Here is a 144,179-nt window from a genome sequence, read left to right as displayed (position 1 = left end):
TAAGAAGGTGGGTATGCGGTGGGTATAAATCTCTATATACTAGAGGCTACGATAGGGACCGAGAGGAGGAATTGGTTTTGGTCTCCCGATGAAATTAAGCATCCCGTGTTCGCCCCGAACACACAACTTAATTTCATCAATAATAATTCATTCCACTAAAGAACTATTATTGAACTACCGCACCAATCCCAAATTACATTTTGGGCTCCTTCTTATTATGAGTGTGTTAGTCTCCCTGTGTTTAAGATAACAAATGTCCACTAATTAAGTAAGTTTCTAACAACTCACTTAATTAATATCTAGCTCCAAGAGTAGTACCACTCAACTTCATCGTCATGTCGGACTAAGTCCACCTACAGGGTTTAACATGACAATCCTTATGAGCTCCTCTTGGGGACATTCTCAACCTAGATCAGTAGGACACAGTTTCCTTCTATAATCAACAACACACACTATAAGTGATATCATTTCCCAACTTATCGGGCTTATTGATTCATCGAACTAAATCTCACCCATTGATAAATTAAAGAAATAAATATCAAATATATGTGCTTGTTATTATATTAGGATTAAGAGCACACACTTCCATAATAACTGAGGTCTTTGTTCCTTCATAAAGTCAGTATAAAAGGAACGACCTCAAATGGTCCTACTCAATACACTCTAAGTGTACTAGTGTAATTATATAGTTAAGATAAACTAATACCTAATTACACTACGACCTTCCAATGGTTTGTTCCTTACCATCTTGGTCGTGAGCTACTGTTTATAATTTATAAGGAACCGATAACATGATCTTCTGTGTGTGACACCGCACACCATGTTATCTATAATATAAATTAATTGAACAACTACATTTATCATAAATGTAGACATTTGACCAATGTGATTCTTATTTCTAGATAAATGTTTATACCAAAAGCTAGGCTTTTATTATACATCCTAATAATCTCCCACTTATACTAAAAGACTAAACTGCTATATCTGCTGCCATACATCTGATTCCTAACCCTTCAACATGCCCATCAAAAGCTCTTGCCTTAAGGACCTCAGTAAAAGGATCCATAGGTCATCACCTGATGCAATCTAGGCGGCAACAACTTCTCCTCGTTTATACGATTTCTCGTATTGGGTGGTACTTGCGCTCTATTGTGTTTACTTGTCTTATAGACTTATGGTTTTTTCGAGTTTGCTACTGCACCAACATTATTACAATAAATTGTAATAATCTTTGGACAAACCAGAAATCATATCTAAGTCTATCATGAGGTTATTGAGTCTTTCAGCTTTTATGGCTACCTCAGAGGCTTGCCATGTACTAAGCTTCTATGGTGGAGTCCAGAAAATCACCTATGCTTATCACTCTTCCATAGTTATGACTTTACCTCCTAAAGTAAACACAAAACCCCGAGGTTGACTTATTATTGTCCCTATCCGATTGGAAATCAAAATCCATGCAACCCACAAGGACTAAATTAATTGCCTTGTAAGCTAGCATATAATCTCTAGTGCCTCTAAGGTACTTCAATATATGCTTTACTGCAATCCACTATCCTTGTCCAGGGTTACTTTGATATCTGCTAACTATGCCCTTGGCAAAACAGATTTCTGATCTCGTGCATAGCATACATTAGGCTTCCGACAGCCGAAGCATAAAGAACTGCCTTTATTTCCTTTATCTCCTTTGATGTCTACAGAGACATATCTTTAGATAAAGTTACTCCATCCTGAAAAGGTAAGAAACCTTTCTTGGAGTTTTGCATGCTTAAAACGAGCAAGGATTTTTCTGATATATGAAGCTTGGGATAAGTAAAATATTCTTTTCTTGCGATCACTTATTACTTTGATCTCAAGAATATATACATTCTCCCAAGTCCTTTATATCGAATTATTTGGACAACCATACCCTTACTTCTGACAACATTTTGATATTGTTTCCAACTACCAAAAATGTTATCTACGTATAGTACAAGAAATACCACCACGCTTCCATCACACCTTTTGTATACACAAGACTTATCCGGTTACTAAATCCATAGACTTTGATAAACCGGATGTTCCAAGACCTTGAAGTTTTGCCTCAGTCCATAGACTGATTGAGCTTGCACACAAGATGCTCTTAGCCCTTTGCAATGAACCCTTCTGGTTGCTTTATATGGATGCTTTCTTCAAGACTTCCATTAAGGAATGCTGTCTTGACATCCACTTGCCAAATAGATAAAAGAATCCGGATAGACTTAAGCATGGCTACCAGTGAAAAAGTTTCCTTTTTCATCAAGCCTTGCTTTGAAAGTTACTACCTTCCTGTCTATCCCTCTTTTCCTATTATAGACCTTTTTACACCCAACGGCTTTTACACCATTTGGTGATTCTACAAGCTTCCAGATTTTATTAGAATACATATATTCTAATTTCGTTATTCATTACTCTTTGCCAAGATGTTGCATCTTTATCTTGGAGTGCTTCATCATATGACCAGAGATCAGGTTCATGTCATCCAGGGATCGAGTCCAAAAACTCTCCCAAAACATGAACCTATTTAGGTTGCCTAACAACCCTCCCACTACGACAAGGCACTTTCTGCAATTGTGTATTATTTGTGATACGTGTTGCAGTTTTCTTGTGGTATCTCATCTTGTACAGTTGGTACTAGGTTAGACATGTCCTTTATTATTTCCTTAAGAACAAATTTACTTATGAGCACGTGGTTCATTATATAGTCCTTTTCTAAAAATTGGTCATTGATGCTAACAATGACCTTCTAATTTTTAAGACTATAAACCTACTTTCATTTCTCTAGGATAACCCGCAAACAAGTGAATTCCTGTCCAACTTATCATTGTCTCTCTTCAGCATATGTGCTGGACTACCCAAATCCAAATATGCTTCAAAATAGGCTTACGCCTATTCAGCAATTCTATATGAGTAGAGAGCTCTGACTTTGGAAGGTACTATGTTCACTTCCGTTTCCAGAGTATATCCTTAAAATGAATTTGGTAAAATAACTCATCATCAATCTACTTATTTCCATAAGAGTCCTATACCTTCTTTCTACTACACCATTCTGTAGAGGTGTACCAGGTGCAGTTAGTTTGGATTGAATCCCTACTTCTGATAAGTGACTCCTAAATTCTCCCAAGAGGTACTTGCCACTATGATTTCACCATAGTGTCTTTTTACTTTGTCGTTTCTCCACATCAGCCTAGTACTCTTTGAACTAATCAAAGTACTTAGTCTTGCGGTACATTAAGTAAATTTATTTGTATCTTGAATAGTTGTCTATAAAATAGACGAAATATTCAATACTACCTCTTGTCTGGATAGGATCACACAAATCAGAATGAACCAATTTCAACATACCCCTTAGACTTGAAAGCTTCTTGGTTATTTTTCCTTCCAAGTAAGACTCACAGGTTGGAAAGATTTCCACTACTAATGAACCTAAAAGTTCATCAGCTACCAATGAATCATACTCAAGTTAATATAACCTAGCCTTAGATGCCAAAGATATAATTGGTTCATTTCCGAAGGTTACTTTCTCTTAAAGTTAGAAGATGTGTTACTAATTTCCATTTGTTGCATCGTGAGAGTTATTGGATTTATAAATTGCCAACCAACGTACCAGAACAGATAACTTCCCTCTTTTTCTTAATAACAACTTTGTTATTAAAAGAGGCAGAATATCAAGTTCTTTGAATAGTTTAGAAACTGAAAACTAGTTCTTTCTAAACTTGGTGCGTAAAGACAATTACTCAAAAATCCATGTTTTATTCATATCAAAAGATAAACATCTCCCACTGCAACAGCTACCATTTTTACAGTAGTGCCCATGTGGACGGTGTTTTAATTTTCATTTAGTTGCCGGGTTTCCTGGAACCCTGCAATGAATTGCGGACATGATTGATGGCATCTGTATCTACACTCCAGGTTCTGGTAGATAACACCACTAAACATGTTTCAACTAATGAATTAAATACACCTATATTGTTCTTAGTTCTAAGAAGACAGTCTACCTTAATGTCCAAGTCCTATTTCCAATCATTACAATTGGGACTACTAAGTCTTTTCTATAGTATGACTACTAGGGATTGACAAACATTTTCAATCCTAAGAATCACAAAAATATTTGGTCAAGATCAACTTCTTAAAATCTCCATGAATTTTGTGTATACAAAATCGAAGAGGAGATTTTATTCCTTAATTTTATTATCTCGTCAACTTTACTTTATGACGAATAAAATTAATAGTTGATCTGTCTTTGATCAAATATTTGGTCAAAACTTTTTGAATTTAAAATAACATTGATTCCTCAAACAATATTATTTAAATTCACCAACACCTCAAACACCGTGAATTTTGCATGCCACGTTAGTGTGGACGTATACAAATTCAACATTTGTAAAAGGAGGGTTTTAACCCATTAATTTTATTATCTTGTCAACCTAACTTTTTGACAAATAAAATTAATAGTTGGTATCATTTAGTCACACAAATAATAGCAGTGACTCCGATGGGGAGGATACTATTAGATGTGTCTAAGTGTATACCATTACTTGACACTAAGTCCATTAATAAGATTGTGCCCCTTCCGATGGGGAAGATCACACGCTCTTAATTAACTTCCTATAGTCATCCAAAATGGAAGTTTGTTCTAGTGATCCACAAACAAGCTCATCCGATATGGAGGAAGGCACTCAGAGCCAACGCGCAAGCTTGTTTGCATCACTTACAAACCAGTAATGGAGACCGTGGAATTTATTTAAAATCCCTCTCCCACTTAGTTATTTATAAATGAGGAATTTTAACTATGCTAGCCTACTAAACATGTATACTAACATGCACACACAGCACAATATAAAAGCAATAAATAGAAAAACTAATTTTCAACTATTATGGCTTTTATCTCTAGTTGTCCTCCGTGTGTTGTCATCCCAAGCTGCTGCCATATTTGGCCACCGCCACCGGGTCTAGCTGTCGCATCCATCTTGCTCCAAGTTCCGCTGTGCCTCTGATCCTTAGAAGGTTCCACGCTTTGCAAGATTCGATCCGCGATAAAAATAGAATTTTACATTTTTGATCCTATATTCCATAAAAGAAATGTACATGTATCTAGATCAAAAATAAAATCCTAATAAAACTAAATACAGCTCCTGCTGTATTTTATAATACAATCATGCAAACACATATAAATGCCCTTGACATGTCCAAGGGTCCAATCACACACATAATAACTAAAAGCCATAATAGTTGGATCCTACATCCACAAAGTTAGCACATCCTACTATTAACCTGCCTAAATTATGTATGACATGTGCATAATTAACCTAATACCAAATACACAGAGGCAAAACCCTAGCTCTGATACCAATTGTTGGTTGCTACTCGGAAAACCTAGAGGTTCCACTGTACAAAAATTTTGTACAAAGGTCTGAACCTTTTCCTAGCTACCATGTGTTCTTTTAAATTAAATTTTGGATCGCCTGCGGAACTTAACACGTTTGATCCAAAACTTAATCTATTCGTTCTTTTAGGTTTTGACTTGGGTTTCCTGCGGAACTTAACACGTTCGACCCAAATCACCTTAAGTTATTAATTCCATTAAATATTAATTTCCATAATTGGTTCCCAGTACTGACGTGGCGAGGCACATGGCCTTCTTGGATATGGGAGCAACCACCACCGACTAGACAAAACCTTTTATGGAAAGCTAATATTTAATTTCCTAAAATAACTTTAGGTGAACCGAAAAGAACAATCAAATCACAAGAAAAAAAAACAAAAGAACACAACATCGAAAAACATATTCGAAATACTAGAATCGTATGCCTCTTGTATTTGGTATTATTTCCAAAAATAACTAGTATGATGCGGAAAGAAAAATTACTAGTTATACCTTTTAGAAAGACCTCTTGATCTTCTACCGTATTCCTCTTCTAACCTCGGACGTTGTGTGGGCAACGATCTTCCGAGATGAGAAACCACCAAAGCACCTTCTTTTCCTTTCTTCAAATTTCGGCCAAGCACAAAGCTTCCAAAAGATGAAGATCTTTTCCACCAACCAAGCTCCAAGGGATGTAAGCTTTCTCTCCTTCTTCCTCAAGCTAGATCCGGCCACCAATTAAAACTCCATGAGCATGAAGAGGTTCGGCCACAAAGAGAAGAAGAAGAGAAGAAGAAGAGAAGAAGAAAGGGCCGGCCACACCACCAAGGAAAAGAGGGAGAAAAATAGAATAGAGTCATTAGCCTTGAAGCCTCCTCTACCCCCTCTTTTATAATCCTTGATCTTGACAAATAAGGAAATTTTAATAAAAACTTCCTTAATTCTTTTGCCATTGAAAAGGAAAATTTATTTAATTAAAAATAAAATTCTTTCTCAATTTTATTTGGCCGGCCATATAAAAGCTACAAACAAGGAGAGTTTTAATTAATTAAAACTTCCTAATTTGTCTCCAGAAATTTTTTTTAAAAAAATTTCTCCAATAATTTTTATCCCTTTATGATTGGTTTATAAAAAGGAAATTTAATAAATTAAAATCTTTCTTTTAAACATGTGGATAAAAAAAAGTTATCTCTAAATATTAAAATCTCTTTTAATCTACAAATAAGGAAAGATATCAAATCTTTTCTTAATCTTTTGTAGAAACTTATAAAAGAGAATATTTAATTTTAAACTCTCTTTTAAATCATGAACATGGTTAAAAAGGAAAGTTTTCTTAAAATTTAAAATCCTCCTTTAATCAACAAATAAGGAAAGATTTCAAATTTTAAACTCTCTTTTAAACATGTAGATGATTTACAAATAAGGAAAGTTTTTACCAAAAATTAAAACCATCCTTTTAAACTACAAATAAGGAAAGAGATTAATCTCTTCTCTTAATCTTTTGTAGAAAGCTATAAAAGGAAATTTTTAATTTTTAAACTCTCTTTTAAAATCATGATATCCACATAAGAAATAATTTTAATAAAATTCATTTTTAATATTCTAGTGGCCGGCCACCTAAGCTTGGGACCCATGCTTTGGCCGGCCACCAACTGGCTCATCCACTTGGTCTTGGCCGACCCTAGCTTGGGTTCCAAGCTAGCTTGGCCGGCCCCATTGGATGGGTAAGAAGGTGGGTATGCGGTGGGTATAAATCTCTATATACTAGAGGCTACGATAGGGACCGAGAGGAGGAATTGGTTTTGGTCTCCCGATGAAATTAAGCATCCCGTGTTCGCCCCGAACACACAACTTAATTTCATCAATAATAATTTATTCCACTAAAGAACTATTATTGAACTACCGCACCAATCCCAAATTACATTTTGGGCTCCTTCTTATTATGAGTGTGTTAGTCTCCCTGTGTTTAAGATAACAAATGTCCACTAATTAAGTAAGTTACTAACAACTCACTTAATTAATATCTAGCTCCAAGAGTAGTACCACTCAACTTCATCGTCATGTCGGACTAAGTCCACCTGCAGGGTTTAACATGACAATCCTTATGAGCTCCTCTTGGGGACATTCTCAACCTAGATCAGTAGGACACAGTTTCCTTCTATAATCAACAACACACACTATAAGTGATATCATTTCCCAACTTATCGGGCTTATTGATTCATCGAACTAAATCTCACCCATTGATAAATTAAAGAAATAAATATCAAATATATGTGCTTGTTATTATATTAGGATTAAGAGCACACACTTCCATAATAACTGAGGTCTTTGTTCCTTCATAAAGTCAGTATAAAAGGAACGACCTCAAATGGTCCTACTCAATACACTCTAAGTGTACTAGTGTAATTATATAGTTAAGATAAACTAATACCTAATTACACTACGACCTTCCAATGGTTTGTTCCTTACCATCTTGGTCGTGAGCTACTGTTTATAATTTATAAGGAACCGATAACATGATATTCTGTGTGTGACACCACACACCATGTTATCTACAATATAAATTAATTGAACAACTACATTTATCATAAATGTAGACATTTGACCAATGTGATTCTTATTTCTAGATAAATGTTTATACCAAAAGCTAGGCTTTTATTATACATCCTAACACCATCTGTCCCTCTTTTCCTTTTGTAGATCCATTTACATCCAACGGCTTTTACACCATTTGGTGGTTCTACAAGCTCCCAGACCTTATTAGAATACATAGATTATATTTCAGAATTCATCGCTCTTTGCCAAGATGCTGCATCTATATCTTGGAGTGTTTCGTCATATGTTCGGGGATCAGGTTCATGTTTACCTGGGACCAAGTCCGATGACTCTCCCAAAAACATGAATATCTCAGGTTGCCTTACAACCCTCCCACTACGACGAGGCACTGTCTGTGGTTGTGTATTATTTGTGATACGTGTTGCAGTTTCTTGTGATATTTCATCTTGCACTGTTGGTACTAAAGTAGGTGTGTCCTCTCGCATTTCTTCTAGAACAATTTCACTCATGAGCTTATGGTTCATTACATAATCTTCCTCTAAAATCGAACATTGGTGCTAACAATGATCTTCTGATTTCTAGAATTATAAAACAAATCACCTTTCGTTCCCTTAGGATATCCTACAAACAGACAAACTTCTGTACGTAATTCCAACTTGTCAGTATCTCCCTTAAGCACATGTGTTGGACTACCCCATATTCGAATATGACTCAGACTAGGCTTACACCCATTCCACAATTCCATGGGAGTAAAGGATACTGATTTAGAAGGTACCATATTCAAAATGTACACTACTGTTTCCAGCGCATATCCCCAAAACGAATTTGGTAATTCTGAATAACTCATCATCGATCTAACCATTTCCATAAGAGTTTTATTCCTTCGTCCTGCCACATCATTCTGTTGGGGTGTACCAGGTGCAGACAATTGGGATTGAATCCCTGCTTCTGATAAGTAATTCCTAAACTCTCTAAAGAGGTATTCGCCACCACGATCAGACTATAGTGTCTTGATACTTTTACCATGACGTTTCTCCACATCAGCCTTGTATTCTTTGAACTTATCAAAACATTTAGACTTGCGGCGCATCAGGTAAATGTATCCATATCTCGAATAGTCATCTATAAAAGAGATAAAATATTCGAAACCACCTCTTGCCTGGATCGACATAGGACCACACAAATCAGAATGAACCAGTTCTAACACATCTTTGGCTCTATACCCCTTGGCCTTAAAAGGTCTCTTGGTTATTTTACCTTCCAAGCAAGATTCACAAGTTGGAAAGTTTTCCAACACTAATGAACCCAAGAGTCCATCGGCTATAAGCCTTTGAATCCTACTCAAGTTAATATGACCAAGCCTTAGATGCCAAAGATATGTTTGGTTCATTTTCGAAGGTTGCTTTCTCTTAATAGAGTTAGAAGATGTGTTATTAATTTTCATTTGTTGCATCATGGGAGTTATTGGATTATAAATTGCCAACCAACGTACCAGAACAGATAACTTCCCTATTTATCTTGATAACACCTTTGCTATCATAAATAGACAGAATATCCATCCTTATATTGTTTAGAAACTGAAATCAAGTTCTTTCTAAAACTTGGTACGTAAAGATAATTTCTTAAAACCAATATTTTATTCCTATAAACATCTCCTACTGCAACAGTTGCTACTTCTGTAGTATTGCCCATGTGAACAGTGATTTCTCCTCCGTGTAGTTGTCGGGTTTCCTGGAAACCCTGCAATGACTTACAGACATGATCAGTGGCTATCATATCTACACGCCAGGTACTGGTAGATAACACCACTAAACATATTCCAACTACTAGAGAATAAGATATACCTATATTGTTCTCTTCCTACGAGGACAGTTCACCTACAAATATCCATACTGCTTGCAAATGAAGCACTTGCCTTTCGGCTTCTTTATTCCTGCTTTTAGTCCAGTACCTAGAGATTATACAGTCTTGCCTGTCAGCCCGATTCTAGTGTTCGAAGAGTTCCTTGAGATTGTACATCATGTCTTGGCCAATAGGCATGGTCTGATGCTGATGTTGCAGCACATTTGATATAAAAGCTAAATGTAACTCCGCGCCATCTCATATGCTTTTACCCATTTCTTATAAGACTCAATCTCCTCTTCACTAGAATCACTATTAGACATATTAGGGCAGACCTCTAACAGTACAACCTTATAGCCTTCAGCAGTTAGGACAATGCCCAGGTTTCTTTTCCAATCTAACGTAACGAATCGATGGTAAACGCTCGGGCTGAATTTCATCTTCTAAGCGTAATACCAGATGAAGATATCGACAGAGTCGGAGAATACAAAAGCACAAAAGAACTTTGGGAAAAGTTCTTAAAGATCTACGAAGAACCAGCTGAAGTCGAATCCAACTCTTCGATGGACACCAAGTCACCATCAGAACAGTCCGAGAATGAGGAAACTGCTAAGACAGCCGAACTCCATTCCGAGGACACAGAAAGTTCATCTCAGATGAGCATCGATGAAGGGGGAGAGACTTCGGAAGAAAGTAATTCAACAGGGGGAGAATCAACGGCTGACAAGGTAAGTAAGGTATGATTTCCACCTTCTGACCAGTTGACTTAATCAATCAAAACATTGCCGCAAGATTTCTACAAATTAGAAATATTATCGAAAGAGTTTTTCGGATTAGAAAATCTTTTATTGAAAGAATTTTGCAAATTAGAAGCATTGCCAAAAGATTCTTGTGAGTTACAAAATATTTTGTCGAACGAATTGTCAAAAGATTTTTTACCAATTATTTTGTCAAAACAATTTTCTGCATGTTTAATATTGTTTGCCTTAAATATGAAAAATTATGATTTAAGAAATTATGATAGACTAAAATGGAAATTTAGATATCATGATGATGTTAAAGAAATGACAGTAACATGAGAACGAATTTTGTTTAAATAATAATAAAAAAAATTATCTTTGCCTAAGTCAAAAGTTTTTTTGAAATTAGAAATTTCTGTTTAAAATTTTTTCTTAGAAAAATCTTCAAAAAAATACTTTGCAAGGAAACTGCTAAGACAGCCGAACTCCATTCCGAGGACACAGAAAGCTCATCTCAGATGAGCATCGATGAAGGGGGAGAGACTTCGGAAGAAAGTAATTCAACAAGGGGAGAATCAACGGCCGACAAGGTAAGTAAGGTATGGTTTCCACCTCCTGACCAGTTGACTTATTCAATCAAAACATTGCCGCAAGATTTCTGCAAATTAGAAATATTATCGAAAGAGTTTTTCGGATTAGAAAATCTTTTATTGAAAGAATTTTACAAATTAGAAGCATTGCCAAAAGATTCTTGTGAGTTACAAAATATTTTGTCGAACGAATTGTCAAAAGATTTTTTACCAATTATTTTGTCAAAACAATTTTCTGCATGTTTAATATTGTTTGCCTTAAATATGAAAAATTATGATTTAAGAAATTATGATAGACTAAAATGGAAATTTAGATATCATGATGATGTTAAAGAAATGACAGTAACATGAGAACGAATTTTGTTTAAATAATAATAAAAAAAATTATCTTTGCCTAAGTCAAAAATTTTTTTGAAATTAGAAATTTCTGTTTAAAATTTTTTCTTAGAAAAATCTTCAAAAAAATACTTTTGCAAAGTTGTCTAAGTCAAAGTTTTTTTTTAAAAAAAGTTCAACTTAGAAAATTTTCGTACTTAAAATTTTACTTGGAAATTTTTTTACAAAGAGACTATTTATGTGAAAATTATTGCAAAATTTTTAAAGGTCTCAAAATTTTCTAAGCTTTTTTGTCCCTTAGATTTTTTTTCTTGGAACCTTATTTTTTTATGTGATCAAAGGAGGAGAAGAAAAAGTATAAGTCTAGGAGGAGGTAGACATTGAAAATTGAAATTTTTTGAAATTTAATTTTTCTATCTCGTTACACGTTATTGCAATATAAATTGTTTATTTTTATGTCTATTTTTAACCCTATCTTAACTTGGGTTAATCACATCAAAAAGGGGGAGATTGTTGGAACCCCAAGGTTGTTTTGGTGTGATCAACAAGTTAAGTTAGGTCCTGTGTGTTTCTAATCTTATGTCTAAGTGTGTAGAAACTTAGGAGCACAGGTAGTCGAGCGGAAGACGTAGCTAGTGAAAAGGACGGCACGCGGTGCGTCCGAGGGACGAGGCACTGCGGAAGAGTGCATCGACGGATGAGAAGGAAGCGTGCGGTGGTTCCGTGGAACGAGAAGCCGGAGCGGAAGACTGCTCGAGGAGCAAGAGACGCAGCTAGCAAGAAGGTTGGCACGAGGTGCGACCGAGGGACGAAGACTGCGGATGAGTACGCTGGTGAATGAGAAGGAACCACGCGGCGATTCCGAGGGATGAGAAGCCGGAGCGGAAGCCTGCTCGAGAAGACCGGAAGTTGGGTTTGGGTGAGCCCTATTCCGGATGGCAGAGATCACCCAAGCGAGCGGAAGACTCGGTCTGAGGCGAACGGAGCCAGAGTAGAAGACCCGGGCTAGAAAAAGTCAACGGACTTTTCCAGCCGGGGCGCCCGGAGCAGTCTTGGGCGCCCGGACCCCTCCGGGGTGCCCGGAACCCTTCCGGGTGTTCGGAGTTGACTTTTTGACTGGATCGAGTTTTGACTCGATCTGAATGTTGGGGGATAAAATTTATCCCCCCGGGGCGCCTGGAACCCTTAGGGCGCCCCGACCAAGGCTATAAATATAGTCTTGGTCCAGAAGCTTTTCAACGAACTCAAGAATTGTAATTCCAACGCTTGTGTGCTTTAGATTAAAGTTGAGCTTCTGTTTATGTGCTTAAACACTGTAAGAGGGTTCTCCTCCTGAAGGAGATATTCTAGTGCGCTTCATCTTCCTTGGATTAACAACCTCCCCGGTTGTAACCAAGTAAATCTCTTTTGTCTCTTACTTTTAGTTTATTTGTTTAATTTATTTATGCAAATGTTCTATTGAGAGTTCGAGAAGGGTTGATTTTTGTTTTTGTGTTTGCAGGCTATCCAACCCCTCCTTCTAGCCGGCCGCAACGGTCCTACACTATGTTCCGACCTCTGCGTCGATCCAGCCCTTGTATAGTGTTCCGGCCTACGTGCCGCTGTCATATTTCGGCCTATGTGCTGCCTTCCGGATCCATGCCTCGTCCGGCTTCCCGTCGTCAGATCCAGATCATCATCCGACTCATATTCATCTGCTCTTTTGAGTCACGATGACTTAATCAGCGTCACGACCAGCTCACCGGTCTACTAGAGGGCATCCTCTCGGCCAGGATATATTTTCCATACTTATTCTCCACGTACTTCAATATTCTACTATTTATTCTGCTTCTTATATATTTTTAGGACCTGCCTCAAGCATCGGGGTATCAGAGACTAGGGCAATCCAGTCGCTGTCTGCAGGTAGCATTGACCAGAGATCTTCTGACGACTTAGTCAACATAGAAGACAACTCATCATGTCTTCCTCCGGACCATAACAATTCGATCAATATTCCAATCATATCGTCATCCCGACCATCCATCTGACTCAGCTTCGGGATGGAATCATCCTTCATCCAGATGCACCATGACCCGGACTTCTAGGTCAAAGGCGCGGATAAGTTCAAGACGGAGAGGTTCGCTTAGGGTGTGTCCAAGGCGTCACGAAGAACGCCTTCTTCAAAGGCGGCCACCGGATCTGCAACGGCCAGAATTTTGCACTGGTGGAAGCCCAGTTGGTAGAAGCCAAGTTGGTGCGGTGCGTGATCCTTCAATGCTTCTCGTTTGATCTGTCGCCGTCGTACACTCATGCGCCGCATACAATTCTCACCCTGAAGCCTTAACATGGGGCTCCGATCAGGCTGCACAGGCTGTGAGTCCAATCCATAGTAATGAAGATAAAAATAATAATGGAGGATGATAATAAAAAAAAACATCATTTTTCCCCAAAATCTCCCAGTAAATAAGTTTCTTTTTAGTCAAGTGCACAGACAGAATGTGTTGACAGTCGTTAAGCAAATGACATTTCCAAATCATGGGGAAAATTTGTGTCTTCTTCTTTACAAATTAAATCAACCCTAATGCACGTGCACGGCATGCGCCGTCAAACTGGAGCTTTGCTATATGCCATCCCAATTTTTCTTCCACTAAAGTCGATATTTGATCTCGCTCGTCTTCAATGATGGAACCGAGAAAGTACCATAAGAGTGAATTTATCATTCATTAACCAGCTCCGTGCCACAAACAGCATCCTCCTTCGAGGGCGATTCAGTACTCGACACGTAATTGCAGACACAGGCCCGCATTTTAAATCACTCCTCGGATCGGGAGCGCGTTGCGGCGGAGTTCTCAAATATCTCGCACGTGGTGAGCCGCCTCCTGCTAAGAGGCGAGTCCGGTCCGCAGCGACCCCACGCGTCAAAAATTTAGAGGCCGATCAAAATGATGTGCACCGCATCAAAACCATCCATTTGTGGTCCCTAAGTTGGAGGCGCCGTCATCTTATATATATCGACAGAGACGGCCGACCCCAATTCGTTGCTCCTTCCGGCGTCCGTGCCTCCGCCCTCTCCCCGATTCCGGCGTTCTTTTAGAGAGAGAGCGAGAGAGCAGGCGGCGAGCTAAGGTTTCGGTACGTGTTTTTGCTCCCTTAACTATTTAATCTTTGTTTGTGTTTTCCCTCTCCCAATGGCTGATTGATTGGTTTTGATGGTGTTGGATCGTTAAAATTGGTTTTTACAACGCGTGTTGGTTTTTTCTAGTACCTCAGGCTGAATTCAATTCTGATCTTGCGGTTCGGACAGTCGGACTCCGGCTCGTCTTATTTAGAGACGGTCAGTTTGTTGATTTTTGGAATCTTGTAGCAGAGAAAAATGTTTTATTTTCTCGACGCTAAAGTTGTATCTTTCTGGTATAGGCCTTATTTTATTGCTCTTTTCGCTTTTTATTGGACTACTTCCGGGTGATCGGAGTTAGTGTCTTGGTTGTGCTAGTTGATGGTAACTCGGTCGTTAGGTTTTACCTGACGTTTTGGCCTTTTTTTTTTGTTGTTGAATTTATGTTGCGATTGCTGATACTCAAGATTATCCTAATTCCGACGCTATTTTCTTTTCAACTTACAATGATTATTATTTCAGTTGATCGGTTTAGCGGATCAACTTTATCTCTTTTGAGCGGGATGTCTAGATGATCTCAATATGGCATGGTTTAACTAGTCAATGATTAATTTCTTTAGGAAGTTGTTGAGAAATTTCTTCTGTACTACTGATTTTTACTGTTGTCCAATTTTTATTTATTTTTTTCTAATTGTGTTTAATATCTTTTAGAGAGGGAACAAAATTTCATATTCTAGATTTGTGAATATACATACCTGAGAACAAATTCAACATTGGGAGAAACACCCACATCCCAATTGTGTGATTTTGAGATGTTTTTCTCTCGTGAATAATATAGATTTACAAATTATACTCATTATAGTTTCTACTTGCAAACTATAATGTACTTGGGTGTAGTTTCATCTATATACAAGATCTACTATGTTTCCAAATACATACGTTTCCTTTTTAGCAATGTTTGTTTTTAAAAAATTATTCTGATAGGATCTGGATTAGATAATTGGCAATGAGAAAAGCAGGATAAAGATGTGATGACTAAAAGAAACCGTACAAATATAAAAGTACCTGCTCAGTGATATAAACTACTTAGGTATTATGTGTTCATGTGCTCTCTAGTCATATGACATAAGCTACTTAGGTATGATGTGATAATGTTTTCATGTGATCTCTATTCATACATCTTTTAGTTCTTAGCGACTACATTGCTTCTTTAATCTTTAAAATTGTATTATGATTAGTTTCCTTTCTTGCATCAGTTGTTGTTTGAATGATCTTCAATAAGATTCTACGAGGTTTGTTTTTCAAGTAACTCTTGAGTGACAAGTTCATGATAGTTATTGTGTCACTTTGGCATCACAAGGGCAATTATACTCACCAAGTTGAACTATTTAGTCACCTATCCAAACTTTTTGCCGAATGCTCAGAAACTATTTTTCAGAAATGAACTATTAGTATGTTGTCAAGCTTATTGCTGAATGCGTATATAATTTGAACCATGACCCTCTAATATTTGTATGTCCAACACCTCTTCTAGCTGACAGAAAGGTAAATAAAGGTCATAAATCTGATGGAAATGCTCAGTGATACAGGAAGCACGTCCACATGTTAATGTCAATAGAAAACAACACTTATCTAATTAGAAGAATTACTAATAAATGCTTAGTTGAAATAATGTCTCAATGGTAATAAGTACATCAAGGGCTCTATCCTAGTTTTGATGGTTAATCCTATTTATGTACTAATATACATGCCATTCTGCATTTTACTGTGCTAGCTTCAGTTTTCTGATGTTGCGTTCCTTTCTTCTTGTAGTTCATGTTTATCAAGTTGAAGTCCACTGCATATTGTAGCAGCTCAAATGCCAGCATTGAGGATGAAGAAAAAATTAAGAAGGGGATTTGTAGAATTGCACAATTATCATATTCCTCAAAAATCAATCAGAAGATCAGAAAACTTATCGGCTCAAATTAATACAGAGGTGGATCCCATTGATCAGAGTTACCAAAATGTTGTTGGTGAGCTATAGTACATTTTTGTTGGGATATATTTTCTTCTTCCTTTTGTATCTTTTTCCCTTTTTTTTTTTATTTTGAATCAATCCCTCTCTTCTGAATGAACTAGCAGAGAGTTCTTCTCTCTATTCGTAACTCAAATTGAGAGGCTGAGATACCATATTTCACACACATGTACACAGAAACATGCCTGTTTGTTTTGCAAGGTTGAATACTATTTGATCTCTTCTGAGAACCCTGAGACTTCCAAAGCTATTATAGGTTATCTTGTTGCTATGCCCCTTAATAATGTATTCAAAGCTGTAGGATCACCTACTGATATGCTTGTATTGGAATATTTGCTGTAGAATTCCCATAATTGTATGCTTGTTTTCCTTAACGATATTCTTCTTATGGGGAAAGAAAACATCTAGTCATAGTTTTCACTATTATTCATCAACTTTTAGTGCTTGTTGGTTGATTGATAAGCACACACATGCAATGTGCGTCAAGTTTCTTTCATACATTTCTTCCAATACTTTTCTGCCCATAAAGCTATTAATATTATAAATATTTATTTGATATAAAGTTTATTTTAGTTTAATTTTAATGCTACAGGAAAGCTTTCAAAAGAAACTGCTACCAGCACTGGAAACTCATTATGTGACTCTAGGATAACAGATTCTGATGGAACATCCACTATATTTTTGAATATGTCGTCATTGTCACCTGATCTTTTGCCCGTTGAAACAATGGCATCTATTTGCTGGTCTGAAACTTCAGTATGTATTTAATCCTTATTACAATTATTTTCTCTTTCATTTTCTAATTTCCTTTTTCTTTTTCAAGCATCCGATGCCTCTAATCTGAGTTTCTTTTTTCAACCATAACTTTTTTAGCAACTTATTGTCTGCTGGCTTGTCCTTTTTCTGGAAAATTATATATCATAGACAACCCTTAAAGATGACTACTCTATGGCACTTCCCATATTCCTTAAAAGGCTATGTGTGGTAATTTATGGTACAGGTTACTCTAAAAGTCTGAAAATTTTGGGCCGTAAATGCAATTGCCTAGAAATCTGCTTCAAATAATATAGATAGAACTGTCCTGTTTCATAATTTTGATGGAAAAGTTTGAGGTCTTCATCTAGGAATTACAGATAAGCCCAGATTGTGGTGCACTTTAGGCATTCCTATTCAGAAAGTGTTTGTGGCATTTTTTAAATATATATTTCAGAAGGAGATGTGCTCAAATAAAAGATAACTAACAGCCATATGACTGGAAGCATCAGTGCTGTTATGGAGCACAGCTGAGCTCATCCAATTTCTTAGATTAGGGCGAGGAGAACTCCATAAGAGAACAGTGGTGTTACCATCCCCATCCTTTTACCACCCTGCTTCATCCTAGTGCTTGAAATTTCTGTCAGAGCAGTTGCTTAAACAGTTCACCATCTGGCTTAGCCTCTTGTTGGGATAATGTGATCTGTACTGTATTACTTTGCTCTATGGTTCTCATTGCCTCACTACTCAGTTGCACCTTTTTCCCATTGGCATTGATGTTGTGATGTCAATTTATCTACGGTCCTCTATGGTTCATGGCCACGACATGCTTGGACAAGAATTGTTTGTTATTGATGCTTGGATTAGGGATGCAAGCTTACCGCTTATTCTTAGGGGTGGATTTGATGTGGTCCTAGAGAGTGGTAAATTGTATGGACCCGTCTAGTGCTAACTGCAAGTTCTTTCATCTGATTGAGTCACTATTGTTGGTTGAATTTGCTATATCATAGGCAGGGTTTTGCACATGGTCATATTATTAACAACTAGCCATTTAACTTTCCTTTATCACTATCCACTGAGCCTTTGCGTTTCCTTGTTTGGTTATTGGCCAAGTTACTTTCATTATTTCAGATTAACCTCTTGTTCTTCGTTTTTTTATATGTGGTGATTTTCCTCACGCCTACAGGGTTCACCGTCAACAATGTTACTTCCTGAACAAGAAATGACTTTCTCGCCCAATTTTGAGGATGGCGGTCCTCAGCTAAAGCTATCTAATCATTGTAATGGAGGTGAGAAGCCCTTCTCCCTTTTTTGCCACCCGAAATGGCTCTGGTTTCAAATAATGTGGATGTGGTGTTCCTTGAATCTTTGAACTACATTGTTTGATTTTTCTTATGCAAACCTGCAAATAAAATTTCAGTTCAAATACTCTAGTCTAAAATATCTCTGAGGTGTTCTCCTTGTTTGGTAATTTCTTAATCATTTCAGTTGTTTGAATTGTCTTTAGTTTTCTTTATTTTCTTCTGCAGTTAAATGTGGAAACCATGAATTGCCTAATCTGGTTGCTGACGAAGATGATGGGAACAATGGGCTATCTGATTATCAAGCTTGCAGTTTATTGGAGCTCTATTTAGACACTTTTCCTTCTTTCCCAGTTGATAGTAGCATGGGATTTGCTGATGTCTCTTTCCAAAATTATGAGCTTATTAATTCTGGCAGATTAATCGATGTGGTAGAAAAATATGTGACGCTTCCATTCCTTGATAACGCGATTGAATCCAGTGGTATACCCAATAATGAATCGACCCGAGAAATCATGAGCTCTGATGATGCCTGCTTATTTTTAGCAACTCATCAAGAATTTGACTTGAATTGTTTTTCTGGTGATTTTGGCAAAATAGATTGCTTCAATCCACAGTTAGATTTCAGATCTTTTCATGATATTTGGGCTGTTCCATCAAATTTTCCTACTCTACTTCCAAAGGATGAAACACAGGAAAGGAAGCCGATAACCCTTGTACTTGATTTAGATGGTACGGCACCAACCATTTTGTAGCTTTTCTCAGATATTTCTAACTGTAAACTCATGTTCATTCTTGCTCCTGTATCTTACTGTTTCATTATTCCAAATATTTCTGTGAATTTGATATTCTATACCATTTCTTTTTCTTGATGTTAATAATAACTGATATTTTGTCTGCAGAAACTCTGGTTCATTCTACACTAGAGGAATGCGACGATGCAGATTTCACTTTTTCAGTTTTCTCTAACATGGAGGAGCAAACTGTATATGTAAGACGGAGGCCTTTCCTACAGATCTTCCTTGAGAGAGTAGCACAAATGTTTGAAATTGTTATTTTCACAGCTAGCCTAAGCATCTATGCTACACAGTTACTCGACATACTGGACCCTGATCAGAAAATAATTTCTAGGCGCGTATTCCGAGAATCCTGTTTATTCTCAGATGGTTGTTATACAAAGGACCTTAACATTTTGGGAGTTGACCTAGCCAAAGTAGCTATAATAGACAATACTCCACAGGTACTATTCCTTCGCTTCATATCAACAGCAGCTAATAGTATGTCGGTCAAACGACATTTATCGAAGGTCTTTTGATAAGCTTGCATAGTTTTCTCTCTGACACATTATTTTGTTTCCAAAAAAACTTCAGGTTTTCCAGTTGCAAGTTAATAATGGCATACCTATTAAAAGTTGGTTTGATGATCCATCAGACTGCGCCTTGGTTCAGTTACTCCCTTTTCTGGAGACCCTGGTTGATGCTGAGGATGTTCGTCCAATTATTGCAAACAAGTTTGGTAATGAAGTGTAGGAGATCTTGGCTAGGGATTTCACTAACTCCTTGAATTTATTATATCGACACACTGGCTCCATCGACTACTTTGAATATAGATTTCTGATTTTTCCAAGTTGTTTCTTCGATTTATTCTAATTTTCAGGGTTCATGCAAACAAAAATTGTTTCTAATTTGTCCTCTTCACTACTTTCAGCTGTATAGTCTTCCCTTAGATACATTTGTTTACTTCAGATTTGTCAAGGAAATAAATGCTGGTTTTGTCTCATTATTTTCTAGTGATATATTAAGTGGACGGATTACGGATGACAATTCACTCTATTTGTATAATGAGATTGAATTTTTATAATCTGGCTCTCATGTGAGAGTTAATTATCCCCAATAAAAGATAGTTTAAATTTTTCTTATATTCATTTTGTGTAAATATATAAAATAATAATAGGCAGAATGTTTTAGCTCGTTAGATTTGTTTGTCATTTTTCGTTTACTCGTTTATTCTTTAGAGAATGCTATACGTAGTGATAGAGAAGATTAGATAAAAAAAAACAAAGATAATTAAGAAATAATAATTCTATAAAATTTATATTTTTAATTTTATAACTGGTGTCGCTACTAGAGCAAAAAGTTATTGTTCATGATAAATTATTATAATATTTTATCTTAGCATAATTACTTTTTATATAAAAAAAATCAACATCCCACGTAATATTCTATATCCATTAAAAGTTAAGTTTAAAATTTCTTAGAACAAATATCTATATAGATCCTATCAGCATGCATAATATGTGGAAACTATAACGGTTATTAATAAGATGACATATCCTTTTTCAACATAAGTAGAATTATATATATTGTAATAAAAGATGGAATCTGTCACTCTAACGGTTTCACATACTTGATTCTACGATTATATGTAAGGAGGTAAATCAGAAAATTATAATTAACTAATACGAGAAAAAAAAATTTCTCAGTAAATTTTACTGAGATTCTAACCCTGGCACCTCATACACTTAGAGGATATAAATAGATAATCTGTAGTGTGTCAAACTTAAATTCAATTTCTTCAGTCATATAACTAATACGGTAAGAGGAATATAAATATAAATATATAATGGAATGTATTTTGAATTCCAGCTGTGGAAATAAGTTAGCCATGAATCTTGATTGTGACCCAGAAAAATCTACAGCTTCCAATTCTCCATCGACACGTGTGCTCATCCTGCTCCACGATCATACCCACTTGGATTCGAAACCACGAGCCCAAATATCTCATGACCGTTGTGGATCAGAACCCGCCACGTTTTCGAACAAAATCCATGCGTCTCCAACCTCCAGCCAATGAGACGCCAGATAGAGATTGCGAAGGATAAGCTCGCCACCAGTTCGTACTCGCTCCTGAGCCTTTAATTACCCCCGACGCAGACGAAGTCTTTCATCGAACACCTTTCCTTCATTACTCAGCCTCCACTGCTCTTGCTCAAGTTAATGGCTTCCACCATGGCGCTCTCTTCCCCATCTTTCGTCGGCAAGCCTGTCAAGCTCGCTCCCTCGCTTTCCGACGCCCTTGGCGGTGGCGGCCGGATCACCATGCGCAAGCCGGCCACCAGGCCCAAGCCAGCCGCCGGGGGCAGCCCCTGGTACGGCCCCGACCGCGTCAAGTACCTCGGCCCATTCTCTGGCGAGCCCCCATCCTACCTAACAGGCGAGTTCCCCGGCGACTACGGGTGGGACACCGCCGGCCTCTCCGCCGACCCCGAGACCTTCGCCAAAAACAGGGAATTGGAAGTGATCCACTGCCGGTGGGCCATGCTCGGCGCTCTTGGCTGCGTCTTCCCGGAGCTCCTCTCCCGCAACGGCGTCAAGTTCGGGGAGGCAGTGTGGTTCAAGGCCGGATCGCAGATCTTTTCCGAGGGCGGTCTCGACTACCTCGGCAACCCCAGCCTAGTCCACGCGCAGAGCATCTTGGCCATCTGGGCATCCCAGGTGGTGCTGATGGGTGCTGTCGAGGGCTACCGGATTGCCGGAGGGCCGCTCGGGGAGGTGATTGACCCGCTGTACCCCGGCGGCAGCTTCGACCCTCTGGGGCTCGCCGACGACCCTGAGGCCTTCGCGGAGCTGAAGGTGAAGGAGATCAAGAACGGCCGTCTCGCGATGTTTTCAATGTTTGGATTCTTCGTGCAGGCCATCGTCACCGGAAAGGGGCCTCTGGAGAACCTGGCCGACCACCTAGCCGATCCGGTGAACAACAACGCCTGGGCCTACGCCACCAACTTCGTCCCTGGCAAATGAGCAACGAACTGATTGAGCCGAAACGAGGAACTCATGTGTACTAGTACATTTATTTTAAGAATTAGTGCGGAGGAATGTAAGTTTGTAATTTATTTACTCTTTCTTATGTTCCTTGTTTGTCTCGATGGATTTTAGGGTGAGCATGCATGATTTTAGCAAGCAAAACAGAAACCAAATAACATCTTTCAATCCAAAAAAAAAAATGACGGGGGAAGGGTAAAAGCCTCCACGTATCTTCACAAGGTCAAGATATCTATTTACGTGGATGATAAAAGTCAAGTCAACGATATCTCAGTTAGGTAAGACCGGCTCGAACCATGCCCACTGGGTTCGGTAAAGCTATTTGACTAATACTCCCGACCGACTATGCCTGTGCGGGCGTTACTTGAGCCAAGTGCTAGTGTCAATGCCACTCCTGATCGGCCATGCTTGTACGAGCATCACTTAAATCGGACGACAGGAGCCAATGCTACTTTTGACTGTCCATATTCGCCTGGGTGTTATTGTCATTTGAGTCAGACCAATCAAACGAGACAAGGCCTTGGTCACCCGAGAAGTAAATATCAAAATCATATATCTAATTTTTCGATCGATTGTCTTAGACTAAAGTAACTAAAAACCTTTGAATAATTAATATATCTTGAAACACCTATTATCAATATATTAAATACAGTCAATTGTTATCATAATATTAAAAGTTATCAGAGGATTACTGATGGTTAATAAAAAAAAAAAATCAAATCCATTGGAGAAGGTCAAAAAATCATATAATATTTATCATTAACATAGAAAAAAGTCAAAAGTCATCGAAATCATTATGTTCCGTTATCTTTGCTTGGGTTCACTTTCATGAAAATTAGTAATCGATAAACTTTGCTGACGGGTTGAAGCAGCTGAACCAGAGCCCAAAGCAGAAAGCACCAACCAATTTGCATGTGTAATAGTTTCTGCATGCACTTGCCGTTTCAGGCTTCAGAAATCAAATTAGAATCGGAAAGAGCAAATCAGTCTTGATGGACACATCATAATAATTTAAACTCCTCAGATATAATGTATCATGGATAAAATTAGAATCTACTATATTAGAATATAACAATAACTGGGAAAGTATATATATATCACACAACTAAGTCAGTCGAGAGTGCCTAGAAGTGATCCGGGCCCCAGAGTGACTCGGAGTCAAAGCACCCGAATCTCTTCTAGATACCCTGACTTGTAGGATCGAAAAGAACTAGAAGAGTGTAAATAGCATGTGTCATTTTTTCATATTTTTCGGGAACTCAAGAAAATAAAGCCGAAATAGAAATTAAATTAACACAATACTAACACCTCCGTTTTTACTTGGTTTATTGTCTGTGTCGGTAGTCTCAGACATGCAATCATTAATCGCTTTTATAGGACAATTTACTATCAATTCGTCAAGTACAATGAATATGTAGTTACAATTAACGAAATAAACAATAACAACAACATAAGGAGATCAGGAGTAGGACGCTGTTGTCGGTGCGGGTTTTGATGTCATAACATAATTTTGGGGTAGCATGAATATCGTTTAGGTGTAGAATGATGAGTGATGTGTTCTCAGTTGAAAGTGTCTTTTTATAGCCCATTCCAAGCGCCTAGACTAGATCTAGGCCCCTCCACCGAGGCCTATTCGATCCATCTTTATCGTTGATATCCAACTCTAGGAGGTTAGACCACACTCGGGCGCCTGGATAGCTGACATGGCTGCACTAGGGTGAAGCTCTATCCGAGAGGCATCCGAGTTGCCTCTATCCCTTCCCAAGCGTCTGGATCCCTCTCAGGAACTTGGAAGCTGACATGTGCAAGCCAACTGAACTATGCCAACTCAATTGCATGTGTGGCTAGGTTCAAGTCTATCTAGAAGACTGAACTAGATCCGGGGCTCCTGAACCTTCGGTAGCCTGGGTCCACTCTGAGCACCCGGAGACCTTTTCGCCGGCCAACTTTTTTAAGTTCTTGCATCATAGAGTTAGCACAATAGGAATAAAAAAAGATAATATAATTGATTTAACAATCTCAGGACTATCCGAACCAGACTTTTGGATTTCAAATGAAACTTAGGTCAGACCGATGTCTACTGTTCCCTTCAAGGGAACACGTCCTCACCTACTTCTCTTAGGAAAAGTTACCTGACTTACCAAGCATCCGGTCCTCCAAACTTGTTTGGGCTTTCTGCTCGACATCCAATCCTCTAACCCCAAGGACTTTCTCTTGATATCTGGTCCTCTAGACTCATCGACTTGATAGGCGTCTAATCCTCCAAACCCATATAGACTTCCCACCTAATGTATTCGATTTGCCAAGTCTTCTTGCCCATTTCCACCGAACATGACTTCCTTACCTAGCTTCAACCAAAAGTTCCACTTGCTTAGCCGCAACTAGGGCTTTACCTTTACCTATTTTCAACTAGGACTTTTACCTTTGCATAGTTTCCACTAGAACTTTCTAGTTGAGCTACTTGTACATTTAGTAAACTTCATTAGTTCGTAACATGACTTAACTTTGAACTATGTACCAATATTAAAATTAGGTTCGATTATCTAGTGCTTCCTGCATCAACAGTCTCTCTTATTTTTATTATAGTAATATGGTTCAAAGTTAAGGAAAGATAAACCAATTAATAGATAAAGAAATTCAAAGAATATAATTATTAAAAATTAACTCTCCTTAATTTAAGGTCTCCCCTGAAATTAATGTCTTTGATGTTTCTTTTCTTTTTCTTTTTTTTTTTTAACTTAACTTTTAACTTTCATACCTCCCACTTTTGACACATATCAAAAAATAACCAGTGAGTTCTAAAATTACAAAGTATTTAAAAAATAATTACTTAAGTGTGTGGAAATAATTTTGAAGTGGGTAAAAACATTACTTAAGAGTTGTTAAATACTTCACGGTATTTAAAATTATTTTGACATTTGGAAAATAACTTTCAAAGCAATTTTAAAAATATTTTAAAATTAAAAAATAATTTTTCTAAGTAATTTTTGAAACATTTTAACATTTGATAACAACTTTTCAAATTATTTCAAGTCAAAGAAAAATTCCTAAAATAAATTTTAGCTAATATATTCTAAAATTTTGAAAGATCAATTGCTTGTAAAAACATATTAAAAAGACATGAAAATTTATGCAATGTTAAGCACCTAACTTTTCGAATTGACCAAAAGGTGCATCACACTTTGATAATTATCAAAGAATGCACTAATATATTTTGATCCTGTCTGAATGCTGAATCAACGGACGCTGGGCACGTGGCGCTCTTCGGGTTGCTGATGTAGATCTCTGGCTAGTCTCACGAAACTCCGGCGAACCTGCACAGAAGTCGGGCCGGGAAGGGGTTCTCGGCGGCGACCCTCCGACGCTCAAGTCAGGTAAGCAAGTGGTGGAAAAAGTAGCTCCAAAGCTTGTAGAACGCGTACCTCCGGCGAAGTCTGCGGCTCTTTATATAGAACGGTGAAAGAGCTTCTACACGCCCACTGAGGCGCGTACGTGTCCGCAGCCCATACCTCGGTATGGGTTTGTCAGAAAGCTTACCTGACGCCATACTGCAACAGTCCCATCGCGCCTTCGATGGGACAACAGGACACCCCGTTGTCAGACTAGGAGTATGGCCTAGCCCTACGACTTGACGGCTGTCAGCAGATGTTCCTGTCCCTATTTACCCACCGCCGGCCAGGACGTCCGTCCGGCCGGCTAGACGAAGAGCGCCGTCCGGACGGCCCTAATTCCCTGCGTCGGCCGGGCGACGCACCCATTACGTCCTGCCTTCTCTTAGGCCTTCCGCTCGGTCATTATTTACTGTTTCATTGAGCGTCGGAACCCCGATCCCTGTCAAGGCGCCTTTTACTATCATATGTTTACTGGCAGACCGATCGGCCTGCCCTTTTCTCATGAGTCCGGTCGGCTCACCCTTCTTCGACGGACCACCTGGCCCTTTGACCTCCATGGGACGTTGACCCCTCCTTTGACCTCCACGGGGCGTTGACCCCTCGTTAGGGGGTCCCGGGCTCTTACCACCAGATCATATCTAATATTCTCATTCTACCCCTCTTGACAATTATGTCTGCATGCAACCTCTCTCTTCACTCATGAAAAGCAAGTAAATCTCTTTTTTCTTTTTTCTCACCTATCGAATTTTATTCAATTCAAATTAAATTATTTCAAAACCTCTATACCACCATTAGGAAAGTCAAAAATAACAATAGAGAGTATATTTAGATTCTTTATAATTTTAGAAATCTACAAGACCTGAAATGGTTACAATCTGAGATCTCTAGGTCGATTAGTGGATTTCGGTCAAAATCCACTAATCAACTTAAAGACCTCATATTGCAACCATTTTAGATCATGTAGATTTCTAAAATTGCAAAAAGTCCAAATATAATCTCCATTATTATTTTTTGACTTTCCTAGGGGTGGCTCAAAAGTTTTTGAAAAAAATAAATTCTTTTTTTTCTTTCTGTTGGGTCTGATATCTTCCCATATCAAGTTCAACGTGGACCTAATCTCCCATAACAGGCCTGAGAAAAACATAAAAAAAAAGAATAATTTTTTTTTTCAAAATCTTTGAACCACAACTAAGAATGTCAAAAATAGTAATAAAGAGCATATTTAGATTCCTTACCATTTTAAAAATTGATAGGACCTAAAATGGTTGCAATCTGAGGTATCTAGGTCGATTAGTGAGTTTTGGTCGAAACTCACTGCTCGAATTTGTTTACTACAACAGATAGAAATATTAGAGTAGAGGTAGTTGGGTGAGCTCATAACTCACAAAGTCATCACTATCTACTTGAAAGTAGATCATCATGTGGTTTTATAAGGGAACCTTAAATCCCTCATGGTTACAAATTTGTTCATGATACTATGATAGACTAGTATATGGGTGAGATGCTTGGTTGTTACTCTTGGATGAGAATCCCTTAGTTTGAGTAGTAAATTTAGGAACTAAATTTTTATTAGTGGGAGAGAATGTGAGATACGATAATTAAATAATAAGTGTTATTTGAGAAATGACTTTAATAGATTTTTTCGAAATTTTTTGGGATTTAAACTGAGTATGTATGACACTTTAAGAAGATGAATCTATTGAGCTTAGAAAAAATTTGTTTGGAATATCCCTTAAGTGAAAGTTGATTGCTTGCATTAAACCTAAAGTTGGATTAATTAACCTAGATATAAAACCTAGGTTTCCTATTCATTTTCATTTCCCCGATTTTTCTCCTCTTCTCTCGACCCCTCTTCATCGCTGCCTCGATCACCCGATGTCACTGCCTAGCCGCGCCACCGATCGACCGTCGCCGACCACCACCACCGTCCTCTCTGTGCTGCCCTCCCTTGCATAGGCTTGTCTTCAGCCAAGAGCAAGGAGGCATCGTCACCCTCTTCCACCACTCTGATGCCATCGCCATTGGAGAGACGAAGCTGTCGATTTCCCCATCGCTCTCTTCATATTGTGATCCCAACTATTCGCTGCCAACCCTTCTCCCTATTTCACCGCCAATTGCCAGTGCCCTGCCACAAGGGTTGATCGTCACTAGAGTAGCCCCCATCTAGGATCGTTGGCTGCAGCTCTCTCACTCCCACACCGGCGGCCATGAACAACAACCACTATTCTTGCAGGCATCATTGCCGTCTAGACTATCTATCGCTACCCGATCACAAATTAAGCACCAAGGGTAGTTACTCCTATACTAGCCAAAGAGGGTAAATCCTAATTGAACTCAACTGTTAGGTTGATTAAATCCTGTTTGCTACAATTTATAAAGTTAAATGCATGAATAATAATTATAGTATGTAGGTGCAGCGGAGGCCGGCAAGAGGGGGGTGAATTGCTGAAATCAAAAATAAACTATACCCTCCTCAGATTTTAACTCAAAAAAGCAATAGAAAAAATAATAACAAATAAAGAAATTGAAATTAAGCAGAAGACAGGAATTTAACCTGGTTACAACCAAGAGGGTTGTTAATCGAGGGCAGTGACAAAAGCGCAGTAGAAGATCTCCTTTTGCTGAAGGCGGGGAAGCCTTTTACACTTTGAAGCTTAGAACTATTGCTAGGAAAGACTATACAATTGATTTCTTGAGTTCTTTTGAATTCCTAGCTCCAGGGCCCTTTAAATAGCCTCTGGAAATCTGATCTCGAGGGTCCAAGGCGCCTCCAATAGAGGTCCAAGGCACCTCCAATGGGTGAGCGGATAAAACTTTATCCGCAGCTCGAAACGGTCAGTTTGAACTCTTGAAGGCGCCTTCAACAAGGCTGAAGGCGCCTCCAAGCTGGAGGCGCCTCCAAGCTGGCAGCTTGAATTCCAGCTTGCTTGCTTCAACTTCCGACGCTCCGTTCTTTTGGGTGATATCGGCCAACCGAAATAGGGCTCACCCGAACCCAATTTTAGGCCTTCTCCTCAAGCAGTCTTCCTCCCCGGCTTAACGTCCCTCGAACGCCGTGCACGTTCTTCTCGCCCACCGGTGTACTCTTCAGCAGCTCTCTCGTCCTTCAGATGCACCGAGCCCGTCGGCTCCCTTCCTGTGTCATCCTTCTCACTAGCTACATCTTCCGCTCGACTTGCTGCGCTCCTAAGTGTCTGCACACTTAGACACAAGGATCAAACAAAGCAGGACCTAACCAACTTGGTTGATCACATCAAAACACCCACGAGGGCCAACAATCTCCCCCTTTTTGATGTGCATCAACCCAAGTTCAAGTTAGGGTAAAAATAGACATAAAAGTAATTTTAAAAGAAAATTACTAAACTCACATATTAAGCATTAGTTTGCAATAAATAAAATTACAACTACAAAAAGAATATTTTTAAATATTTAAAATTTTTTAAAATATTTTTAATGTTTTAAAAAAAAATTCTCCCCCTAAGTATGTACTTCTCTAAGCTTGTACCTTTCTCTCCCCCTTTAATCACAACAAAAACGGGGTAATAGAAAAAAATTTTAGCATAGAAAAATTCTAGATATTTCTAAGTAAAATGAAGTTTTTTGAAAAAAAAATTCTAAGTAAAATTGCTAAGTAAAATTTCTAAGTGAAAAAAATTCTAACCATAATAATTTGTTTGGATTTTTCAAAATAATTTCTAAGTAAAAAAAATTGATTTTTAGAAAAGAAATTCTAAGCAAAGTTTTCAAGAGATATTTTTCTTAAAAAAAATGAATTTCTAAGGAAATGTTTAAAAACTTTTCAAAGTATTATTTAATTTCAATTTTAATGCTTTTATCAGAAAGTTAATTAAACATTTTCATTTCGATATTTCGCCTTCTAGGTCGTGGCGAGACACTAGACATTCTTGGTTATTGGAGCAACAACCACTTCCTTAGACAAAGCTTCCATAAAGAAATTCAAAGTTTAATTTTCTTACTGTAAGCTTTAAATGAATTAATTAAGCACAGATTTCGGAACCCAATAGAGGTTCCTTCCTACAGGGTTATTCAAAAATTTCGGGGGTACATAGTTCTTGGGTACTCTTTTAAGTTGGCTCTGATGGTTTCTAATGTACCAATTCAATTTTTCATAAATTTTTAATTTTGAGTTTGGAAATATATTTGTATTTAAACATGCATCAGATTTCAATTTTTCAATTTCTAATTTTAATTTATCATTTTCTAATTTTATGCTATCGTACATCTCAAGTGGACATGCTTTTGCTAATTTCATGTTCAATTCTTTATTTTCTTTTTCTAATTCGAATAAGTCTTTAGAAAGAGATTTAATAAAGCGAAAAGACTGAGTTGGGGTTAGATTTCGTACCTGACTTACCTGACTCGGTGAGGCTCCCCCTTCACTGCAGCTTTCCTCTTCTGATGTTCTTCCCCCTTCATCGATACTCATTTCTGAGCTGGACTCTTCTTCCAGCTGATGGTTAGCTATTAGAGCTATCCCCGAGAATTCTTCGACGTCTGATTCGGAGGATGAGTCTGACCAAGTGGCCTTTAGGTTCTTGTGTTTGGAGGAATTTGGTTTCTTGTACTTGGTCTTTGCCTTCTCCTTTTGCTTGCTCTTCAATTTCGGACAATCATCCTTGGTGTGCCCTTCTTCGTTGCAGTTATAGCAACGAGTCGTTCTTCTTTTTCCCTCATGCCTCTGTGATCTAAATTTGTTAGATTTAAAAAATTTATTGAAGCGTCTTACCAGTAGTGTCGCTTCTGATTCGTCAACCGAGGCTTCGGAGTCAGAACTGTTCATTTTTGCCTTTAAGGCAATGTTCTGACTGGTCTTCTCTACTCCATTGGGCTTTGAAACTCGAGATTCATGAAGTTCAAAAGTGAAAAACAGTTGTTCTAGAGTACTTACCTTGAAGTCCTTAGAGATGTAGTACGCATCTACTAAGGAGGCCCACTCTGGAGTTCTGGGGAAGGCGTTGAGCACGTATCGGATCGAGTCCCGGTTCGTTACTTCTTCTCCAAGATTGGTTAGTTGGGTGATTAGCTCTTTGATCTTTGCTTGGAGTTGCGCTACCTTCTCGCCTTGGTTCATCCGGAGGTTCGTCAACTAGGTCCGGAGGATGTCGCGCCTGACTATCTTCGCTTCGGAGGTACCTTCGTGAAGCTCCAGGAATTTCTCCCAGAGATCTTTCGCGGAGTCATAGCTTCCAATCCGATTTACCTCCTGAGGTGGCAATACACTGAGTAGATGGAACTCAGCCTTTCCGTTGGCGACGAAATCGGCTTGCTCCTTCTTGCTCCATGCGTTTTCTTCTTTATCTTTCGGCGCTGCAAAATCATATTTCATTGTAATATGAATATCAAAATCCATTTTAAAAAATACCTCCATTTTTCATTTCCATGTGGCTTCGTCGAACTTTGGAGGATGAATATTTACTCCGGCCATCGTCTTGATCATTGTGCTTCAGTCGGTGGTTAGTCCTTCTTAGGCGGTCTGGCTCTGATACCAATTGTAGGTGCAGCGGAGGCCGGTAAGAGAGAGGTGAATTGTTGAAATCAAAAATAAACTATACCCTCCTCGGATTTCAACTCAGAAAAGTAATAGAAAAAATAATAACAAATAAAGAAATTGAAATTAAGCAGAAGACAAGAATTTAACCTGGTTACAACCAAGAGGGTTGTTAATCCAGGGCAGTGACAAAAGCGCAGTAGAAGATCTCCTTTTGCTGAAGGCGGAGAAGCCTTTTACACTTTGAAACTTAGAACTATTGCTAGGAAAGACTATACAATGGGTGAGCGGATAAAACTTTATCCGCAGCTCGAAACGGTCAGTTTGACCTCTTGAAGGCACCTTCAACAAGGCTGAAGGCGCCTTCAAGCTAGAGGCGCCTCCAAGCCTGATGGAGGCGCCTCCATGCTGGCAGCTTGAATTCCAGCTTGCTTGCTTCAACTTCCGACGCTCTGTTCTTTTGTGTGATATCGGCCAACCGAAATAGCGCTCACCCGAACCCAATTTTCGGCCTTCTCCTCAAGCAATCTTCCTCCTCGGTTTAACGCCCCTCGAACGCCGCGCACGTTCTTCTTGCCCACTGGTGTACTCTTCCGCAGCTCTCTCGTCCTTCGGATGCACCGAGTCCGTCGGCTCCCTTCCCGTGTCGTCCTTCTCGCTAGCTGCGTCTTCCGCTCGACTTCTTGCGCTCCTAAGTTCCTGCACACTTAAACACAGGGATCAAACAAAGCAGGACCTAACCAACTTGGTTGATCACATCAAAACACCCATGGGGACCAACATAGTATTGTGATGATTAGTTGTGATGGATCATGGATGGGATTAATCGATTCTTTGTTGGCAATTTTGGATTGATTCAATTATGGATTGAATTAAACCTAATTGGATTAATGAATTTGATTAATTATCAGATTTGGTGATTATCAGTTGATCACAGTGTTAATGTGTATGTTGGATCAATTAGTAAATGAATTTCTACATAGATCAATTAAGGAGTTGATAACATTGGGTTAAACCTAATTCAATCAATGGATTTGATGCATCGAGATTAATCGTTTCGATTAAGGTTTTCCCTAATTAGTTTGGGTTTTAGATTTAGTTAGTTGTTGCATATGTGATTAGCTAAACTATACATCATGTGACTTACAAGACTTTGATTCGAGACGAGCATCTCGACATGAGATTATTTAGCATGATCGATAGATAAAGACGGGTATTTCTTACCTTACTTCTTTAGTGCTTTGACTTTAGTGCATGTGTTATATTCGGATAGTTGTTATATTTACCTTGACTCTATTCATATTTTTTCCTGAGTTTGATACTTACCTACTTGATCCTTGTGATAATCGTTTTGATATCTATACAGTCTTTCGTTGCCATCCGATATTTAGTAGATAACTAGATACCTTGTTTAGTCGCATTGATTGCTATATATACATTTACTTTAATAAGCATGCTAGTTTCACTGTAGCATAGTTGATTGTTATTTATATACCTATGGTGATTACTGTTCACATATTTCTCATCATATCATTGCATACATGTCGACGATCATGTGTCCCTTGTGGTTGAGAGTTGTTGGTCAGAGCCGCACACTCAGCTACTCATGGGTAGTAGTAGCTGGAGTACATGCTGCTTGTCCTGTCGTGCCTCCACTCAGCCACTCATGGATAGTGGTAGTTGGAGTTGCGAGCAGCAGGGACTCCGTTGTTAAGTAGCTAGTTAGCTACTATGCAAACTGTCCACTTTGTCACTCTAGAGTAGTGATAGCTGAAGTGTCGTACAGTAGTCATTGTACCTACCTCTCGACCATACATGGGTCGTGCTACTAAGGGGTGGGCAGGAGTGACCATGCCGTGCATATACATATGATATTGAGTTTGCATATACTGTTGTTTTTTATTATATTCATATGATTGTGATATGCTTTTATGTGATTGAGATATTCTTGTAGCATGTGCATCGACATTGGTTTACTTATTTGTAGTATGTATATGCCATACATGTCATTCTTATAGTTATTAGCAGTACTATTGTAGATCCTCACTTACACCTGACTTCTATTACTTATTTAATATATGGGTTTATGTATGAACATTTATTATGATATCACTGTAGTTTATGTTATTATCTTTTCTTATGAGACTATATACCTTTGAATCTCTAAATATATTATGTGAGATATTCTAATTAAATAAAATTAATGTTAATTAAGAAATTACCTCATAGAATTTTCTAGAATTTTTTAAGAATTTCCATGGATGTTATAGAAGTCATTTTATATTTTATAGGGATAAACGGGATAGTAAAAATGGCTGTTTTAAGATACCCTAATTAAATGAGAAAATGTTTATTTTCTAAAATTCATTTATTTTCTCTTTAATTCATTAACCTAAGTTTTGACCTTATTTTTCTCCCGATCCCTCTCCTTTCTTCTCTTGATCCCCTGGGCCTATGGTGCAACGGCAGAGCATTCAGGTTGTCACCCAGGCACCCGTGATTTGATCCCCCATCTATGGCAAATTTGTAAAAAATTTTCCTCCAAATGGGGTGCTTAACCAAAGGATGTTGGGCTTCTTGGCCGCCCGTTGCTAGCACTTCTCAATTTACCCTGGTGGCCGGTGGAAAAAATTCTGTGGGGTTGGGCTGGTCACCCCCAAGGCTAGTTGGGTTTATCATTTTTTTTTTGATCTGCCACCATTCCTCTCCCAGAACCCATCACCATCGCCGGTCTTCATTGCCCCATGACACCCCACCTTGTGTCCGACCATCGCGGATAGATGCGGCTAGGCCATGGCCATCGCAAGTAGCTGGCGACAATCGCCCATCACTGAGAATGAGTCCAACAATGTCCCCTCCATCACCTGCTGCACTGACCCCTACCCTAGTCTGAGTGAGCAGCGACTTCTCAACTCTTGCCCCATCATGAGCATGGGTCGTCATCGTCACCGGTCCCTTTGTGGCCACGAGCAATAAGCACCTGGGCCTCTAGCTCGACGATGCCACCTCTTCTCCGTAGGCAGTGACTCCTCAAGTGCTTGCATCAGCGTTGCCCTCAACTTAGGCCAAAGCTAGCCACTACCTTCCTTTCCCTCTGTTATCATTGTCGAGGGTCACCACCAGCCACCTACTGTCGAGAATCCACCACTGCCAGAGAAGGAATTGACGATTTGGGGTTTTTGGTACTGATTTGAAGCAGACTCTAACGAGAAGACATTTAACCCAATCTACATATAATGTGGGTAGTTTCTGCTTGTCTTCTTTAGATCTTTGATCTTAGTGCATGATTATATTTGTTTATATATTTATTAGGTAGAATTTACTTGCTTACCCTGACTCCACTCTAGTTATTTCTTGAGTTGATACTTAACTGCTTATACTTAATTTGATCTATTTAATATTCATGTAGTCTCTTTGATATCTATGTTATTTATACTTGTGTCTTTATATAGCGATATTGTAGGGTAAGATATCGAGTATCCTACTAGACCTTGTTGATTTTATAGGCTCATACCTATACTTTAGTAAGATTGTACCATAGTGTAGGGTATCGAGTATCCTACTAAAGCTTTATTTATATACTTAGGCTCATGCTTATACATGTTAGATACTATACTATAGTAAGTGGTTGAGTATCCTACTAGAATTATCTGGTTCAGACTACCATCTAGGACCATTTGATTATAACCTCATTATTTTAGTGTATTTATGATGATACCATGGAATTAGTTGAAATATCACGACTAGACGATTAGTATTCTCTTGATGAGATTAGTTGACTATTTTGCTTGTGTTTGCTATACTTGTTATATGATAGTGAGACCATACTATAGGTAGCTAGCAGAGTTCACTCTTGAATATGAATGTCACTGATCACTTACCATTTTTGATTGTACACTTATATATCTTGTTTGCTCACACGATCATTCATGGTAGAGTGTTCTCTTGCAGACAATGATTATTTATATACCCTATCTTCCAAATGGACCATCCGTGGTAAAGCGTTCTCTCGCAGACAGTGATGGTTACATACCTTGACTGCCCGTGGGACCATCTGTGGTAGAGCGTTCTCCTGCATTCAGTGACTGGGAAGCTAGATAGCTACCTCATCCTGTCCCCCCATGGGACCATCCGTGGTAGAGCGTTCTCCCGCAGATAGTTATTATAATATAAATATATCTCACGACCCACGAGACCCATTTGTGTTAGCTTGTCATATAATCAAGACTTGTTATATGCTTATTCTATTCTGGTTACCCATTTGTTTGTGAAGGTTTGGATGTACAGTGTGTACTCCCAATTAAGGGTTATACCTGGTTGAGCAGGTTAGAGGGTTATGATATTATTTATGATTTGACTAGTAGACAATTATAGTGACACTCTTACTTTTATAGTAAGTATTCTTCTTGAGGTTGCATCTTTTTATCTCCTTATGCTTTAGTATCATGCACTATCTTTTTATACTTACCGAGTATTTTATACTCACTGCTCATTATTTTTCTTTAACCTTCCAGGTAAGCAGATAGAGGAGGTGTGTGTCGCTCAGAGGTCCTGGCTGCTAGTCCCACATCGCATTCGAGATCATGTTTCCCCCCTGTGTCTTGTTGTTTGTATTTTTACTTTGTTTCATTCATGGATTTTAGCCTTATAGTGTCTTTTATTTGAACTTGTACTTGTTGTGGAAGTCATACCGGTACACAGTCATTTGTGTTTTATTTATTGTGAGGTGATCGTGTAAATCCCCCCTTTTGAGTGGTGGTTATGTTGTTATCTTCTGATGTATATTTATTCTTGATATGTGGATTTATATCATGTTATATCATACATTGTCACTAGGGGGTATCATCCATTTTGTCGAACAAGTATACCTCCGGGGCATGACATATTATGTTCATGCACTATCTGTTTATTACTCGCTGAGTCACCTGTACCCATCACTCCTTGTACTCCAAAAACTTGATGTCGTGACCGCAAGTGCACGGTTGTCATCAAGTAATAAAATTTATAAAAGTCGATCCCACGAGGATTGAAGATTAAATACTAGTTGATTCTACACTTCGAATTTAACTAGATAAAATCGATAATGGGTTGTTATGAGGTTTTCAACTAAAATGTGAAAATAAAAGTAAGAAATAGTTGAGGAAGTCCTTAATTCAGAAAATGTTCTAGGCCGAAGGTTTCATTGTAATGGTGGATGTTGTGCTATGAATTGGCCCATTCCTAGTTCTTTACTTGTATGTTTGCAGGATAGCCTAAACATTTACTGAACTCCACCTGCGATGGTGTATCAGAGTACTTCCCCTGCCAGTAATCAAGTATGCCATCAAGTGAAGAAGTAACTTAGAGAGTCAGGGTTTTAGTAGAGTATCTCCTGTCATAAGGTCTCCCTCAGGTATACGTCCCTAGATTACATAGGCCACTTGCATAGCATATGATTAGGAGAAGTCAATTACGTCAAGTGATAAACTTATCCATATATAGAATCATCCTCCCTTAAGAGGTTACGTTCTATATAGAAGGATAATTATCTTAGATACTCAATTTCAAACAAGTATCCTAAGGTCATGCCAAGCTATATCGGAACACACACTCAAAAGAGATGACAATTTATACATCTGATCAACAAAAATTTAGGTTCACACACAGTCCTAATTTAGACACACAGCAATGTATCTACCCAAAAATAAGACATATGCATATAGATATGCAATCTGGATAGACAAATTCATGATCATAAGGGAAAGTCTCTATGCAAGCAATTCATCAAATAGAACAAGTGCATACAAGCTTCATCAAACTAGGAAATTGAGAATTCCATAGAGTTTACATCATCCACACATTACAATTACTTCCTACATCCTAGACCAATAAGAATCTACTCTATAATAGGAAGAAATACAACCCAAATACTCACAAACATAGAAATTTCCAAAACCTTAAGGAAAGGGAGTAGAAACTTATTCTTTGACTTCTAGTGAAGGGCTTGGATGTAGATCTTGGAATGCCGACGAGGATGGAGCAGTGGAACGACCTTGGATCATCTAGATGGCATCCCTGAATACGAGAATTCGACCTAGATGGTCCTCTTCTGCCCTTGGATCTTCCTCCTCAAGCTAGGAGATGGAGTGTCCCTTACATAAAAGTGAAGCACGGGGTAGTCGTGCCTCTAGGCACGACTTGAACAAGACTCAGGCATCTGGTCGTGCCATTTGGCACGGCCAGAACCAATTTATCTCGGTCATAATTGATTAGCCATGCCAAATGGAACGACCCGTTCACTGTTGTTGGCTTCTTGGTCGTGCCTTGAGGCACGGACAGAGCCAGTTTGGCTCTGTCCACACGGCCATGCCGTTTGACACGGCCATGCCGTTTGACACGGCCAAAGCATAGCAACTCTACTTTACTTCTTCTGGGTCATGCCAATTGGCATGACCAACTCTTCAAAACTACTGGATCAAGTGTATAGTCATGTCTCAAGGCACGACCAAGCCCAATTTAACTCTAGATGATAGCATGGAAAGCTTCTGGTCGTGCTCTGAGGCACAACCTAGTCTTCAAACTGTTGAGTCCACTTCTTGGCCATGCCATTTGGCACAGCCAGTGTCTCCTAGCCGTGCCATTTGGCACGGCAAATGTCTTTTCTTGTTCCTTGGTCGTGGTTTAAAGCATGACCAACTCCATTTTGGTTCTGAAATGACTTTGGCACTCCAATCCTTGCTTCCATTGATCTTCATTTGCATTTTTAGCTTTCTTTTTCGCTCCAAACTGCTCCTGAAAGTTGAAACAAGTATCGAGCAGATCTCTGGACATAAAGTAGTAATTATACTGAAATATGATAGGAAAGGGTAAAAAATGTTGGATCATAAACTTAATCAAGTAAGCAGCGGAAATAGAAAAATAAGAACAATGCTAACACACCAAGTTTTTACTTGGTTTGGAGCCTTCATCGACTCCTACTCCAAGCCTCGCACTCGTCGAGTGCTTTCATTGGGCAATCCACTAATAGTTCGTAAAAATAGTTACAAGATTAGTACAAGAACTATAAAACTAAATTACTGAAAACAAGGAAATTAAAACTGAGTCGCAGGTTGTTGGAGGTTCTTTGCAGTGTCGCAGGAGCGTCTTTGGAGCAGTGCATAATAGACCAATCGTGGTAGAAAGTTGTGTTTGGCTCTTGGTGGAAGACTATTTATATAAGTAGTTCTGGACGCTCGGATCCCTTCCGGGTGCCTGGATCGTGACGTCGACCAACCAATCAGTGTGCTCCACGCTGGCGGTGAGATAAGCTTCGGGCATTCTGGGCAATCAGACCCCCATTTTCCAGCAACTCTTTTTTCTGCAAGAAAAGGTTAATCGGAGGCAATTAAAATTATACTACCCTGCAAAACAAAGTTAGCACAGTATACCAAATAGAGTAGTAATTAGACTCTGTTTCCTCGAGACCAAAATCTAGTTAAGATCTCAACTTAGATTTCTTAAATGGATCTAAGTTGGATCGACGCTTACTATTCCCTCAAACGGGGAACGCATCCTCATAAAGTCACTCTCCTCTAGTGACTTACCTTAACTTACCATCTTGTTAGACATCCGATCAGCCCGTCGACCTGTCTGGACTTCATGCCAAATATCTGATTGGCCTGTTGACCTAGCTAGACTTCCCTGCAATACTGAGTTAGCACAATAGATAAAACAGTAAAGCAAAGATAGTGTTAACAGATATAACCTAGGGTGACCTCCCCTAGGGCTGCCCAACTTCACTCACTAGGACTTCCATTGCCTGACTTCACTCACCAGGACTTTCACCACCTAGTTTCACTCACTAGGGCCCGACTTCACTCACCAGGACTTTCACCACCTAGCTTCACTCACTAGGGCTCGACTTCACTCACCAGGACTTCCACCACTTAGCTTCACTCACTAGGGTCTGGCTTCACTCACCAGGACTTCCACCACCTAGCTTCACTCACTAGGATCTGACTTCACTCACTAGGACTTCCACCACCTAGCTTCACTCACTAGGGTCCGACTTCACTCACCAAGACTTCCACTTTGCCTAACCTCCAGTTAGGACTAGTCACTCAGTAGACTTCTCACCTGCCTATCCTTTGGGCAGGACTTACCTTTGCTAGTCATCTAGTCCTGACTAGACTCCTCTATTCCAAACATTAAGTCCTGTTTGGATCAACCCTTGGTCAAATTGACCAAACTTAGGTATATTGTCAAACATCGAAACCCTAGAGGTCGATTGCACCAACACAAAACACATAGATCATAAATATGAAATATACAAAATAATGTATATAATCTACGCGCATCAGGTACCATCCATTTTATCAGATAAGTATACCTCTGGGGAGTGACATATTAAGTTCATGCATTATCTGTCTATTACCTGCTGAGTCACCACATCATCACCCCTTGTACTGGTTTTTCTTTCGCCAAGGAGCAGGTAGAGAATTTATGGAGTCGCCTGAAGATCCTGTTCACCAGTCCATGTCATATTGAGCAACTTCTTTCGTTATTGCTTCTACTCACATTTTTAGTTTTAGAGTTATACATGTAATATGTATCTTCTATATTGAGTTTAGCCTTATGGCTTCTTGTATTTATTTTGATGTTGTTGTGTCAAGCCGGTTTGGCTCACAGTTGAATATTTTGGATTTATTTATTTACTTTATGCTTTCCACTGTGTTTTATTTGATCTAGTCGTGTGGGTTGTTATCTATCTTACGTGGTTGTGATTGTTTTTAGCCATGTGGGTTGTAGATATTATCTTATATTGCCTTGTGGTCATGCATCTAGGTTTCATTTGTCACTATTACAGGAGAGGTGATGCTTGATTTTCATTGGACAACCTTACCCTCGGGGCATAACACTTGTGGATTTCTAAAATTACAAGGAGTCCAAATATACTCTCCATTGTTGTTTTTGGCTTTCCTAATGGTGGACTAGAGGTTTTGAAAAAACTAAATCTCTCTTTCTTTTTTTCCTTTTTTTTTTTTTTTTTTTTTCTATTGGACCTAATATCTCCCTATATCAAGCCCAATGTAAGCCTGATATGGGGAGATATCTAGCCCAATGTGGGGCTAATCTCCCATAAGAGGCATGAGAAAAAAATAAAATAAAATTATTTATTCAAAACCTATAGACCACCCCTAAGAAAGCTAAAAATAACAATGAAGAGCATATTTGAACTTCTCACAATTTTAAAAATCTACAGGACCTGAAATGGTTGCAATATGAGGTGTCTAGGTCGATCAGTAGTTTCAGTAAAAATCCACTTATCAACTTTGAGACCTCAGATTATATTCATTTTAGGTTTTGTTGATTTCTAAAATTGTAAGGAGTCCAAATATGCTCTCCATTACTATTTTTGGCATTCCTAGGAGTGGTCTAGAGGTTTTGTAAAAAATAAAATTTCTTTTTTTCTTTATGTTGGGCCTGATATGGGGTGTGGGCATAATATGGGGAGATATCAGGCCCAATGTGGGTCTGATCTCCCATAACAAGCTTGAGGAAAAAATTAAAAAAAAGGAAAAAAAATAGAGAATTTATTTTTTCAAAGCCTTTGAACCATTACTAGGAATGTCGAAAATAGTAATGAAGAGTATATTTAGACTCACAATTTTAGAAATCCTCAGGACCTGAAATGGTCGCAATATGTGGTCTTTAGGTCGATCAGAGGGTTTCAATCGAAATCTACTAATCGACCTAGAGACCTCAGATTGTAATCATTTCAGGTCCTGTAGATTTATAAAATTGTAAGGAGTCTAAATATGTTCTCCATTGTTATTTTCAACTTTTTTAGTGGTGGACCAGAGGTTTTGGAAAAACTAAATCTCTCTCTCTCTTTCTTTTTGTTTTCCTTTTTTTTCTGTTAGGCTTGATATGGGGAGATATTAGGCCTAATGTGGATTTGATCTCCCATAACAAGCTTGAGAAAAAAATAAAAAAGAAGAAGAATTTTTTTTTTTAAAAAAAAACCTCTGGACAACCCCTAGGAAAGTCAAAAATAACAATGGAGAGCATATTTAAACTCTTTGTAATTTTAAAAATCTACAGAACCTTAAATGGTTACAATATAAGATCTCTAGGTCGATTAGAGATCTCAGATTGCAATCATTTTAGGTCCTATAGATTTCTAAAATTACAAGGAGTTCAAATATGCTATCCATTAGTTTTTTAAGATTTCCTAGTGGTGGACCAAAGTTTTGAACAAACTAAATCTCTTTCTTTCTTAATTTTTTTTTTGTTAAACCTGATGTCTCCCCATATCAAACCCACATTGGGCCTGATATGAGGAGATATCAAGCCCAATATGAGATTGATCTTTCATAATAGACATGAGAAAAAAATGAAAAAAGAAGAAGGAAAAAAAGAGAATTTTTTTTTTAAATCTCTGGACCACCACTAAGAAAGCCAAAAATAGTAATAGAGAGTATATTTGCACTCCTTGCAATTTTAGAAATCCATAGGACCTGAAATAATTGTAATATTATATTTTTAGGTAGATTAGTGGGTTTCGACCGAAACCCACTGATCGACCTAGAAATATTATATTGCAACCATTTCAGATCCTGTGGATTTTTAAAATTACAAGGACTCCAAATATGTTCTCCATTATTTTTTTTATCTTCACTAGTGGTGGTTCAAATGTAAGATATGACAAATTAAATAATAAGGGATATTGAAGAAATAACCTTATTATATTTTTTAGAAATTTTTTTAAGATTTAAATGGAGTCCGTATGATATATTTAAGAGAATGAATCTATTGGGCTAAGAGAAAATCCCCTAATTAAGTTAGGAGTTAATTGAGGAATTAACTTAGAGGGGTGTATTTAATTAAAAAATTGAATGACTTTCATTGATTTTTTTTAATGATAGACTTTTGTGGAGTTGATAGATTTTTATGGACTTTTATAAAATCTCATATAATTGTGAAAAGAATTCCATGGAGTTCTATAAATTTTTTTGCAAGACTTTTACAGACATTTATAAATTTTATAGAAACTTATAGATTTAAGGGGGTATATTTAATCTTAGAAAAGCGTAGGTGGTCATGGTCTCACATGATATTTATTTTCTAATAAAACCTAAAATACCTAATTAAATTTATTTTTTTAATAAAATAATAAATATCATATTTTTCCATAAATTTTTTTTCCAACTTTTTATACTTTTATCCTGTTTTTGGCTAAAAACAAAGAGAGGATAACGTCTTAATTTTTTTAAAAAAACTTTAATAATATAATTTTAAATCCAACAATATTATAATAATTTTAAATATTTTTATTTACAAATTTGATCCAAATTATCATGAAATGTTGGTCAACCCTTTAATTTGGTCAAATTTTTAATAAAGCGTTGAATTAGTAAATTTGATTAGTAATAAAATTAATAATAATATTATTATTTTCATAAGTAATAATATTATTAAAATAAATAAATATAAATATATAAAATTTATTTAGGACTTTTTAAGATTTAAATAAATTTTATAGAATATTTTTAGGGTCTAATTTCATTAGACTTTATTAAATTATCTATTAACTACGCTGAGAATTAATTTGATTTATTAATATATATTTTATATTAACCCCTAATGTCTCAAGTTTCTCTTCCTTGTATGCATAGCGCCACCGTCCAAATCAACTTCGACCTGCTTGCAAGTAGCCGATAGAAACATCACTGACTGTCTCAAATAATTTTTTTGTTTATTTTCCTCCTTTCCGACACATTGCAAACTTCACCTGATGACATTCCTCATTGTTTCCTATGACGAGAAATCGGAGAATATTCTCCACCTGTAGCCTGCTGCCGTGAGCCACTGCCGAAGAAAATGCTACAAGCGGCTGTCATTCCGTTCCGGTCATTTCAATCCATTATTTTGTCATTATAATGTCTGAAAACGGTGTTTCAGAGGAGTCTTTGTTGGTGCGGGAAGCATCCGACGATTGAACCTGTGTTTTGATTATGTCAAAGGGTTTAAAGTTAAGCTATTTTGTTATCTAATGTGTTTGAATGAGATTGCAGGAAAGTCCTAAGTGTACTTAGGCAAAAGCCCTAACTACGATTTGGCAGGTGGAAAACCCTAGGGGGTGGTAACCCTAGGTCCTAGGGGTGGTAGCCCTAGGTGAAGAAAAGTCCTAGCTGCGGTTAGGCAAAGAGAAAACCCTAGGGGGCGGTAACCCTAGGTCCTAGGGGGTGGTAACCCTAGGCGGGAAGTCTTGGCGGGTTGAAGCTTCGGGCAAAAATCCTAGGGGGCGGTAACCTTAGGTTGAAATCCTGGTGTCGCGAACTAGGTGGAAGTCTGGGCGGGTTGTGGAGCAGACGTCCAACATGAAGACCGGAAGCTTCGGATGCTGAGCAAAAGTCCAGTCGGTCTGGAGGACCGATCTAGCAATAGGTATACTCTCTTGAGTGGAGTAGGTGAGGACACGTTCCCCGAAGAGGGAACAGTAGGCGTCGGTTCGACCTAGGATTTCCGATCGGAAATCCGAAGTCAGAACCGGACAGTCCGGAGACTGTCAAATACTTTTGTTATTATGTTATTATTATGTGCTAACTTTATTTTACAGGATATGTTATTGTTTTGTGGACTAACGTAGCTTGCAGGACGAAGAAAGAGCTCAAATCCCCGGAAGAACAATGTCCGGGGCGCCTCCATGGAGCTTGGAGGTGTCTCGGATGCTTTGGAAGAAGCATCGCGTGAAGTTAAGCTAGAGGCGCCCTCAAGGAATGCTGAGGTGCCTCAGATGGGCTTGAAGGTGCCTTCCATGGCATTGGAGGCACCTTCAAGAGGATGAGCGGCTACTTCTTCAACCCTTATCTTTGCTGCGGAATCGGCGGAGTTGAGGGCGCCCTCAAGGAGGTTGAAGGCGCCCTCAACGGGCTTTATATACTTGTCTCGACCAACAGTTTAGGATCATCACTTTCTGAGCATTTTTTAACTGTTTGCTGCTAACAAGACGATCCGGCTAAGCCATAACAAGATCCCGACGACCCAAAGCTGTGAATTTCAAATTCCTGTTGTCAGTATAATTTATGTTCAGTTAAATTGTAATATTCCTCTTGTAATATTTGCGTGATTATAGTTGTTGCCCAAAGTAAACGCTCAATGAGCATGAGCCTTGGAGTAGGAGTCGCCCTAGGTTCTGAACCAAGTAAATCTTGGCGTCTTCTCTGTGTGTGTGTTATTTATTATTCCGCTGCATTTACTCCTAAGTTTTCCGAATACGAAAAGTGAAAGCCACGAGCGCTATTCACCCCCCCTCTAGCGCATCTCGATCCCGTTGGGGTTACAAGGTTGCAAATATAGTCCCACATTGAAAACACATGGGAAAGATCATGAGTTTATAAGAGAAAGATATCTCCATTGGCATAAGGCCTTTTGGGTAGAACCCAAGAGAAAAACCATGAGGCCTCAGGCCCAAAGTGGATAATATCATGTAATTGTGGAGATATCTAAATTCTTTTCGATCGAACAATTGGTATCAGAGCCCGGACTACCAGAAGGTTTAACCGCCGACTGTGCACAAGAGCATGGTCTAATTGAGGCGTGTGGGTATAATATTGACCTCAAACAAAGGAAGTGGGGGCTCCTATGTTTGGATCAAGAGGACCAAATACCAGGCAGGAAGTCCTAGTTGGTCTCATGGGCCGAGGGGCAGGAAGACCTGGTGGGTCGATGATCAGACGTGGGAAGCCTGTAGTCATTTGTTTGAGGGGGGGGGATTGTTGGGGTTGCAAGGTTGCAAACATAGTCCCACATTGAAAACACATGGGAAAGGTCATGAGTTTATAAGAGAAAGATATCTCCATTGACATGAGGCCTTTTGGGTAGAATCCAAGAGCAAAACCATGAGAGCTCAGGCCCAAAGTGGATAATATCATGCAATTGTGGAGATATCTAAATTCTTTTCGATCCAACAGATCCAACAATTGGTATCAGAGCGGGGTCGCTTTGATTTGGTGCAACCACCAATCAAGCATTTTTTCGTGGTGATTTTTAGTTTTTCGGAGTCGATCGGAATCGGTATTATTACCGTCTTCCAATCTATTTCTTTTTCATAATCGAATTGTTCTCGAAGTTGGTGCAACACCACTCGAGATCGCGTGTTAGTTTTTCTTTTAACTTGCACTACTAATCCAGGATCAAGTTCTGGGACAAGTTTCTTTTTGTTGTTTTCCTTGTGCAAGTTTCTATGGCTCTTTAAGAAGGTTACAGTACAGCCCGACCTCCATTCTTCATCAAAGAAGACTTCGGCTACTGGAAGGGCCAAATGGAGTCGTACCTTCAAACACATTTCAAAGTCTGGATGATCATCAAAACCGGTCTTGAACTCCCAATTGACGACAACGACAAATTGATATCATGCGAGAACTGGGATGCAACTCTGATAAAGAAGGTAGAAGCAAACGCCAAAGCAACTTGTACACTTCAGTGCGACCTAACCAAGGAGGAGCTAAACTGCGTCGGCCCGTTCTTGAGCACCAAAGAATTATAGCAAAAGCTGATTGAGTTGCACGAGGGCACGCCTGACACAAAGGTAAGTAAGCGTGACTTGCTACTTAATAAATTATATAATATTAAAATGCAGGAAGGTGAGACAGGTAGCTAGCTTCATGCCCGTATATAAGATCTGCTCAACGGACTCCACGCAATCAGAAGGAAAATGGAGAACCGCGACATCCTAAGGTATGCCCTAAATGCCTTCCCGAGGAATACCTTGTGAGCATCCATGGTAGATGCTTACAAGATATCTAAGGATCTATCTTTAATTAAACTGGATGAATTGTTTTCTGAATTTGAATTACATGAACAAATTAATGCTTGATTGACCGAGAAGGGTATAACTTTGATTGCAGGTATAAGCAAAGTGCGCGAACCAAAAGAAAGATGTGGAACCAAACCGGAGTCAGAAGAAGAACCTGACTCAGACGATGATGATGACAAAATTACTGTCGAGCTCGTGAAACTGGTCCGGAAGATGTGCAAGAAATGAAAAAGGTGACTCAAACGAACACGAAGGCCAAGACAGAAGTTACTTGCTACGACTGTAACCAGTAGGGGCACTACAGGCCGGATTGTCCAAACCAAAGGAAACGAAGAAGGAAGGTTTTGAAGGCAGCATGGTCCAAGTCATCAGACGACTCCGAATCCGACGAAGAAGAACAAGCAAGCTTTCTCGCTCTACCGGTACAAGCAAATATTGTCGAAACCGAGTCCGAGTTCGAGTCCAAAACCGAGAGCGAATCAGAAATCGAGTCCAAGCGAAGCCACGGATCCGTATCCATTTTCGAAGGACATAACCCCACTGTAAGCTCTCTTATTTCTGGTATTAATTTAGAAAATTTAGTTTCTTATTTGTTAAAGAAATTAGCTAAATCCAACGTCTGGGTCAAGTCACTACAAAAGGAGGTAACACTCCTTAAGGAAGTAACTAACTCGAGTTCTTTGGCTAAGCCAGTTCAAATTGGAAGCTCAACTCAAGTCCAACAACTTGAGGAAGAAAATTCCAATTTGAAAACTCAAGTTAAAGAACTTAAAGACACATTGGAGCGGTTCACGTTGGGTTCCAAGAATCTTAATCTGATTTAAGCGTAAACAAAAATTCAAATCGTATTTGTCAATTATGAATAGATCAAACAGAAACATAGTCCAAGCATGGGTCCTCAAGTCTAACTTGGTCAATCAAGTTGAACTAGGTCATTATTGGGTCCCCAAAGATCAGATACATTACCTTGATAGACCATATCGAGACTATGATCAAGGGGGAGCCAATAGAAAAATCATCTTTATAAATAGAATTGTTTGATGATTGCTTTATTTCTTTTGCTTTTATTATATGCTTAGATTAGGCTAGTTTAAGAACTCATGCGTGATTTACACTTGACTGTTAAACCTAGGGGTTTTAATAAGAAAATTAAATATATAATTTCTTTGAAAAACTTTGTCTAGAAGTGGTAGATGATCCCATACCCAAGAAGGTCTAGTGCCTCGCCATAGCCTGGAAGCCAATCTTTCAAATGTATATTTAATTGACTAATTGGAAAACCTAAGTCTAACTCAAATGTAAATTAATCTTTAGACATAACCTAAATCTAAAGATAACCATCTCACAAATATATTAAGTTCCCTGATTGATAATTTAGAAAAGGGTGAGATGGACCTAAAGCTAAAATAGTTAATCAAATAATTTTAATTAATTTCAAAATCCTATTTTTTCATAATTAAAAAAATATTATTTAATTATTCAATTAATTTTAATTAATTTCAAAATCCTATTTAATTCTATAATTAATTCATAATTAATTTTTAAAAAATTATTTTCAAAAAATTAATTATTATTAAGGTTCACGTCATAATTAATTTCAATCAAAGTATTAATTCTCTTTTTATAATTTTAAAATTCAAAATCATTATTTACAAAATTATAATTTTCAAATCATAATTAAATTTCAAATTATTAATTATTAAATTTTTAAAAATCTTAATTAATTTTCAAAGTCTTAATTTCCCAAATCTTAATTAATTCTCAAATTATATTTTCAAATTATAATTTCAAACTGAATTAATTTTTATTATATTTTAAAAATCATCAAAATTTTAAATGTTTACTCATTTGAAATTAAAACTCACAAAAAAAAATCCAAACTTATCTTAATTTCAAATATTTTAAATCTCAATTTTAATTTTTTTAAATAAAGTTAATTCTGTCTCACACAGTCACACTCACTCATAAGCTAAACATGCTTGATAACATAGAATGGGTGAGATGGAAAATTAAGAAAATAGATAATTTTTTCTTTTTATTTATTTATTTATATGCTTGGACTCTAGAACACAAAAATTCATTTTGGCATTAATCAAGGGGGAGTGAAAGAAAGGTTAAGGTGTTATTCTTTTTAAAGGTTTTTTTGGGTTGTTAAATAAACCTTATTTGAAAAAACAAGTTCATATACTTTAAAAATAATTAGTATATAAAATACTTAACTATGCCTTTTATCTAATTTCTTAAGGCTAAGTATTTTTCAAAGCTAAGTACTTAACTATGCTTTTATGAAAAACCCCTTTAAGCTAAGTACTTAACTAAGCTTTTATCAAAATTCTTTTAACCAAGTACTTAACTAAGTTTCTTTTGAAAATCCTTTTAATATAAGTACTTAATTGAGTTTTTATCAAAATATTTTTAAAAAAGCTATGCTTTTAATCAACTCCTTTTGAAAGCTAAGTTTTGAAAGCTAAGTACCAAAGTTCTCAAAGTCTTTTTAAAGCTAAGTTTTTTTTTTTTAAAAAAAGGCTAAATACTTGACAAAACAATTATTTTCAAAAGTTTAGCTAAGTCCTTGGTAAAATCTAAGTATTTTCAGAGCTAAAAATTTAACTAATTTTTTTTTTAAAATAAGAAAAGGAGAGTCAAAGTTTTGTTGAAAAAAGTTAAGTATTTTCAATTTAGCTAAGCATCTCTTAAAAGAAATTATTTTTCAAAGCTAAATTTTTGTTGAAAAATTATGTATTTTCAAAGAAACTCTAATTTAGCTAAGTTTTTTTTGAAATTGTTTTTCAAAGCTAAATTTTTGTTGAAAAAGTTTTTTTTCAAGTGCTACTTTTCAGGGGAGCTTAAAAATAAATATTTTTTCTTTACAACCTTCTCTCTACTTAGTATTTTTTTTATTTATGTCAAAGAGGGAAAGAAAGGTCAAAGTTAAGAGTTAAGAATTTAAACAAGTTAAGAATTTAAACATACAATTAGTGCATTAATGCTCATGATGCTTATGTTTAAATTTCCTTATTTAATTGTTATATTTTTTACTTAACTTTGAACCGTGTTGTCATAATCAAAAAGGGGGGATTGTTAGTGCGGGAAGCATCCGACGATCGAACCTATGTTTTGATTATGTCAAAGGGTTTAAAGTTAAGTTGTTTTGTTATCTAATGTGTTTGAATGAGATTGCAGGAAAGTCCTAAGTGTACTTAGGCAAAAGTCCTAACTGCGATTAGGCAGGTGGAACCCACTAGGGGTGGTAACCCTAGGTCCTAGGGGGTGGTAACCTTAGGCGGGAAGTCTTGGCGGGTCAAAGCTTCGGGCAAAAATCCTAGGGGGCGGTAACCCTAGGTTGAAATCCTAGTGTCGCGAACCAGGTGGAAGTCTGGGCGGGTCGTGGAGTGGGCGTCCAGCATGAAGACCGGAAGCTTTGGATGCTGAGCAAAAGTCCAATCAGTCTGGAGGACCGGTCTGGCAATATGTATACTCTCTTGACTGGAGTAAGTGAGGACGTGTTCCCCAAAGAGGGAACAGTAGGCGTCGGTTCGACCTAGGATTTCCGGTCAGAAATTCGAAGTCAAAATCGGATAGTCCGGAGACTATCAAACACTTCTGTTATTATGTTATTATTATGTGCTAACTTTGTTTTGCAGGATATGTTGTTGTTTTGTGGACTAACGTAGCTTGCAGGATGAAGAAAGAGCTCAAATCCCCAGATGAACAGTGTCCGGAGCGCCTCCATGGAGCTTGGAGGTACCTCGAATGCTTTGGAAGAAGCAGTGCATGAAGTCAAGCTGGAGGCGCCCTCAAGGAGTGCTGAGGCACCTTGGATGGGCTTGAAGGCACCCTCCATGACATTGGAGGTGCCTTCAAGAGGATGAGCGGCGACTTCTTCAACCCTTATCTTTGTTGCAAAATCGGCAGAGTTAAGGGTGCCCTCAAGGAGGTTGAAGGCGCCCTCAACAGGCTTTATATACTTGTCTCGACCAGTAGTTTAGGATCATCACTTTCTGAGCATTCTTCAACTGTTTGCTGTTAACGAGATGATCCAACTGAGCCATAACAAGACCCCAATGACCCAAGCTGTGAATTTCAAATTCCTGTTGTCGGTATAATTTCTGTTCAGTTGAATTGTAATATTCCTCTTGTAATATTTACGTGATTATAATTGTTGCTCAAAGTAAACACTCAACGAACGTGGGCCTTGAAGTAGGAGTCACCCTAGGCTCTGAACCAAGTAAATCTTGGTGTCTTCTCTGTGTGTGTATTATTTATTATTCCGCTGCATTTACTCCTAAGTTTTCCGAATACGAAAAGTGAAAGCCACGAGTGCTATTCCCCCCCCCCCCCCCCTCTAGCGCAACTCGATCCAACACTCTTATCTTCGCATTAAATGCATGATGAGAGGTTGATGCAGGTCGTCAAGATGTTGAACAAGGGCAGGGCCTTTTAGATCAAAGAAATAATCAAAATCGAGGAGTGGAAAGAGAAAGGACTTATTCGTAAAAAAAAATTAAGGCGATTTGAAGTCGATAGAAATCTCAATGGTGAGGAGAAGATTTTTTATTTTATTTTTAAAGTTGTACCAAGTGTTTTGGAGAGCTCTTATTGGTTAAAATTTATATCCAAGGAATTCTAAAAGAATCCATGAAAATCTATTGAAACTTTGGATATCAAAAGATTTTCATAGGGTTTTAAAAAGTCAAGTTTGAATACCACATGACTTTTTAAAACTCTATAAAAATCTAATTTGAATACTACTAGATTTCTATAAAGTTTATAAAAGTATAGATTAAATACACCTAGATTTTTAAAATTCATAAAAGTCATTCAAAATAATTAAAAGTAATACACATTAGAGTTTGATTAAGTAAACTTAAGCATGCACTAACTCCATTTATTTTCATTTCGATCCTTACCCTCTTCTCCCGAATTCCACCGCCACCTCTCCCCTTCGTCGATGTCGAGCCCTCGCCGACCACCTCGATCAGCCTTTCTTCCCTAGACTATCAGGCCGACTGCGAGAGGTCGGCGCCCTGTGTTGCCAGCCTCCGCCATTAGCCATAGTCATCGTCGATCTCCACTGCCACCCTCACCTATTCCCCCGATCGTCGCAACCGGCCACCGTTTATCACCGTGTCGGTCTGATCGTGAGATGCCAGCGCACTGCGTAGCCGCCGACGGTCGCATTGATCACCAATGTTGTCTAGCCGCAGACAGCTTCTTCACACGCACACACTTGCCGTCGTTACACACGTCAACTGCTCGCAGATCCATCCCGTACGCCATCTCTTCTCCACGATCAATCCACATCCGCATATTCGATGCGTTGTTCCTTCGAGTCGGAGGCCCGTCGCTACCACTGCCATCTTCTCGTGAGATCTCATCCGTGCAAGCAGTCGAGACCGGCCACCGTCATGGCTGTCACCTCCCTCCTACGTATAGCTCAAGACGTTGACACCCTTCTGATTCCTGGCGCCATGAGATGCTGCTCTATTGCGTCTGCTGGGAAATCAACCTTGTCGACCACTCTGGTTTGCCCTGGCCAACATAGCTGGACATTAGTGATTCCTTCCTACTGACAACCTTTTACGACTTACCCATTGTCACTCTCTTCGACCTTGACCAGCTGCCAGACTTTGTGAACCATTGCTGGATTCAATAAAGATTTAGAGTAATCTCATTATATGAAGTGGAATTTAATTATTGAATTCAATAGAATTTCTTTTAGAGTAGATTATTACAGATTGACAATATTTGTTGAGATTGACTATGGATGGATTTAGTGAGTATGTGGGATAATCCTTTATTAATTAGATTTGATGGATGATATGATAAAACATAATCTAATTAGGTGGATGAATAGGATTAGATTATGATGGAAAGGTTAAAGGATTTATGGATGAGATTAATTGAAGTTAATTATTAATTAGGATTAGTTAATGATCGTTCAATTAGGGGTTTTCCTAATTGGGTTAGGTTTTAGGTTTAGCTAGTTGTTGCAATGTGATTAGCTAAACTGTACATCATGTGATTTGTAGGACTTTGATTCGAGACGAGTGTCTCGACGTGGGATTATTAAGCCAATTGACAAATAAAGACGGGTACTTCTTACCTTGCTTCTTTAGTACTTTGACCTTAGTGCATGAGCTATATTCAGATAGTTGTTGTATTTACTTTGACTCTACTCATATTTTTCCTTAGCTTGATACTTACTTGCTTGATCTTAGAGATGATCGATTTGAAATCTATACAGTCTCTCGTTGTCATCCATAATATTTAGCATATAGTAGATACCATGTTTACTTACCTTGATTACTATATATTCATGTATATTATTGAGCATGCTGATTTTATTATAGCATAGCTAATTGTTATTTTTATATCTATGGTGATGATTGTTCACATCTTGCTCATCATGTCATTGCATCCATGTCGGTGACTAGTTCTCCCTCATGGCCAGAGCCGAACACTCAGCCACTCATGAGTAATGGTAGTCGGAGTACGTGCCGTTTATCCTATCATGCTCCCACTCGGTCACTTATGGGTAGTGGCGGCTGGAGTTGTGAGCAGTGGGGACCCTCGTTGCTATGTAGCTAGTCAGCTACTACGCAAACTGTCCACTCGGCCACTCGAGAGTAGTGACGTCTTGAGTGTTGTACATTTATCATTGTCTCGGCCTCTCGACTATACAAGGGTTGTGGTGTAGAAGGGTGGGCGGGAGTCATCATGCAGATCCTCATTACACCTGACTTTCTATTACTTGCTTAGTATATGGGTTCAGATATGGACATTTATTATGATATCACTATAGTTCATGTTATTTTTTCCTATGAGACTGTATATCTTTGAATCTCTAGATATATATTATGTTCATGCACTATCTATTTATTGCCCGCTGAGTTACTCGTACTCACCACCCCTTGTACTAATTTTTCTTTCACCAAGTAGAAGGTAGAGGATTTATGGAGTAGCTTAGAGACCTTGTCCGCCAGTCCCATGTCACATTGAGCAATTTCTTTCGTTATTACTTCTACTTTCATTATTGGTTTTATAATTGCACTTGTAATATGTATATTATGTGTGAATTTTTGGACTTGTGGCGTCCTTTTATTTGGTTAGTACTTGTTATGTCAAGTCGGGCCAGCTCGTAGCTAGTTGTGTTGCTTATATGTTGTGCTTATTTCTTCTGCTATATTTTTGGTCGAGCTATGTGAGTTGTATATTATCTTGTGCGGTTGAGCTTTGATTCCAGCCATGTGAGCTATAAATGTTATTCTTGTATAGCTAAGTGGCTTATTTATTCAGGTTTCAATTATCACTGTTACATGGGAGGTGCTATCCGATTTTTGTCGGACAATCTTACCCTCAAAGCATGACACTAGAGGTTTTGAAAAAATTTAATTCGAATTGAATAAAATTCAATAGGTGAGAGAAAAGAAGAAAGAGATTTAATTACTTTCCACAAGTAGAGAAATAGGGAGTGAGAGGTTGCATGTAGACATAATTGTAAAGAGAGGTAAAACAAGAAAATTAAATACATTAGTGTGCCTTTGATAATTACCAAAGTGTGATATATTTTTTTGTCAATTCAGAAAGTTAGGTGTTTCTTTTGGTAAATTGTCGATAGGAACAATGAATGTTTAAAATCAATTATACTTGATTTAAGCAAGTTAATGGGCCCTTAGAGTTCAAACATGCATAATTAATCATGAGTTTTTCATGCATATTATTCATAATTTGTTAAGTTTAATTTTAGACATTTCTATTTCCTCTTAATTTTTTCTAAATTTCACAATTTAAAATTTTGTTATAAAAACTTTAAAAATCATTATAATTGAGCATTATTAAATCAACTTAGTTTTAGCCCGGTTTTTGTGAGTCAAATATATAGAGTTGGCTTGATTATTAACTAAGTAAATTAAGTGAGGTTAAATTAATAATTAAGTTTAAGTTTAGATTTATTTAATTAAGGTTAATATTAATTGAATTTACAATTTAACTCATTGAATTAGATTAATTAAATTTTAAATTTAATTAGCCTTTTAGTTAAGTTAGTTTTGTGAATTATTTTTAAACTATTAATTTAGTTAGAATTAAACTAATTAAGGTTTAATTGATGAAAATTTAATTTTTATTTTGAATTCAATTTAATTTAGTTGTTTAGTTAAGATAACTAGTTTAAGATTAATTAAATTGGATTGATTAATTAATTAATTTTGTATTGGTTAATTGAATTTGTTCCTTTCGGATTAATTAATAATTAAAGATTAAGCTTGATTAGTTAGATTATTTAGAATTTAATTTAGTTTGATGTTTAATTGAAAATTTTTATTTAGGTTAAATTATGTTTAAATTTATTTTAATTAGGTTAACTTAAGTCAAGTTTAATTTTATTTGAAGTTGATAATTAAGGTTTAATGATTATTAACTAAGATTAATTAAGGATTAGGTTAAATTAAATTTAGTTGTTTAAGTTTGTTAGATTGATTAAGTTAATTAATTGGTTTATGTTTAATTAGAATAATTGGTTTCCAATTAATTATGTAAGGTTAAATCAATAATGTTTTGGTTAATTATCAATAAATTTCATCTTAAGTTAAGTTAAAGTTGAGGTGAGTTTAATTTTAGGATAAAATTGAATTATTTATTCAAAATTAAGTTTAGGTTAAATTAGAGTATTGTATTAAGTTAAGTTAGTTTAATTAATTAAGTTTTAGTTAACTAAGGATTATTTAAGTTTAATTAATTAAGGTTTTTTGGTATTTAATTAATTTTGTTTAATTAAAATTAATTAAGTTAGTTAAAATAATTAGATTAGATAACTTCGATTAATTAAAATTATGTAAGTGAGTTAAATTAATTAGATTAGTTAACTTCGATTAATTAAAATTATTTAAGTGAGTTAAATTAATTAGATTAGTTAACTTCGATTAATTAAGTTGTAATTGATTAATTGAGTGAATTAGATTGGTTAAACAAATTTTTAATTAAGTTCTTCTCACCCATTTCTAGATTTTCAATCAATTAAGTTTTAGTTAATTAAGGATTATTTAAGTTTAATTAATTAAGTATACCTTGGTATTTAATTAATTTCTATTAATTAAAATTAATTAGGTGAGTTAGAATAATTAGATTATTTAACTTGGATTAATTAAAATTATTTAAGTGAGTTAGATTAACTAGATTAGTTAAGTTTGATTAATTAAGTTTTAATTGATTAATTGAGTAAATTAGATTGGTTAAACTAATTTTTAATTAAGTTATTTATTAATTTAATTTGAATTTTGAGGATTTGAGTTACATTCAGGTTTAACCTTTAGTCAGTTAAGTGCACATTTCAAAAATTGATTTTCAGGTTATGGTGAGGCACAGGAGCTTTCTTGGTTATCAGAGCAACAATTACTTCTAGACAAAATATTTTTAAAAATTATACATTTAGCTTTCTTCTTGAAAAATCTTGGTCTAATTAGTCTAAGATGTGGCAAGGTAGATTCGGTTAATTCTATTTAACTAAGTAGACCAAACAGGGTACGTCTTACCCTACTTGACTCCCTAAACCAAGCTTTCCTAATCTACTATCATCCCATCCTACCTTGTTACTAGGTTGAGCAAGTGTCGAGCAAGCTAAAGTTCTTATCTAACTACTTCTATATTAAGTAGAAAAATAAGCATGCAAAGAAAATTATAAATCAAACAAACATGCAAATTTATCTAAGAAATTAAAAATAATTTTTCTATTGGCTCATCTTGGATCATAACTTTAATAAGGTCTATCTAGGTAATAAATTTGACCCTTGGGGATCCAATACTGATTTGGTCCAACTCGATTAATCAAGCTTCATTTGAGGTGTCATGCCATAAGGGTATACTTGTCCGCCAAATCAGACAGTATCTCCTAGTGACAATATAGGAAATAATCGATATCAAACCAATTCAAACCAACACAAACACCAACGTAATTACTAAACACATAAGAGCTGATGCATATATGTATGCATGAACATATGAACATAATAATTAAACAAGGAAAACCAACACTTAAACATTTGATACAGAAAGAACATTGTAAATACAAGCGGTGTAAAATAACCCAAATAACTCGAACATAAATCCGAACTCGAGTGGGATCAGCAGTCAAGACTTCTGAGTGACACAACACATCCCCTATCTACTAACTTAAAAGTCAAAGGAAAAGCAAGGGGTAGTGACTACAACAACTCAGTGGGCATAAGAAGATAATGCATAATACTATATATATAAGGAGATTAAAAGACACGGTCTCAAGTAAAATACTTACTATAAAAGTAAGAGCACTAATATAATTATCTACTAACTCAAAAAATATAACCAAAAATATAACACCCACTAATCTGCCCAATCGGGTATAACCAATAACTCAGAAGTACATATAACTTACCTAACTTGATAAATGGAATATTAATCAAAACACAGAAAATATTAATTCAAGAAATTTAGAAGATGATGAAGATATTCAAATAAAATTTAGTGAATCACAAGAACCAATTATTGACTCTAACATAAGACCATCAAGAACAAGTATCAATCACCCACCTGATCAAATTTTGGGTGATCTAACCATAGGAGTTAAAACTAGATCATCTTATAGGAACCTAAGTCAGATGGCTCTCATTTCAAAAATTGAACCCAAAACTATAAAAGAAGTCCTACCAGACCTAGACTGGATACTTGCAATGCAAGAGGAGTTAGCCCAATTCGAAAGAAACTAGGTCTGGGAACTAGTACCCAAACCCAATAACAAAACCATAGCTAACATCAAATGGGTATTTAGAAATAAATTGGATGATAAGGGTGAAATTGTAAGAAATAAATCTAGGTTAGTAGCTAAAGGGTTCAGTCAAGTAGATGGGTTAGACTATGATGAGACCTATACCCCTGTAGCAAGACTTGAATCCATTAGGATGCTACTGGCCTATGCAGCATACAAAGGATTCAAGTTATTCCAAATGGATGTAAAATCCACCTTTTTAAATAGATTTATCAAAAAAGAGGTATATGTAAGTCAACCCCTAGGATTTGAGGACTTGGACCATCCGAACCATGTTTTTAGTCTAAAAAAGACCTTATATGGACTAAAACAAGCACCTAGGGCTTGGTATGAACGACTATCAAATTATCTAATATCTAAAGTGTTGGAACCCCAAGGTTGTTTTGGTGTGATCAACAAGTTAAGTTAGGTCCTGTGTATTTAACCTTGTGTCTAAGTGTGCAGGAGCTTAGGAACACAGGTACTCGAGTGGAAGACGCAGCTAGCGAGAAGGACGGCACGCTGTGCGTCCGAGGGACGAGGCGCTGCGGAAGAGTACACCGGCGGACGAGAAGGAAGCGCGCGGTGGTTCCGAGGGACGAAAGCCGGAGCGGAAGATTGCTCGGGGAGCAAGAGACGCAGCTAGCGAGAAGGTCGACGACCGAGGGACGAAGACTGCGGATGAGTACGCTGGCGGACGAGAAGGAAACACGCGGCAATTCCGAGGGACGAGAAGCCGGAGGGAAGCACGCTCGAGAAGACCGGAAGTTGGGTTCGGGTGAGCCCTTTTCCGGAAGGCAGAGATCACCCAAACGAGCGGATCCGGAGGTCAAGAACCGGACCGAGGCGATCGAGCGGATCCGGAGCGGAAGAACCGGACCGAGGCGGTCCCGGATGAAAAAGTCAACTGTGTTGACTTTCGGGGTCCGGGGCGCCCGGAACTGACCGGGGCGCCCGGACCCCTCCGGGGCGCCCGGAACCCTTCCGGGCGCCCGGAACAGTAATTTTGACCAGATCGAGAATTATCTCGATCTGAACGTTGGGGGATAAATTTTATCCCCCCAGGGCGCCCGGAACCTTTCCAGGCGCCCCGACCAAGGCTATAAATATAGCCTTGGTCCAGAAGCTTTTCATAAGTTCAGAAATTGTAAACAACACTTGTGTGCTTCCACTGTTTAGATTAGCTTCTGTTTTTCTGTGCTTACACTGCTGTAAACGAGGCTTCTCCGCCTGAAGGAGCTCTTAGTGCGATCTTCATCCTTGGATTAACAACCTCCCCGGTTGTAACCAAGTTAAATTCGGTGTCTCGTTTTTATGCTTTATTTTCTGTTTAATCTATTTTTTATGTGTTAGTTTAATCGTACGAGAAAGGGTTGTGTTTGATTTTTCAGGGCTATTCAACCCCCCTTCTAGCCGGCCGCATCGGTCTTACAAGTGGTATCAGAGCCGAGGCGCTTCAGGAGGACTAACCGCCGAACGAAGCAACAAGATGGCCGGATCCAACATCCACGCACCAAAATTCGAAGGGGACTTCGCTAGCTGGAAAAAGCGAATGGAGGTATTTCTTGAAACAGATTATGATTTATTACTAACAATGGAATTTGGCTATGAAGCACCAGAGGGCAAAGCAAGAAATCAATGGTCAAAAAAGGAGCAGGCTGACCACGTGGCAAACAAGAAAGCAGAATTTCATCTGCTAAGTGTACTTCCAACACAAGAAGTCAATCGAGTCGGTACCTACAACTCGGCAAAGGAGCTTTGGGATAAATTCCTTGAGTTACACGAAGGAACATCCGAAGCCAAACTTGCAAGACGGGATTTACTTCGTAACCAGCTTACAAACCTCCGATTTGAAGAAGGTGAAACAATTGCACATCTACACTCGAGGATTCAGGAACTCATCACCAGACTTACGAATCTCGGAGAAGAGGTAAGTAACCGAGATTCGCTAAGCTATGCCCTAAATTCCTTTCCTAGAAACTCAAAATGGGCATCACTAGTAGATGTCTTTTACATTTCAAAAGATCTAGAAAAAATTTCATTAGACGAATTCTTTTCAACTTTTGAAGTGCATGAGTCAAGATGTGCAGGTCCGAAGGAGCCCAAGAATAATGTCGCCCTTAAAGCTTCGAGAGACGAACCTGAGTCAGAATCTTCTCTCGACGACGAGGAAATGGTAATGATGGTAAGACGATTTAAAAATATTTGTAAATCTAGGAAATCTAACCATCCGCAAGGAAGAAAGAAAAGAACCATCCGCTGCTACCATTGCGATGAAGAAGGGCACGTCAAGGACAATTGCCCTAAACTGAAGAACAACGGGAAGGACAAGGGTAAGAAGCCTATCCAAAATCGCAAGGCCCTAAAAGCGACATGGGACGATACGTCGTCGGAATCAGAAGTCAAGGAGTTCTCCGGGCTCGCGTTAATGGCGAGTCATCAAGACGACGACGAATCAAGCTCTTCCGAAATGAGCATCGAAAGCATCAATGAAGGGGGAGCCACGTCCGAAGAGAGCAGCAGTTCAAGGGGAGAAACCGACAACGAGATCGACAAGGTAAGTGAGGTACGATCTCTTCCTCCTAATAAAATGTTTAAATTCATTAAAATTTTAACAAAAGATTGCTGCAAATTAGAAAATGAAAATAAAGACTTAAAAGCAATATTAGCTACATCTTGTCCGTTAGAAATGCTAGATAAATCAAATTTAGAAAATGAAAAATTAAAATTAGAAATTCAAAATTTAATTTTTCAAGTAGAAAATTTGAAAAACTCTGCTTGCTCATCTAAAACCAATTTTAGAAGGTTCAATAATTTGAATTGGTATTATAGATATCACCAGGGACAAATTAAAAATATCTCTAGAAAATATGTCCCTAAAAACTTTTTAGTTAATCCAGTAGGTTGGAACCTATATTGGGTTCCTAAATCATGCTTAAATTAATTTTAAAAGTAAAATTAGCGCTTTAAGTGAGAAAATTAAATAAAGAATTTCTTTATGAGGCTTTGTCTAAGGAAGTGGTTGTTGCTCCAATAACCAAGAAGGCCTAGTGCCTCGCCACGACTGAAGTTAAAATATTGAAATAAATGTTTAATTAACTTACTAATGAAGCATTAATACAAGAATTAATTAGTGCTTGAAAAAGGTTATTCAAAACATTTTATTTCAATTTACCTACTTAGAATTTTTTTTGGATTTTATTTATATACTTAGAAATATTCTCAAAAATTATTTTTTCCTAAGTTAAGAACTTTTTTCTTGAAACTAGAAATCTCAGCTTTAATTACTTAGAAAAATTTTCTAAATTTCTTAAAAACTTAGATTTTTTTTAGAAATACTTTTTCTAAGTCTTTAACCCTTAGATTATTTTTCTTGGAACCCCATTTTTTTGTGATCAAAGGAGGAGAAGGGAAAGTATAAGTCTAGGGGGAGGTAGATAGATTTAATTTTTTTTCTATCTTTTTGCACTTAAATTGCAATTTAAGTTAATTTACTTAATTCAATTTTATGTCTATTTTAACCCTAGCTTAACTTGGGTTGATCACACCAAAAAGGGGGAGATTGTTGGAACCCCAAGGTTGTTTTGGTGTGATCAACAAGTTAAGTTAGGTCCTGTGTATTTAACCTTGTGTCTAAGTGTGCAGGAGCTTAGGAACACAGGTACTCGAGTGGAAGACGCAGCTAGCGAGAAGGACGGCACGCGGAAGAGTACACCGGCGGACGAGAAGGAAGCGCGCGGTGGTTCCGAGGGACGAAAGCCGGAGCGGAAGATTGCTCGGGGAGCAAGAGACGCAGCTAGCGAGAAGGTCGACGACCGAGGGACGAAGACTGCGGATGAGTACGCTGGCGGACGAGAAGGAAACACGCGGCAATTCCGAGGGACGAGAAGCCGGAGGGAAGCACGCTCGAGAAGACCGGAAGTTGGGTTCGGGTGAGCCCTTTTCCGGAAGGCAGAGATCACCCAAACGAGCGGATCCGGAGCGGAAGAACCGGACCGAAGCGGGACTGAACCAGAGAAGCGGTCCCGGATGAAAAAGTCAACTGTGTTGACTTTCGGGGTCCGGGGCGCCCGGACCCATCCGGGGAGCCCGGAACCCTTCCGGGCACCCGGAACAGTAATTTTGACCAGATCGAGAATTATCTCGATCTGAACGTTGGGGGATAAATTTTATCCCCCCAGGGCGCCCGGAACCTTTCCAGGCGCCCCGACCAATGCTATAAATATAGTCTTGGTCCAGAAGCTTTTCATAAGTTCAGAAATTGTAAACAACACTTGTGTGCTTCCACTGTTTAGATTAGCTTCTGTTTTTCTGTGCTTACACTGCTGTAAACGAGGCTTCTCCGCCTGAAGGAGCTCTTAGTGCGATCTTCATCCTTGGATTAACAACCTCCCCGGTTGTAACCAAGTCAAATTCGGTGCCTCGTTTTTATGCTTTATTTTCTGTTTAATCTATTTTTTATGTGTTAGTTTAATCGTACGAGAAAGGGTTGTGTTTGATTTTTCAGGGCTATTCAACCCCCCCTTCTAGCCGGCCGCATCGGTCTTACATAAAGGTTTTAAACAAGGTCAAATAAATCAAACCTTATTTGTAAAAATCATAGAAAAATATATTTTTATAGCTCAAATCTATGTAGACGATATAATTTTTGGTTCAACCAACACTAAATTTCTAAAAAAATTTACCAAATTAATGGAGAGTGAATTTGAAATGAGCCTAGTAGGAGAACTCAACTTTTTCTTAAGCTTACAAATTAAACAAACCAAAGATAGAATTTACATCTTTCAAACAAAATATGCCAAGGAATTAATTAGAAAATTTGGAATGGAAAATTCAAAAATTATAAGTACTCCAATGGCTATAAATGTTAAAATTGACTCTGACTTAGAAGGATAACTAGTAGACTTAAAATACTATCGAAGTGCGATAGGTAGTCTTCTCTACCTAATTGTAAGTCGACCGGATATCCTATTTGCAGTAGGTATGTGTGCAAGATACCAATCTTGTGCAAAAGAGTCACATCTAATAAATGTTAAAAGAATACTTAGGTATATTAAGGGAACCCTAAATGTAGGACTTTGATACCCTAGAACTTGCACCTTTGACCTAATTGTCTACTCTAACTCAAATAGAAAAAGCACAAGTGGTAGCTACTAATTCCTAGGTTAGTGCCTAGTAAGTTGGTCAAGTAGAAAGCAACACTGTGTTGCTTTATCCACTACTGAAGCTGAGTACATAGACTTAGGGGAATGCCCATCTCAACTATTATGGATGATGAATACCTTAAAGGACTATCAATTAGAATATAAAAACACAAAAATTTCATTGATAATATAAGTTCAATTAACTTAACCAAGAATCCAATTCACCACTCAAGGACTAAGCACATAGAAGTTAAACACTACTTTGTAAGGGATCATGTAGCTAAGGGTGACATTGTGCTTAACTACGTTGAGTCCAAATTAAACCTGGCTGATATTTTCACATAACCCTTACCTGAACTCGAGTTCAGTGCACTTAGAAGGCAAATAGGGATGTGCTTAGTAGAATAGGGGTTGTTTTTTAATTCTTCATTTGCAATTTCAACAATAAACTTTGAATTCAAATTCTAGGAAAAATAATTTTCAAAATACCAATTTTTATTAGTTTTCAAAATTTAGATTTAGCTTAGGAATTTACCCCCAAAAAGCATGTACCCCTAGTTTTCAACCAGAGCATCTCACAAGCACACTAGGATTACCTTGCTTGTGTATGAAACACTTAGAATGGTGTGAGATACATAGGGTACTGCCTAGACTTCAGAATACTTATATCTATGCATCACAGTAAGTCTGGGCAATAAATACTATATTTACATTAATCAAGTTAAGTTATCCTGTCTTAGTCAAATCTAACTAGATCACTGACTTAAGTTGACTAACCAAGTAAAAGTTATTGTATTTTAGGTAAGCAGCTAGTAGCTAATGGTTAGACATTTGGCTAAGGAAACTAAGTATTTAGTTTGAATTTTTAATTACTCATGCTTGAACTTTAGGACTTTGGAGTAGAAAACTAAGTTTTTCTCTAACAAAATTATCTTACTCTTTTGGTTCTAAGTGAAAGTGAACTTAGCTAAAGTTATACAAATTGATACTATTTAAACTAAGTGCTTTTCAAATTTTAACTAAGTAAAATTGCTTTTTGAAACCCTAAAGTGTTCTTTTTGAAAAATTCCTTCTTAAAAATATTCTTAAAAGTTTTATCAAATATTTTTTAACTCAAATTTAGCTAAGTTACTTTTCAAAGTCAATAAACTTTCCCTTAGATAAACTACTTTCCAAACTTAGTTGTTGAGCAAAATATTTTCTTTAAGGAAAAGATTTTTTTAAAGCAAGTACTGATTTTTTTTGAATCTATTCATTCACTTAGCTAAAAATTCTTACACGAAAATTTGTTCTAAAAGCTAAGTGTTTATCAAAATATTTTAAGTATTTATTCAACTTCCTATTAAACTAAGTTAGTTAGTTTTAACTAAAGTTTCTTTTCTCATATTTTTAAAGCTAAGTTCTTATAAGCTAAACTTTTTGAAAACTTAATCTTTATCAATTTGTTGACAAATCAAAAATTTTTTTGCAATGTGTTGTCAAATAGCATTTTCTTACTCCTTCCCTCACAAAGTTTTTTGATATATGGCAAAGGGGGAGAGTATAAGAAAATTCAAATCTAAAAGTCAAGTATAAAGAAAATTCTAAAAAGGGAGAGCTTTTTTTATGGGGGAGAGATTTTTTTAAGGGGGAGTTTTTCACTTAAATCTATTTATGCTTGCGCTATTATTTAAATTCAGTTATGCTTGCGCTGTTCTTAAATTCTTTACAGCATTATTCCTTATTCTTTATGTCTTTTTACTTAACTTTAAATTTTTGTTGTCATAATCAAAAAGGGAGAGATTGTTGGTGCGAGAAGCATCCGACGATCGAACCTGAGTTTTGATAATGGCAAAGGATTCAAAGTTAAGATTATTTGTGATCTAATGTGGTTGAATGAGTTTGCAGGAAAAGTCCTAAGGTATCTTAGGCAAAAGTCCTAGCTGTGGTTAGGCTGACAGAAACCCCTAGGGGGTGGTAACCCTAGGTCCTAGGAGGTGGTAACCCTAGGTGGAAAGCTCAACAAGCGTGGGTCTTGGAGTAGGAGTCGTCACAGGCTCCGAACCAAATAAATCCCTGTGTTTGCTTGTGTCTCTATGTTTTGATTTCCTCTGCGTTTATTCTAAGATTTCTGAAACGAAAAGTGAAAGCTACGAGCGTTATTCCCCCCCCCCCCCCCCCCTAATGCTTTTCGATCCAAGAGAATGTAGAACCAGAAGCTCCTGCCCTATCAAAGACTAAAGACACATGTTCATCAAATATAGAAATAAAATATGTTGAACTTAAAAAGCTCAAGACCAAAATATTGAAGGGGTGGTCGATTGTAGGTAATTCGGTCTTTTATAATTCTTAATGACATGTTAGTATTTGATGTAACACCCCAAATTTCATTATTTGGAGTTCTAAAAGTGTTTATAAATACTTAGAAATACTTTAGAAATATTCTAGAGATTTTTAGGAATTTTTAGAATATTTTTATGCAATTTTCTGAGTTCGTTTGGTATTTCTACCAAAAGGAAGAAGTTTCAAAAAAATAAAGAGGTTCAGCTGAGGTTCGAAACCGCAACCTCCGACCCGATCCGAGACTTAAGCGAAACGTGATGACCAAGAACCCAGTAGGGCCGTGCTGATTAAGGAAAGAGCGGAAATAATTTAAGTAGTAATAGTTAACAGAAATATTTAGGTATTAAAAGGGAGATAAGAGAGGAACCTAGGATTATTTTCCCGTGACCTAAACCCTTTCTTTTCTCCCTCTCGCGTGCGACGGCGACCTGCTTGGGCGGAAGACGAAACCGAAGCTAGGGCTTCATCTCCGACGGCCGGCGAAGGGCTAATTCTGTGAGCTCTTTACGGAATAGAGACCTCCTTGTTGAAGAGAACCCGTGGGCACGAAGAAGAGACAAAATCTCAAGCATCTCCGAAACCCTAGAAGCCTTCTTGTTCGCTTGTAAGTCCAAGAACGAGGTAAGTGCTCCTCACCTGCGGTAGGAGTAGCTTTGGAGTTGTTTCTTCTCGTTTTTCCGAAGCATGATGTAGGGAGCAATGTATTGATGTTGCTGCCGTGTATCTCAAAGAAAGGAAATAGATTTGTTTGTTTAGCATGTGGTTGGTTGCTTCGGATTTTGTAGTTGGAAATTCAGAATTTGGATTTCTTCAGATTTTGGAATATGTTGTTTATGGTTTGGTATTTTCATATTTCGATTTAGTTTTCCTCTTGGCTTCGGAACATGTTGTACAAAATTGAGATTTGTTGTGGGCTAAGAGTAATTCTGAGATTTGTCTTCTCTTTTCATTTCTGCAGTAGCTAGTTTAAGGAATTCTGTTGCTCTATAATAAAGAAACTTGGAGTTTGCTTGTATGTGGAATATAGGTGTCCTATTAAACTCTTTAGAGGAGTATGAACAGCTCTTTAGAGTTGATGTGCAGTACAGGTTGTGCTCTGAAAGGGGTTCGAAAAGGTTCTTTAGTATGCAACCAGAATTTCCTTTGTTTTGTTATCAGTAACTAGGCATGAACAATTCATAGTAGAAGTGCAGATTTTTATTGAGCTTGAATGCAGATTTTCGTTAAGCTTGTATGCAGATTTTTATTAAGCTTGAATGCAGATTTTCGTTAAGCTTGAATGCAGATTTTTATTAAGCTTGTATGCAGATTTTCGTTAAGCTTGTATGCAGATTTTTATTAAGCTTGAATGCAGATTTTTGTTAAGCTTGTATGCAGATTTTTTTGGTTAAGATTGTATGCAGTAATTTGTTTAAACGTTTCAGTTTTGTAAGAGGCATTCTTCTATTAGAAGTATTAACAAGAACAAGTATTTTACTTGAAGAGGCTAGTACCCGACTTCCAAGGTTGTCATTAAACAAATCTAAGTGATCAATTCTGATGTCTTGGCCCTGGTAAGACCAAGGTCTTTACCCTCGTAGAACTGGTGGCTCGCTACCTCAGTTTCTATTAGGGAGCGCGCAATGGTACTAAGCCTGGGCCCAAGAGATTATTATTTTAAAGTATAAAAGTATAAGTTTTGAATAAGTGAAATAAGCTTTACATGGTTTGAAAAATCAGCAAGTTTAGTTTTTATTTTATGCTAGCATGTTGTTTAGAACCTTCTTGCTGTTATTTGCTATTAGATGAGCAGCTATACATGTTTAGCATTTCAGTATGTTTGATTCCTTTATTATTAGATGAGCATGAGTAATATTTCTTTTAAAGTATTCAGTTTTTAGATTTCTTTATGTTCCCATGCTTATCCGAGTTTTGTGAGTTAGATAGCGCTTACTAAGCATTCGCTTATAGTTGCATTTCCTCTTACTACAAATAAAGGGAAAGGAAAGGTACAGTGAAGGAAGGCGACAAGGAGGTGCGGGATGGATGTGTGATGTCTGGACTATGGAAGCCTTGGGATTTAGTTTTAAAAAAAATCATTAAGATTTTGTATTCAGAATGTTGGAACTATTCTTTCATGTTGCTGGATTTTCTTATTGAATATTTTATGTTTTAGAATTCTTCCTTCTATTTGCTATGCACATTAGTTCCGCTAATTGAGTTGTATCACTGTTGCATGCATATACTGATTGATATACTTTAGATGTGAACATATGCTTGAGTAGAATGATAAGATGAGTTAATTATGTTTCAGTTGTTACTAATTGCATGTTTCTCATTTTTGAGAGTTTTAAGTATTGATGTTTACATGTGAGTAACTCTAGTTAAGTAAAGTTAGTAGTCCAGTAACGCTCCACCCTCACAGACTAGTAGGGAGGAGGGTGGGGTGTTACATTTTAATTTTTCAACAAACGAAGACATTTTTTAAGAAGAATAAAGATTATGTCATAGTAGATGCATTATTGAAGCCGAGTCAGTTAAAGAAAGTTAGTTGATAGCGTAATTGCATAATCATGTAAACCAATGATGATTATTGGAGTTGAATAATAAATAATGGTGCTAACTTTTTTTTTTGTTTTTGACTGATTATGTAGGGTTATGGTGCTTCCAATATGGTCCAACGATACTTTCCCATTAGATATACAATCTTTTATGGAAATATTTAATTGGACTCAATATACCAATGGGGATTGCATAAATGCTTTTTGGACTATTCTAGCTAATGAAGTCAAAACCTCTAACTCACCATAGTACCCATCCATATTTTGTGGGGTTGGATTTGAAGTAAGTATTTGAGCACATGATTTTATTTTTATATATATTGGATATAGTCAACTAAAATTTTATCTTGTTTACATAGGAACTATTTGGAATGATGCAAGTGAACAAATTGAAACAAAGTGCTAAAACTGATGAAGATAAACCCATTAGATATATTTTCTATCCTCTAAATAATGAAGATAATCATTGACATCTAATAGTCATAGACCTGGAGGAAGGTAATGTAATTCATTATAACTCTCTCAGCATCACAGAAAATTACATTGCTATTTTTGATAAAACTATAAGTATTATGTTTTTTTTATATATACACAATATATAAGTGTTGGATATATATATTAATTATTAATGCCATTTATGTGTAGGTGTCATTTTTTAAGGAGTATACTATCACATATGGCATCGTGGTTTAGCACCTTTCTCTGGGAGAGACTTTAAATCAATTAAAGTAAATGGCCCCACACAAAGCAAATCGTAAGTATTTGTTTATGCTCCATCATCTTTATCTCAAAATAGACTCTTACAAGTTTAATATTATTTTCTTGTAGGTTAGATTGTGCTTTTTTTTATAATGTGATATGTAGAGCATTTGATGTTTCAGAGATCAACGACTTTATACAAGCTAAAATGAGAGCTTATAGATTTAGTCTTAAACATAAAATAATGACTAACAAGAACTTTAAATTATAAATTGTATATTTATAATTAAAAATAAGTGTAATATGTTGCTCTTGTAATGATATGATGTTTGTTTAAAGACAAATTATGTTGTATCAAATTTTAGTTGAATGGTTGTAAAATTTTTGAACTACATTTTTGTATTTCAGAGTTTGATGTTTCAAAGTTTGAATTACATATAAGGCCCACGTTGGGCTTGATATTATCCCATATCAGGCCTATAATCAGGCTAAAATTTTTTGTACGTTCGAGCACCTCTAGAGAGCTTTAAATAATGTGTGTTGGGACCTTGACATCCATTAGAGGAGGTTGAATAGAGTCTCACCCAAATCATTTGCTTCATATAATGTTAGTGTACAGCGAAATATAAAACAAACTAACAAATAGAAAGCTAAACTAAATTAAGAAGAATGAAGACAAGCAACCCACAAAGGCACGTTCATTTACGTGGTTCGGAGATAAAGCTCCTACTCCACGGCTATCCGTAAGGTGGATGATCCCGATCCGTCAGTGGATGATTCCCCGATGAACTTTTGGCTAGCTCGCGTAGCTCCTTGTGGGTGGAGGAATCTCACCACAGCTCCCACAAGACTACACTAGATCACTTGAGCACTTGGAGATTCTAATTAGGATTAACCACCACTAATTTCATCAATAATGCCCAAGCACCCCGAGATCTCTTAAATAGACCTTAGGAGGAAAAGACCAACTATTTTCTCGCCACCAGTCGACTGGTAAATACACCAGTCGACTGGTAGTGGAATTTGATTGTTATAGGTCAATAGCTTGATACCAGTAGACTGATATAGTATACCAGTCGACTGCTACAGTAACTGCTGTAGTAACGCTTGCCTGCTACATTGATGGTTAACTGCTACAGTACCTAACAACTATTTTCATAACTGTCAAGCATAAAAGCATTCTGTGTCCTGCCCTAGTCAACTGGTCAACCCCTAACCTTAGGATTTAACTCCGAGTACATTCACTCAACACTTGTCCTCGCCCGAACAATCTAGACGTAGCCTTCTAGCCTCCTCCATCAGCCTCGCGTCCCTCGGATGTCTCCCCATCCTTCACGCCTTGCCTTCTAGAGCTTCCTTCGGCCTTATATTTGTTGTCGAGTCTTCTTTTTCCAAGAGGTTGCGCCTTTAGGACTTCATCCATTGCCAAGTCACACTTGGACTTATGTTGCCAAGACTACATGCATGGACTTACACCGCCAAGACTCACCCTTGGACTTTCCTCTTTTGCCAAGATCACACTTGGACTCTCCTTGTTATACCTATATCATGCACACTCACAATGCATATCAAATACAATAATAAACCTAACTTAAACATTTGCATAAACATCAAAACCTAGGGTCACACTAGATTACTCCAACAATCTCCCCATTTTTGATGTTTGTCAATCCGTTTAAGTTAGAGAAACATAAATGTAATAACAATGCAAATAAACATGAAAATCAACTTATGCATAGACATGGAACCTAACCCTAGGCTCCCCCTTCACCTAATCTCCCCCTTGAGTTAGGATTTCTTGCAAAGGTGTGTAGGTTTTCCACTTAAATCCAACACTTCTCCCCCTTTGTCACACATCAAAAAGAGCTCCGATAATATCCTAATTATTGGATTTTTTGACCTCTAATGACCACAATTATCATGTATTAACCCCCCCCCCCCCATAAGGTTACATACATGTTCACTATCCTTTTGGTCATTTTCTATTATTGAAAAACACTTCCAACTTGTATTAGTCGACTGCCATTGACCCCAGTCGACTGTCCTTATCAAAACGAGCTTATAGAAACATTCTATGCTTAAAAATATTGTTACCAGTCGACTGGTATTTACACCAGTCGACTGGTACTCTATTTTAGCAAAAATTAGTATTTCTGATCCACTTTTAGAAATGCGCCAAAAATTTCATAGACCTCCAAAAAATTTCATAAACCTTCAAAAATTCTCAAATTTTGTGAAGAGATCTATTTTATCAATATATACTTGGGAAAAATATAAAAAAAAATGTATTTATCACAAATCTCATTATTGATAACAAAAAATTAAAACTAGCTAAATTGTTTAATTGAACCTTGACCTAAAGTCCTAGTTTTGACTTCCTCTTGATGTATCTTCCCATACTAAACCATAATGTATTCATAGCATTAGTTTATATGACATCTATATATCAAAAACTAATTTTCATGTAATATGACCTCAAATCATATTTTCATGGATGAAACTCAACCTAATTGTGGCAATTCTTTATGTTTGAGACTTAAGTTCGTCTCCAAAATCCTTTGGCGCATTCCATGGCTCTTCTAAACTCCCAAGTAATATCCACTTAAGATTCATTTATCATATGTCACAAAGACTCTTTGAGCTCCCCCTAGAGCTCTTAACCTTAGCCACCTCCGTAGGTGACTCATCCGCTAAGGCTAGGCCCTTCGGTGCACCTCGGGTGACACTTGGCCTACAAAACTTACCTTTTTAACCTTAGACATCTTGTCTTTGGTTAATTTCTTCTTATCCTTAACCTTGGACACCTCATCCTTGCCATAAACATATGTAACTCTAGGACATTTCTTCTCATTGACCTTGGATGATTCTCCCTTATCTTTAGTCACTCCTCCCTTACCAATGTCATGTGTCACCTTAGCACTTGACCTCCTTTTGATCTTGGAGGAACCCAATTTGACGTTTTTGAGTCTTTGACCACCCAAATACATGTCAAGTCCTTTAGGTCAAATAATGAACCTATTTAGGACTTTCTCTATTTCCTCAAGCCTTGGCTTCAAGGCTTAATTTTCCAATTCTAGGGTTCTAACTCTAGAATCAACATGTACACCTTAGACATTCCTTGATCTACCCACCTTCCTAGGACTCTCCATTTCTTGGGATTAATGCTTAGGTTTTCACCCACTTTCCTTCCCTTGTTAAGTCAACCTTAGTACATGATTTCCTACAATTATCCACCATGTTAACCCTACTCCTATCATTGTACCTAAATCTATGATTATGTTTGGGTAAATAATCTACATTATTTCTAAAAAATATATAAGAATTAAAGCTTGGATTAAACTTCAATTTAGGAATTACCTTCCTTTTTTACCTTTGAAGCTCCCCCTTGATATGAGCTTCTCTTCTTCTCCCATTTCTTCAAGTGTGCCAATTTCTTAAACTCTCCTCTCCTTGGGCACTTAGTGTGGTAATAACCATACTCACCACATGTGAAGCATCTAATATGCTTCTTCTCCTTCTTCTTGCTACAACTCACATTAGTTTCTAAATTAACTTTAGTGAGTTTAGGGTTTACCTCCTTTACCTTTTGGAGCGATGGACACCTACTCTTATAGTGCCCCATCTTCCCACACTCAAAACACTTAATGTGAGCATTAGCTCCTCTTGGTAGTTGAGGTGGTTGAGAGTTCCAAGACCTCTTCTTCACCCATCTTGGACTCTTCTTCCTCACTCAAAGATGTGAACGGTTCCACTTCTTCCTCCACATCAGATATTTAGCTCGTCTCCACATCCAATTGGTCCTTCTCCTCCTCTTGGATCAATGATCCATTCTTTTTGGACTCCTCCTCTTCTTGGACTTGTGTAGGACTATCATGAGGAGCAACCACCTTGCTCCATAAGTCATGAGAACACTTGTACTCACCTACATGAGACACCATATTAGAAGGTAATAAATTTATTAAAATTCTTGTTACCTCCTTATCGGCCTCTGATTGTAGACTTTGCTCCTCGGTCCAATACTGAGGTCAGAGACGCTTCCCCTTCTTGTCCGTTGGAGTCTTGAATGGTTATTCTAAAGCCATCTGATGGTTCCACTCCATTTGGAACCATGTCTCTAACCGCGTCTTCTAATAAATGAAGTCGTCTTGATTGTATGGAGGTGTGATCCGGATATCCCATCCTAGCGATCCTTCTGACTCCATCTTCCATATCCTCTAGCCGCTCTCTTGGCGATTAGTCCAACAAGAGCTCACCTAACTATGATACCACTTGTAGGGACCTTAACGTCCACTAGAGGGGGTGAATAGCGTCTCATCCAAATCATTTGCTTCCTATAATGTTAGTGCGCAGCGAAATACAAAACAAATTAACAAATATAAAGTTAAACTAAAACAAGAAGTATGAAGACAAGAAAACCACAAAGACACATTTGTTTACGTGGTTCAGAGATAAAACTCCTACTCTATGGCTGTCCGTAAGGTGGAAGATCCCGATCCGTCGATGGATGATTCTTCGGAGAACTTTTGGCTAGCTCGCATAGCTCTTTGTGAGTGGAAAAATCTCACCACAACTCGCACAAGACCACATTAGATCACTTGAGCACTTGGAGACTCTAATTAGGGTTAACCAACACTAATTTCATCAATAATACCCAATCACCCCCGAGTTCTCTTAAATATAGCTTGAGAGGAAAACAATAGCTATTTTTCCGCCATCAGTCGACTGGTCCTAAGTGGAATTTGATTGTTATAAGACAATGACTCGATACTAGTCGACTGCTACAGTGTACCAGTCGACTGCTAAAGTATACCAATCGACTACTATAGTGTCCAAATTCACTGCTACAGTACCTACTGCAGTAACGCTTGACTACTATAGTGATGGTTGGCTGCTACAGTACCCAACAACTATTTTCACAACTGTTAGGCACAGAAACATTCTGTGCCCTGCCCTAGTTAACTAGTCAAACCCTAACCCTAGGATTTAACCCTGAGTACATTAACTCAACACTTATCCTCGCCCGAACAACCTAGACCTAGCCTTATAGCCTCCTCCATAAGCCTCGCATCCCTCGGATGTCTTTCCATCCTTCACGCCTTGCCTTCTGGAGCTTCCTTCAGCCTTGTCCTTGTTATCAGGTCTTCCTTTGCCAAGAGGCCATGCCTTCAGGACTTCATCCATTGTCAAGTCACACTTGGACTTATGTTGCCAAGACTACATGCTTGGACTTACACCGCCAAGACTAACCCTTGAACTTTCCTCTTTTACCAAGATCACACTTGGATTCTCCTTATTGTACCTATATCCTGCACACTCATAATGCATATCAAATTCAACTTAAATCTTTGCCCAAACATTAAAACCTAGGGTCACACTAGATTGCTCCAACAATGTATACCTTAAGGATTTTAATGAACAACATACCTTGTCGAATTTTAATTTACTAAAACAACAACCACCAATTTAAATTATCCCATATCTAGTGTTGGACCTAGCCTATTTGAATTTCTAAACTAATTCACAATCTGTAGCAAGTTTTTAGTTTATAGAAGGGAGATATGGTCTCAAGTTTGAGATATCAGGATCAAAAACTTGGTAGTAATCGGTTGAACAAAGTGACCAAGGTCCCAACTTATCATACCCACGTTGGGCCTGACATGGTATATATCGGGCCCAATGTGGGCCTGATATGGTATCATATTAGGCCCATGTTGGGCCTGATAGTATCATATATCATGCCCATAATCAGGTTGAAATTTTTTGTAACATTCAATCACCTCTAAAGAGCTTTAAATAAGTAATGGATAACATTATTAGAGTCCTTGCAAGACTAGAAATTTACAAGACTTGAAATGGGTGCAATCAAAGATGTTAAGATCCTGTTGGACCGTGTTGGTCGGTTAGAAGGGGAGTTGAATAGCCCTATAAAAAAAAAAGCAACTCTTCTCGATCTTTCAAATAAACACTTGCATAAATAAAGTAAACAAATAAAACAGGAAAGAAGAGGCAAGGGGTTTTACTTGGTTATGACTGGGAAGGTTGTTAATCCAAGAAAGTTGAAGCGCACTAACTATTTCCTTCAGGTGGAGAAGCCTCTTACAACATTTAAGCACAGAAAATAAAGAAGCTAAACTACAAATGAAGTGCACAAGTGTTGGAAATGCTAATTGCTTGTCTGTTTTTAGCTTCTGAACCAATGCTGTATTTATAGCCTTGGTCGGGGCGCCTGGAAGGGTTCCGGGTGCCTGAGAGGGGATAAAATTTTATCCCCTTCGCAACGGATCACTTTTTACGTGATCCTGGTCAAAAGTCAACTCTGGCGCCTGGAATGGTTTCGGGCGCCCCGGACTGTTCCGGGCACCCCGGGTGGGGAAAGTCAACCTCGTTGACTTTTTTAGCCCAAGTATTCTGCTCCGGCTCCATTCACCTCGGTCCGGATCTTCCACTCGCTTGGGTGATCTCGGCCATCCAGAATAGGGCTCACCCGAACCCAACTTCCGGCCTTCTCGAGCAGGCTTCCGCTCCGGCTTCTCGTCCCTCGGAATTGTCGCGTGCTTCCTTCTCGTCTGCCAGCGTACTCATCCGCAACTCTTCGTCCCTCAGTCGCACCGAACTCGTCAGCTCTCTCCCGTGCCGACCTTCTCGCTAACTGCGTCTCTTGCTCCTTGAGCAATCTTCTGCTCCGGCTTCACATCCCTTAGAACCAGCTCACGCTTCCTTCTCGTCCGTTGGGGTACTCTTCCGCAGCACCTCGTTCCTCAAACGCACCGAGCCCGTCAGCTCTCTCCCCGTGTCATCCTTCTCACTAGCCACGTCTTCCACTCGACTTCTTGTGCTCCTAATTTCCTGCACACTTAGACACAGGGTTAAAACACCATAGGACCTAACTTGTTGATCACACCAAAACAACCTGAGGTTCCAACAGTCTCCCCCTTTTTGATGTGAGCAACCCAACTTAAGCTAGGGTAAATAGACATAAATTAAGAGTAATAAAATTTTGCATTAAAGTGCAAAAAAAATAGAAAATTTGGTCTACCTCCCCCCAGACTTATACTTTTCCTTTTCCCCCTTTGATTACATAAAAAAATGGGGTTCCAAGAAAAAATCTAAGGGTAAAACAAATTATATTCATTTGAAAATAAGCGAAGTATATTTATTTGAAATACTTTGAAAAATACAAACCAATTAGTGCATGATTTTGAAAACAAATTTTTGATAGCTTTCTAAATCAATTTTGATATCTTGAACAAAATAGAACATGCATTTTCAAGATTTAACACAAATTGCATTTTAGATAAGCATTTTTTTAAATAAAAAACTTTTGTAAGCATTATTTTGTAGTCTCCTTTTCTGACTTAATTTTTTCTGCCACCTCTTGTTATTGCTTCCTGTTGCTACTGTCGTCTCCTACTGCTGTTATCAATTTTTGCGTAACATCTTTTTCTGCTAATTTTGACGCCGACACCCTGTGATACCAATGTCGGCGTCAATGCTCTTTTCTGCCGATTTCGGCGGTGACACCCTGTGCTACCAATGTTGGCGTCAACGCTCTTTTCTGCTAATTTGGGCTCCAACACTCTTTTTTGCTAATTTCGGTGCCTACGTCCTATGCTGCCGATTTCGACACCGACACTCTTTTCTGTCAATTTCAATGTCGACACCTTGTGTTACCAATTTTTTCATTGACATCCTTTTCTACTGATTTCAACACTGATGTCCTGTGCTGCCAATTTGTACATTTGATATCCTTTTCTACCTCAAATTCTTTGTGTGACCACGGGTCGCCCTAACAATAGATTTTATAGATCGTACAGATGTGTATCCTTATAGTTTGGTTATTCTGAACATTATTTGTTCTGTGATCATGCTTGGTCGTGCAAATGCTTTATGGAAATTTGATCTGTATATGTTGGAGCAATTTCAACAGTTCCTTGCTTCACAGCCCTCTGTCATGTTAGCTTCCTCTCATATAGGTTTGTCATCGTCTGGTATTTTAGATATATCTTCTATTGGATCGGATAAGTGCGATACACGGGGGGTGAATATCGTGCTTTTAAAACTTTTCTTTTACTTTAGAAAACAAAGTCGTGCAGTGGAAAGTAGAATGAAAAACTCGTTCGGTTACTTGGTTCGAAATCTAGGTCGACTCCTACGCCAAGGTCCGCGATCCTTGACCGCACCGATGGGCAATTTACTATAACTCTTCTTTCCGAAAACCTCGGAAAAAAGCTATGCGTATAAGATATGAGTAAGATAGTAATAGCCTACTATCTTACTTGAGTTAATTACAATTCAAGCTAATAAATGATATACCGACAAATGTAGAAATTGAAGCTCGATCGGTACTTCCGGATGGAGTAGCTTGAAGAGTTGTAGAAAATATGTAGCACGAGCAGCTTTTGCAGAGGAGAGCTTTGAGATGATCATAAAGTGTTGTACAACCTCAGACCTCGATCTTCTTTTTATAAGATCGTCGATGTTCGGTCGACCGAACCAGCTTCCTTCCTTCCTGGCTGAGATCCGATGCTGATTCGATCTTCGGAATTAATTGATCATTAAGGGTTCAGTCGACCAATCCCTTTGTTTAGTCGACCGAACAGGCTCCTTCCCTGTTCGTCGAGATTTGCCGTGATTTATATTTATTGCGCCTGATCCTGCCCGAATGCTGAACCAACGGACGCTGGGCACGTAGCGCTCCCCTGCTGCTGCTGTGGATCTCCGACTAAATGCACAACGCTCCGACGATCCTGCACAGAAGTCGGGCCGGGGAGGTTCCCGGCGACGACCCTCCGACGCTCAAGTCAGGCAAAGCTCACAGCAAGAAAGTGGCTCCAAGAATCGTAGAATACGTGAGAAAAACCTACCTCCGGCGAAGGTCTGCGAGCTCTTATATAGAGCTGGGAAGGAGTGTGTGCACACTGATCGAGGCACACACGTGTCCTCAGCCCATACCCCAGTATGGGCTTGTCAGTGAGCTTACCTGACCCATACTGCTACAGTACCAGCATGTCCCTGATGGGACAACGGAACCTCCTGACATAAGATTCGGAGTATGGCCTGAACATGTTCGCTGTCAGAGAGACGTCCCTTGTCTTTCTCCCTTGCTCCCGACATGGAGTCCGGGCGGCCGGCTTCATAGGAGTCCGGCCGGCCGTATACGGTGATTTACTTGGGGGATTCTTAATAGCGGGTTCTGTGGAGACCAGTAGCAGTATGTTTCCTTGTCTTTGGCCGAGTGTGCCGTCCGCTCGGCCCTGCAATCTGTCCACTTAGCGCGGGAACCCTGACTTCCGTCAGGGCGCCTTTGACCACCGGCCCGACACCGGCTGGCCGGCCGGTCAGACCTACCCTTCTCCGGCCGGACACCGCCCCTTTGACTTCCACGTGGCGTTGACTCAACCGGATGGGGGTCCCCTGTTCTTACAACCGGATCACTTGCCTCCCCTTCAAGTCTAGTCGAAGGAGGCGAATTGTCCGACTGACTGGACTGCGAGTCTAGCCGAGCAGCTCCTCCGTGCTAATATACTCCGATCGGCTTATCGCAGAGATGGCCTTGAACAAATCAACAATGGCGTTCACCGGATCTCCTCGGGTTTTGCGCCAATCTCCGACATTAAGGTTGAGCATGCTTTCATTAAATGCTCTGAATGGTAGCACGCCACGTGGCGCAATGCCATCAGCCTACGATGGCGGCGGCATGGTGTTTTGATGCGATCGAAGCGATTCGAAATGAACGGCGAGATGCACGCTTTGATTCCCGTGACCTGGATCCAACGGTGGAGGCCGGCCGGCCTCCGCCCTATAAAGCCTTCGTTTCCTTCTCTCCCTCGTTTGCTTCTGCGTTCTCGACCACTGCCTCCAGTGCTTCGGAGCTCCGGCGATCTTGTTTCTGCTCTCCGACGCTCTCCGGCGCCTTTTCTTTGGCCCCCTTTTCCCACAGCAAGGTTTTACATCTTTCCTTCTGCCTTTCCGGTGTTTCTTCAGCATTTCTTTCTCAGTTTCGATCCTTGAAACTTCCTTTCGCTTGCTACTATTTTTCTCCTGCTTTTTTTTTTCTTTCAATTCCTCCCGAACGGCCCATGGCCAGCTCCTCCCATCCCGAAGATCAATCGCTCGGCCCATGGTACACCACCATGCAGTCCCGATTCGAACAGCGGGACTTCGATATTCTGGCTGATAATTTTGAAATCCCAGAGGATTTCGAAATTCTCTTAGCTGGTCCTGCCGCTTGGCCTCACCGACCGCCGCGCAAAGCGTTCTGTGTCTTTCGAGACCAGTTTACAGCTGGTCTCCGTTTTCCTGTACACCCGTTCATCATAGATGTCTGTAAGTTTTTCGGCGTGCCGCTCGGTAGCTTAGTACCCAATACTTTCCGTCTCCTCTGCGGTGTCGTCGTTTTGTTCAAGATTCACAACATCCCCCTCCGACCGGAGGTCTTCTTTTATTTTTATTACCCCAAGCAAGCCGAGCCGGGCACCTTCATGTACCAGGCTAGGCCCGGCTTGGTCTTTTTCAACAAACTTCCTACCTCCAATAAACATTGGAAGGATTATTTTTTCTACATCCGTATGCCCAATCAGGCAGACTTCCCGACCCAGTGGCTGGTCACTCTGCCTCCTACTCCCGAGTTGAAGAAGTTCAAGACCCGACCGGACTACCTCCACGCTGCAAACATACTGGCCGGTCTGCGACTTGACATCAACAAACTTCTCCATGAGGGAGTGATGTACATCTTTGGGCTGAGTCCTATACGGACTCCTCTCCCGACCGGCTTCGGTAAGCACTTGGGTTGGGCATTTGCTTTGATTGCTAACTGATTTCTTTTCCTTTCTTTGCAGCGGACATCGTTATGGATTCGGTCATGGCCGGTGTCTTGAAGAGAAAGGCGGCCGCTCTGGAAGTCGCGGCGACCCGGGAAATGGAAGCTTTGGGTATCCAGCCGGTCGGATCCCACGAAGGAGAGAGCGGGACTCAGGGTGAGTCGACCGCTCCCACTTCTCAACAAAACGTTGCCAGCGAAGCCATTCCTGAAGAACCAACTGCCCCCGGGGAAGCTTCCGCTCGGGAGGAGGAGCAGCCTCGACAAAAGAGGCGTCGAGTGGAAACTCCTTCGTGGTCGGCGGCGTCCGCGGTTCAACCAACCGAGCGGGTCACTGCAAACGCTCGGGGCAAGGCGCCAATGCCTGAAACCATTTCGTCTGACCGGACACCTTCTGACTGGGATGAGCCGGCCGCGCCGATGGAGGCTATTCCAATCAGCACCCTTCCGCCCCCTCGCCATTCAGTCCAGCGCTCGACCATTCATTCCCAGTATTCTGCGCCGACTTCTGATCCCCTTCCCACTGCCGGTCGGACAACCCACGGCCCCGGACGCACGATTCGGGTTACCCTTCACCTTCCTACTGAAGAGCTATTGCCAGAGACCGCCCGACCGACTGTGCCCGAGCATACCATTACTTTGAAAGGGCCTCTAGCCGAAATGTGGGCGGACGCTCGGGCGCGCATCGCGATGATTCCGATCGGGAATTTGGCCAACAGTCATATGCAGCAGGCCACCGGGGTAAGTCCATTTCATCCCAAGTTTTGTATGCCTTCATTCCGTTCGGCCAATAACAGTTTCTATTTTCTTTCGTCAGAGATGGGTGGAAGAAATTGCGGTTTGTAACCGCTTGGCCTTGGTAGATGAAGAGCTGCGCCAATTGAAGGCAGCGGTTGGTCCGTCCGGTTCTCAGGGACCATCCTACTCTGAGCTGCAGAAGGAGCTGAAGAAGGCTCAAGACATGCTGGAGGCCGAACGGAAGAAAACAGCCGACCAGGCTCATCATCTGGCCGAGCTCGAGCGGCAAGTCAAGTCGCTCGACCAAAAATTTACCTTGGCCACCACTCGGAAGAATACGGCCATATCTGACTTGGAGAAGAAAAATGTGGAGGCTCGGGGCCTAGAGCTAAAGGTCAAGGAGTTGATGGATCAGCTCGACCAGGAGAAAGTAAGCCGCTCGGCCGAAGCGACCAAGTATAAGAATGAGCTGACCGCTCTGCAGGAATCCCTCTCTGCAGCTCAATTGGCCTTCAAAGAGTACCAGGAGGCCGAGCCGGGTCGGGTTGCTGCTCTAAGACAAAGTTACATCCGGTCGCCCGAATTCTCGGAGAAAATATGCTAGCGGATGTACACAGCCTTCGACTTGGCCATGACGGCCACTATGACTTATCTGAAGTCGAAGGGCCTGCTTCCGGAGCTCACTAATATTCTGGCTGGCGATCAGGTGGCGCTCCTAGAGACCATCCCCAAGACCCTCTACGATTATATAGAGTAATTTTTGTAATTTGGCCGCTCGGATAAATATGGTCCTTTTTGTACTCGGGCTGCCCGGCCTGAGATTTTATTTTGAATACAATGCTTTCCCTTCGCGCACTCTATATTCTTGCCCCATGCTTTTCACTTAATATGTACGTTGCCCGCTCGCCAATTATCGAAAGGCCTTTTGGACGAAGTATTTGGTGATACCCATCCGATCGGGTAGATATTCCGTACGCGTAACATTCCGATTTGCTGACCAAGATCGCCCGTACCAGCCGACAAGGACCTTTGAACCATGAGCCGTGCGGAACGCAGAGTCGATCGAACGTCGGAACATTTAACGACGGAGTTCGACGGCTCGGGTGTTTATAGCCGGACGGCGCGGCTCTCGATCTTTGACGGGGGCGCGTCGATATTCCGCTCGGAGATTTGTAGACGCCGGCTCGGTTCTCGATCTTTAACGACGGAGCTCGACGGCGCGGATATTTATAGCCGGTTGGCTCGGCTCTCGATCTTTAACGACGGGGCTCGTCAGCTTTCCGCTCGGACGTTTATAGACGCCGGCTCGTCTCTCGATCTTTAACGTCGGAGCTCGACGGCGCGGATATTTATAGCCGGTCGGCGCGGCTCTCGATCTTTAACGACGGGGCTCGTCGACTTTCCGCTCGGACGTTTATAGACGTCGGCTCATCTCTCGATCTTTAACGTCGGAGCTCGACGGCGCGGATATTTATAGCCGGTCGGCGCGGCTCTCGATCTTTAACGACGGGGCTCGTCGGTCTTCCGCTCGGCGGGTTTATATACGCCGGCTCGTCTCTCGATCTTTAACGTCGGGGCTCGTCGGCGCGGATATTTATAGCCGGTCGACGCGGCTCTCGATCTTTAACGACGGGCTCGTCGGCCGGAACTTTATAGACGCCGGCTCGTCTCGATCTTTAACGTCGGAGCTCGACGCCGCGGATATTTATCCGCGGGTGCGGCACTCGATCTTTAACGACGGGGCTCGTCGGCTTTCCGCTCGGACGTTTATAGACGCCGGCTCGTCTCGATCTTTAACATCGGAGCTCGGCGGTATTGCTATAACCGGCGCGGCTTTCGATCTTTAACGACGGGCTCGTCGACTTTCCGCTCGGACGTTTATAGAACCGGCCCGTCTCGATCTTTAAAGTCGGAGCTCGACGGCGCGGATATTTATAGCCGGTCGGCGCGGCTCTCGATCTTTAACGACGGGGCTCGTCGGCTTTCCGCTCGGACGTTTATAGACACCGGCTCGTCTCTCGATCTTTAACGTCAGAGCTCGACGGCGCGGATATTTATAGCCGGTCGGCGCGGCTCTCGATCTTTAACGACGGGGCTCGTCGGCTTTCCGCTCGGGCGTTTATAGACGCCGGCTCGTCTCTCGATCTTTAACGTCGGAGCTCGACGGTGCGGATATTTATAGCCGGTCGGCGCGGCTCTCGATCTTTAACGACGGGGCTCGTCGGCGTGGATATTTATAGCCGGTCGGCGCGGCTCTCGATCTTTAACGACGGGGCTCGTCGGTCTTTCAAGGCTAACTCCTTACCAGGCCGAGCGGCCTTGGCCTTCGGTTCCGTTGACGATGCCTTGTATTTGTTTCTCCGATTTTTCATTTCTGCATTTCAAGTATACAGTCGAAAAAAGTACACAGGATTATTTACATTGGCGCACCTTTCACCCCGCCCGGTAAGGCTGGAGGTGGTTCGCGCTCCACGGCCTATCTAGCTGCCGACCGCCCTCATCCTCCAAATAATACGCGCCCGAGCGGAGCTTTTCGATGATTCTGAAGGGACCCGCCCACGGAGCTTCCAGCTTGCCGACATCGCCGACCGGCTTGACTTTCTTCCAGACAAGATCGCCGACCTGGAATGATCTGGGAATGACGCGCCGGTTGTAGTTTTGCTTCATCCGTTGCCGGTATGCCATTAGTCGAACGGATGCCTTGGCTCGCTCTTCGTCAACCAAATCCAGCTCCATGTTCCTCTGCTCGGCGTTGCCTTCATCGTAACATTGGATCCGGACGGACTCGACACCGACTTCGACCGGAATGACCGCCTCACCGCCGTACACCAGATGGAAAGGCGTGGCGCCTGTTCCTTCTTTTGGAGCCGTTCGGATGGCCCACAAGACGCCCGGCACCTCATCTGGCCAGCTTCCTCCGAGATGGTCGAGCCGAGCGCGCAGAATACGAAGGATTTCCCGATTGGCTACTTCGGCTTGACCGTTGCTTTGGGGGTAAGCCACGGACGTGAAGTGTTGCTCGATGCCGTAGCTTTTGCACCAATCTTCTAGCACCTTCCCTGTGAATTGCCGTCCATTGTCTGAAACCAATCGGCGAGGGATACCGAACCTACAGATGATGTGTTGCGAGATGAATTTTTTGACCATCTGTTCGGTGATCTTGGCTAGCGGCTCGGCCTCCACCCACTTGGAGAAATAGTCTACCGCCACTAGTAAGAATTTCCTCTGTCCGGCCGCTATCGGAAATGGACCGACAATATCCATTCCCCATTGGTCGAACGAGCATGAAACGCTTGATGCCTTCATTTCTTCGGCCGGTCGGTGGGAGAAGTTGTGATACTTCTGACATGAAAGGCAGGTAGATATTGTCCGAGCGGCATCTGTTTGTAAAGTTGGTCAAAAGTATCCGGCCAAGAGGATCTTCTTGGCCAACGAGCGCCCGCCCGGATGACCCCCGCATGATCCTTGATGTACTTCCTGGAAGATGTAAGCTGAGTCCTCCGAGCTTACACATTTCAGCAACGGGCGCGAGAAAGCTTTCTTGTAAAGCTGATCTCCGATGAGTGTAAACTGACCGGCTCTTCTTCTGAGGAGTCGGGCTGCATATTCATTGGAGGGTGTGGGGCCTGAACGGAGAAATTCTATAATAGGTGTCCTCCAGTCGCTTGGAAACGTGAGGCCTTGCATCCAGTCGACGTGCACCACCAGCAGTACTTTTTCAATTGACTTCGGGATAACGACCGACGTTATAGAACTTGCTAGTCTGGCCAACTCATCGGCTGCTTGATTTTCTGCTCTGGGTATCTTCTGTACAATAACTTCTCTAAAATCAGCCTTGAGCTTCTCGAAGGCTTCGGCGTAGAGTTTCAGCCGAGCGATGTTGATTTCAAAGGTGCCAGAAAGCTGCTAAGCGGCTAACTGCGAATCCGAGTGAAGAGTGACCCGACCGGCTCCCACATGCCGAGCTGCCTGCAAGCCAGCTATGAGGGCCTCGTACTCTGCTTCATTGTTGGTTGCTTTATAATCCAGCCGGACGGATAAGTGCATCTTTTCTTCTTGAGGGGAGAGCAACAATATTCCAATCCCGCTCCCGAGCCGAGTGGATGACCCATCCACATATATCCTCCACATAGCTTCCGGCTCCGGCCTTTGCACCTCAGTCACAAAATCGGCCAAGGATTGCGCTTTGATCGCCGAGCGGGGCTGGTATTGGATGTCAAATTCACTTAACTCCGTCGTCCATTTGATGAGCCGCCCGGACGCTTCTGGGTTTAATAACACTCGGCCGAGCGGGGTATTGGTCTTGACGATGATAGTATGCGCCAGGAAGTACGGACGGAGGCGCCGAGCGGCTAAAACCAGAGCAAAGGCCAACTTCTCGAGCCCGGTGTAACGAGATTCAGCATCTTTTAAAATGTGGCTTAGAAAATACACCGGCAGCTCCTCGCCGCTCGACCTCACAAGTGCTGAGCCTACAGCATGCTCAGTTGAAGACAGATAAATATAAAGTGACTCACCCCCGATCAGCTTGGCAAGTATAGGCAGAGAATTAAGATATGTCTTCAATTCTTCGAACGCTCGATCGCATTCTTCATCCCACTGGAACTTAGTAGCCTTGCGCAAGATCTTGAAGAATGGTAGGCTCCGGTCGGCGGTTTTGGAGATAAATCTGGACAATGCCGTTATCCGACCGGTCAAACGCTGCACTTCCCTTGTATTTCTTGGAGGCGGCATGTCTTGTAGAGCTTTCACCTTGCTGGGATTTGCTTCGATTCCCCGCTCGGTCACTATGTACCCCAAGAAACGCCCTCCTTTTGCTCCGAACAGGCACTTCTGGGGATTTAGCTTGATTCCATATCTGCGCAGCGTTCGTAAGGTTTCTTCCATGTCCTTGAAAAGATCGGCCGCTCGGACGGATTTGATAAGAATGTTGTCCACATAGACTTCCAGATTACGCCCGATCTGCTCCTTGAACACTTTGTTCATCAAGCGTTGATAGGTGGCTCCGGCATTCTTCAATCCGAACGGCATCACATTATAGCAATATGTGCCGTCGGCCGTTACGAAGCTTACTTTTTCTTGATCTTCCCGGGCGAGCGGCACTTGATGATATCCTTGATAGGCGTCAAGCATGCAAATTAATTCGCAGCCGGCCGTAGAGTCCACCAGCTGATCTATCCGGGGCAGAGGATAGAAGTCCTTGGGGCATGCTTTTTTTAAGTCTCGAAAGTCGATGCAGACTCTCCACTTGCCGCCCGGCTTGGAGACAAATACTACATTGGCCAGCCAGCTCGGGAACTGCACCTCGCGTATGTGGCCGGCCTCCAGAAGTTTTTCTACTTCCGCCCGGATGATGGCATTCTGCTCGACACTGAAATCCCTTTTTCTCTGCTTCACTGGCCGAGCGTCCTGTCGGACATGCAATTCATGCTGCGCTAGGCTCGGCGAAATTCCGGGTAACTCATGTGCCGACCAGAGGAAGACATAATGATTTCGTTGGAGGCATTGGATCAGTTCCTCCTTCTGCTTCTCCTCCAGATCAGAGGCGATAAAAGTCGTGGCCTCCGATCAGGTCGGATGGATCTGAACCTCCTCCTTTTCCTCATAAATTAAAGCAGGAGGTTTCTCAGTTATGGCGTGTACCTCGATTCGGGGCGCCTTCCGAGCGGAATTAGCTTCTGCTCTGACCATTTCGATGTAACATCGCCGAGCTGCTAGCTGGTCTCCTCGTACTTCTCCCACTTTATCTTCCACGGGGAACTTGATCTTCTGATGGAAGGTTGAGACGATCGCTCGGAATTCGCTGAGCGCCGGTCGTCCCAAAATGACGTTGTAGGACGAGGGAGAGTCAACCACCACGAAGTTTGTTGTCCTTGTCCTCCTGAGCGGCTCCTCTCCCAGCGAGGTAGCCAGCCGGATCTGTCCGACCGGCTGAACTTCGTTGCCCGTAAACCCGTAGAGCGGGGTCGTCATGGGCAGCAACTCGGCTCGATCAATTTGCAGCTGATCGAACGCCTTCTTGAACATGATGTTGACCGAGCTCCCTGTGTCAACGAATATGCGATGAATAGTGTAATTTGCTATTACCGCTTTAATGAGCAGAGCGTCGTCGTGGGGCACTTCAACTCCTTCTAAGTCCCCGGGCCCGAAAGTGATCTCCGGTCCACATGCTCGCTCTTGGCTGCAACCGACTGCGTGGATTTGGAGTTGCCGGACGCCCGCCTTTCTGGCTCGGTTGGAGTCTCCTCCGGTTGGCCCACCAGCAATAACATTGATCTCGCCTCGGGAAGTATTGCCTCTGTTTTCCTCTTCCCGAGCTGACGGTCGGGACCGTTCTCTGGACGCTCGGCGATTCTCCTGCTTTGGAGAACGATGTCGATCGGGCGTATGTTGATGTCGCCTCTCGGGGCGGGTCCGGTCGGCTTCATGGGTCCTTTGTCTCCTGTCGCTGGGAGGAGACCGTCGTTCGACATTCCTAGGAACGGGATTAGCCACGAAGGGAAGACTTCGACAATCCTTCGTGTTGTGCGTATCCGTCCGGTGGAAGGAGCAGAACATAGGGGTCCATCTCTTCTTTGGCTTGTACGTGTGAACTGGACTTGGGGGGAGCGGACTGCTTCGGCCTTTGGTCCTCTGAGCGGCGTGTTGTTTCCGTTCGGCATGCATAGGTGCCCGCTCGGTTGGAGTTTCCTTTTTCCGGGCGGCTTGCGCCTCTTCCACGTTTATGTATTCGTTAGCCCGATGTAGCATGTGATCATAATCTCGGGGCGGCTTTCGGATGAGCGATCGGAAGAAGTCCCCATCCACAAGGCCTTGCGTGAAGGCATTCATCATCGTCTCTGATGTGGCCGTTGGAATATCCATCGCCACTTGGTTGAATCGCTGGATGTAAGCTCGAAGCGATTCTCTCGGCTCTTGCTTGATGGCGAACAAGCTGACGCTTGTCTTCTGATAACGCCGACTGCTGGCGAAGTGGTGGAGGAAGGCCGTTCAAAAGTCCTTGAAGCTAGTGATGGATCCATCCGGTAGCCTCCGAAACCATCGTTGAGCCGATCCCGAGAGAGTGGTAAGAAAGACTCGGCACTTTACTCCATCTGTATATTGATGGAGCGTAGCTGTGTTATCGAACTTACCCAGATGATCATCTGGGTCTGTTGTTCCATTGTACTCGCCGATCGTCGGAGGCACGTAGTGCTTGGGCAGAGGGTCTCGTAGAATAGCCTCCGAAAATTGGCGATTGATCCGCTCGGGAGATGAGTCCGCTCGGGGAGCTTTCCCCTTTCTGTCGTCTCGCCTAGGCATTTCATCGGAAGAAGATCCTCTATCTCTTCGAGTTGGTACGGCTTCAGGGGTGCGAAATAAGGCCCAATGGAATGCGATGGTGGCTGGAGGTGCTTCCGCTCGGCCACCCGACGCAGATGTTGCTTGTTGCTCCGGCCGTTCGGCCGCTGCTTTTTGTTTTTGCTCCATAAGTTTGGCAGCCCTTATCTCGACCAGAGCTTCGAGTTCTTCCGTCGAAAGCGCCACCGTGTGTTGTCGTCCAGCCTCATCCATTGTTTCCAGTCGGATGCAGGAGCGTTCCCACAGACGGCGCCAAATTGATCCTGCCCGAATGCTAAACCAACGGACGCTGGGCACGTAGCGCTCCCCTGCTGCTGCTGTGGATCTCCGACTAAATGCACGACGCTCTGACGATCCTGCACAGAAGTCGGGCTGGGGAGGTTCCCTCCGACGACCCTCCGACGCTCAAGTCAGGCAAAGCTCACAGCAAGAAAGTGGCTCCAAGAATCGTAGAATACGTGAGAAAAACCTACCTCCGGCGAAGGTCTGCGAGCTCTTATATAGAGCTGGGAAGGAGTGTGTGCACACTGATCGAGGCAAACACGTGTCCTCAGCCCATACCCCAGTATGGGCTTGTCAGTGAGCTTACCTGACCCATACTGCTACAGTACCAGCATGTCCCTGATGGGACAACGGAACCTCCTGACATAAGATTCGGAGTATGGCCTGAACATGTTCGCTGTCAGAGAGACGTCCCTTGTCTTTCTCCCTTGCTCCCGACATGGAGTCCGGGCGGCCGGCTTCATAGGAGTCCGGCCGGCCGTATACGGTGATTTACTTGGGGGATTCTTAATAGCGGGTTCTGTGGAGACCAGTAGCAGTATGTTTCATTGTCTTTGGCCGAGTGTGCCGTCCGCTCGGCCCTGCAATCTGTCCACTGAGCGCCGGAACCCTGACTTCCGTCAGGGCGCCTTTGACCACCGGCCCGACACCGGCTGGCCGGCCGATCGGACCTACCCTTCTCCGGCCGGACACCGCCCCTTTGACTTCCACGTGGCGTTGACTCCACCGGATGGGGGTCCCCTGTTCTTACAACCGGATCAGCGCCTTTAATATTGATCGTTCGTTCTACCGATCCTCTGGTTCGATCGACCGATCAGTGTAGCTTCCTTCTACTTTTAATCGTTGCTAATTAAACTGGCCTGTGCTGAGTCATCCTGGTTCGGTCGACCGATCCCTACATTCGGTCGATCGATCCGGCCGAACCTGCAACACAGAGTTAAATAAAGTATCCCTACAATAGTAAAGTTAGCACAGTAATATATAATGCATAAGTAATATTAGACAGTAGAACTGTCTTGATCTCAACTTGGAAACCTTCCCGATTTCTTTAGTTGGATCAGCGACCTTAGGTTGTTCCCTTCAGGAATTCGACCTCACTATCGCTCCTCCAGTTGTTTACCTCAACTTACCTGTCAAACATTGTCCTCCAGACATGTTTGGACTTCGCCTGCTTAGTGTCTGATCCACTAAGACCTTTCCTACAATACTATATTAGCCAACAACAATAATAATGCAGAATACAATGATAAACCTAAATCTAGATTTACTGAGATCCGCTGGTCCGGTCGACCGCGCGACCTTGCTTGGAGTTCACTCCTCCAAGACTTCTCGTTACCTAAGGTTATCTCCCCCTAGGTTTTTCACCACTTGGCTTGTTTACCTCAACTTACCTGCCAAACATTGTCCTCCAAACATGTTTGGACTTCGCCTGCTCAGTGTCTGATCGTCTGATCCACTAAGACCTTTCCTACAATACTATATTAGCCAACAACAATAATAATGTAGAATACAATGGTAAACCTAAACCTAGATTTGCCGAGATCCGCTAGTCCGGTCGACTGCGCGATCTTGCTTGGAGTTCACTCCTCCAAGACTTCTCGTTACCTAAGGTTATCCCCCCTAGGTTTTTCACCACTTGACTTCACTTACCAAGACTCAGTATTTGGATACCCAGGGATCAAGTCATCCAAACCTATCCACTTGGCTTCCACGATCTACCGAGATTTCCCTTGTCTCAGTATTCGGCTACCCAGGGATCAGGTCCTCCAGACCTATCCACCTAACTTCCACGATCTACCGAGATTTCTCTTCCATCAATATTCGGCTACCCAGGGAGCAGGTCCTCTAGACCTATCCATCTGGCTTCCATAACCTACCGAGATTTCTCTAGCCTACAACTAGGACTTCCCTTACCTAGCCTACAACTAGGACTTCCCTAGATCAAGATCCATACTTAAGTATACTTAAACATATTTGTCTAACATTAAAACCTTGGAGGTCGATTGCACCAACATCTTTATCCTTATGGATTTTGGACTCCGGTGCCTCTCATCATATGTCATCTAATTTATTATCTTTTGTTCCTTTTTCTCCCCGTTCATCTATATATATTGTGACTGTTGATGGTACTCCTATGTCATTAATAGGTGTTGATTTAATTGTTATATCTTATTTATCTCTTACTGATGTTTATTATATTCCGAGTTTTACTTTAAATCTTATTTTTGTTAGTCAATTATGTAAGTCTGGATACATAGTCTTTTTTTTTTCTTCATCCAATTGTTATGTTCAGGACCTACAATCTCAAAGGTTGATTGGGACAAACCGTAGCCAAGGAGGACTCTATGTTTTAGATGAACTCAAAGTACCAAAAGTTGTAGCTTCGAGTATGGATTTATCATCTTTTCATCTGAGTCGTTCATCTTCTGATTTTTATTTGTGACACTCTCATTTAAGTCATGTTTCAACATTTCGTTTGCAGTTTTTAGCTTCTACAAGAGTATTAGGACCTTTAAAAAGGTCTGATATTTCTGATTGTAGTGGTTGTAAACTGGCTAAATTTTCTTCCTTTCTATTTTCTAAAAGTCTTTATTTTTCTTTTACTCCATTTGATCTTATCCATTCTGATGTATAGGAGCCATCTCCTATTTCTACAATGGAGGGGGGTCAAGGTATTATGTTTCATTTATTGATAATTGCACTCGTTACACTTGGGTCTATCTTATAAAACACAGGTCTGATTATCTTACCATTTACAACAACTTTAGAGCTCTTATGAAAACTCAACATTCTAGTGTTATAAAGTATTTTCATTATGATTGGGGGGAGGGGGTGAATTCACTTCGAATCATTTTTCACAATTACTTACTTTTGATGGTACTATTCACCAAACCTCTTATACATATACTCCTGAACAGAATGGTGTGGCATAATGAAAACATCTTGTTGAAACATCCCGTTCATTTTGATTGTCTGCCAGTGTTCCTAGTACCTTTTTGGGGGGAAGCAGTCCTTACTGCTGCTCACATAATTAATAGAATTCCAACCTCACACAATTTAGGCTTGTCACTTTTTGAAAAATTGTATGGGCATGCTCTTCTCTATTCCTCTTTATGTGTTTTTTGTTGTACTTGCTTTGTCTTTCGTCCACATGTCGAGCGTAATAAATTAACCTCTCGATTTACTCTTTGTGTCTTTTGGGGTTATGGTGTTACTCAAAAAGGATATCGTTATTTTGATCCCATTAGTCAAAAATTGTATGTCTCTCGTCATATTGTGTTTCTTGAGAATATTTCATTCTTTTCTATTCCAACAAGTTCGCATAATAAGACAAAGTCAAATATGTTTTGTATCGATCCTTTCAATACTGACACTGAGAAAGTTTCACCCATAGCTCCTACCCGTAGCTCAACTGAATCTGGTACTTTGGTTCCTGAGATATCCGTTCCACATGCTCTTCCTTCTGCCACTACTCAATCATCTCCTGAAGTTGCGGATGATCCTTCTCTCCACAGTCATCAATCCACTCATGTTCATAAGTATACTAAACTATCAGATTTTCCTTACTCTTGTTATTATCATTCTTTTGCTTCATTTGTTGCATCTATTCATTGTCTTTCTGAGTTTGTATCCTATAGAGAAGCTATTTGTAACCCACTTTAGCAGAGTGTTATGGATAAGGAACTAATTGCTTTGTATCAAACTTATACATGGGATTTGGTTCCGTTGCCACCAGGAAAACACACTATTGGTTCTCGTTGGGTATATAAGATCAAAACTAAATCTGATGGATCTATCGAATGATACAAAGCTCATTTTGTTACTAAAGGTTATTTTCAGAAGTATGACATGGATTATGAGGAAACATTTGCACCTATTGTAAAAATGACGATTGTCCATACTCTGATTGTTATTGCTTTCATTTTTCGATGGAGAATATCTCAGATGGATGTCAAGAATGCATTTCTAAATGGTGATCTTCATAAAGAAGTTTATATAACACCTCCTCTTGGTATTTCACGCCAACCTGGTGAAGTTTGTAGACTTCGTAAAGCGCTTTATGGTCTCAAATAAGCACTTTATGCTCGGTTTGAGAAGTTCTCTACAATGATTACTTATTTGTTAGATGTATGAGTGCAGGTCATATTCTTTTATCATTATATGTTGATAACATGATTATTACTGGTGATGATTCTGATGGAATTGCTTCCCTGAAGTTTGAGTTGACTCATTGTTTTGCTACGAAAGACTTGAATCTACTACGCTATTTTTTGGGCATTGAGATTACTTATTCCCCAAAAGATTATCTTTTATTCCAGTCAAAATATATATCTGATTTGTTTGAGCGTGCTCGTCTTACTGATAATAGAGTCGTTAATACTCCTATTAAGACTAATGCTCGATATTCTGCATCTGATGGATCACCTTTGTCGGATCCTAGTTTGTATAGAATTATTGTTGGAAGCTTGGTTTATCTCACCGTAACTCGTCCAGATATTGCATATGTTGTTCATGTGGTTAGTCAATTTGTCGCTACACCAACTACAATTCATTAGGCTACTGTTTTTCGTATTCTTAGGTATCTTCGGGGTACTCAATTTCAAAGTCTTTTATTTCCTTCTACTTCATCTCTTGAACTGCGTGCATACTCTGATGCAGATTGAGTTGATGATCCTACGGAATGTAAATCTACCACTATCTTCTGTATTTTTCTTGGTGATTCCCTCATTTCTTGGAAGAGTAAGAAGCAATATGTTATTTCTAGGCCTTTTACAAAAATTGAGTATCGTGCCATGACCTCAACTACTTGTGAGATAGTTTGGTTGAGTTGGTTACTTGCAGATATGAGTATCTCTCTTCATCAACCTACTCCGTTTTATTGTGATAATCAGAGTGCTATTCAAATTACACGCAATTCAGTTTTCATGAGCGGACGAAACATATTAAAATTGATTGTCACATTATTCGACATCATTTTTAAATTGGCACTATTACATTATCTTTTGTTCCTTCAAAGTTATAAATTATGAATATGTTTACTAAATCACATTCTGCCATGGTAGTACGATCTTCAGCCACCTAGCCCGGGGATGGATGCTACAGTGGCATCCACAAGCAGAGCCTTGCGTTGACTGTGCCCGAGTCACCTTCTGTCATGAACTCGCCGCAACCGTCGAGGACGTGGGCTCCGAACGTGGTTGCGTGGTTGTGTAGGCATTCTTTGTACTTGGCGGAGACATCATCGGTTGCCTCCGCGACAGTAGTGGCGAGAGAATTCGTCACATTTGGTTCAAGAGAATGCATCGCCGGTGGCGATGAGGTGCGAGCATCGCCGGTGCTACCATTTCTTGCTCCTCCCGCTGATGAGATTGTTGGTTTACAGAAGGCGGATCCTCCTCTAACCAGAGAGGAAGAAGAGTTGATCATCCCAATCCCACATTTCCCACCTCCTGGATTATCCCTAAACTCCATTAAAAATAAAATAAAATCTCAACTTTCTGTAAAAATCTCAACCAAATCCGTTCTCCCCACGCCCTGCACTCCGCAATGGAGATTGCTGCAAATCTCTGTCGTGGTACTTTGACGGCGTCCGCAGCGCTGTGTTAACTGTAAGCCTCTCCTCTAGTAATTCAGACCCTCTATCCTGAAATCATGTATCCCGTGTCTCCTTGTATGTAATATCTTTTTAAGATATGATTTGATCCGATGAATAAGACAGAGACTACATATAATTTTAAGACAGAGGAACTCGTCTCCCAAAATCTGGGCTAAGTAATGGAAGCGGACGCTGACTGCGAGGTGAGGAACCATCCATGCTTGGCCTTTTGTGGGGTCTTTTTCCTGTTTCCCTCTCTGCCCCTGCTAATAAATGTTCTTTCATTGAATAAAATGTTTGAGAATTAATTTCGACGTCCGTTCCTCGTCACCCGTATAATTCATCTTGCTTTTTTAGGAAAGTCTCTGTGGCGGTTGACTGCTATCCTAACTAAAGCACCTACCGATTCATTCATGATGGTGTACTCTTTGTTAACAAGTATCGCATGGTATAACTGAATTGGTTATCACTCCTAACGGTGTGGGATCGTTGTGGGATGGCCACTGGGAGTCTGGGAGATAGATTTCCCTTCTTTTTTTTTTAAAGAAAATATATGAAATTTCAGTGGCATTTATAAAACCTTTTCGACCTTTATAAAATCTTACCCTTTAATTATTTCGGTAGGAAGCAGAAAATGAGCTTCAATTTTATGACGCTTCCACTTTCTTGCTTTTTGATAGGTAGATGATTTGTTTTTATTTTTATATTTTTAACGTGCTTCAATCTAATTATAAATTTTAAAGAAACAGTCGGTAGATTAAGCAGTAGGCGACGAAGTCACTGTAACAAACTTTTCTTATTAAAAATTAATTTAATATTATAACCCAAATGTCAGTATTAAATTGATAAAAACAAATATATATACATGATCTTAATCAAACCGAGAAAGATACGCTATGAGGCTATGTAAAGAAAACCATGGCATAATGTATGCATTCGTGTCTTATGATATACCAGAGAAATGAATATTATTTATAGAAAGCAACCGGAGAAAAATACGGTATATCTTGCAGTAGATATTTGTTTCAATTTTAGCGGTTTTTTTAGTATAACTATTTAAAATTTGAATTTCACGAACAATTCTCCTGAATTTTAATTCGAAGTTAAAATAATAATTATTAAAGATAGTCATTTCGGAATATTGCATACCTTAATTGTGTAAAAGTATGGTTTTGGCTCTTTTTGGATATTTCAGATCTTAATTATATAGATTGATAATTCTGTTCTAAATCAACGTACGCAAAATTCACCAAGCTGATCTTCAAATCAGATATTTTTTTGACAAAAACATATTGCATCTTTAAGTACCTTCTAATTTATATGGTTTATTTGACTTGAAATTTTAAATCTTAATTATACACAAATTTGTAACTTTATTTCTCTGTTTTACCCATTGACTCGTAAAATGAAAAAACGATATATTAAGGCATGTTAATCAGATACAACAGCAAGAACAATGTATCTTCTAAAATCTCAGAATTTTAGTGTGCTCCATGTCACTAACAAATGAATCAGAAAGAAGGAAGGTAACACAACTATGTAATTCCCAGCACAAATAACAAACATCAAAAATTTCTAATTATTTCTTGCCGCTGTTACAAAAATCATCTCTAATAAGTTCTGACTCCATCTAGAATTAGATTGGATAGGTCCATGGAAATCGAAATGACTGACGATGCTTTGCGTCCAAACTCACGAGTCTCTGTGTACTCAAAACATTCAATTAGAATAGCTCATATTTTTATAGAGAAAAGGTCAAAATAAAAAATAAAAAAAGCAGGGTACCACTTGGTTTATACTTATACATCTTGTATCAGAAAATTTTTCCTATGGGTTTCAACTCCCTTGGCAAATGATCATAATTTCCAGAGTCTATATTTGACTGGAACAAAGGCATCTTCCCAAAATTCTGGAGGACACCGGTTGCCAAGTGCTCCTTGTTCGGCGTCAGCATCACATAGTTCGGATCTGCTCTTTGATAACTACATCAGGTCAAAACAAATGATGCGTCAGTGACTAAAATTGTCTCATAGAGGCATTTGAAGTGGAGACGGCTTTATGTTCTGTATCAACAATTTCTCTATGAAATTGAGTAACAGAATATGGTAGAGGACAGGTAAAAACCTAGGTTCTCTTAGATCTTCGACACGAATTCCAAATCCATAAGTTGTTCCGCGCGAAGGGTCATTGTTTGCTACAAGAAACAACGATAGGGATTAATTTCAACAGGAAAGTCAATGCCTATGTATTCCTTTCTCCATTGTTGATCTGTAAGAAACCAGACAGTCGAGCAGAGTGACCATTCCAGGTAGGGATGTTTAGAGAAAAAACCAAGTACCTGTTATACTGAATGTGAAGGAAGGTCTCCACCAAGACTTGAATGCTAAAGCTACTGAAGAGGTCAATGGACCCAATTTTCCCTGTACCAAGGAAAGATTCAGAATCAAGAGAAATATAATCACCTCAAACTAAGGCACAACACCTCACTCACCTTCAATAGGAAGTTCTTATTAGCTTGCCATGATGCAGCTAACTGGAACAAGGAACTATCACCAATGCTGGATGATTTTACTTCATTGATTCTTTGAGATAAAGCATAGTTCGCTTCTTAGTATTGAAATGATAACTTTAATGAAAACCTGCCACTGCAAAGTGTGAGTGCATACCTCGTCCTCAACTCAAAGCCAAAGTCGATATAATTTGTAATGCCAACTATTTCACTTTCTTCAAATGGATTCTTCACCTACTTGACATAATGAGGTTGAGTAAATTGATTTTCAAATATAACACATAATTCCAAATCCATTAGATGCTATTTTGCTAGGCAATGGCAGCAGGCCTTGCAACATAACCAAGATAAACCCTACCGGAATTTTTTAACCACAATGTGATACTCGACCATGAACATTGTTAATTTGAAACTGAAATGCAGGTGTACAGAAAGTTGTAAGACAAAATGAGAATACATGTTAATTTTGTATTTTTGTTACAAAGCTGTTACTTCAGCAAACATATGGAAAGTCCCATAAGTTAGTTACAGTTAAAATTTCTAGGTCTAACTGTCAGCATACAGCCAAAGGTTCATCAAGAGACTTCACAATTTAGAACCACCAATGTGATGAAAATCCCAATGAAAAGAGAAGAAAATAAAGCAACACCCATAGAGCTCTGCAATAACAAGCTTGACAAAATTAGGTGTTTTGCATGTCAATGAATATTTTGAAGAGCAGAAATGATAATTTTATCAATCTACTCAGTCAGAAGTTAAAATTTATCTTTGTTTCCATGTGCAAGTCATTCACTAATCACTAAATTTATATTTTAATGTATATGATGTAGTAAACATTTTATGGATTTAAATTGTCATTAGAGAACAAGAGAACAAAATTTCACGTAAAGAATCACTTATTGACAACTACCTACGATTCAAGTTAAAACGATGTGGTCATCATAACACTATTACAGTATAAAAATGCCAAAATTACAAATACAAGAATTGCTACTAAGAGTTTGACTGTTTAGACGTACAAGGAATCCAATCTGCTCCAAGAGATATTGAGTTATATATTTTGTCATAATCAGCAACTGATAGTATGAAAAACTACATAATACATACCCTTCTTTGAACGACAAGATGCTGATAGAAAGATGCAATTAGCTGCACAAAAGAAATGAGACAAATAGTTACAGAATATATTGAGTCACAAAAGAATTATGTCTGCTTACGTATAGTCAAAGAAGAAATGTTGATCTGAATGTCAAGCAAATAGTACAAGTACGTGGGAAAGTGACGAAGGAAAAATTATTTTCATCAACCTCATACTATGAAGATTAGATGGTATAGCTTGCAAATAGCATATAGCGATGTATACCTACATTGCAATTTAGGTGGACAAACTGTTTCCATTGCCCTCATAGCATAATAGATGGTAGATGTTCCTTTATATATCTACTATAATTGATGCAAAATATTCATAGTTCATAGTCCTCGTACTATGAAGAAAGAACAGTTGATGGAAGGTATTCCTTTATATATCCACCACGATTGATGCTTAAAAATATTAACACTCAACTAGCTTTTTGTCAGTCTTTTTTATTTATTTTTGTATCAAATAATTCCATTAATCATTATCATCATAAAAAAGAAAAGTTCCAAATTTTCCATATTTAGATTAACTTGTTTAGTAATGACTTTAAGATAATTACTCATCAGAAAACAACAAAGAATGTCATATAACCAGAATCCATCAAAATTTTATCTATTATTCTCAAACTTTGGAAACAAAAACCAGATATATTCAATCACACAATATACTCCTCCAGCCCAAGAATCAAACATCGTCGCTAACTAATTAGCAGTGAGTCATTTATCTGTATGCATAATAGTTAGAGATGAATAAGATGAACAAGAAAGTATTGAACCTGTGAGTTCCTGGCTAATTCAAGGCTGAAATTGTATGAAGGGCAAAGAGGGCTCCTCAAACCAATATCATAACCAATTGCACAACTCCAGTTATTAAGATCCTTAAAGCACACTGCCCTTTTGTTTTCACCTAAGAAATAAAAAATTCAATGGTATTACATGACCATATTTTCAAATTAAATTAAAATCCAAACATTAAAGAATTTCCTTAAATCTTTACTAGAGTATCTGATCAGGTAATCAATGGAAGTACATGAGGCTAAAATTTACTTTGCTGATGTAATTTTTTAGATTTTTTTAATTGGTATGACTGAGTGCCAAAATATTTAACCAACAAAAGTATAGGGTGCAGGCATTAGAGACCCCAATCACAATGTCTAAAAAGCTGAAATGAGCCTCTCAGGTGGTTTGGGGATATCAAAGATTTCCATGCTTTCATTACAGCTAAATCACAAAACTCCTATATAGTTAGGGTACATATTCTTCATCATCCTAAAAGACATGTGTGATTAGCCTAAGGCCACAGCAGAAAAATCATAAGAAAATGTTCATGAAAGCACAATTTGCTTATAAAGAAAGATTGACAACATATCTTCCAATACTCACCGGCCACCAGTGTTAAAACAAACACAAGCATGTTGATGGACGTTGTTGGTGCAATATCCCCTGGGTCAGGTTGACCAGGTTGACTAAGCTTGAGTTCGCTCAAACTTGAGTCTTAATATTTGGGTTTCGATGTTTGATAATATGTGGAGATTGCAGGTGCAATCGTCCGATTGGGGTGATTGTTGGTACAATTCTCTTCTGGTCAAGATTTGACCAGTTTGATGTGAAGAAGAGTCAAGTAGGTCAAGGTTTACCGGATACTTGACCAGGAAAGTCCTAACTAGAAGTTAGGCAAAGGCAAATCCAACAGGAAGGTTGGCAGAAGTAAAAAATTTAAGTGGGTTATGGAGGACCGGACACTTGGACCACTTGGTGATGAAAGTCCCGATGAGTGAAGCCGAGCAGTGTGAAAATCTTGGTGAGTGAAGTCAGGTGAAAGTCCTGGTGAGTGAAGCCAAGCAAATGAAAGTCCTGGTGAGTGAAGTCAGGCAGATGGAAAGTCCTAGTGAGTGAAGTCAGGCAGATGGAAAGACCTGGTGAGTGAAACCAGACATGTGAAAATCCAGGTGGGTCAAGGTTGACCGGACATCAGGTGTTGGGAAGCCCAAGTAGGTCAAAGGATTGACCGGATACTTGGCACAAGGAAATCTAGATGGGTCAAAGGTGACCGGACATCTAGTGGAAGGAAGTCCAAGTAGGTCATGGAGGACCGAACACTTGACACGAGACGGTAAGTCCAAGTGGGTCAAGGTTGGCCGGACACATGGCACAAGGAGAAAAGTCCAAACGGGTCAAAAGATTGACCGGACACTTGGTGAAAAATCCCAACAAGTCAAGTTGACCGGATACTAGGCATGAAGAAGTGCCAACAGGTCACGGTTGACCGGATATTGGGTTTGGGAACCTTAGACTTGAGTTAAGCAAGTCAAAGGGAGGTCAATCAATCAATTGATCGATTGAATCGTGGAGCAATCAACTAGCCGATCGATTGAAGGTGTGTTGCGAGTGACGATTGGCCCAATCGATCAGCCGATCGATTGGGAAGCATTATCGCGAGCATAGAACGGTCCCCAATCGATTAGCCGATCGATTGGGCACCACTAATCGACCGGTCGATCGATTGGGGGCTGGTTTTCTCGCGCGGACACGAGGAAGCCTGAATCGATCAGTCGATCAATTCAGACCGTTTCCAGCACAGCACAGAGGCGCTCTGAATCGATCGGCTGATTGATTCAAGTCTCCCCAATCGATTGATCAATCAATTGGGATATGACCGTTGCAAAGGAAGCGTCGAGTTTAAAGCAGAGTTTCCACTCAAGCCTTCGATTATCGCTCACAGGTTTCTTCTCCACCGAGCTCACCAATACACACCAAATCTTGGAGGCTTAGAGGAGAGTGTTGTTGCACTTCCAAACAAGTCAAGAGGTGTATTCAAGCAAGAAGAAGAGCAAGTTCGGGTTTCTTCATTGTAAATCTTGTAAGATTTGACATTGTATTAGCTTGTATTTCGTTGTTCTTGTATATCTCTGCGTGTGAACTTGTACGAGACTTCTCCGTCTCCGATAGGTACCGAGAAGGAGTTATTTCATAGTGGATGAGTGAGTGTATTCAAGTAAATCTTCGTGTTAGCATTGTAAGTGTGTTTCGTGTTTCATTCTACTGCATATCATCATCGCGAAGTAAGACAACGAGCGCGACAAGCTATTCCCCCCCCCCCCCCCCCCCCCTCCTTCTAGCTACAAATCAACCCTAACAAATGGTATCAAAGCGAGGTCGCTCTTCACCGGAATCATCGCCGGAAAGGGCAACAAGCTAGAGGGAGAAAAAGTTGAAGCAAGTTCAACAACGTCATAGGTTTCAAAAGAGTTCAACTTCAAATGGAATGACACAAGGGTACCTCCACCATACACACCGACAAACTTCGATTCCTGAAAATCAAGAATCGAAAACTTCTTTATGATGGAGATAGAGCAATGGTTTGCTCTTATGGAAGGCTTTGAAGCTCTAACAAATAGTAAAGGCAAAATTATCAAGAAGAGCAAATAGAGCCAAGAGCAAATCCAAAGATGTGAGGCCAATGATAAAGTGACCAAGCTATTGGTCAATCTATTGCCTAGCAACATCTTGAAGCAAGTAGGAGAATTTGAAGATGCCAAGGAGCTATGGAGCAAATTGGCTAAAATCCATGAGGTTCCCTTCACTGCATCAAACCAAGAGAAATCCAAAGAGGACGACTCATTGTAGCAAATCCAAGAAGCTTCATCCTCAACGAAGTACAACGGAAAGGGCAAAGAGGGAGCATACTCTTTGTTCAATGGGCAAGAGGATGAAGAAGAAGAGGCCTCCACCTCTAGGATTGAGGGGAGGTGTCATGACACCGGAGCAAGAAGAGGCTTCCACCTCCGGGTCAAATGAAGAAGAAGAAGAAGATGGTGCCACCTCCACAAATCAAGAAAAATCAAATGGAGGATCATGTGCCACCCCTACAAGCAAAGATATAACAATTTCAATTGTTAATAATAAAAATCATATCATTTTCTTTGAGTGTAGGGAAAGAGGGCACTACAAAAGCAAGTGCCCTAAGTTGACCAAGAAAAAGGGTCAAGTGGCACCAAAGGCTAAGGAGAAACCTAAGGAGGTCGGCCTCATAACAAAGAAGAGCAAGGAACATATTGTGTGTTTCTTGTGTCATCAAAAAGGGCATTATCGGAGTCAATGTCCAAAGGGAAAGAAACTGACCAAAGTCAAAGGAGGAAGCTCAACTCAAGGGGGAAGCTCTCAACAGCAAACTCAAGGTATTATTTATTGAGCATATTCCTTTAAGTCATGATAAAAAACATACTAGGTCTAGCTTATATCATTTTAATACAATTTATCATGAAAATAGGAAGCATGATAGAATTAAGGACAAATATGTAGCATATTATACTAAGACTACCACACCTAAGATTAGGAAGGTAGATAACTTAGACAATAACCTTAAGGATGCTAGATACTGGCCTAAGAAAAAGAATGCTCATGGATTTAATGAAAAATCCAAAACTAAAGATTTAAGGAAAGAAAATCAAGTCTTGAGGTCGAGGCTTGATAAAATTGAAAAGACCCTAAAAAGGATGGAAAATACCCAATATCCTTAAGGGGAAAAAAGAGCATAACCTAGGTTCAGGAGCACAAAAGTCATCCAATGGTCATAGAGGTTTGTGGTACAAACCTAAAACCAAGAAGGATGTGACAGAATATCATAGGGTTCCATATAGTTATAGAACCAACCGTAGGTCTATGGGTCAAGTCAAAGATACAAGGGAAGTTATCCCTAGAAGTATTTTTACCAAGAACAATGTGACTAAGACTTTTAAGAAGCCAAAGAAAGTCATCAAGAAGGTCAGGGCTATCCTAGAGTTGACCTAAGTGAGTCAAGTATGACCAAGGCTTCTAAGAAGCCTAGGAAGGTCATTAGGAAGGTATCTAGGGAAGTAATCCCTAGTGAGTACCTAGAGCATCCAAGGAGCACCAATAGGCTTTGGATTCCTAGGAGCATATTCTCTACACCCTAGATGGGTTTAGAGAGTGTCAACTCTAAACGGGTAGGGTGGTTAACCCAACCTTGATAAAGTTGACACTTGGAGGCATTTTCAAGGTTTTTGTTAACCTTTGAAAATGAAAAGGATTAATTGATTTCTTTGGAAGAGTAAAATGTGTCAAACTTTGAGGAATTGGACTTAATTTTAATTGACACAATTAGGAAAAAGGAATGCCAAGTTGGGTGTTGGCATTCTCTTGAAAAAGATAGTGGGCAAATCTAGGATCAATTTTAGGTTTAGCTAAGGATTAAGGATACTTATATAGATTATTTAGGTATATTTTATTTATGCAAAATTGTCATGCCTTGTTTGCTCATCATATGTCATGATATCATATTTTGCATTCATGCTTATTAAGAAAAACAAACAAAAAAACCATATTATATCATACATACATCATGCAGCTATAGTATGTTTTCTTTTGAAAATTACTTATTTTGATGTATGCCAAAAAATCATCATACATTAGTTTTAAATTCCTATAATTAAGGACAATGACATTTACTAACAAGTGGCATCCTAGGTGGATGTTCATAATTCCTAAAATGCCTAGATAGATATGTATGATCCCTAGTTTAGGGCAAAATCAAAATCTACATCTCACAAAGACTATAAGATGACTTGTATGTGCTTTAGTGCACATTAGATACAAGTGAAATGCTAGGATGATGAGCAAGACTCAAGATGTTGATTCAGTGCATCTATTTGAGTCTTCATTTCATTAAAATACATAGTTATGTGTACTCCAATCATTGGAAAAGTTAATGTATAAGTCACATGCATTGAGTCCAAAGAACATGGTTGGAAATTGGTTTTGAAAATCATTTTAAATATACTTTGGAAAAATTTGGTGATGGCTATCTGTTGATAGCAATCATCATTGAAAAGTTATACACAAAATAGAAGAAAACATTGAAGTTTTCAAGAGTTTTCAAGTTTGTGTCAATCTTTGAAAATAAGATGTATTTTCTTAGAAAATTATTTTTCCATGATAGTATATACCCTAAATAATGTCTACAAGAATTTTCACGATTTTTAGAATTTTGTAGAATTTTTAGGGTATTTCTGAATTTCGCTGAAATTGAATTTCAGGAAATCAGAGCTCCAATCGATCAGCCAATCGATTGGGAAGCCTCAATCGATCGGCCGATTGATTGGGAAGCCTCAATCAATCGGCCGATCGATTGAGAAACAGTTTCTCGCGAGCAGAGACTCGCGAAATCAATCAACCGATCGATTCAACTCTGCTGGATCGATCGAGTCAAGAAGTTTTTCCGCGAACAGAAGCTCGCAGAATCGATCAGTGGATCGATTGAAATGACGTTAATCGATTGAGCCTCAACCCCAATCGATTGAAAAGGCTAATTTTGGCTCGCAAAGCCTGATTTTCAGCACTTTAAGTCATTTTCAGTCTCGTCAACCATTCCTAACCCCTTGGAATATATTTATATACATTTAAGGGTAATATTCTTGTTAAAACAAGAATGGTTTGGTTAAAAACAGACTAAATTGGAGTTTAAGTTGAGGTTTGCATTCAAATATTGATACTTAAGCCTCAAAACTTCAAGTTTTGGGTTTCCTAAAGATTTAGAGATTCCAAGTCATTGTTGGTGCATTGACAGAAGTTTGGAGCATGTCATTACGGGGAGTTACTCTTTAAGGACATGAAAATTTATTTTTTTTCAAACACCATGGAAGGTGGTTAACCTTCGTTGGAATAAATGCTCACGGTTGAGTATTGAAAAATAATGGAGTGGATATTTTCATTGTTGAGTTGTGGATACTCTAGGATGAGCATTATGAAATGGATTAATGCTCAAGGGTGAGCATTGGATTGATAAATGCTCTAGGATGAGCATTGGAATGATGGATGCTCTAGGATGAGCATTGTGAAGTAGTTAGTGCTCAAGAGTGAGCATTGAAGACAATGGAGGATATGAGACCTTCATTGTGATGTTGTGAACAACGTATGAGTAACACTTCAGGGGAAGAGTTTTTGATGTGTGTCAAAGGGGGAGAATGTAGAGTTTAAGTTAGGCTGTCATTACCTAAAGAGGGAGTTTGCCCTCTAGGAATGGAAGAGAATGAAGGAAACCCTCATTCATGTTTTGGCATGAAGAAGAAGTTGAGGCTATGAGATTAGCCTAACTTAAAGGTATTGTCAAACATAAAAAAAGGGGAGATTGTTGGTGCAATATCCCCTGGGTCAGGTTGACCAGGTTGACTAAGCTTAAGTCTTGATATTTGGGTTTCGATGTTTGACAATATGTGAAGATTGCAGGTGCAATCGTCCGATTGGGGAGATTGTTGATGCAATTCTCTTCTGGTCAAGGTTTGACCAGTTTGATGTGAAGAAGAGTCAAGTAGATCAAGGCTAACCGGTTACTTGATTGGGAAAGTCCTAACTGGAAGTTAGGCAAAGGCAAGTCCAACAGGAAGGTTGGCAGAAGTAAAAATCCAAGTGGGTCATGGAGGACCAGACATTTGGTGATGAAAGTCCCGGTGAGTGAAGCCGGACAGTGTGGAAATCCTGGTGAGTGAAGTCAGGTGAAAGTCCTAGTGAGTGAAGCCAAACAGATGAAAGTCCTGGTGAGTGAAGCCAGGCAGATAGAAAGACGTGGTGAGTGAAGCCAGGCACGTGGAAATCCAGGTGGGTCAAGGTTGACCGGACACCTAGTGTTGAGAAGCCCAAGTAGGTCAAAGGATTGACCGAATACTTGGCACAAGGAAATCCAGATAGGTCAAGGGTGACCGAACATCTGGTGAAAGGAAATCCAAGTGGGTCATGGAGGACCGGACACTTGGCACGAGACGATAAGTCCAAGTGGGTCAAGGTTGACCAGACACTTAGCACGAGGAGAAAAGTCCAAGTGGGTCAAAGGATTGACCAGACACTTGGTGAAGAAGTCCCAGCAGGTCAAGGTTGACCGGATGCTAGGCATGAAGAAGTCCCAATAAGTCATGGTTGACTGGATGTTGGGTTTGGGAACCTTGGACATGAGTTAAGCAAGTCAAAGGGAGGTCAATCGATCAATCGATCAATTGAACCGTGGAGCAATCGATCAACCGATCAATTGAAGGTGTGCTGTGAGTGAAAGCTGGCCCAATCGATCAGCCGATCGATTGGGAAGCATTATCGCGAGCACAGAACGGTCCCCAATCGATCGGCTGGCATCGCCAATCGATCGGTCGATTGATTGGGGGCTGGTTTTCTCGCGCGGACGTGAGAAAGCCTAAATCGATCGGTCAATCAATTCAGGCCGTTTCTAGCAGAGCATAGAGGTGCTCTGAATCGATCAGCCGATCGATTCAAGCCTCCCTAATCGATTGGTCAATCAATTGGGATATGACCGTTGCTGAGGAAGCGTCGAGTTTAAAGCAGAGCTTCCACTCGAGCCTTCGATTATCGATCACATGTTTCTTCTCCACCGAGCTCACCAATACACACCAGATCTTAGAGGCTTAGCGAGGAGTGTTGTTGCACTTCCAAGCAAATCAAGAGGTGTATTCAAACAAGAAAAAGAGCAAGTTAGGGTTTCTTCATTGTAAATCTTGTAAGATTTGATATTGTATTAGCTTGTATTTCATTCTTCTTGTATATCTCTGTGTGTGAGCTTGTACGAGGCTTCTCCGTCTCCGGTAGTTACTTAGAAGGAGTTATTTCATAGTGGATGAGTGAGTGAGGGTCGGATCCTTGGATTAATCACCTCTTCTTGAGGTGGATACTGAGTAAATCCTTCTTGTTAGTGTTGTAAGTGTGTTTCGTGTTTCACTCCGCTTCATATCATCATCACGAAGCAAGACAACGAGCGCGACGACTTATTCAACCCCCTACAAATCGACCCTAACAGACGTTACTAAACTATCTGTCCAATTTTGTATTTTATGTGACAGATTTTTTCAAATGAGTTTGTTGACAATTCCTTCTTCCCCACCTTCTATTTGCTATTTTTCCTTTTCTATTCCTTATAGCTGGATGACAGTAAGCATCTAATTTATGCTGGCAGCATGAAAAATAATATAGACTAACTTTACTCCACGTCAAGTAAATCAAATAAGGTATAACAAAATAATTCATCATACTTGATGTATATGTCATGGAGAATGAGGAAACATAGTTTCATTTTAGTATGAAGTATTTATATCTAAAAACTAAAGGAATAAAATTCAGATTAAAATCAACTTACAGACTGACTTGAATAGCACTCCAGCACTTAATCTCCCTGCCCTTCCTATAAGCCATGTGTTGAATGGAGTTTCACTGGACACTAGAACAATGTATCAGTAGTACTACATAATCAGAATTATCTAAGAGTAGAAAAAAGTTTGAAAAAAGATTAACAAAAATCACAAATGAAAGAAAACAGGAGTTAGCCCGATAGCCATAGGAAAAGTAAATGAAGAAGGAAAATGTTCACAAATGAATAGGAGTATGACAAAGAAGCACATCTGCATTAAGTATGCATCATGAAGCAATTATTTCACTAATAGAAATTGTTGGAATGTTAAGAAAAATTCTCAAATTCAGTTGTAAAGGCTAATGAAATCTCTGGTACATGCCTTGTGAAAGCAATATGCAATGATATCTCAGTCTACACAGTCATGCAAGCACATTAGAAATATTGCACAAACAGAATAGTAGTACATGTTAAGTCACAGAATTCCTTCTTGAAGTATGATGCTTGAGTACTTACGCCTAGTAAATAACCATAAAGTAAAAGAATATTTTTTTAAAAAAATAACATAATTGCAGATCCATAAGGTTTATCCATTGATGTCACTAAGCACTGTTTATCTGTGCTGGCCTTTATGTATAATTTGGAAGCAAAAGTTGACAGTACTGTTTTTGCACCATATTAATAGGCATGGTACCATGTATATACATCATCGTCATCATCAAGTTATGTTTGTTCAAATGGGGTTGGCATTCTGTATTATACGTATATGTTTTTTGATCATCATCTAAACTAACTAGCACATCAAACCCAGTCGATAGGTTTCTATTAGGTAGCAATGTTTCTATTAGGTGGCGAACCAATGGCTTAGAAATATCAAATTTTACATGCACATTTTCATTGGTAAATCACCAATTTTGGATAAAAGAAAATTCAGAATACATATTAATTATTGGTACTTACATGGAAATGGCATAAATATGCTGCCAATGGATAGCCTTTCTGACCCATATCTCATTCCCATCAAACCATAATCTTCTGGGAGCAATCTGCACATGTAAAACAAAACCTAAGAGCTGAAGATTTATGAAGTAAAGTAGTAGACAACAATTTTAAATAGACACTTCAACAATACTGTCAGCAAATATATTAAAATCAGTGAAAGCCCTCCAAAGGTAAATTGCATCAAGAAAACATTTTTCAAAGGAAATTACTAACAAGTAGATGGTATTGCAATGAAATTTAATCTGATTAGGCAAGTCCTCCGCGAGAAAGGTCAAATTTGATAGATAAAAAGTCGTAAGGAAAATAGCTTGATAAATCAAGTATTGCACTAGGCACGATATGTGCACAAATTAGAAACAAAATTGAATACGATAACAAAAAAATTGATGGACCCATTTTAGAGATTATAAAGCATCATGATTTTTTAACATGACAGATGATGGAAGGTACCTCTTATGTTTTAGCAAGGGAAATACTCCAAAAGCTCCAATTTGATACTTAGAAGAGTAAGAGGACAACCTCAAGCGTAATGTGCTACAAAAAGATGGTGTAAGATGAAATCTGCATCTCTAAAGAAATTTATTAATTACCCACAAAGAAACACTGTAAAGATGGATATTCTTACGGATCATTTGTGGACACCAAAAGATCTATAAAGGTATTAGGATTATCCAAGTCCCTGTGAAATGAGCAGAAACTTTTATAAAATCCATTGTGGAAATCAAAGTTGGCAATTTGACATGTTATAACAGAAAAATAATAACTACAACCTTTGCCAACGAAACATTGCCTCTCCTTCGATGATCCCCCCAGAAGTTTTATCCAGTGAGTCAGTCACCTTATATCACTTAAGGAAGAATGTTCAATTTTGCATAAAATTATGTTCATTCAGTACTTTAGCAATATTATCCAGCACATAAATCAATTTTGATATGTAAAGAAAAGGAAAACTTGAGTTTACTGTGCTTTTCTGCAAGATGTAAATGGTATGAGTTAACTAAACACAAACAAAAACACTTGTGCATGAAGCACACAATGGAACAGAGATTAACATTGTTCTTAGTTTTTCTTTAAAGTGATATTGACCATGAAAGTTCACATTTCTAATATTCAACAGTCAATTAGTTTTTGAGCCCTCCATATGAGTAATCCAAGAGGTTAAAAAAAAAAACAGATTACAAATATCACACACCCGTATCAGGAGGAATAAGTTTGGTAACTATTAGTAAAACATAAGTTTGGCAACCACCAAACGCAAGTGTAGAAAGATCCACCAGTGTCATGCCCACTTGCAGAAGATGATCCAGTTTTTCAATTCTACTACATAAAGTTCTTCCTCACAATTAGCTAAAAGATTTCCTGCATGAAATACAGATAAGTTCTGAAACTTTATGTAAAATGACAAAAATTAAATCCAGCAATAGCATTTCATCCCAGGATCGCACATAAGTTTGTTCAGCCTTTCAAGGACATGATGAGTTATTTTGAGTGGAAATAATTCCTATTATTTGCTTATTCACAACTACTAAGAATGTTACTGTAAAATAGATATCCTCATTGGAACTCAATACAATATCAGTTTCAGCATGACTGATCACTGAACTGCTTGTAGCAAAGTAGGAGGATTCCATTAAATAATATAAATGACAATAACTTCAGGGAAAGCTTGTCAAGCATAAGGTTGGATTAATAGCTTCCTAAAAATTGTAGTAAAGGAGATAAGAGCACCATGAAGCTACCATTTATATTATCTGTTTGCAATAAGAAACTTAGCAGATCCAACTACAAAGTTAAAATAATATATATATATATATATATATATATCAAATTTTGTATTCATCAGCCATGAAATGCAAAAACTTCTGAGGATACTGTTGCAATTAAATCTACATTAGGATCTTCCAGTGGTTTTAGCATAATCCATGCATTTAGACGATTTGCTTTTTCAAAGTAATCCTCAAAAAGACAATGCAATGCAAGTTTCCCAAACATCAAGTCATATGACGGAACAAGCATCCTGAAACATTATAATCAAAATAAATTCAGTAGAATACAACATCACATGTCAGCTAACCAAAAAAATCACCAGTTCACAATAAAAAGTACTAGCAATTAACAGGAAGACAGCTAATCTTTGATAAATAGCATTCAGTTTAGATCTAGATTTTAAAAAGCAAGCAGCTTCACACAGTCATATGTGAAATAAACATCTATTTCCCCTCGGAAAAGGTACTTCCACAGTGAAGGGAGGCAACAAAATCTTTCTATAAGAGAGGAACAAGTATTACTAAATACACCACGCGTTCTCTTTCTTTTCTATAATCCAGGTGTCCGGCTTCGCTTGATTAATCTTAGTGGTAAACGACCTTCCCTCATTCACATATAGGATAAATCCGAAACACAGCTTATGCAGATACAGGATATTCATCCAAACATCCTATTTGAGATTCAAACCGTGGTTCTCTTATTGTTCCTCTGCTTTACCACTGAAGCGTTCCCTTTTATAAACCATCTTTTGAGGAGGTACAAACACCAGTAAAAATTTCAATATCGATTCTCTGTCTCAAATATTGACAGTTACGACAGTAGAATTTTATCTCAATTAACCATATTGAAACCAGTAAAAAAAAGCGTTCATTCATTCAGTTACATGATGGCTCGACCCAGCAACGACAAAGGATACCAAATAGCGTGAAGGTGAAAAATAAAATAAAAATAAAAATAAAAAGATTCAGTGAGGAGGAAGCGGACCTGGTCCGAGCGGCGATTGGAGGGAAGTCGAAGATGGGAGGAACCAGCACCATGGGAGGGGGCTCTTCCTTGGCAATCAAATTCCCCATCTCTCTCAATCTATGATCTCTCCTTCGAATGCCGACCCTCTTCTCCTTCGAATGCTGGCTCTCTTCTCCTCCTTCGAATGGAACTTCATCTAATCGCCATCTGCTTCCATCCCGCATCCATCGCTAGACCTACGGCCCGTTCTACACAGCAGCAACAAAACCCCGGTCAAACCCGTCTCCATAGCTAGACCTACCACTCCTTTCTACACATCACCAATAAACCGGCAACTCTGGTCCCACATATTTGAACATAAAGAGTTAATAATATATTTATATTTATATTTATTTTTCTCAAACTATTTATAAACATTTATAATTTGTGGTTCTGTTGCTAGCCGGGGCCACCGTGACGTCCTCCAAGTCAAGCTCGACACTCACGACACTTGTCTGTCGACCCCACAAACAAGCTCATTCCGTCCTCTTCGACCTCTTCTTCCCTTCTAAGCCCGCGGCCAGCCATGAGCCGTGGATGGGGCGCAGACCCGCTCGACAGACGCAGAGAGCTCGGTGATCTCGGCCACCTTCGGGGAGTGCAATTCATGATGGCTTCCCATGCATATTGAACAAATTAAGTCACAATATTCCTTGTAGTCCAAGTTTATTCTTTTCGTGTGATATGTGGAGCATGCTTTCGGATGCTTCACACTTACTCTTCAAGGCACCTTAATTAGATGGATGCTTCTGAGTTCTGAGAAGCACTTGCCATGAGTACATCGTCCATAACCCTGGACCAGACACTTGATGCTTGTACAGAGAATGGCTCTGTTTATGCCCCTGTGTTTTGGGTGTAATCAGATTCACAAGTTGCATACTGATACATGGTTAAAGCCAGGTCTCTTAAAGGGCATTTGTACCATTAGAATTTGATTGATCACTTGCAAAAGGCTGCTTCTGCATTATGAACATTGTCTGCATTTTAAGCTGCATCTTGGTCGTTGCTTGACTGGCCACTCGACTTGGGTTCTCATTGCCCTTTTCTCTGACAAGACAAAAGGCCATGAATTACTCATAGGCCTTGAAAGGCAAGAGAGGTCAGGGCCACAATTTACCTACTTCGAGTTGGCATATGATGTTCCTGTGTATATGTTTGAAGTGGAATCTCGAAATTATGTCGTCCCTTGTGCTTCCTTCACTTATCTTGCCTTCCACTCTCACCTTCACTTTGCATGCCTCTCACGCAGTCCCTTGTAAATGATTGGAGAGGATGAACTTTTGCACTAAATTATAGCGAGGATACCTCATGCACATCAAGTTGTTACCACTGACACTAATTAAACTAGAAGTCAGTGTGTGTGGTTTTGTTGGGGGTCTGTATTTATATGCTATGCTACTTTTTGTCTAGTAAATCAAGTAAAAGGTTATAGTTCTTCCCGAAAGAATAAGCTATGGAAAAAAGAGTCACTCGGAGCATATCTCCCACAACTATCTCATACTGTTGAAGTTCTTTGAGCACAGAGTATATTGCACAAATTTGTTACTTGTAGAATTGGTTTATTTGGATCATGCATTGCATGCTTGAGATGAGTTAGCGCTAGTAGCATATACGCTTGCATTAGCATCTTGTCAGATGGATTGTTCAATAGGATCGTTACGATGACAGACACTTAACTTGAGCATCGTCTTCTAACAATTTAATCTCTTCTCATCACTCAAACATGATACCAACAGACAGGTTTGCGTGCACGTACTTTTCCTCGGGCAATATCCTAACGATTCGCATGAACTTTCAATTGGATTAAATTACTAGGGCATGCAATAGAGGTGGAAGGATGACAACTTTTATTTCAAATGGATAATTTGTCGAAGACAAGCATTGCTCAATATCCCTCAATCAGCAACCGTCCACGTCATGTCTCCTTCGAAGATCCAATGGCATACCTCGATCTTTCCGGGGGAGGACCCCAGCGCCAGGAAGGCCCCGTGGGTCGCACTCCAATCCGACGTGTCAAGGTGACAGATGGCGACCCCACGGTTGATCGTGTGCTTGGATTCGACGCCTAGGATCTCCGCCACGTAGACTCGCACACGCGGCACCGAATGGCAGTAATAGACCAGATACGGGAACAGGCTCTGGTGGCACGACACCGACTTGGTCACATTACCGCCGTTCACCCCCTTCACTCTCCCGATGAGGATGCTCCCGTTCGACCCCGCCGTGCTCTCGGTGCTCCGCGCCACCGCGTTGCTACCCAGCACCTCCACCACGAAGTCGATCATGTCCTCAGCCGACTTCGCGCACTGCTTCGTCTCCCCGCGGCTCGGCCTCCTCTCGCAGTCCGCTAACGTGTCGGTCACGGCCTTCCCCAGCGCGGTATCCTCCGCGATGCCGAAGACACGCCTAACATCGGCGGCGGAAAACGGGATCCGCTCCGCGATCGAACGAGGCAGGAACGACCTCGCCGGCAGCCGGTCTCGGATGTCCGGCATCGGCATCACATTGCCGCTCCGCAGGTCGCGCTCCCGGAAGAACTTACCGGGTTCGACCTGCCAATGCCGCACCACTGCTGCCGGAAATTGGCCAGCCGAGTGGTTGCGATAGTCTTTGAAGTCGATGCCGGTCTTGGAGTAGACGTTGAACGTGGGGTTGTCGCCCTCGTAGCTTCTGAAATTGATCTCGTTGGTGTCGGACCCCTCCCCGTACCCCTTGAAGGTATCGCTGCCGGAGTTGGAGTGGCCGTATAAATCGAAGCCCGCGGTGGCTGTGTTGCCTTTCTTGGCGTAGGATGTGAAGGTGTCTGAGCCGACGTTGGCGTCGTTGCGGTAGCTCGCGAAACTCTCCGAAGCAGAGTTGCCGTTGTCGCCGTAGGAGCGGAAAGTGTTCACCGGGACGTTGCCATCGACCCCATAGTTAACGAAGCTATCGTTGGCGGTGTTGGCCTCCATGCCGTAACCGGTGAATGTGGAGCCCAGGACGTTGGTTTCCGTCGCATATCCATTGAATTCAGAGACGACGCCATTGCCGCCTTTTCCATATCCGGCGAAGGACTCGTCACCGGCGTTCGAACCCTCGGAATACGTCCCAAACGACTGGACTCGGCCGTTGGCGCTGGCTTCGTAGTTGGTAAACTTGAGATAAGGCCCGTTCGAATCGACGCCGTAGGAGGCGAACTCCCCGCTGCCACCAGTGGCGGCAGTGGCGTAGCTGGTGAAGTCGGCAGTGACAATGTTTCCGCCGGTGGAGTAAGCCTTGAAGGAGTCATTGTGGTCGACGGAGTCTCTGCTGTAGCGGCGGAAGGTGCTGAAGGGCGTATTGAGAGACAGAGAGTAGTTCTTGAAGGAATCGAAGCCGGCGGTAGCGTCAGTGCCGTAGTTGGTGTAGTTAGACGATTCGTAGTTGGAGAAATCGGAGGGAGCACCGGTTCCGTTCAAGACTGTGAGGGAAGGGGAGCAGAGGAGGTGGGCGGTGGAGCAGAGTTGGGGGAGGCGGGAGGATAGGGCAGCGAAGTTGGAGGTGGCCAAGAGGTTGGAGAAAGTGGCGGAGTCGAGGGCAGAAAGGGGGGAGAGCTTCGAAAGAAGGAAGTTGGGGAGGGGGCGGTTGTTCGGAATCCGGCGGTTCCAATAACGGATGAGGGAGGCCCTGGCAGAGAACGGATTGGAGGATTCATCAGATGATGACATTGAAGGAGCAGGCGGCGCCACATGACCAGAAACTGAGTACTCCGGGAACTTTAAGATAACAATCAGCAGGAGAGTGAAGAGGAAAGGCCGAGCGGGGCAACGAAGGGGAAGAGAGGCCGCCATGGGAGAGGAGAGGAGGTGTGAGGAAGATTGTAGAAAGCAATAATCCCACCTCGTTGGATTGCGAATTGGATGTTGGAGTAGGAGATTATAAATAATCGCTTCCATGAGAGCGCGAAGTTAGTGATCGTGGTTCTTTGTGATTTCGTCCATGTTATTTAATAATATAAATGAACAAGTTGTGACGGGGCCTCAAATTCCAGAGATTTTAAAAAGAGAGTTATGTCAAGCCGTTCGTTTGAGGTTGATGAATAATAATCGTTCGGCAATTTACCAAAAAGTAACATGTATTTACGTATTTACTTATTTATCAAAAGGACGTGGTGTAAGGTATTTATTGGAAGGCGTATTATCCTTTTGTATATATCAAAAGGTACAATTAAGTCATGTGTAATATTTAATATAATCCTCTCTTCTGTTTAGCCAAGTATTGAGGTATCCGAATCAATTTTTTAAATAACTTTGATTTTAAAAAAATAATTTTCATCATTTGTCTACCTCCCTCTTTCATAACATGTGAGTACAGATCCAATTCTATGAAGAAATCTTCTCTCTTGTGAAATCCTAATTTAGTGGAGTGTTTCTCAAGCGGCATCAAGCATTTCGGAGTCAAAAATCAGGACTGATCGCGAGATGCCAGTGAAGGGTTCTAGGGTTTACATCAATCATCTCATCTCATAATGGCCTAAAGAAGTCGATCGGGTGTATCATCATCCTCTCACATCAATTAGCTGTAAAGGTATCATTTTACAAACTCTGTGATTTTTAGAAGCTCAATTAGTATGATTAAAATGTTTTAATTTTTATAAAGTGTAAGGTTCAGTTGATGTTGAGCAGAAACTACATTGAAATAGTGTCCTAGGTCACTTTAAAAGTTTTTTTGAAGCATCCACGAAGAAAGTAACGCATCAAGGGTCTTTTTTTTTTACATGACCGACACATATCGCTGATCAAACAGTCATCCTTTAGTATTTTTTTGGATATACAAGATATGCAACACATCCGTGGGATTTTGGTCAATATATTTGGAAATTGAGATTCAAGTAGTCAAACCTTTAGATTCTCAGGTACAATATATAATTTCGTATTTTAATCACAAAGTAGTTGTATGGTAAAATTAAATCTTTGGCTAAACGTGAGCTTGATACGATATCACATCAGGGCCATAGTGGGCCTGATATGATGTCATATCAGGGCCAACATGGGCCTGATACGATGTCATATCAGGCCCAACGTGGGCCTGATATGATACAATAGCATACCTAACGTGTGCTTCATATGGCAGCGTATCAGACCCACGTTGGGCCTGATACTTTTGTATTTGCTGGTAGAAGTCTAATAATCATTTAACTTGGTCAGGTGTTCCGGTTGGCTTCACAAGAAGAGATGTTTCATTACTGCTTGGTATTGCAGACCGAGGAGCTTCAATTCCGATGAATTCAACTAAAGCATCCGGTGACCTCTTTCTAACATACATCTCAAACAAAAAAGAAGCTACTAGATCAAGAATTGAGGAGTTGCTTAAATTTTATGGCAATCGTTTTGAAGGAGAAGATGATGTTTTATTATTTTGCAAATTCTATATTTTGTATATATTTGTTTGTGTCTTATTTTCTTCTAGTACATATAAGGTCCCTTTATGTCTTATAGATATAGTAGATGATTTTGAGAATCTTGCTAGATTCAATTGGGTTGAAGTCATCCATGAATTTATGGCTCCACAATTACCTAAGATTGGGGATATATTTTCATCAACCGGGACAAAACAATCTAACACCAACCTCCCTTACGTAAAGGGATTTGCTGGTCTTTTGGCAGTAAGTTTATAATTTATGTGAAATTTATTAATAATTTGCGGACATTTATGAATAGGTAACCTTTATGATGGTGAATCAGGCATGGTTTTGAGAGCATGTTCCAATCTAAAAACCATACAAAATAAAAGGAGCAAGAATAAATAAGTGGAGGAATATTCCTTCACATATTAGTAAGGTGAGGGAATTGTTTGATCAAGTCTCCTCTGAAAAGGTAAATTTTGAATACTTTGACTATAGTTGGGTTAAAAATTCTTGTTTTAACATGTGTTTTAATATTGTTATAGGTTTTGATTGACCTAATCCCTACCCAATATGAAAATTCATTATTTGAGAACCTTGTTGGCTTTGATGACAGTCCACATGCAATGGAGACATCACAAATTGAAGTCACTGAAGGAGGAAGCCAAATTAATGAGTGTTATAATTGCATTATTCAAGCAAACAGAATTAAAGAGCTAACAATGGAGAACATGCAATTGAAGGAGAGGGTTAAAGAATTACTTAAAATAATTGAAAATAAAGGCATGGAATCTCAATATAGCGAGCCTGTAGACGATCCTCAATTTGAACCTGTAGGTGTTACAACAAGAAGTAGGAGAGGGCGTGACAGAAGTCACTATAATTACAGGGATACTCCAATTGATAGTTCATTGTGGCTTAAAACTTTACCTAAGAGGCAGCGTAGAAATATACATATAAGTGAGCCTGCGGAGAAAGTTTCAAGTCCAGGAGATGGAAAAAAAGTTGAAAAAGAACCTGATGTTGTGGGGAAGGAGAAAGGAAAAATTGCTGTGGATGAAATGGAAGAAGAAAGAGATATTGTATAATTGATGGAAGACAAATCTGATGAAGAGGTAGAGAAGGATGCAGATATGTTTGAAAAATATGACAAAATGAGGAAATAAGCCATTGCTGTAAGACGATATCTACAAATTTCATTGTAATTTGTTTGATTTAATAGATTTTCTAAATGTCTTTTATGTTTATGCGCATAGTATGTGAAGAAGCAATTTAAGACTTCCAAGAAAAAAAACAAGACGAAGAGGTGGCGTACTTGTTAAAAGCGTCGGAGAAACTAAAGTATGTGAAATACATAGTTGATCAGTCAAGACAATTATATGCTTCTCTAATTACATAGTTGATCTATGGTTCTCATATTTAAATTTGTAAAAATAATCATTGATTTGTTTACTTTGTAGGTTTACAAATGATTTAGTTTGAGAGGAACCACCCTTTTGTTTAGATGTGTATTCTCTGTTATCTGGTGTGAATGGAGAGTTGTTGACAAGAGGGGATGTAATTGACACGTATTGTAAAATTCTATTTAGGGGGGCATTCTCGTCTAGAAGGGCATACAATAAGTCTATATATTGCTCAACATTATTCACAGTAAGTAATTTATTTGAGAATAGTACAAATTAGAATTCATTTTATTATTTGGTTATGTATGTATGACTTTGCATATTTGTAGTCATTAATGAAATCGTCAAGTAAGTTTGCCTTCCAACACCTGAAAAAGACAGATAGAGGAGATGAAGAGGTTAGGTATATTTTTATACCTTTGTGCAGTGATAATGCACACTTCCACTTGCTGATGGTGAACACCAAATCAATGACGTTCAATCAGTACAATTCTCTAGCAAGTGGAAGTAAATATTGTTGGTGCAACATCCCTCAGGTCAAGGTTGACCTGGTTGACCAAGCTTGAGTCTTGGTTTGGGTTTCGATATTTGACAATGCAAAGTTGATTGAAGAAGAGTCAAGTAGGTCAAGGATGACCGGATACTTGACTGGGAAGTCCTAGTGAGTGAAGCTAGGCAGGAGGACAATCCTGGTGAGTGAAGCCAGGTGAAAGACCTAGTGAGTGAAGCTAGGCAGGAGGAAAATCCTGGTGAGTGAAGCCAGGTGAAAGACCTAGTGAGTGAAACTAGGCAATTGGGAAGTCCTAGTGAGTGAAGCTAGGCAGGTGGAAAATCCTGGTGAGTGAAGCCAGGTGAAAGACCTAGTGAGTGAAGCTAGGCAATTGGGAAAGTCCTGGTGAGTGAAGCCAGGTAGGAGAAATCCAGAGGGGTCAAGGTTGACCAGACATCTGGTGAGAGTCCAAGTAGGTCAAAGGGATTGACCGGATACTTGGCACGAGGAAGAAAAGTCCAAGTAGGTCAAAGGGATTGACCGGATACTTGGCAAGAAGAGAAAAGTCCAAGTGGGTCAAAGGGATTGACCAGACACTTGGTGAGAGAGTCCTAGCTGGTCAAGGGTGACCGGATGCTAGGTCTTATGTACCAACAAGTCATGGTTGACTAGATGTTGGTTTAGGGGGCTTTGGACTTGGTTTTGGGTAAAAACCAAGATCTGGATCCAGCAGATTTGGATTGATCGGCCGATTGATCCGGTGAGTTGATCGGTTTGATTGGGAAATCTGGATCGATCGATGGATCGATCCAGAAGATCTGGATCGATCGGCCGATCGATCCGGTGAGTCCGCGCGAACCTCGGATCGATCGGTGGATCGATCCAGAGGTCCCAATCGATCAGTGGATCGATTGGGAGCTGCTGTTTATACGCGATAAGCCCTGGATCGATCCACTGATCGATCCAGGCTATTCCAGAGAGCACAGAGGCGCTCTGGATCGATCTGTGGATCGATCCAAAGCCTCTCCGATCGATTGGGAGTAATCCAATCGATCGGGATCTGACCGTTGGCGTCGATTTAAGCCGCAGGCGTTCATTTCCTTCGGTAGAACTTCACTGATTCATTCCAGATTCATCACAGCTCCTCCCCAGCACTCTCTAAGCTTCTCACCGCCAGTTCTTGAAGGTTCTTGGAAGTTCATCCAAGTCAAGAGGCGAGTTGCAACGAGAAGAAGAAGAAGCTAGGGTTTTTACTGCATCTCTTGTAAGCTTTTGCTTATTCTTTACTACCATTTCTTCTACTTGTATTGAGAGTCTTGTAGGGCTTCTCCGCCTTCGGTAGTTACCGAAAAGGAGTGTTTATTAGTGGAGGTGTGTGTGTGTGTGCGTGGATCCTTGGACTAGTCACCTCTTGTGAGGTGAATACCAAGTAACCATCCTTGTTAGCGTTGTATGTTTTTGTTTCTTATATTTCTGCTGCATATCTCTGAAGAAACGAGCAACGCCAACGACGAGCACGCGAAGAGCTATTCACCCCCCCTCTAGCTACTTTTCGGTCCCAACAAATATAAATATGAATTTGAAGCAGCGGTGAGCATCCAATATTCATGTGTATGTTTGTATTCTAATATAAATGATAGTTGATGGAAAATGTAAATTTCCTCTTCAATCTTACAGGTATCAGATTTTACACTCTATAGTCGTGAGCACGTTGCTGCTATTGATCCAAAATTTGAAAGACATTATCCATTCGATAAATGGGTCTCTCGCATAATAGAATGTCCACAACAACAAGTCAGGTAAGTCGATCACAGAGTGTGAATAGAACATATTGATAAAAAATATTAACTATTAAAATGATGTTGTTATTTACAGCGTTGACTGTGACTTCTTTGTGATGTAATACATTCGATGTCTCCTATATGATATGAAGATGAACTTCAAACAAGGAGACATGAAAAAGATTAGAATTGATGTAATGGAATCAATTTTGAGGGATAAGTTTTGTAAAACATTGGATTAAATATCCATAGTCTTGTAAAGCAAAAACTTGTAGAGAATGTAAATGAACTTACATAGTGTAGGTAGTTTTATATCTTTGTATGTAGTCTTTGTTGTTTAATACAGTGGTATGTATTATATGAGAAGAGTATAAATTGTCACTGGAATATTAATAATATTGCATAGTGATTAGTCACAATATCCAAATTGTGATGCTGGTGCTTATCAGTGAAATTCAAATTGCGATGCTGGTGCTTATCAGTAAAAATAGAGATAATGAATATAAGTTATACTGCACACAATTTCTATCTTCTCAAAACCAAAAAAATGATAACGGTTGGGATTGTTTAGAAAATCAAATAGGCAAGGACCAACACTCGGTTTCATGAGAACAAGGTAGGCTTTGAAATTTGAATTAGGCATGTCATTATGGAACACCAAAGTAACTAAGTTACGAGGAAAAAAATTGGTCTTATTCCTGAAACTGCAAGAAACACATGTTGTGTTCCAAATGACACGGACAAAGAACTTCTTACCTAGGGTTTATAACTATGTTTTGAGACTATATATACCTTCCCCCCTCTCAAACCTTCATAGGGTTGGTGAGATCAAGTAAATCCAAGTAGGGTAGACCTATTAGTGGATTTTGGTGAAAACCCACTGATGGACCTAGACACTTGTGATTCGACCCAGTTCAAGTCTCGTGTGATTAGGGTATTGCAAGGACTCCAACGGTGCTATCCAATACACAAAGCTCTCTATGGGTGATAGCACGTGGAGAAAAAATCCAGCCTCCCTTTGGGCCTGATATGATACCATATCAGGCCCAACGTGGGTCTGATATGGTACAATATCAGGTCCAACGTGGGTTTGATATGGTACAATATAAGACCCAACGTGTGTAACTTTGTATTTCAATTGAGCATCTCTCTTTTGTCGTGGATTTCAAAGTCTGCTGTTTTTTTCAAACTATAAATTACCTAAAACATAGTCAAAAGGATTGTTTGTTGTAATGCTTGCCAAAAAAAAAAAGGATAGTCTGCTAAGAGCGCATATCAGTGGGTTTAAGTCTACAGCATGACCATCAGTGAGTTCTGTGCCAACTGGCACGGAGCCATAACTTAGTTTTCAGGGTGTATAAATTCGTTTTGACACCATATATACCATCTCCTCACCCAGACCTTCACAGGAAACTTTATTTCAGGTAAATCCAAGTAGGGGAGGGTCATCAGTGAGTTTTGGTCAAAACCCACTGATGGACCTAGACACCTCTGATTTAACCCATTTTAGTTCAAGTGGAATTCTGGAATTGTAAGGACTCCAACGGTGCTAGCAAATCATAATTTAAAGCTATATATGTGTGGTAGCAAGTGTTGGGAAAAAAATTCAGCTACCGTTGGGCCTGATATGAGAGCGTATCAGGCCTAATGTGAGCCTAGTATGGTATCGTTTCTTAAAACTTGATTCTATCTCCCCCTTCTATAAACTCAACACATGCTACCATGCTCCTTATAAAAAAAATAAAATAAAATAAAATTAGAAGGTGCTACCATAGGGTTTAAGTCTACAACATGGCCATCAGTGGGTTCTGTGCCAAGTATCACGGATCCATAACTTAGTTTCTGTTGGTTGCTACTCGGAAAACCTAGAGGTTCCACTGTACAAAAATTTTGTACAAAGGTCTGAACCTTTTCCTAGCTACCATGTGTTCTTTTAAATTAAATTTTGGATCGCCTGCGGAACTTAACACGTTTGATCCAAAACTTAATCTATTCATTCTTTTAGGTTTTGACTTGGATCTCCTGCGGAACTTAACACATTCGACCCAAATCACCTTAAGTTATTAATTCCATTAAATATTAATTTCCATAATTGGTTCCCAGTACTGACGTGGCGAGGCACACGGCCTTCTTGGATATGGGAGCAACCACCACCGACTAGACAAAACCTTTTATAGAAATCTAATATGTAATTTCCTAAAATAACTTTAGGTTAACCAAAAAGAACAATCAAATCACAAGGAAAAGAAAAAACAAAAGAACACAACATCGAAAAGCATATTCGAAATTCTAGAACGTAAGCCTCTTGTATTTGGTATTATTTCCATAAATAACTAGTATGATGCGGAAAGAAAAATTACTAGTTATACCTTGTAGAAAAATCTCTTGATCTTCTACCGTATTCCTCTTCTAACCTCGGACGTTGTGTGGGCAACGATCTTCCGAGATGAGAAACCACCAACCACCTTCTTCTCCTCCTAGCTAGGTTCGGCCACAAAGAAAGAAGCTTTACCAAGGAAGAAAATCAAAACACTAACCAAGCTCCAAGAGATGCTCGCTTCCTCTCCTTCTTCTTCTTCTTCTCCAAGTAGTATCCGGCCACCACAAGAGCTCCAAGGAAAGAGAAGGGTTCGGCCACCACAAGAGGAAGAGAGGGAAAGGATGGCCGGCCACACCAAAGGAACAAAAGAGGGAGAGAAAATAATAGAGGTTGTGTCTTGTGAAGGCACCCTCACCCCTTCTTTTATATTCCTTGGCCTAGGCAAATTAGGAAATTTAATTACAATAAAATTTTCTTAATTTCCTTGACATGATTTAATTGAGAAAAATAAAATAAAATTTCCCCAATTAAATTCAAGTGGCCGTTCATATCATGAAGAACAAATTGGACAAGTTTCAATCAACAATTAAAACTTCCTAATTTGTTTTCGGAAATTTTAAAATTAAAATTTCTCTTCAAAAATCTCTTCATGGTTGATAGAAAAAAATTTTCATAATTTTAATTTTACAACATGTGAATAATTTTTAAAGAGAAAATAAAATATCTCACCAATCTACAAGTAAGGAAAGAGATCTAATCTCTTTCTTTAATCTATTGTAGATCTTTTACAAGAGAGATATTTTAATTTTAATTCTCTTTAATAAATTATATCTTCCACATAATAAAAATTAAAATTAAATTTCTTTTTTAATTTAATTTGGCCGGCCCCCACTAGCTTGGGTTCAAGCTAGGGCCGGCCACCCAATCTTATACCTAGGCCGGCCCTAGCTTGGTTCCCAAGCTAGCTTGGTCGGCCCCCTATTGGTGGGTATAGAAGGTGGGTATAGGTGGGTATAGTACTCTATAAATAAGAGGCTACGATAGGGACTGAGAGGAGGAATTGGTTTTGGTCTCCCGATAAAATTAAGCATCCCGTGTTCGCCCCGAACACACAACTTAATTTTATCAATAATAATTCATTCCACTAGAGAACTATTATTGAACTACCACACCAATCCCAAATTACATTTTTGGGCTCCTGCTTATTATGAGTGTGTTAGTCTCCCTGTGTTTAAGATATCAAATGTCCACTAATTAAGTGAGTTACTGACAACTCATTTAATTAATATCTAAATCCAAGAGTAGTACCACTCAACCTTATTGTCATGTCGGACTAGGTCCACCTGCAGGGTTTAACATGACAATCCTTATGAGCTCTTCTTGAGGACATTATCAACCTAGTATCTCTAGGACACAGTTTCCTTCTATAATCAACAACACACACTATAAGTGATACCATTTCCCAACTTATCGGGCTTATTGATTCATCGAACTAAATCTCACCCATTGATAAATTAAATAAATAAATATCAAATATATATGCTTGTTATTATATTAGGATTAAGAGCACACACTTCCATAATAACCGAGGTCTTTGTTCCTGTATAAAGTCAGTATAAAAGAAACGACATCAAATGGTCCTACTCAATACACTCTGAGTGTACTAGTGTAATTTTATAGTCAAGATAAACTAATACCTAATTACACTACGACCTTCTAATGATTTCTTCCTTTCCATTTTGGTCGTGAGCTACTGTTTATAATTTATAAGGTACTGATAACATCATCTTCTGCACCACATACTATGTTATCTACAATATAAATTAGATGAACAACTACAAACAAATGTAGACAATTTGACCAAATGTGATTCTTTATACATAATGAATGTTTACAAAGCTTAGGCTTTCAGTATACACTCCAACAGTTTCCAGGGTGTATAAATTCGTTTTGACACCATATATACCATCTCCCCACCTAGACCTTCACAGGGAACTTGATTTCAAGTAAATCCAAGTAGGGGAGGGTCATCAGTGGGTTTTGATCAAAACCCACTAATGGACCTAGACACCTCTGATTTGACCCATTTCAGTTTGAGTGGGATTCTAGAATTGCAAGGACTCCAACAGTACTAGCAAATCATGGTTTAAAGCTATATGTGTGTGGTAGCAAGTGTTGAAAAAAAAATCAGCCATCGTTGGGTCCAATATGAGAGCATATCAGGCCCAACGTGGGCCTGATATGAGAGCATATCAGGCCCAACGTGGGCCTAGTATGGTATCGTTTCTTAAAATTTGATTCTATCTCCCCCTTCTATAAACTCAACACGTGTTACCATGCCCCTTATACAAAAATAAAATAAAATAAAATTAGAAGGTGCTACTATAGGGTTTAAGGCTACAGCATGACCATTAGTGGGTTCTGTGCCAATTGGCACGGAGCCATAACTTAGTTTCCAGGGTGTATAAATTCGTTTTGACACCATATATACCATCTCCCCACCTAGACCTTCACAGGGAACTTGATTTCAAGTAAATCTAAGTAGGGGAGGGCCATCAGTGAGTTTTGATCAAAACCCACTGATGGACCTAGACACCTCTGATTTGACCCATTTCAGTTTGAGTGGGATTCTAGAATTGCAAGGACTCCAACGGTGCTAGCAAATCATGGTTTAAAGCTATATATGTGTGGTAGCAAGTGTTGAAAAAAAAAATTCAACTACCGTTGGGCCTGATATGAGAGCATATCAGGCCCAACGTGGGCCTGGTATGTTATCGTTTCTTAAAACTTGACTCTATCTCCTCGCTTCTATAAACTCAACATGTGCTACCATGCCCCTTATAAAAAAAATAACATAAAATAAAATAAAATTAGAAGGTGCTACCATAGGGTTTAAGGCTACAGCATAGCCATCAGTGGGTTCTGTGCCAACTGGCACGAAGCCATAACTTAGTTTTTAGGGTGTATAAATTCGTTTTGACACCATATATACCATCTCCCAACCCAGACCTTCACAGGAAACTTGATTTCAGGTAAATCCAAGTAGGGGAGGGTTATCAGTGGATTTTGGTCAAAACCCACTGATGGACCTATACATCTCTGATTTGACCCATTTCAGTTCGAGTGGGATTATGCAATTGCAAGGACTCCAACAGTGCTAGCATATCATGGTTTAAAGCTATATATGTGTGGTAGCAAGTGTTGGAAAAAAAAATTCAGCCACCGTTGGGCCTGATATGAGAGCATATCAGACCCATCGTGGGCCTGATATGAGAGCATATCAGACCCAACGTGGGCCTGGTATGGTATCGTTTCTTAAAACTTGATTCTATCTCCCTTTTCTATAAACTCAACACGTGCTACCATGCCTCTTATACAAAAAAATAAAATAAAATAAAATTAGAATGTGCTAAGTTATGGCTCCGTGCCAGTTGGCACAGAACCCACTGATGGCCATGCTATAGCCTTAAACCCTATGGTAGCACCTTCTAATTTTATTTTATTTTATTTTTTTATAAGGAGCATGATAGCACGTGTTGAGTTTATAGAAGGGGGAGATAGAATCAAGTTTTAAGATGCTCTCATATCAGGCCTACGTTGGGCCTGATATGCTCTCATATCAGGCCGACATTGGGCTTGATATGCTCTCATATCAGGCCCAACGGTGGCTGAATTTTTTTTTTCAACACTTGCTACCACACATATATAGCTTTAAACCATGATTTGCTAGCACCGTTGGAGTCCTTGCAATTCCATATTCCCACTCGAACTGAAATGGGTCAAATCAGAGGTGTCAAGGTCCATCAGTGGGTTTTGACCAAAACCCACTGATGGCCCTCCCTTACTTGGATTTACCTGAAATCACGTTCTCTGTGATGGTCTGAGTGGGGAGATGGTATAAATGGTGTCAAAACTTATTTATACGCCCTGGATTAGAAGTTATTGCTCCATGCCAGTTGGCACCAAACAGTGACCTGTTTTCTTTTTCAATGACTCCAATCTTATTTTTCAAAGATGACTACAATCTCTTTATCTGAGTTTTAACTCATTTATATTTCAAAACATATTTACATTACTTTGAAATTTCAAACCCCTTCCTGTTGAATTGAAATGCAGAGATATACTAAACCTATATGGTGTGAAGTATTAATTATGCCTTGCAGGTGATGGTTGACACTTCTCATCCCTACAATACCATTGTATCATAAAATAAATACTACATAAAATGATATAACAGAAACATCACTTTCCAAGATTATTTTTCTTACAATCCTATGTATGTACTGCATACAAAACATATGGATCAACTCCTCTAATTTACAATTATTTCAAGAACCAGGGGCTGACGACATTCTACAGGTCCTCCGATTATGGCCCAGTTGTTTGCACCTGCTGCATTTGACTTTTACCTTCCCATTATGTTTCAACTCGATCTTTGCCTTCTTTCGCCTACCCGGCTGCACAAGGCTACGGGGACATAGAACTATAATATTGTTTACTCCCCTAGGCCAAAATTCCTTGCTTCAACAGGGGTAAATACGATCCATGTATGTCGCATTCCAATTCTGTGAATGAAAATAATGTTCACAATATGGGAGTGTATCCATGTTCCGGTGAATGATGACGGCAATTGCATGTGAGCAAGGCAATCTTGAAATTTGAAACTCCCCGCAGTTACAATATTTTCTCTCCAAATCAACAATGTATGAATCGCCCCATGTCTCTACTTCCATTTCAGATTGACAGTAGGGGTGAACTTTATATCGTCTAGCTTTCTCCCTCCTTGATTCCATTTCTTTGGTAGCATGAGGTGTCAACGCAACATACCATTTTGATACTTCCTCCCTACGGTTAAAGAACCATTGAGCAACCTTTCCTCTGGTATTATCAATTAACCTGTTTATGGGAAGTTCACGCATCTCCTTGAACAAAGCATTTAAACTCTCTACACAATTGGTTGTTAGCATTGTGTACCTTCTGTCACTAAAGTGTGCATTAGCCCATCTTTTAGAGTCAATGTTCTGAAGCCAGTTATGAGCATCTGGATGTTTTTCGTGTTAGAGTGTATACTAAAAGCCTAACTTTTGTAAACATTTATTTTAAAATAAAGAATCACATTGGTAAAAAATGTCTACATTTATATGTTAAGTGTAGTTGTTCAATTAATTTATATTGTAGATAATATGGTGTGTGGTATCACACACAGAAGATCATGTTATCAGTTCCTTATAAATTATAAACAGTAGCTCACGATTGAGATGGAAATGAACAAACCATCAGAACAGTCGTAGTGTAATTAGGTATTAGTTTATCTTGACTATATAATTACACTAGTACACTTAGAGTGTATTGAGTAGGACCATTGAGGCAGTTTCTTTTTATACTGACTAAATAAAAGAACAAGATCTCGGTTATTATGGAAGTATGTGCTCTTAATCCTAATATAATAACAAGCACATATATTTAATATTTATTTCTTTGACTTATCAAAGGGTGAGATTTAGTTCGATAAATCAAAAGGCCCGATAAGTTGGGAAATGATATTATTTATAGTGTGTGTTGTTGATTATAGAAGGAAACTATGTCCTAGTAATCTAAGTTGATAATGTCCCCAAGAGGAGCTCATAAGGATTGTCATGTTAAACCCTGCAGGTGGACTTAGTCCGACATGACGATAAGGTTGAGTGGTACTATTCTTGGACTAAGACATTAATTAAAATGAGTTGTCAGTAACTCAATTAATTAGTGGACATCCGATATCTTAAACACAGGGAGATTAACACACTCATGATAAGAAGGAGCCCATAATGTAATTTGGCATTGATGCGGTAGTGTTAGTTAGAGCCCTAGAGCCAATCATTTGATGATTATTGTATGAACTCATTGTATCATATTTCTTATATATAAAGGCATTTGGTTTTTGGTTATTATGCTTACTTGTACTGGTGCCAAATAAACTAAGTATAATAGCATCCTTGAGTAGAAGGTTCTTACCTATGTCAATCGATTGGCTGAATCGATAGTGAGATGATATAGGGAACACTACTCTTAATCATTTCTAGTCAAGTATTAACATTCAGGGACAATGTTAATGCAATAAGACTAGCATGTAGGTCAACTCGATGACTTGATCTCACAAGTCATGGATATGGAGATATCAAGTTGACACATGGGTATGTATTGGAGAATGTATACTGAATGACCCGTCATGAGAAAGTATCATGGATCGTTATATGAGTGTCATATACTTTCTCATGTGACTATTAGTATGACTACTAGTCCTTAGACCTGAAGTCATCATGATTCCCTACATAAGGAGTTATGTACTTTGGTTTCGTCAAACGTCACTCGTAACTGGGTGGACTATAAAGGCGATTACTGGATATGTAACAAATTATGCGGAGGGATGTGAGTGATGTAGATGGGATCTATCCCTCCTATATGACGGGAGTGACATCGGTATTCTTGATAGAGTGAGACCACGAAGTGCATGTCCATGCCCAAATGAGTCAATATGAGATATTGAGCTCATTTGATTGAGTGAGTCTACTTGGAGTTCAAGATTTAGATTGATTAGAGGATGACATGGTCTATGCCTCACATTGATCAATCTAGATGTCTAGGATAGAAGGACACTTGTCATATATTGTGAGGAGTCACAATTAGTAGTCACAAGGTGATGTTGGATCTCAACATTCTTATAACTTGGGTAGTAATGATGTGTTGCTAGATACCGCTCATTACTTATGCTTCTAAATGGGTTTAGGAGCATTGCCAACGTTATAAGAACCTATAGGGTCACACACAAAGGACAATTAGATGGAGATTAGGTTCATATGATGAACCAAGAGGGTTAGATTCATGTGATGAATCAAATTGGATTAAGAGTAATCCTAATTGTACTAATTGAGTTGGACTCAAGTTGATTCATGTGTTCAATGAGTCTAATTTAGATTATGACTCATTGAATCAATTTAATTAAATAAATTAGATTCATTATATTAAATTGACTTGAATCAAATGGTTGGATTAGATCAACCATGGGAGTTATAATGTCAAGTTTGACTTGACTTGAGAGGAAGAGGAAAAGTCAAGTTTGACTTGACTTTATGCCACATCATTTGTGAGTTGGCATTAAGTGGCCAATAATGGTGTTACACATCATCATGTTTAGAACATGTGTGTGCCACATCATGGAGGTTATAAACCCCTTTCCATTTAATGTGGCCGGCTACATTAATTGTAAGGGAGTTACAATTGTGGCCGACCACTCAAAATGAATGAGAATGAATTTTTTTCATTCAAGGCATTCATTCTATCTTCTTCCTCCTTGAGCTCTTTCTTCTCTCCCTCTCATCCTACCTTGGCCGAACCCTACTAAGGTGCTAGCACACTTTAGTTTGGTTTTCTCCCTTTTTGTTCGTGTGGATACGTGTAGAGGATTGTCTACTTTGACAATCTTGAGATCCGGCACCTTGGACGAGCGGGATTCGCGAAGGGCACGCATCAAGGGTAAAAACTCTTAACCATCTAGAACTCTAATGTAGATCTAGAGTTAGTAAACTCTTACTCGAAGGTTTTTCGAAATTTTATTCTTCGCACAGATCCGGTGACGGGGGTTTCGGGGTTTCCGCGACTCGAAAAAGCGGTTTTCGCGACCCGAAAAGTCCAACAGGTAGTGCAATAATAACTCTCTAGTGGAATGAGTTATTATTGATGCACTTGAGTTGTGTGTTCGGGACGAACACGGGATACTCGAGCTTGTCGGGAGGCCAAAACCAATTTCTCCTCTAGGTCTCTGTCGTAGCCTTATTAATGCCTCATATTCACTCATGAAAAGCTCATCTTGGTGTCCAAGAGGGGGGCCGGCCCATGGCTTGGTGACCAAGCCATAGGAGTCGGCCACTTCCTCCTCAAAGGGGTCGGCCTCTTGCTTGGTGCCCAAGCAAGAAGGGGGCCGGCCACATAATTCAAAGTATAAGGGGTGTTTTGAATTTTTAAAATCTTCTCTTTGTAGATATCTACAAGTTTTAAAAGAGAGATTTTAAAATTATAAAATTTTCCTTATTTGAATTAGGTCACATGGTTTAAAAGAAAGTTTTAAAACTTTCCTTTTTTAACCATCCACATGGTTTTTAAAAAAGAGAGTTTTAAATTTAAAACTTTTCTTTTTTTTGTAACCATGTTAGAAAAAGGAAATTTTAAATGAGAAGTTTTAAATCTTAAAACTTGTTTTAAAATTTTCCTTTTTTAAAAATATCCACATTAGGAAATTAAAAGAGAGCTTGTAAAATTTTTTAAGAGCTTTCCTTCTTTGCTTATAAAATTTTTACAAGATATATGTTGGTGCGGGAAGCATCCGACGATCGAACCTAAGTTTTGATAATGGCAAAGGATTCAAAGTTAAGGTGCTTTGTTATCTGACAGCTTTTGCTGAGTGTTTCAGGAAAGTCCTAACTGCGGTTAGGCAAGGTAAAACCCTAGGGGGTGGTAACCCTAGGTCATAGGGGGTGGTAACCCTATGCGGAAAGTCTTGGCAGGTCGATGGCTTCAGGCAAAAGTCCTAGGGGGTGGTAACCCTAGGTGGAAAGTCCCGTGTCGCGAACCGGTGAAAGTCCGAATGCGGCCGGTGAGCGGATGTTCGTGAAAGTCCGGAAGCATCGAGTCCGAGCAAAAGTCGGTCGATCCGGAGGATCGTCTTGGACAGTAAATCTCAGAGTGGAGTAGGTGAGGACGCTTCCCGAGAGAGGAGGCGTCGGGTCGACCTAGGGTTTCCGGTAGGAAACCCGAAGTTAGACTCAGTCCGGAGACTATTAAATATTTCAATAGTTATATCATTGTTGTGTGCTAACTTTGTGCTCAGGTATTTTGGGATTAACATATCTTGCGGGACCAAAGTGCAAAAGATCTCGGATGAGCAGGCGCCCATGGAGCTTGGAGGAAAAGGCCAGCGCAGCTGACTGGAGGCGCCTTGAATGGAGTTCAAGGCGCCTTGGACCGGAGGTTGAAGGCGCCTTGGATAGGCTGAAGGCGCCTTGAACCAGATAGAGTTCGACCAGGTCCGTGCTGATCCACGCGGGTGACTCGACTCGTTCAAGGCGCCTTGGTGAACAGTATAAGGCGCCTTGAACCCCCTTTATAAGGGGTCTCGACCAGTAGCTTCAAACAACAAGTTCCAAGCAATCTTTCTGCTACAAGCTGCTCACGAGACGATCCCGAAGTGCTGCTACGAGACACCGACGACCCGGAGCTCCGAAATCTTCAGATTACGATATTGTCATCGGTATAACTGTATTCTTTTTAATACTTAACTGTAATACTTGTACTCTTGTCGAGCTTATAGTTGTTGCCCACGGAAAGCGATCAAGGATCGCGGGCCTTCGAGTAGGAGTCGTCATAGGCTCCGAACGAAGTAAAAATCCCTTGTCTCTCTGTGTTATTTTATTCCGCTGCATTAACTCTTACGTTTCACGATTCCGATAATCGAACGATTATAGCCACGAGCGCTATTCACCCCCCTCTAGCGCGTCTCGATCCAACAATTGGTATCAGAGTGGGGTCGTTTTGAATTGGTGCAACCACCTTTCAAAACAAATTTTTCGCAGTTTTTTTTTTCGTTTTCGGAGTCGAATTAGAATTTAGCCTTGTAGCTATATTCTAATTTTTGTTTCCCTCGAATCGACTTTTGCTCGAAGTAGGTGCAACACCACTCGAGTTCGTTTTTATTATTCTTTATTCCAGCATTACTAATCCAAGACTTAGTCTTGGAACATATTCTGTTGTTTTCTTTTGTTACATATTATAAATGGCCCAACAAGAGGGTTTCAGCACAGTACGCCCCCCGCTATTCTCCGGAGAGGATTTTGGCTACTGGAAGGGAAGAATGGAAACGTATCTAAAGATACAATTCGAAACGTGGATGATCATAAAGACGGGACTGAAACTGCCAATCGATGACGACGGCAAAAATACACCCTGCGAGAAGTGGGACGCTTCTTTAATAAAAAAGGTGGAAGCCAACGCCAAAGCTACCTGCACCCTCCAGTGTGGTCTTACCAAGGAAGAACTCAACAGAGTTGGCCCGTTCTCCTCTGCAAAGGAGCTCTGGGAAAAGCTCATCGAACTCCATGAAGGCACTGACGACACCAAGGTAAGTAAAAGAGATCTTTTACTTAATAAATTATATAATCTAAAAATGCAGGAAGGCGAAATGGTTCTCTTCACACGAGAATACAAGACATCCTTAACTCTCTTCACGGAATTGGCCAGAAGATAGAAAATTGGGACGTAATAAGGTATGCCCTAAACTCGTTCCCAAGGAATACATTGTGGGCATCAATGGTAGATGCCTACAAAGTTTCCAAGGATTTATCTTCTTTAAAACTAGATGAACTTTTTAGTGAATTTGAACTTCATAATGCACAGCCTACCGAGAAAGGTATTGCGTTGGTTACAGTACAAGCCGAACCAGGGAACCGAGACCACGACAGAGAACCGAACCAGCATCAGACTCTGGCGATGAAGAAGGTGACATTACAACCGAGTGGTAAACCTCGTGAAAAAGCTCTACAAGACGAAAGGATTCGACAAAAGAGATCTAAAGAAGGCGGTAAAATCAAAGGAAGGCCCACAAAATACAAAGATGAAGTTTGAAGTTACATGCTACGTGTAACCAAAAGGGCACATCAAATCCAACTACCCTAACCTGAAGGAGGTCAAAAAGCAAAGAAGGAAAAAGGTCCTTAAGGCAACATGGGACGAATCTTCATCGGAGGACGACGACGACGAGCTCGAACAAACGAGTCTACTCGCATTAATGGCCCGGGACCAAGTCGTCGAATACGGATGCGAGAGCGAGTCTGAGGCAGAGTCCGAGCAAAGCCACGGATCCGTATCCGTTTCCGAAGGACCAGACCCCGCTGTAAGTATCTCCCGGTTGAACATTTTAGTTAGCTATTTATTGCGCAAATTAGCTAAGGCAAACCTGAAAGTTAAGTCACTTCTAAAGGAAGTAAGTGTCCTTAAAGAAGTGGCTGACACCAAACCCTCACCTGACCAGAGTCAGACTGAATTTCCAACTCAAGTTCAAAAACTTGAGGAAGAAAATTCAAGTCTAACAAATCAGGTTAAAGATTTAGAAAATACCTTAGAACGGTTTACTTTGGGCTCCAAGAATTTGGACTTGATTCTTGGGACACAAAGAGCCGTCTACAACAGAACTGGGCTGGGATACAAAAGTAAATATAGATCTTATCTATCATTAATAAACAAACAAAGTATTAAATCAGTCCAAGCATGGGTCTCCAAGTCTAACTTGGTCAATCAAGTTGGACTTGGCCAATACTGGGTTCCGAAGGATCAAATATACTACCTCGATAGACCATATCGAGGGCATGATCCAGGGGGAGCAAAAAGAAAAACAATCCTAAAAATTTAAAATTCTAAATTCTAAATTGAAATTAAAAATTAAATTCAAAATTCAAAATTAAATTATAAATTCAAAATTCAAAATTAAAATTAAAATTAAAATCAACTTCAAAATTTAAAATTAAATTCAAAATTCGAAATTAAAATTAAATTCAAAATTCGAAATTGAAATTAAAAAATAAAATTCAAAATTCGAAATTAAAATTAAATTCAAAATTCAAAATTAAAATCAACTTCAAAATTCAAAATTAAAATCAACTTCAAAATTTAAAATTAAAATTAAATTTAAAATTCGAAATTAAAATTAAATTCAAAATTCGAAATTGAAATTAAAAATTAAATTCAAAATTCAAAATTAAATTATAAATTCAAAATTCAAAATTAAAATCAACTTCAAAATTTAAAATTAAGTTATAAATTCAAGATTTGAAATTAAATTAAATGGAGGATCCAGACTCGCTGGCACCCCCAACTAAACTACCCGGCAGGGTAACTGAACCTAATCTACCCGAAATGGGTAAAACAAGAGTAGATTACTCGGCAGGGTAATTAAGGTTAGATTAAAAGGCAAGGATTAACTTGACCCACAGTACTAGTGAAGTTTTTGGATGATAGTACGTTAGGGAAACTTGGGCATCGCATGTCTAGGAAGATATGGCTTCGACCTGGTGCATTTGGCCAAGTGGAACTGACCGAAGCTACCCTTAAATGGATCCTAACTAGTTAGACCAAGGTTTAGTACTAAGCTCAATGGGTAGGACTATTTGGAAAACCTCGAAGGCATGGTTACTTTAATGAGTTCCTTGTGACTCACCATAGCCCAGAAGTTTATCCAAATAATGCTTACTTGTTGAACCCAAAGCTAAACCTGAATCTAACACAAAGTTAACTCAAACCTTAAAATTAAATTATAATTCATCTCACAACAATTATAGGATTACCTGATTGAAAATTTAGATCGGGTGAGATGATTAAGAAATTTAAAATTAAAAAAAAAATTAAAAAATTTAAAAAAAAAAACTTAAATTTCAAAATTATTTTAAAAACTTAAATGTCAAAATTATTTCAAAAACTAAATTTCAAAATTATTTTAAAAACTTAAATTTCAAAATTATTTTTAAAACTTAAATTTCAAAATTATTTTAAAAACTTAAATGTCAAAATTATTTTAAAAACTTAAATTTCAAAATTATTTTAAAAACTTAAATTTCAAAATTATTTAAAAAAAAAAAAACCTTAAATTTCAAAATTATTTAAAAAAAAAAACTTAAATTTCAAAATTATTTTAAAAACTTAAATTTCAAAATTATTTTAAAAACTTAAATTTCAAAATTATTTTTTAAAAAAAAAAAATTTTAATTTCAAAATTATTTTTAAAAAAAAAAAACTTAAATTTCAAAATTATTTTAAAAACTTAAATTTCAAAATTATTTTAAAAACTTAAATTTCAAAATTATTTTAAAAAACTTAAATTTCAAAATTATTTTAAAAACTTAAATTTCAAACTTATTTTAAAAACTTAAATTTCAAAATTATTTTAAAAACTTAAATTTAAAAATTATTTTAAAAACTTAAATTTCAAAATTATCTTAAAACTCAATTTCAAAATTATTTTTTAAAAACTCAATTATTTTAAAACTCAATTTCAAAACTCAATTTCAAAATTATTTTAAAACTCAATTTCAAAACTCAATTTCAAAATCATTTTAAAACTCAATTTCAAAATTATTTTAAAACTCAATTTCATAATTATTTTAAACTCAATTTCAAAATTATTTTAAAACTCAATTTCATAATTATTTTAAACTCAATTTCAAAATTCCTTAAAATTTTTTTTCAAAATTAATTAACTTTAAAATTATTTTTAAAACCTCTTCAAAATTTATTAAATTAAATTAAATTTAAAAAAAAAAATTTGCGTGGAGCTTATCGGAGGCGCCTCCCATCAAAAGGAGGCGCCCTAGCAAGCGGCGGGAAAATTCCCGCCGCTTCGTCTTAAGGCGCCTCGGATCAACCCAAGGCGCCTCCAACACTTTATAAGGCGCCTTAAACCTTGTTTTAAGGCGCCTTCAACACTTTATATCAAAACGAACAGAAGCTTTTCTGTTCGTTTTCTGCCGACGCCGAGCACGCGATACTCGTGCATTTTCATCCCAACTAAGGCGCCCTCAACCGTTTTTTCCCCTCTCGACGTGACAATGCCTCCTAGGTATAATCCTAATCCCTTCCGATCAAGTTTTACTTAGAACTTTTGCTTATTTCTGTCAATTTTTCGGTAAAATCGTTAAAAATAGGAAACGCCGACATGTTGATCTTAATCCAGCTAGAATTCCATCAGCAGGTATCAGATTCCCGACTATACATCTTAGGGATACCTTTGCTAATTACATCTTTGAACCTATCAAACCTAGATATGTAAATAAGACTTTTTATACCCAGTATTTTCAACCAACTATTCAAATGATAGAGCACTATCAACTGGATCAATTGGTTTACTGCACCGATACAGTAAACCAGGAGTTATGTGCACAGTTTTATCACAACCTTGAGAGGATTGATGATAATAGGTACAGCACCAGAGTTTCTGGCGTGGACATTGAGCTTACTCCCACTCTGGTACGCACCACCCTAGGACTTAGGGCTTCTGAGTCTACCTTTCTATGCTACCCCAGTAGGGATCTGCCATTTGGCGATCCTTACTCCCACATTACGTTAGATACTATCTATACGTATTTCCTCGGGGGAGCGAGACTTGCTGACTTGACTGAGTTCAGGTCAGTTACTCTTCGGGTTCAGGATTACGTGATGTATAGGGTCCTGACAGCATGTATTCTGCGGATCTCATCTCGGGATGTCCCGAAGATGAGATCTTCACACTCATTCTTCTTGTACGCCCTGTGTCATCGATTTGATATCGATATTGCCCTGCATATGTTCCAGAACATTATCTGTGCATCTGGGACAGTCACCTCCAAGATAGTCCACATGCCCTATTGTCATATTCTGACACGTTTTTTTTCGACCATAGAGGGTATAGATGTGACCAGAGGAACAGTCATTCCTCTTACTATATATGATGAGCTAGGATCCCGTAGTTGTAGACTAGCCAGTGCCGATATCACAGCTGATGGAGTTCTAGCGTGGACAGGACGACCACAGCAGGCAGCTGCCCCTATCGCTCCAGCAGCCGAGGATATACCAGGCGAGGGAGAGGAGTGGGCTGATTTCTTAGCTGAGGATCTTTTCGCGGATCCCTCCCCGTCTGCCAGACCATCCACCTCAGCTGGACCTTCGACCTCTTCCTCACTCTCCGTCGACTCGAGGTCGAGTCCATCCAGACACGACGGATAGTTCTCTCTATTCGATCCGAGATGGCTGCCGGATTTACGTCCCTTCGTGACGAGATACGACGGCTAGGTCAGCCAGCACCTGAGCAGCCCCATGATCCTCCAGCTATTTCTCCTCTAGCAGATGATCCTGCTATTTGATATGACTCTGTTATGCATTGTTCTGTGGATTGTTGTCTCACTTGTTTAGACTTCCTTGAAGTAATATATACTTATTTGCATGCTTATTCAGTTTCACAAAATCTGAGTTTACTTATCACTCATTCAAATTCTAGGAAAAACAGTTTTCAAAACTCCAATTTTGTTAGATTTCTAAAATTTGGATTTAGCTTAGGTTTTCCCCTAGATATCATGTACCCCTAGATTAAAGACCAGAGCATCTCACAATCACCTAGGTATACTTTGCTTGTGTTTGACAAACTTAGAATGGCGTGAGATGCATAGGGTACAGCCTGGACTCAGGAATGCTTATATTTGCGCATCAATATGAGTCTAGGCGTTAAACACATCATAAATAATAATCAAGTCAAGTCTTCCAGCTCTAGCCAACTCTAACTGGACCAAATGAACTTAATTTGACTAAACATGTGAAAGCTACTGCCCTCTAGGCAATCAGCAAGTAGCTAAAGGTTAGACAATTGGGAAAAGTGTGTTTCAATTTTTGTTTAAGCATGATTGTACTTTAAAGTTCTAATCAAATTACTTTACCTGATTACTTTAGGCTCTGATACTTAATCAAATTAAACTCAATAATTTAATTTGACTCATGCTTGGACTAGAAAACAAACTACTGCTACTCCCTCTGTCCTAAAACTAAATATTTTTCTTTAATATCAAATTTCTTCAAAATGAGTATTCAAAACTTAATTACAGTTTTTCAAAAAACTTGTCCATGTAAGTGAGTATTCAAATATTTTCAAATCTAGTCAACTCTTTATAACGTTTTAAAGTTATTTTTTTCAAGTGACCTCATATTTTATAACTTCTAAGCAAATCCTTTTATTGAAAATTCAAATACTCATATTTTCAAACTTAGTTAATTTTAAGACTATTTTAACTAGACTTAGTTAGATTGTACTCTAAACTTAGCTATTTGGCAAAATATTTTCTCAATACAAATCATTTCGAAGCTGAATATATAGCTAAGTATTTTCAAATTTGGCAAATTCCAAAATTTAAAAAGCTAAGTCGTTTTGCTAAGAAGAAAATTTATTTTTCCCTCTTTGAAAATTTTCCTTCAGAAAAATACAAATCTACTTTCAAACTGGTTTATTTTTGATATATGGCAAAGGGGGAGAGTAGGTAAATTAAAGTTAAAGGAAAATTCAAAGTATTTAATAAAAGGAGGGCTTTTATTAAGGGGGAGTCTAATATTACAAAGTTAAAAGTTTCCAGCTTAACTGTTATTGCATTTGAAGGTTATTTACTTAAGCTTGGTTAACTTTATGCAGTTATTACATATGTTGTTTTTCTTAACTTTGAATTACGTATTGCCATAATCAAAAAGGGGGAGATTGTTGGTGCGGGAAGCATCCGACGATCGAACCTAAGTTTTGATAATGACAAAGGATTCAAAGTTAAGGTGCTTTGTTATCTGACAGCTTTTGCTGAGTGTTTCAGGAAAGTCCTAATGCGGTTAGGCAAGGTAAAACCCTAGGGGTGGTAACCCTAGGTCATAGGGGTGGTAACCCTATGGAAAGTCTTGGCGGTCGATGGTTCAGCAAAAGTCCTAGGGGTGGTAACCCTGGGTGGAAAGTCCAGTGTTGTGAACGGTGAAAGTCCGAATCGCCGGCGGATGTTCGTGAGCAGAAGTCCGAAGCATCGAGTCCGAGCAAAGTCCAATGATCCGGAGGATCGTCCGCAATGTAAATCTCCGAGTGGAGTAGGTGAGGACGCTGTAGAGGGAACAGGAGGCGTCGAGTCGACCTAGGGTTCCGGTAGGAAACTTGAAGTCAGACCTCAGAGACTGTTAAATATTTCAATAGTTATATCATTGTTGTGTGCTAACTTTGTGCTGCAGGGTATTTTTGGGATTAACATATCTTGCAGGGACCAAAGTGCAAAAAAGATCTCGGATGAACAGTGCCGAGGCGCCTCCATGGAGCTTGGAGGTGCCTCGGGGGCGAGCCAGGAAAAGGCCAGCGCAGCAGACTGGAGGCGCCTTGAATGGAGTTCAAGGCGCCTTGGACCGGAGGTTGAAGGCGCCTTGGATAGGCTGAAGGCGCCTTGAACCAGATAGAGTTCGACCAGGTCCGTGCTGATCCACGCGGGTGACTCGGCTCGTTCAAGGCGCCTTGGTGAACAGTATAAGGTGCCTTGAACCCCCTTTATAAGGGGTCTCGACCAGCAGCTTCAAACAACAAGTTCCAAGCAATCTTTCTGCTACAAGCTGCTCACGAGACGATCCCGAAGTGCTGCTACGAGACACCGACGACCCGGAGCTCCGAAATCTTCAGATTACGATATTGTCGTCGGTATAACTGTATTCTTTTTAATACTTAACTGTAATACTTGTACTCTTGTCGAGCTTATAGTTGTTGCCCACGGAAAGCGATCAAGCATCGCGGGCCTTTGAGTAGGAGTCGTCACAGGCTCCGAACGAAGTAAAAATCCCTTGTCTCTCTGTGTTATTTTATTCCGCTGCATTAACTCTTACGTTTCACGATTCCGATAATCGAACGATTATAGCCACGAGCGCTATTCACCCCCCCTCTAGCGCGTCTCGATCCAACAATATATTTTTCTTCATTTAAGGGTCGGCCACCCTTGCTTGGTGCCCAAGCAAGGGGCCGACCATTCAATAAATTAAGAGGAGAAAAAGGAATTAAAAAGGAGGAAAGGAAAACAAGAGGAAGATTTTAATTTTTTTGTAAAAATCTTTCCTTATTTGCCTTGGGCAAGTATTATAAAAGAAGGGGAAGAGAGGCCTCATGATGCATCAATTCTGATTCTCTTGCTTGTGCTCTCTCTTGTGGCCGGCCCTCTCCCCTTTCCTTTCTCCTTGCTCTCTTTTGTTCCTTGGTGGTGGTTGTGGCCAAAACTTAGAGAAGGAGGAGGAGCTTTTGGATGGTGTTCATCTTGGAGGTTCGTCGCCAACACGACGTCCAAGAGGAGGCGAGGAATGCGGCAGAAGATCAAGAGGTCGTTTCATACAAAGAAAGGTATAACTAGTAATTACTTTCTGCATCATGCTAGTTTTTCTTTGTATGAATTCCAAACACAAGAGACATATGATTCTAGAGTTTCGAATTTGTGATTTGAGTTTGTGTTTTTTGTTTTTCGAATTTGTGATTCGATTGTTCCTTTTGGTTAAACCTAGAGTTATATAAGGAAATTAAATATTAGATTTCCTTAAAAGGCTTTGTCTAGGCGGTGGTGGATGATCCCATACCCAAGAAGAACTAGTGCCTCGCCTTACAATCCTGGAAGCCAATTTTAGAAATTAATATTTAATTAATTTTATAACATAGTTGGATTTGGATCAATAATGTTAAACATCGTTTGCGATCCAAATCTAAATCATTAAGAACAAATAAGTTAAATTTGGAATCAATAATGTTAAGTTCCGTTTGCGATTCCAAATTAATTTCTAAAGAATACAATGGGTTGTTTAGGAAAGGTTCGACACTAGTACAAAATTTGTGTACAGTGGAACCGATACGATCTTCCTAGGACTAACCAACAATTGGTATCAGAGCTAGGGTTTGCCTCTGTGTGTTTGGTTTTCAGTTTAATTATGCACATGTCATACATAATTTAGGCAGGATAATAGTAGAATGTGCTAACTCTATGGTTGTAGGCTCCAACTATTATGACTTACAGATATTGTGTGTGATTGGACCCTTGGACATGTCAAGGGTATTTTATTGTGTGTGCATGATTGTAATATTAAATACAGCAGGAGCTGTATTGGTTTTTAGTAATTTACATTTTTGTTTCGATCTAGATTATATGTACATTCCTTTGTAGAATATAGGATCGATATATATAAAATTCTATTTTTGTTGCGGATCGTATCCTTATAAGGCGTGGTACTATTGAAGGACCAGAAGCGCAGTGAAAAAAGGAAGCTTGATGGACCCGACGGCATGAACCCTAGGGCTGGCAGCACGCGAAGGACAGTGATGGAAAAGGTCATTATAGTTGGAAAATAATTCCATATTTATTGCTTTTATTTACTGTTATGTGTGTGATGTGTGCTTACTAGGTTAAAATTTCTCACCTTAAATAACTAAGTGGGAGAGGGATTTTTTAATAAATTCTACGGTCTCCATTACTGGTTTGTAAGTGATGCAAACAAACTTGCGCGTTGGCTCTGAGTGCCTTCCTCCATATCGGATGAGTTTGTTTATGGATCACTAGATCAAACTTTCATTTTTGGATGACTATAGGAAATTAATTAGGAGCGTGTGATCTTCCCCATCGGAAGGGGCACAATCTTATTTAATGGATTAAGTGTCAAGTAATGGTATACACTTAGGCACATCTAATAGTATCCTCCCCATCGAAGTCACTGCTATTATTTGTGTGACCGAAGGAAAACCAACTATTAATTTTATTTGTCATAAAGTTAGGTTGACAAGAATAAAATTAATGGGTAAAACCTTCTCTTACAAATGTTTGATTTTGTATACACCCACATTATCGTGGCATGCAAAATTCACGGTGATTTGAGGTGTTGGTTAATTTAAATAGTATTGTTTGAGGAATCAATATTATTTTAAATTTAGAGACTTGACCAAAGTTTATTTTGTGATTCTTAGGATGACTTTCAACCCACTGTCCATCATACTGAAAGAGAACAAACTTACTGGTCCCAATTATATAGATTGGAAAAGAAACCTGGACATTGTCCTAACTGCTGAGGGCTATAAGTTTGTACTGTCAGAGGAGTGCCCTAATGTGCGTAATGGTGAGTCTACCCAAGAGGAGATTGAGAATCATAGGAAATGGGTAAAGGCAGATGAGATGGCACGGTGTTACATTTTGGCTTCAATGTCAAATGTGCTGCAACATCAGCATCAGGATTTACCAACAGCTTATGATATAATGAACAATCTCAAGGATCTCTTTGGTTACCAAGATCGGGCCGCTAGGCAAGAAGCTATGAGAAAGTTAATGACAGCCACCATGACAGAAGGGACTCCCGTTAGGGATCATATCCTAAAGATGATGACTTATTTAAACGAAATATAAATCCTTGGAGGAGAAATCGATGGGGAAACCCAGATCGATATCATTCTTCAAACGCTACCCAGAAGTTTTGAGCATTTCCGCCTGAACTATAATATGAATAAAAGGATGTATTCATTGGCAGAACTGCTGACAAAACTTCAGGCAGTAGAAGGACTATTTTGTCATAATTCTCAGATTCACCATGTTGAAAATGGTTCTACTTCTAAGTCGAAAGGCAAGAAGAAGAAGAAACAGGCTGTTTCAGTAAAAAATGTGAATAAACCTCAAGGTACAGGACAAAAAACTGGAATGAAGAAGCCGAAAGGCAAGTGCTTCATCTGCAAGCAGTCAGGACATTGGAAGGCAAACTGTCCTCGTAGGAAAGAGAACAATAAAGGTATATCTCATTCTCTAGTAGTTGAAACACGTTTAGCGGTGTTATCTACCAGTACCTGGTGTGTAGATACGGGAGCCACTGATCATGTCTGCAACTCTTTGCAGGAGTTCCAGGAAACCCGACGACTATTTGAAGGAGAAATAACTGTCTACATGGGCAATGCTACTAAGGTGGCGGTTGTTGCAGTGAGAGACACCCACTTATCTTTTGATAGGAATAGAAGTTTGGTTTTAAGAAATTGTCTTTATGTACCCAGTTTCAGAAAGAATTTAATTTCAATTTCTAAACTGTATTTGGATGGATATTCTGTATCTTTTAATAGCAATGTGGTTATAAAGAGAAATAGGGTTATTATCTGTTCTGGTGCATTGGTTGACAATTTATATACTTTAAATCCAATTTATTCCACAAAGCAACAGATGGAAATTAATAACACATCTTCTAATTTCAATAAGAGAAAGGAAGCTTCGGAGATGAACCAAACATATCTTTGACATCTAAGACTCGGTCATATTAACTTAAGTAGGATTCAAAGGCTTATAGCTGATGGACTCGACTCTTGGGTTCATTAGTGGTGGAAAACTTTCCAATCTATGAATCTTGCTTGGAAGGTAAAATGCCCAAGAGACCTTTTAAGGCCAAGGGGTATAGAGCCAAAGATGTGTTAGAACTGGTTCATTCTGATTTGTGTGGTCCTATGTCTATCCAGGCAAGAGGTGGTTTCGATTACTTTGTCTCTTTTATAGACGATTATTCGAGATACAGATACATTTACTTGATGCGTCGCAAGTTTGAGTGCTTTGATAAGTTCAAAGAGTACAAGGCTGATGTGGAGAAATATCTTGGTAAAAGTATCAAGACACTACGGTCTGATCGTGGTGGCGAATACCTCTTAGGAGAATTTAGGAATTACTTATCAGAAGCTGGAATTCAATCCCAATTATCCGCACCTGGTACACCCCAACAGAATGGTGTAACTGAACGAAGGAATATGACTCTTATGGAGATGGTTAGATCAATGATGAGTTATTTAGAATTACCAAATTTATTTTGGGGATACGCTTTGGAAACGACAGTGCACATTCTGAACTTGGTACCTTCTAAATCAGTACCCTCTACTCCCACAGAATTGTGGAATGTGCGAAAGCCTAGTCTGAGACATATTCGGATTTGGGGTAGTCCAGCACATGTGTTGAAAGAAGATACTGATAAGTTGGAATCTCGTACAGAAGTTCGCGTGTTTATGGGGTATCCTAGAAGAACGAAAGGTGGTTTATTTTATAGTCCTAAAGATCGGAAGGTCATTGTTAGCACCAATGCCCAGTTTTTAGAAGAAAACTATATAATGGATCACAAGCCCAAAATTAAAATTGTTCTAGAAGAAATAAGAGAGGACACGTATACTTTATTACAAACAGTACAAGATGAAGTACCACAAGAAACTGCAACACGTGTTACAAATGATGCACAGTTACAGACAGTGCCTCGTCGTAATGGGAGGGATGTTAGGCAACCAAAGAGATTCATATTTTTGGGAGAATCTTCGGACTTGATCCCGGGTAAACATGAACCTGATCCCCGGACGTATGACGAAGCACTCCAAGATAAAGATGCAGTATCTTGTCAAAAGGCGATGAATTATGAAATAGAATCTATGTATTCTAATAAGGTCTGGGAGCTTATAGAACCACCAAATGGTATAAAAGTCGTTGGATGCAAGTGGATCTACAAAAAGAAAAGAGGGGCAGACGGGAAGGTAGAAACCTTCAAAGCAAGGCTTGTCGCGAAAGAGTACACTCAGAAAGAGGGAATCGATTATGAGGAGACCTTTTCACCGGTAGCTATGCTTAAGTCTATCCGGATACTCTTATCCATTGCTGCTCATATGGATTATGAGGTTTAGAAAATGGATGTCAAGACAGCTTTCCTTAACGGAAGTCTTGAAGAAAACATCCATATGAAGTAACCAGAGGGGTTCATTGAAAAAGGCAAAGAGCATCTAGTGTGCAAGCTCAATCGGTCTATTTATGGACTGAAGCAAGCTTCAAGATCTTGGAACATCCGGTTTAATGAAGTAATCCAGTCATATGGATTTATTCAGTGTCCGAATGAGTCTTGTGAATACAAGAAGTGTAACGGAAACGTGGTGGTATTTCTTGTACTATACGTAGATGACATTTTATTAATTGGCAACAATGTCAAAGTGTTATCAGACGTAAGGGTATGGTTGTCCAAACAATTCGATATGAAGGACTTAGGAGAATGTGCACACATTCTTGGGATCAAGTCATAAGGGATCGCAAGAAAAGGATGTTATGTCTATCTCAAGCTTTATATATAGATACAATCCTTGCTCATTTTAGCATGCAAAACTCCAAGAAAGGTTTCTTACCTTTTAGGCATAGAGTAGCTTTATCTAAAGAGATGTCTCTGAAGACATCAAAGGAGATAGAGGACATGAAGGTAGTTCCGTATGCTTCGGCTGTAGGAAGCCTAATGTATGCAATGCTATATACGAGACCGGATATCTGTTTTGTTGTAGGCATGGTTAGCAGATATCAAAGTAATCCTTGACAAGGACATTGGACTGCTGTAAAACATATATTGAAGTACCTGAGAAGGACTAGAGATTATATGCTAGTTTACCAAGCAGATGATTTGCTCCCTATGAGTTACACGGATTCAAACTTCCAATCATATAGGGACAATCTACATCAGGCTATGTGCTTACTTTAGGAGGTGGAGCCATTGCATGGAGGAGTGTTAAGCAAAAATATGTTTCAGACTCAACCATGGAAGCTGAGTATGTGGCATCCTCTGAGGCAGCCAAAGAAGTTGTATGGCTTAAGAACTTCCTAATGGACTTAGATGTGATTCCTAGTTTGCCCAAAATCATCACAATTTATTGTGATAATAGCGGTGCAGTTGCAAACTCGAAGGAACCACAAGCCCATAAGACGAGTAAACATATAGAGCGCAAGTACTACCTAATACGAGACATCGTCAAGCGAGGAGAAGTTGTTGTTGCCAAGATTGCATCAACAGATAACCTGGCAGGTCCTTTCACTAAGGCCCTTCTGGTGAAAGCTTTTGATCAGCATGTGGAGGGGATGAGAATCAGATGTATGGCAGCAGATATGGCAGCTTAGTCTTTTAGTATAAGTGAGAGATTGTTAGAGTATATACTAAAAGCCTAGCTTTTGTAAACATTTATTTTAAAATAAAGAATCACATTGGTCAAAAATGTCTACATTTATATGCTAAGTGTAGTTGTTCAATTAATTTATATTGTAGATAACATGGTGTGTGGTGTCACACACAGAAGATCATGTTATCAGCTCCTTATAAATTATAAACAGTAGCTCACGATTGAGATGGAAAGGAACAAACCATCAGAACAATCGTACTGTAATTAGGTATTAGTTTATCTTGACTATATACACTAGTACACTTAGAGTGTATTGAGTAAGACCATTGAGGCAGATTCTTTTTATACTGACTAAATAAAAGAACAAGACCTCGATTATTATGGAAGTGTGTGCTC

The 144,179-nt window shown here is 39.4% G+C and overlaps 5 protein-coding genes across 6 annotated transcripts; 2 read left to right on the top strand and 3 right to left on the bottom strand.

The window, feature by feature from the left end:
* Positions 1-14,405: 14,405 nt before the first annotated feature.
* Positions 14,406-20,388, top strand: LOC121975602. The gene is made up of 7 exons (XM_042527345.1): positions 14,406-14,555; positions 16,351-16,553; positions 17,148-17,311; positions 18,495-18,597; positions 18,838-19,341; positions 19,512-19,849; positions 19,980-20,388. The coding sequence occupies exons 2-7, from the start codon at positions 16,397-16,399 to the stop codon at positions 20,136-20,138; spliced, it is 1,425 nt and encodes a 474-aa protein (XP_042383279.1). The 5' UTR covers positions 14,406-14,555; positions 16,351-16,396; the 3' UTR covers positions 20,139-20,388.
* Positions 20,389-21,546: 1,158 nt separating this feature from the next.
* LOC121975601 (chlorophyll a-b binding protein of LHCII type 1-like) lies at positions 21,547-22,534 on the top strand. Its single transcript, XM_042527344.1, has one exon. It carries the CDS (start codon positions 21,606-21,608, stop codon positions 22,407-22,409), a length of 804 nt encoding a protein of 267 aa, XP_042383278.1. The 5' UTR covers positions 21,547-21,605; the 3' UTR covers positions 22,410-22,534.
* A 69,338-nt stretch (positions 22,535-91,872) lies between these two features.
* LOC121978415 (zinc-finger homeodomain protein 3-like) lies at positions 91,873-92,247 on the bottom strand. The gene has a single exon (XM_042530763.1). It carries the CDS (start codon positions 92,245-92,247, stop codon positions 91,873-91,875), a length of 375 nt encoding a protein of 124 aa, XP_042386697.1.
* A 1,525-nt stretch (positions 92,248-93,772) lies between these two features.
* LOC121975600 lies at positions 93,773-109,204 on the bottom strand. Of its 2 annotated transcripts, XM_042527343.1 has the most exons (15): positions 108,913-109,204; positions 108,034-108,178; positions 106,932-106,999; positions 106,787-106,840; positions 106,612-106,695; positions 106,120-106,205; positions 105,169-105,249; positions 96,794-96,924; positions 95,988-96,029; positions 95,038-95,114; positions 94,863-94,953; positions 94,710-94,791; positions 94,496-94,565; positions 94,157-94,353; positions 93,773-94,073 (listed from the first exon to the last, which is right to left on the bottom strand). In XM_042527343.1, exons 1-14 carry the CDS (start codon positions 109,116-109,118, stop codon positions 94,185-94,187), a joined length of 1,386 nt encoding a protein of 461 aa, XP_042383277.1. In that variant the 5' UTR covers positions 109,119-109,204; the 3' UTR covers positions 93,773-94,073; positions 94,157-94,184. The 2 variants fall into 2 exon arrangements, with proteins under 2 accessions (XP_042383277.1, XP_042383276.1); XM_042527342.1 differs by lacking the exon at positions 93,773-94,073 and having other exon boundaries at positions 94,090-94,353.
* Positions 109,205-110,757: 1,553 nt separating this feature from the next.
* Positions 110,758-112,809, bottom strand: LOC121975599 (BURP domain-containing protein 12-like). The gene has a single exon (XM_042527341.1). The coding sequence runs from the start codon at positions 112,740-112,742 to the stop codon at positions 110,829-110,831; it is 1,914 nt and encodes a 637-aa protein (XP_042383275.1). The 5' UTR covers positions 112,743-112,809; the 3' UTR covers positions 110,758-110,828.
* Positions 112,810-144,179: the final 31,370 nt, after the last annotated feature.

Source organism: Zingiber officinale, chromosome 4B (assembly GCF_018446385.1).
Source record: "Zingiber officinale cultivar Zhangliang chromosome 4B, Zo_v1.1, whole genome shotgun sequence".
NCBI lineage: Eukaryota > Viridiplantae > Streptophyta > Magnoliopsida > Zingiberales > Zingiberaceae > Zingiber > Zingiber officinale.
This window is presented reverse-complemented; position numbering and strand designations above follow the sequence as displayed.

What these genes read in the sequence shown, in the direction of transcription:
- LOC121975602 (XM_042527345.1), top strand. Translation starts at nt 16,397, where the DNA reads ATGCCAGCATTGAGGATGAAGAAAAAATTAAGAAGGGGATTTGTAGAA. An exon ending in GAGTTACCAAAATGTTGTTG is followed by an intron (nt 16,554 to 17,147) that starts GTGAGCTATAGT and finishes TTAATGCTACAG; the next exon opens with GAAAGCTTTCAAAAGAAACT. An exon ending in TAATAGACAATACTCCACAG is followed by an intron (nt 19,850 to 19,979) that starts GTACTATTCCTT and finishes AAAAAACTTCAG; the next exon opens with GTTTTCCAGTTGCAAGTTAA.
- LOC121975601 (XM_042527344.1), top strand. Translation starts at nt 21,606, where the DNA reads ATGGCTTCCACCATGGCGCTCTCTTCCCCATCTTTCGTCGGCAAGCCT.
- LOC121978415 (XM_042530763.1), bottom strand. Translation starts at nt 92,247, where the DNA reads ATGGAGTTTAGGGATAATCCAGGAGGTGGGAAATGTGGGATTGGGATG.
- LOC121975600 (XM_042527343.1), bottom strand. Translation starts at nt 109,118, where the DNA reads ATGCGGGATGGAAGCAGATGGCGATTAGATGAAGTTCCATTCGAAGGA. An exon ending in ATGTAGATTTAATTGCAACA is followed by an intron (nt 107,000 to 108,033) that starts GTATCCTCAGAA and finishes AAGTGATATAAG; the next exon opens with GTGACTGACTCACTGGATAA. An exon ending in GAAGATCTAAGAGAACCTAG is followed by an intron (nt 94,354 to 94,495) that starts GTTTTTACCTGT and finishes GACCTGATGTAG; the next exon opens with TTATCAAAGAGCAGATCCGA.
- LOC121975599 (XM_042527341.1), bottom strand. Translation starts at nt 112,742, where the DNA reads ATGGCGGCCTCTCTTCCCCTTCGTTGCCCCGCTCGGCCTTTCCTCTTC.